Raw genomic sequence first — 144179 nt, 5'->3', positions numbered from 1 at the left:
CCATTCCCAGCAGCATGCAAGTTCTACATTACATTGTGCTGCCCTGTGCTGCAGTACTATTTCCATGCACTGATCCTTCTACCTGGAATGCCATTCCTCCCCTCACTCCACAAACTCCAGCCCACTGTGTCCTCATGATCATCCCAGGGGTTACATTCTTTAGAAGCCTCTCCTGACCCCGTCATCTTCCATCAACCAGTGTTATGTTTGATGTTCCTGTTGGAATCTAACTAAAGCTCATAACTGAATGAACAGTCATTTCCATTCTCCACTGAGATGACTCAAAAGAAAATCTTTGGGTGGGGAATAGAATTTTCTATAGAAAGCCCCTCTATATCTGCGCTGTTAACAAAAACAAAGGAATCATCATGTCCCAAAGCTCTGTGCTATAGAACGTAGTGGATATGTTACATCCTGGAATATTTTCAAAGGAGGACTTGCCAACTGCCTGTCACAACACAGAGAGTTCTCAGTAGTTTGCTCAAGAAACATCTGGTTTGGCAAAACTGAGCAGCAGAGCTTCCCAGTGAAACTGCCAAGGTCCTAAGTAACCATGTGAATGATTCGTTAGGTGGAATTATTGAATATAAACGAATTGAACCAGAGAATAACTGCCAAAAATAATGATTTTTACCTTCAGAATGATTGGTCATAACTTATTCTTTCTAATAATCATTAGCTAGCTGAATCAATTAATTATCTATTACTGCTATTAGATGAGGACAATAAAATTGTGTCAACAGTGTATGGGAGGGGTATTTTTCTTTCTCTCTGTGGCTGAAGAATGTGCTTTCAAATCATCCTAAATAAGTTTTATTTCATTAAAATCCAAGTTTAAGAGAAGCTTAAATTATAATATGATCTTTTAGGGAAGCTTTCTACAGATCCCAAGTCTGATGGTGGTGTTGAAGAGGAGGTTTTGTGTAAGAATTCTCAGCTTGGGGACATATAGTTTAAACCATAATTGTCCCTGGTCTGCAGAGTTAAAAGCCAAGGATGGTCAACAATCTTTTATTCATACCAAAATGACTGCTTGTATGACCAATGCTGTGTTGCACTTTTGTCTTGACAAATGTCTTCAGAAAATGATTAGAGTTTAACAGGCTCTACAGTGAGAAAGGGGATACTACAGATAACCATTTCTACTCATGTTCTTTTAGATTAAAAATTAGAATTAAATAGTCATAAGGGTTATATAGAGTGACAATAAACGTACTGTGATTCTATCCTTTAAAAGCATAATTGTAAAACATTTTTTTTTTTTTTACAAATATGTGTGTAGTTGCTCAGTTGTGTCCAACTCTTTGTGATACCATGGACTATAGCCCTCCTCACTCCTCTGTCCATGGAATTCTCTGGGCAAGAATACTGGAGTGGATTGGCATTTTACAAAAGACGTAAATAATATTTCACACCCAGCCAGCTAGTATCATGCTTAAATTTAACAAATACACACATTCTCAAGAATTATAAACCATCAGTGAAATAAACAAATCCATTTCTTAAATATGGTTATAAAACAGAGAAAAGCAAGACTCCAGGTGCTTGGTTGACTCTGGACTTCCTCAGGCTTTATCAGATCAGATACCAAACACGAATTAGTTGCCAGTAATATCTAAATGTTTAATGTCTAATTAAATTAATACATATCAAAAAAGTTGTCAAAAATATTTAATCAAAAAATTCTTATTGAAGAATATTTACTGGCAAAATAACATGTTTCAATAAAAAAACTTAAAAGCATATGCAATATGATCTTAATTTTTTTAAAATGTATGATACATCTATAAAATGTTGGAGAAGCATTCAGAAAAATTTTTATTTATTTGCTTATTTTGAGGGGTTAAATTGGGAGGAAACTGTTAAAACCATCTGATCCTGTTTCAAATCCATCCTAAGGAACATGGTAAAAAGATGTGGGCAAATGGTGCTGTAGACCACTGGAGATGGGAATATGAACAAATATTTCCTCCATATTCTCTCATGTGCAATATCGGTTTTTGATTTTGACTATCTTATTTAAAATTTATATATATATATATATTATTTTATTATTTATTTATTTTGCTGCACCATGTGGCATGTGGGCATGTGGGATCTTAGTTCCCCAGCCAGGGATCAAACCCGCACCCCTGCATTGGAAGTGCAGAGTCTTAACCAATGGGCTGCCAGAGAAGTCTCAGTTTTGACTATTTTTAATGAAGAGTTTTCTACATGAGTTGACACAGCTGATCCTAAAAGAATGGCAGGCGGGGAGAGAGCCCTGCTCTGCCATGCTGACCCTGGTGGAGCATGGCACTCTGTGGATAATCAGGCTCCACAAAGCAGTTTTCAACTGTGCTGTGATTGTTTATCTGTATTCTGCATTGTACAGCAGTACATTATTTCTAGATGGGCATATATCTGCAGAAAGACAGGGTTTCTGGCTCCTACATGGAAAACCCCAGATAGAACTCTCTGCCATTGTCACTGAACAAAGGGCTTTGGAACTGGTTCGAGGAGGTGAAGTCAAGTTTGTTCCCTTGTTTCTGTCTGTGTCATATAGTGTGTGGGCACATGGAGGGAAGGGTGGTCACCCCGATGTCACCGCATGCTTGTGTATGTGCGTGTGCGTCCGTGTGTGTTTGTGTGGGCGGGTGCACTGGTTGTGTGAAGAGGATGCAGATGGTTTGCTCTATAGGGTCAAAGGGCTTGAGCCATGTGAGTGGACATTGTCTGCCATGATCCCATTTAATAGGGATAGTTTTGTTTGTTTGTTTCTGATGGTGGAGGGAGGGGATGGATTCATTTGAGCCTCTTTGTGCTTCCAGGAATCAGGCAGCTCGGGGAGCTGGGTCCTGATAATCCTGAGTGAGCAAAGGAGTGGGGCGAGGTGTTCACGCATGCGTCTGTAAGTGTGTGTGAGTGCTTCCAGATTCCACTGTGGGAATCCCCTGCCAACAGGCCTTAAATAGGACATCTATTAGAGATTTAGTCCAGTATCCCTTTCAGATATGAATGAGGAGAAAAAGTTGGGAAACCCACATCCAGCTGGCAGAAAGGTCCTTCCCTTTGCTGATTCAGATGGATTGAAAGCTGCCTCTACAGTACAGTCCTTTCAGCTGCAGGTTGGAAGCTTTGCCTCATTTCAGCTGTTCATGGAGAAACTGATTTTTCTAAGAACAGAAATTGTATGCTTGAAGCCAAACTTTCCTTTTTCTCTTTAAGATTTCTTGAAAAGACTTAAGAAGGTTAAACAGTTACTACATGACCAAACGGTGAAAGGCATAAGACAGTTTAGAGTAAATAAGGGGTCTTATGAAAACACCAGGATGCATACACAGTGGTTTCTGTACGAACTAAATTGTATGTTTTCAAAACATAATTGATATTCTTAGCTGGGATGATGGTTGGGTCCCGTCAGCCAACTGAATGTACTGGTGCCAGCCTGAAAGGGATAACGATTAAATCAAAAGAAATGACACCAGCAGAGATGGACAAATAATCCATATTAAAATACCAACATGAACTGGAGTTTAGGAATTGTTTATAACCTTGAAATTCAACAGGAATTGCACATATTAGCACACATATAAGAATACACAGATGATGGAAACTTTACTTTGCACTGGTTTAGGAAAATGGTAATTCTTAGGTGGAATTGTGTATCTCTGTTTAGGAAGATTATAATAATTTGCCTGGTCTTGGAAATAGTATGAATAAAAAGAGCACAATTCATAAATGGAGATCCTCTTTTTCCCCTTTCACTTTTTCTTAACATATATTTTTTAAAAAGTAACTATTTTAGAAAGTAAAATGGATACAATTTGCTGATGGAGTATGTTGTTAGAGAATCTATATTTTTGAGTTAACAATTCCTATGGAAAGAAATGCAAAATTCTTTCAGCTATTGAAAAGCATTAGAGTGTGATGGCAAAGCTTAAATAATGTCCTGGGTTTTTTGGTCAGGGAGGGGCTTCGAGATGTCTCTTGTGTACCATGGTAAGAACAAATATATACAAATACTTTCATGACACTGGTCTATCTTTCTCTAAATGTTTTTGTTCTACTGTCAGTGATGTGAAGGAAAAAGAGAAAACTGCAACTCATAAAAATCCCATTTCTTCATTTCAAGTATAAGTTTTGTTCTAGAGACATATTCAAAGTGGAGAATAGGACCAAATATGTTTTATGTTTCCATTCATCTTTAAAATAGCCTCTAGACACTGTTAAGTTGAGACCGGACAATTACTTGGCACATAACCCATGCAGACAGCAACCTTGATAGAATTAGAGGAAATCCTTCTCCAAGGATGAAGTGTTCTTGAACAATTCATCAGAAACATTAGGCACAAATGCACCTTTTTTCTACACCTCATGCACGCCAACCTTCCTGCTTGCCCATTTTCATGTATTATGAATGGTTTTGTTTGTTTCATGTTTTCTGGGTTATTTCCACAGTTATCCCTTCTTTAAGACTCAGATCCAGCAGATAAGGAGGTATTCCACACACGTGTAATTCCTACCTCCTCCGAGCATTTTTCTTGTCCCCCCATTCCCTGCTCCAGGGTGCTTACATGGCATTAACAATTAACTACATAATTATTCAAGTGTCATAACTATTTAGAAAAAAACCCAAACCCTTTATTTAGCTTACTTTTTTTCCTTTTGCTGAACAAAATACATGCTCTGAGCATGGGTTTTAGAAGTAAAAAACAGCATGCCAGCACAGCGCTGGGTCTTACCTTATGCTCAAGTGATAGAATGAATGGCTTTCCTACTAGGGGAGACTGTTAGATGCCATTGTGAATATTTCAGGGGCCAGGCAGACACACACACACACACACAGACACTATATGCTTAATATAAGATCTAATACAAGCTTAATATAAAATATAAGCTTATAAAGAACCAGGGCTATGATCTTAACAATGTCCTGATGAGCATGATGCCATTAGCTGCTCTGACCCAAGCTCCTGCCTAAGAAAGCATGAATTTTTGACTCCTTTCCACTTCAGTTCTGTGTCAGGGGATATTCTGGGGCTCAGTCTCCTGAAGTCACTCTCTAGGTTTTGCCTGTTTGAATTCTTCTAGATTTTGAGCTTCAGATTCCATTTTCCTATCTGGCCTTGGCCTTAATACTTTAGTTTCCCTTGCTTTCCATCATGTCCACATGTGATATTTTGATTTATAATAAGAAGTATATATTTGATCTTCATCCCTGCTCCTGACACAGAGCTCCTAAAACTCTGTAACTTTCTAACCATTGAGCATGATCAAGGTGTTTTTGTTGTGTTAATAATGTGATTTTTGGAAAGTCCCTAAGTAACCTAAGGTGGAGGCTGGCAGTCCATGGAATGAATCAAGAGATTAGAGGGCTGGAATTTTCAGGCTTTTCAACCCTCCCCTCCCGCTCCAGGGAGGGAAGTTGTTGTTCAATCACTAAGTTGTATCTGACTCTTTGTGACCCCATGACTGTAGAACGCCAGGCTTCCCTGTCCTTCACTATACCTCAGAGTTTGCTCAAATTCATGTCCATTGAGCTAGTGATGTTATCTAACTATCTCATCCTCTGTGACTCCCCTCTCCTCTTGCCCTCAGTCTTCCCTAGCATCAGGGTCTTTTCCAATGAGTTGGCTCTTTGTATCAGGTGGCCAAAGTGTTGGAGCTTCAACTTCAGCATCAGTCCTTCCAGTGAATATTCAGGGTTGATTTCCTTTAGGATTGACTGGTTTGAGGAAAGAGAGAATGGAAATTGAATCCAGTAACCAGTGGCCTATGATTTAATCATGCTTATGTAATGAGGCCTCCAGAAACATCCAAATGAATGAGGTTTGGAAAGCTTCTGCATGGCAACACATGGAGATGTAGGATGAGCGTGGAGGGCATGGAAGCTGATGCTCCTCCCCACCTACTTTGCCTTGCCTGTCTCTTCCATCTGACTGTTCCTAGGTCATGGTGTTTTATAATAAACCGGTAATCTAGTACATAAGGTGTTACTCTGAGTTCTGTGAGACCTTCTAGCAAACTCATCAAACCCAGGAGGGGGTCACTGGAACCTTAGATCTGTAACGGGTCAGTCAGGAACATGGGTGATGATCTGGGTTTGAGATTGCCCTTTGGCAGGGGGTGGTCTTGTCTGATTGAGTCCTCCACCTGTGGGACCTGATGCCGTCTCCAGGCAGATATTGTCAGAATTGAGTTGAATGGTAGGACACCCCGCTGGTGCTGTGGGAAAACCCCCCATACATGGGGATTGGTGTCAGAATTGTATCATATTGGGTGATTTCTCCCCTTTGAGCGTGTATATGCTTCCACAGGTAACCTTCATCTTGGTGATTTTGCCATCAGAGTTCACCTCTTCTTGTTCTACATCCAGCAGCCAGTTAATTGTGCATTCCATATCTAGCCACAGCCCAGGGCCAGAAGTAAGGGAAGGAGAGTCAGTGGAGAAACACAAATGCTTTTTCTCTTTTCTGCTTTATTCCAGTCATGGCCACGAACATGTGTGAGCTGAGTGCAGCATCATTGTGTTTTGTGGGTACCGAGAGGGAAAGGAGCTTTCTTACTCATTTACCTAGGCGCCATTTTAGGTCCTCTTTCCTCCAACTCTATAAAGTAGAAAACTTCACAATAGTATCCATGTATTAATTTTCTTATAGTCTCTGTGGCTTCCATGTTTCAGGGACAATTTAAGAAAACTGAACCAAGGCAGTGCTTTCCATCTCACCTTCTTGGGTTTTCCTCATGCTCAGCTTTCTCGGCAGCAAGGACACGGCCACCAGATGATGCCGTATCAGGAGTCAAAACTCGGGAAAGCCCTTCCGTGGGAAGTGTGTTCTTGAGGGCTAACCCTCTGCCATGGCTTCTGGTGGTTTATGTTGTGCCTACCACACTCCCCTGAGGGGGTGACGAAGGTGGAGGTCAGGATCAAGAAAACCAGCATAGAAAGCCCTCAACATTCTTACAAAAATGAGACCAAATATTAATAATATTTCAAAACTACAAAGAGCTAGATATTAGGATTCTATTCCCCCAAAGACTTCCAGATGAAAACATCTTGCTCTGCAATATTATAAGGAGCAGAAATCTTTTGAATGAACTGGGCAGGCTTCAATATAAGTAATCAGAGTGGGATCATTTTCCTGATGGAAAATTTAGCTTGAAATTGGAGAATTGCTATTTATTATACAGTTCAGATGAGTATTGAATCCACTCATTTTTGCTGCACAGAAAACAAAATGCCCATTAAAAGACTCTCACTAGTGACAATTTTAGACAAGGTGAAAATACATTTAATAGTGTCATCTAAGGTTTCAGATTAATTTTACTTAGGGAAAGACCTTTCAAAAGAGTAATTGTTTGTTTGAAATGTCTAGTTGATTCAAAATGTATTTTATTATGATTTCAAAGGGGTTGTCATCTTTTTTTTCTTTTTAACCTTACCCATGGCACAGAAGGCATTAGCATTCTATGAAGACTTAGCAATGCTAGGTTTTTAGTGTGAGAAGCATACTCATGCATAATGCAGGTTCTCTCTCATTTCTATAGTAGAGATTGCTTAGAGGTACTGAAACTGCAGGAAAATTCTAAATTGATGTAACTCTGACAGAGGGTATGCCCTGGCCAAATGGGCTGACTCAGCTCTGTCGTGTAATCTCTGCTTTGGCCTTGGCTTTGAATCAATTCTCATCACTGAGTACCACACCCATGCTGATCTATTAAAAAGAAAAAAAAAAAAAAAAAAAAAACTCAAAACAAAAAGTGAGTTGAAAACACTGATGTTTGATTGATTCACTATAATTTCTTAAGCACATACTATGTGCAAGAGACTGTTCCCAGGAACAGAATAGGGAACAAACAGACGAGATTCTGCAGCCATGAACAACGCAATTAGATGAAACAAAGCCAAAAGAAAAACAAACTACACTGGTTTGCTCCAGGTATTTTTCTACTTCCTTTTTTAAAAATTTGATGAACTCTTGGCTCCACATCTGAATGTTGGCTCCAACTTTTGGGAAGCACACCACATTTGGTGCTCTTGCATACTTCCCTCCAGGCATTTGGGATCTTTGTATATCTCATCAATCCACTTTTTCTGAAGTACAACTGACTTCCAATAAATTCATTTCAGGTGTACAACATCGCAATTCCACATTTGTATAGATTGCCTACCAAAAAGGTTATTATAATATTAATATTATTGACTATATTCCCTGTGCTGTACACTACATTCCCATGACTTATTTATCTGTTAGCTGCAATACTGTACCTCTTAATCCCTACTTCGCACTTCACCTACTTTCTCTATCTTCCCACACCCCTCTTCTGGCAAGCGCTCGTTTGTTCTCTGTATCTATGAGTCTGTTTCTGTTTTTTTTTTTTTTTTTAACTATTTCACATATAAAGTGAGGTCATACGATATTTGTCTTTCTTTGTCTGACTTAGTTCACTTAGCATAATACCCCCAGATTTATCCATGTTGCCACAAATGACAAGACTGTATTCCTTTTATGGCTGAGTAATATTTCATTATATATATGTACATCTTTTTTATCCATTCATCTGTGGCTGGACACTTATGTTGCTTCCATATCTTGGCTCTTGTAAGTAGTGCTTCAATGAACATTAGAATACATATATCTTTTTGAATTAGTATTTCCATTTTCTTTGGATAAATACCCAGGAGTAGAATCACTGGATTGTATGGTAGTTCTCAGAGAAGGCAATGGCACCCCACTCCAGTACTCTTGCCTGGAAAATCCTATGGACAGAGGAGCCTGGTGGGCTGCAGTCCATGGGGTCGCACAGAGTCAGACACGACTGAGCGACTTCCCTTTCACTTTTCACTTTCATGCATTAGAGAAGGAAATGGCAACCCACTCCAATGTTCTTGCCTGGAGAATCCCAGGGACGGGGGAGCCTGGTAGGCTGCCGTCTATGGGGTCGCACAGAGTCGGACACGACTGAAGTGACTTAGCAGCATGGTAGTTCTATTTTTAAATTTTAAAAGAAATCCCTTAATGTTTTCCATAGTGTCTTTACCCATTTACATTCCCACCAAAGTGCATAAAGGCTTCCTTTTCTCCGCAGCCTTGTCAACACTTGTTGTGTCTCACCACTTCCAGTTTTGTTTTTCTCTTTGACTCCGGCGTTCCCGTTGCTTCAGGCTGGGTCTTAATGCTGGTGACCCTGGCCTAAGAAACACGCCCATTTCCGTCTTCCCATGCCCTGGCAGTCCTAGAGACCTGAGAAGTCTTATGGTACTGCCTGCATGGTGATAGTTTCTGTGACTTCTGTGTTTAGAAGCGATTTGGATCTGTTTCTACTTCTATGATCTGAGGTGGAGAATTATGTGCAAACATTTTTGGGGACTGTAGATGAAACCACATCATGACAGATTTTCACATACGATGAGACAATGATGACAATAAAATGGAAGAAAAACATCTAAGAACACTTGAGTTGCCGTCCTGACAGTTTCATTTCTTGGAATTGAAAAGGGAACTGGCACGCTGTAGCTAATTTTGATGAATAAGGGAATATTAATTGCTGGAGTGAAAGGGTCTATGTTATGATATATGCAATAGCCAGAGGAAAGAATCTTAACTTCTAGGGAGAAGGAGATTAATCAAAAAACATAATCTTAAAATCTGAGATTCTAGAAAGGAACCAAGAGGCATGAGTGGTTATTCAAAAAAAGAATCTGACAGTCCTGTGAGAACTGGTTCTTATGAGCGATAAATTTTTGTTCTTGAAAGAAACAGGAAGCTCTCAGGTAAGTGCATGTTTCAAAAGGATGTTCTCAAAGCATGAGAACCAGCAAAACATCAATCCCGTTATTAGAATCTGAAGTGAGTGTAGATAATGAATAGCTTTATCACACCCTTGTCTTTCCTACTCACTCTTGTTCTGTTTTCCTTGTTTGCTTTTTAATATTTACTCTGCCGTTAGATCTCCTAACAAACTCATCTTTGTGTTTAAATTAATCTCTCTGGCTCTCTCTCATTCTTGTATTTTCTTCTTGGAGTGTTTCTTAAATTTCAATCTATTTCAACCTATACTTACATAGGTTTTCTTTCTCTCTCATGGTCAGTTGTCTCTTGGTCCTCCACTTTTACCTTCTGATTTCTTTCTCCTTCCCTAATCCTCCCTCCCAGTTATGATGGCCAGAAAATCTCCACATAAACACTGTACCCCCATTTGGTGCTGGGGCTTAAAAGCCCAAAAGTTTTTTATAGTAATGCTTCCTTCCCTTCAATCCCACCACACCCAGCCCCATTTTTTTTTTTTTTTGGACATTAGTAGCAGATCCATTACTTAAAAATTGGAAGATAATTTCAAGAGTGAATTCATTCACTCAGTAAAGTACAGAGGACCAGAGTTCCTTTAAGCAGCATCGTCTCAAGTGTTTGTTTACAGATCATTAAATCCTTAACTTAGTGAGAGACTAAAAGTTGAAATGTTCCAAAGCACTGCTGATTAAATAGCAATCTGGAATTAAGACAGGGCACATCTAAAATTAAAATAGCAAATTTGAAATGTCCGTGTTATCAGATAAGAAGCTAAAACAGGGGACTGTCTTGTTCAACAGGAGACGTCTGGCCAGTCAGGTTTTGCTTTTACTGGTTTTTAAGATCTGATGTGCAACCATTGTGTCCTTCTGATGACCTATGCTGCTTGTACTCCTAGGACTTCCCCAGGGGAGGGGACCCTTGCACCATGCCAGCCTGGCTCATCCATCTCTTCAGCTGCTCTCCCTGGACCAAGATACAAAATACTGAAAGGGACTCATTACCAAGGATGACTATTCTTAAAGTAACTAACAATGTAAGAACGTAATCAGCAAGGCTAAACTTTGCCGTGATAAAATGCTAAAGGTAATAGAAAAGGGCACTCAAATCTGTATCTTGAACTAAAGTATCAGGAAAGGATAAAGGCTAGATGGAGTAGGGATGAGAGGTGTGAGGCTAAATGATTGAGAGAACAGAACTACTGAGCTTTGATTTCACCTCTGTCTTTTCTACCAAGGAGAATGATCTTCAAACTAAAAACAGCAGAACAAATATAGAAAAAAGGAACAGAAATTTTCGATAAAGGAAGCAATAGTGAGAAAGCACTTAGCTGCCCTAAAGGTATTCAAGTGTCTGGGTAATCTGCATTCTGGCAAAATTAAAGTATTTACTGGTTTGAGTATGAAACTACTCTTGGTAATTTTGGAGGGTTTATGAAGAGAGTTACGCAAAGTCCAAGACAGGTAATTATCCCAGTTTTTAATAAGAGGAGAGAGTGGATTTCAGACAATTAGGACTGGTGAATTTGAAGTCAAGATCTAGAAGGGGCAGTGATGACTCCTATTCACAGCGTGAATTTAGAAAGTAATTAATTTTCTTTTTCTTATGTGAACATTTAATTTCTTTTTATGAAAGTTACTAGGTAATATGATACAATTCACTTTGTTGATTCATGCATTCAATATATACACACATTACTGTGTGCTTGCCTGCCTCTAGGGCCATGTATGGGAGATCTGAGATAATCTGACTGAACTCAAGAGCTCCCATTGTCTCTGGGAACACCTAAAGGGTGATGAGGTATGAGAAAGCAGAGACGAGGACACAGACTTTTATGAGCTTGGTTATGAAAGGTAGAGTGGGACGCAGAGTAGAGGGAGGGACTTCTCAAAAATGATGATACATAGAGATTTAGGTATCTTCTGATCAATTAAGCAAAAGTAGCTTTCATTTATTGAGTACTTAGGTATTGTGCTGAGTGGTTTACGTACGTTATCTGATTTAACCTTCATTTACATCCACAGAGGTAGGTGTTACATTCCCAGTTTATAGATTAAAATATTGAGGGTTAGGGATGCTAAGTCATGTGACCTCAGTACACAGGGACAGGGCAGGGATATACACTCGAATTTCCAAGGCTGTAAAGCCCTAGTTTTTCCTCAATATGCTGACCAGTGGCTCTTAAACTTTAGCATTTATGACAATCACTTGGAGATCTGGTCAAGACACAGGTGGCTGGGCCCTAGCCCCTAAGTTTCTGATTCAGTTGGTCTGGGGTGGAGCCTCAGAAAGCACATGTCTAACCAGCTTCCAGGTGCTGCTAGCCCAAGGACTACATGTTAGAGCCACTGAAACTTGTCAGAAAAATGCAAATTCTTGGACCGCAGTAATCTGTACTCTAATAAGCTTTCCAGGAGATTCTAATGAATGCTAAAGGTTGAGAACCCACTGTGCTTGGCTAAGGAAGAAGCTGGTAGAAAGGAGAAGGTGGAAAAAAAAAAGAGAAGAAAAATGACGAATTAAAGACCTAGAGAAGTATTGGAGGTGCTCAGATTCATGACACAGGAATGGACTTTGGCAGAAAGAGTGACTGTAAGTTCAAGATGGAAGGCAGTGGGAGGAAGAGGTGAGCATGCATGCAGAGGTAGCTAAGTAGGAAAAGCGAGGGCAGAATTGTGACTTTCAGTGTTTGGGGCTTTTAGCAAGGCATCTGACTCTTGTAGGAAGGTGAAGAAATGAGTGCTAACTGAGAGTGTCTTAAGAGGCTTTGAAGCTGGCTATCTCCTAGAAAGGGATGTGCTACCGGATCTCACTGAACTTTTAATAAAGCAGCTGCAAAGCACGGAAAGTACACTCATCAAATATGAAGATGACATGAAACAGGGAGGAACAACTAATTACTTGGATGACAGAGTCAAGATTCAAAAAGTACTGACAAGATGGACTAATGGGCCAAAAGAAACAGGATGAAATTTAATAGGTATAAATATAACCTCCTGCACTGAAATTTAAACCCATATCAACCTCACCAGTTGAGGGGAAATTTCTAGAACCTGAGTCCAGGAGCTCAGGCAACTCAGCATTGTATTAACTTTATGATTGCCTGGCTCACATCTTAAATCCTGGTTTCATAACAAAATTGCTGCCACATTCCTTATTCTTTTCTTGTAGATATCTCTGTCAAAATGCCTGAAAGGGTATGGGATCAATTTCCTATGTGGGGTGGGGAGGGTCCCCTCTCCACCCACCAAGCAATACCCAACAAGAGCTGGTATTTTACAATTTAACTCAATTCGGACACAATCTACCTGGAGATAGCATCAGATTCCACAGTTTAAGGGCTCAGGCCTATAAGAGCTGACAGTCTCCCACCCTCACTTCTTGCTTGAGGTGCCAGTTGCAAACCCAGGTTATCCTCTGTGTTTCTGACCAACTGTCTGTAAATTGGAGTTTCCAGAAACATTCTCCTTGGGTTCAAATAATTTGTTATAGCAGCTCATAGAACTCAGAGAAACATTTTACTTACTGGGTTATCTGTTTATCATAAAAGGGTATGAACTTCCCAGGTGGCTCAGTGGTGAAAAAAAAAAAAAAATCTACCTGCCAAGCAGGAGACGCAGATTGATCCCTGGGTTGGAAATATCCCCTGGAGAAAGAAATGGCAACCCACTCCAGTATTCTTGCCTGGAAAATCCCATGGACAGAGGAGCCTGACAGGCTACAGTCCATGGAGTTGCAAAGAGGTGGACACAACTGAGAGACTAAGCAACAAATAAAAGGACATAACTCAGGAGCAGCCAGATGGAACAGATGCATAGGACAAGGTATGGGGAAAGCCTTCATGCCCTTTCCGAGAACATCACTCTTCTCAGACTTCCATGTGTTTGCCAACAAGGAAGCTCTCTGAATCCTGTTCTTTTGAGTTTTTGTGGAAGCTTCATTACGAAGGCACAATTGATTGAATTGTGGATCACTGGTGATTGAACTCAGTCTCCAGCCCCATTCACCTACTCAGTGGTGAGAGGCAAAGTTCCAACCCTCTAGTCACATGGCTGGCTCCACTGACAACCAGCCCCCATTATCAAGTGCTTTCCAAAAGTCATCAATACAACAATACAATCTCATCGATACTAAATTTCCGGTTGTGATGGAAAGGAGTCTGTTATGAACAACAGGAGACCCATTCCACTTTTATGACTCTGAAGCAATTTCAGGAACTGAGGACAAGAGATCAAGTATTATGACAAAAGATGCTCTTACTGCTCAGGAAATTCTAAAGAGGATGAAGACTAAATATATATTTCTCATTATATCACATATCTCTGTCTTGTTTTGTTTCTAATCCTGCCTTGGCTTTTCTGTCTCTACGTTTCTCTGAAATTGGGGTCTGGCTTCATCCTTGCCAGTCCTCCCTAGCCTGAACTCCAATGCCAAGTCTGTCTAGGATTCCATCACCTGATGCCTGACCATCCTGGTACCCAGGCCATCCCTCCAAGTCTGGATGTATTTTCTGGCTATGATGCATCATGAATGTTGTTTCTCAAGCCGTCATGGAGTTCTGTTCCTGATTGAAAGTACTTTTGACATCACCTACTTGCCTGAGGCCACTTCCTTTCATTTGCTGCTGCTGGGCACATACCAATATTTGTGGAAAATAATAACTAGAGATTTTTAATGAAGTTTCATTTTGAAGGCATGAGAGCTTTAGTTGCGATTTATGTATAATTGCTGTACTCACATCGCACTGCAAAATGTATGAAGTACTTTCCTGTACTTTTTTTTTTTCATTTAAATTTGACCATAATCCTGTAGATAGGTATTGTAATCTTCATTTTACAGCTGAGGAAATGGAAGTTCAGGATGGTGAAATAACTTGCCTAAAGCCACACAGCTTCCAGTTGGTAGGACTAGGCTAGAAACCCAGATCTTTTGATGCCAGCTACCTTCTCCCAGCTGCACCTGTTCACCAACTAGTAATAAAAACTCGAGCTTTCTCCCATGTGTTAGCTTTTCCTAAGGATATATAGTGGGAGAGTATCAAGTAGACAATGGCATCAGTGTACAAAAGAGAAAGGGCTGCAAGGCCTGGAAAAAGGACTATTAAGTGTAATTTATCATGGTTTGTTCATTTGTTTCCATTATTAAACACGTCAGCAACTACATCACCACTTAAGCTCTCTAAGTAACTTAAACATTAATTGTCTTCAGGAAACAAAGAAATGCAGCTTAGTCCAGTGTTGAGACGTCAGTCCTGTTTCTATCGACCCTGTCTGAGTTTTCTTTCATTAGCTCGTGCTTGGATTTCTGTATCAGTCATTGGCTGATGCATCTGGTTCTGTTCTCTTTCTAGCTGTAGTTCATCTGACACCACACTGTGAGGTGAATCTTTCTGAGACATTGCTTTTACTATAACCATAGCTTGAATCAAAGATTTTTATTGGCTTCCACTGGCCTGAAGCACCAAGTTTAAACTATTACTTGAATTGTTTTCAGTGTCCTTCCTAATCTGACTATACCCTACCCAGCAAATCTATTCCTTCATAGAGACCAATCTTCTCCCTTTATTGCATCCATGCTGGTTACTCCTCATGCCTCTGAACTCCCCAGATCAAGTTCACTTCTGCACAGATTTCTAGTGTCTAGGTTGGGTGGTGGCCTGTGCTCAGCCCTCCCTACTTGAGTGGATAAAACTGTGGTGACTGATTTAGCTGGAAAAGCATTGACTACCTAAACAAGTAAGCACAGTGGAAAGCGAGATTCTCAAGCATGAGCTGAAAAAATTTCCTTGGAAAGAGCACAGGTTGGGAGATTGCAACCAACTTTCATAAAGAAATATGACAAAGAATAGAATACTGCTTGAAATTTATGAAAATGGTAATTTTTATAGAGATGGTGATGCTAGTGGTAAAGAACTCGCCTGCCAATGCAGGGGAATTAAGAGACTAGGCTTCAATCCCTGGGTTGGGAAGATCTCCTGGAGAAGGGCATGGCAACCCACTCCAGTATTCTTGCCTGGAGAATCCCATGGACAGAGAAGGCCGGCAGGCTATAGACCATAGGGTCGCAAAGAGTTGGACTTGACTGAAGTGACTTAGCATGCATACAGATCACAGAGTCCTTTAATTTTAGATCTGGAAGGGACATGGAAGGTCAGTTATTTTAAATGAGAGAAATACAGCATGTAGAAAGAACATGAGATTTGGTGTTAAAATTTCATCTCTAACATTTATCAATTTATTAATTTGGTCCCATTGTTTTCCCTCCCCATGTCTTATTTTCTACATATCTAGAATGGAAATAATGGTACTTAACCTATACATATGATAGTCAGGGCTTTCTAGTTGGCTCAGTGCTAAAGAATCTGCTTGCAAAGCAGGAAATGCTGGTTCGGTTCCTGGGTCAAGAAGATCCCCTGGAGGAAGAAATGGCAACCGGCTCCAATATTCTTGCCTGGGAAATCTCATGGACAAAGGAGCCTGGCAGGCTACAGCCCATAGGATCACAAAGAGTCGGACAAAACTGAGTGACAGAGCATGAACACACATGAGGATTAATGAGTAAAATGGACTACCTAAGTGTGTACAATAATTACTGCATAGTGTGGTGCTCAATAAATGAAGCTTTGAAGACATGTTAGTTTTGGATGAGGTTATGATTTTTGAGAGGCTTCTCTGGTGGCTCAGATGGTAAAGAATCTGCGTGCAATGCCAGAGGCCTGGGTTTGATCCTTGGGTTGGGAAGATCCCCTGGAGAAGGAAACAGCAACCCACTCCAGTATTCTTGCCTGGAGAATTTCATGGACAGAGGAGCCTGGCAGGCTACTGTCCATGAGGTTGCACAGGGTCAGACACAATTGAGTGACTAACACTTTCACTTTCATAGTTTTAGAGAACCCAGATCCTGAGCACTCTAATCTTGTCTTTTCTTTGAGAAGTACAAAATAAACAAGTCAGCAAGTACACATAGAATGCTATGGCTTCCAAACTCAATGTGCAGAACTCCATTGAGGAGTCCTGAGTCTTTCCTCTGAGAAGACCAAAGAAAGAGGCAATTGCCTCAATCTGGGCAAACCCTTTATCTCAAAAAGGTAGCATACCCCTTCTTGGGCCAATGTGATGTGTAAGGGCAGGGCAGTGTGCATCTCTTTTGGTGTAGACAGCCTCTATCTTCCCCAGATCACACTGATATTAACTTTCTCCATAGACTCAAACTGTATAACTTTTCTCTGAATTCAAGACAGAAAGAACTGAACTCTTCCTGAGGACAGAACTTTCAAAAGTAAGACTTCTAAAGGTCTCATGTGGAATCTAGTTATCTTTGAAACTCTTTGTCCTATAGGGTACCAATAATCTTGGGCAATAGAGTGTAAAGAACAATTTAAAACAAACTTTGAGCCTTCTTCACTAAGGGAAGAAAAAAAAAATAAAAATTTTAAATGGCTTCATTCTTCCTTGGAAGAAGAAAACAGAATGTACTATTTGATCTAACACACAAAAATTTAATTAAAACGGTATATCATGGTCTTATGAGGAAGAGTGAAAGGACAGAGAGAGGGAAAAAGGAGGAAAAAAGGAGAAATGGAGAAGAGGAGATGATTTTCTATCTGGGGTAATACTTGGAAAGAGGGAGGCAGGTTAGGAAGAGAAGAGGGGGTGGGAGGCTGGGAGAAAAAAATGGAAGGGGAAGACCAGCATTTTCTCCTGCCTACTCCTCAAAAGTGTGGTTTCCCTCCAGTGAGCCTGCTGTTTAGAATACACTCCTGATGTGTGTAGAAACCTTGGCACACTCTGCTTTCCCTGACCACAGGCCCTGAGGTGCCATCACGTCTTCTTGATCCTGCCTTGCTTACTATCTTGTCCCACATCCACTTCCTAGGTGAGTCACCCCCACACCTGGCCCCGGGCCTCAGAGAGGGACCCCCTGTTCTAAGAGGAGGACTCAGGGCACAGCAGTCAGAATACAGGGCGCTGGGTGGGGTGTCAAGACTGCTGTGCATTTTGAGATATTAATACAATAAACACTTAATGAATTTTCTTCAGGAGAGTTAGGAGACGTCCAGTTGATGCTTACTTTCAGGAAATTCGCTTTAGAACTGATGAGATTAGATTAGGACTGGCTTGATCTAGCCATGGGCCAGAGAGAGAGTCCACACCTTGCCAGACAGCAGGAACTGCACGAGCCTTTACTGAGGATTCACCCTTATTCCTGGGGGCACAGTGGGTGAGGCCGCTATGTTAGAGTTCGATGTGATAAAAGTCCATTCTGAAGGAGATCAGCCCTGGGATTTCTTTGGAAGGAATGACGCTAAAGCTGAAACTCCAGAACTTTGGCCACCTCATGCGAAGAGTTGACTCATTGGCAAAGACTGTGATGCTGGGAGGGATTGGGGGCAGGAGGAGAAGGGGACAACAGAGGATGAGATGGTTGGATGGCATCACTGATTCGATGGACATGAGTCTGAGTGAACTCCGGGAGTTGGTGATGGACAGGGAGGCCTGGCGTGCTGCGATTCATGGGGTCGTGAAGAGTCAGACACGACTGAGCGACTGAACTGATGGTGAAAGTAGTTTAAAAAATCTTCGTGGACTCAGTTTTTTTCATTTATACAATTAAAAGACATGAAAACTTCTTCTAAAATCCTATAAAGGGAAAAGTCCTATGAGTTTTGGTGAATTTCTTTGTTCTTTTTCACGGGAATCTCTTTGCGATATTCTATGAGATGATCATCCAGGCTCATTTTCAATAACAGTGAGACAATACATTCCATTGATATCCATGTAGAAAAAATTCATTTTAATTTCATTTGTGGAGAAGACTTTCCTGGTCAATTTCTATAACTCCATGCACAGTGAGGCAGAAGAGGTCTGAGCCAGAGAGGTAAAGTCCTAGGTACCTTGCAGGATACCGAAGCAGTAAGGTCACAGGCCTGAGAAGAAAAAGGATGATATTGTTGGGAAGTGTGTGACAGTGACCTGTGCAGACTGCTGACCAGAGACTACAGCGGACTGAGGCCATCTCAGCTGATGCTCACATGGACGGACAACACCTCAAGGACAGAAATCCTGCACTCCCTGAGCTCTGGAATCCACTGCTCAGAGGAATGGGGGAATTCAGAACAGAGAGAGTGAAGTTATAGAACAACAAAAGATCGTGCATTTCCTTGCATCAGACTTTAGGGCCGAAGAATTCCCAGGTGGTGCTAGTGGTAAAGAATCTACCTGCCCATGCAGGAGATGTAAGAGACATGGGTTCAATCTCTGGGTTGGGAAGATCCTCTGGAGAAGGGCATGGCAACCCACTCCAGTATTCTTGTTTGGAGAAATCTCATGGACAGAGAAACCTGGTGGGCTATCGCCCACAGGATCGCAGAGTCAGACATGACTGAAACAACTCACCACGCATGCACCACATATGGAAAATGGCCATGATTGTATTGTTTCCTTATTCTGTGCTTTTAGTGGGCTGAACAGTGGCCCCCTCAGAAACATGTTCATATCCTAAACCCTGGAGCCTGTGGATGTGAAATTTTTTGGAAAATGGGTTTTTGCAGAAGTGACCAAGGACCTTGAGGTGGGGAGGTGATCCTGGAACATGGGGATGGGCCCTCAATTCTATGTGTAAGAGACACACAGGTGACACACACATGGAAGAGAAGGGAATACGAAGACAGAGGCAAAGTCAAGGAATGTGGACAGCTTCCAGAAGCTGGTTAGAGGCAAGGACTGAACTCTCTCCTGAACCACTGGAGGGAGTGTGGTCCTGCAGGCACCTTGATTTTGGACTTGTGGCCTCCAGAACTGGGAGAGAATACATTTCTGTCACAGAATTTGTGAGAGCAGCCATAGGAAGCTGTCCGAGTCCAGATCCACCTCTCTGGAGATCTGCCTCATGACTGAGCACGTACTGCCTCCTAGAACAGCCCTGAGTAAGCACTCTTCTTTCCATATCTGAGGGTGAACACTCTTCACTTTCTTGAAGATTGACATGTGTGCATGCTAGGCTGCTTCGGTTGTGTCTGATTCTTTGCGACCCTATGGGCTGTAGCCCGTCAGGCTTCTCTGTCCATGAGATTCTCCAGGCATACTGGAGTGGGTTGCCATGTCCTTCTCCAGGGGATCTTCCCGACCCAGGGATTGAACCTGGGTCTCTTACATCTACCTGCATTGACAGGCGGTTCTTTACCATTAGCGCCACCTGGGAAGTCTGAGGATGGACATAGAATGACAGAATTTTAAAGTAAAAAGGGATCTTAGTGATAGTCCCACTGCTTTACACATGAGGAACTTGTGGTCCTCTGCTTGAGGTTGACAAGTTAAGTCCTGGCCAAGCACAGGGGAAAACCTGGTCTCTGGACTTCCTATCCGGTGTCCTCTTCTACTCCAGGCTGCCTCCTTGTAAGGGCGACATCTGTGTCTTACATCTTCTAGTTTCATATATTCATCTACCAATTATGTATTGACCACAAACCATGAGCACTTTTCTAGATATTTGAGATATGACAAAAATAAATTCTTATTTTTAAAATGAATTTTTATCAGAGTATAATTGCTTTATAATGTTTTATTAGAGAGCAAAATGAATCAGCTATACATATACATATATCTCCTCTTTTTGGATTTCCTTTCTATTTAGGTCACCATAGAGCACTGGATGGGCTTCCTTTGTGGCTCAGATGGTTAAGAATCAGCCTGCAATGCAGGAGACCCCGTTTGATCCGTGGGTTGGGAAGATTCCCCTGGAGAAGGGAATGGCTACCTTCTCTAGTATTCTTGCTTGGAGAATTCCATGGACAGAGGAGCCTGGCGGGCTACAGTCCATGGGTCACAAAGAGTCGGACACGACTGAACGACCAGCATTACGATGACTGCAAGAACACTAAGTAGAGATCCCTGAGTGAAGTAAGTCAGAAAGAGAAAAATAAAAGCAAATTCTTTTCTTTACAGTATATTTTAGGGTGTGTGTGTGTTGGGAGGGGATGGTAGGAGTGAGAAAAACCATAGAGCACAGCAATAACAACAAATTAAAAATTGTTATGAAGAAACATCTATGCCTCACGCACAGTTACCTACACGGCACAGGTGCTCAGATGATTGCTTAGTAATATTTAGTGATTTAGGTTATTTCCTTCTACCTCCAAGTGAAGTGAAAGTCACTCAGTGTTGTCCGACTCTTTGTTACTGTATAGCTCATGGAATTCTGCAGGCCAGAATACTGGACTGGTTAGCCTTTCCCTTCTCCAGGGCATCTTCCCAACCAGGGGTTGAACCCAGGTCTCCCACACTGTGGGCAGATTCTTTGCCTGCTGAGCCACAAGGGAAGCCCTTCTACCTCCAAATCCTGAGGAAATCCCAAGAGTCTTCTTAACTGCAAAAAACTGTACTGTAACTTGAAGAAGAGGCTCCTAACAGCATTTCCTTCGTGTATGACTGTGGTTTCTTGAGAAAGGTCTCCTTTAAAGTAATGTTTATATTACATCTTAAAAATGTACACCTGGCATTTTAGAGTCCAAAGACAGACGTAGTTGCCTTGGACCCACCCAATATAACAACAGCAATCAAATTCACAATGTGGAAATCATGCCACACACATGCTCAGTAAAATAATAACTTTAGCAAGATTGCAAATGAATTAGTAACATTCTGAATCATAGGTACCTATGCCTGGCACTTAATTTTAAATTTTTATATTAGCTAAATATTTTCTTACATGTTATGTTTTAGTCATTCTTAACAAAGTTCGGCTATGCTAATGTTTTGTTAATACACAGTAAGTATTCCAGCTTTCTTAACACCACTTCTAACAAAATTGTCAGTTAACCTACTGATACTTGTAATTAACGCACTTCATGGCTTTTTTTTTTTTTTCTTTTAGAACAGAGTCATATTAGTATTTCTAATAGCACTTCAAAAGAATTCCAGTTTAATCCACTAAAAGGCCATTATAATTACTTGCACCGAGAGTGATTATATCTTTTATGTAGACAAATAATGAGACACCAAGAATGCCAGAGAGACAGAGACAGGCTGTGGATACATGACTCCAAGTGTTTAGATAAAAATTGAGTGTCAAGTTAATTTCTGATTGCCTGGATGCTTGCCAGCTTTTGAACGACATTACTTTTAATAGAGCTTAAAAACCTTCTGCTTTGTAGGCTGTGTGGACCATGAGGACAAGTCCTATGTCACTGATAGTTAGCTCTGTGACCTCAAAACATTACTTCCCTTTTTGCTTCTCAGTTTCCCAATCCATAAAATTAGGATAACAATAGAAGACTCAGTGACATAAATATGTAGAGGAAATAGAGCCCTGGCGCTTGGCATAGGCTTTTCCTTGGTCTACCACCCGCTTTGCTCAGAGACTGGAATATAGGAGGTGCTTGACAAATGTTTGTAAACAAGCATGGACAGTAACAGACATAGAGGGAAGTATCTGGAGAGACCCCTCCTCCCCAGAAGATGGCTTACATATACATTAATAAAAATAATGCTTCTTTACCCCAAAGGAGCAGATCTTAGGGGACAGAATCAGGAAAGTTTCACAAATTAACCTTGTAGTATTTTAACCACTATCAGGACAAAAGTGTCAAGGAGGTAAAGTTTACTGGTTACCTTTCCATTTGCTGACTTAGTGTCTCTCTAGGCCTTCCAGTGCTTCTCTAAGAGTTACTACTAGAGTGTTAGTGGGCTAGGATTAAGATAAAAATTCCTAGGATTTATTGAGTATACTTAATGTGCCAGGACTTCCCTGGTGGCTCAGATGGTAAAGTGTCTGCCTGCAATGCAGGAGACCTGGGTTCAATCCCTGGGTCGGGAAGATTCCCTGGAGAAGGAAATGGCCACCCTCTCCAGTACTCTTGCCTGGAAAATCCCATGGTCAGAGGAGCCTACACTCTCCTACACTCAATGTGTCGCAAAGAGTTGGACACGACTGAGTGACTTCACTTTCACTTTCAATGTGCCAGGAACCATATTAAGTATTATACCTCTTTTATCTCACTTAACATTCACAAAAAACAGGAGAGGGCAGTACTATTACTTTGACCACTTCATAGAAGAAGAATCAGACATTTAGACAGTCTAACTGACTTGCCCAAGATTGTATAATTAAGTTAGCAACAGATGGTCTTCAACCCACTTCAGGCCACTGCAATTCATGTTGTTATTTACTGGGTATCTCACATACAGATGGCAGCTCATGATATTACACTCAAGAAAGTTGGGACTGCTTCTAAGTTTTCTTCCTGGATTAGAAGTCAGGAACTGGTTGGATATTATTAGATACACACGGCTAACTGTAAATATACTTCTAATTATTTTTCCCATTTTACTTGGTGTGGTGAAATGCTTTTGCTCTTAAGAACTTGAACAAAAATATAGAAAATATAGGAAACAACCAATAGAACTGAAGAATACAATAGCTTAAATAAAAAATATGCTTGAGGAAAACAGAAACAGGTTAGATATACATAAAAAGAAGAACAAGCTACTCCGAGGTTACTGGGAGAAAGGAAATAAGAAAGATCAAAGTGAAAATAGATGAAACAGATTTAAAAAAAATTCAATAATGCTAAGAACTTGTTCTTTGAAAAGATAAACAAAATTGACAAACCTTTAGCCGGACTCACGAAGAAGAAAAGAGAGCCCCAATAAATAAAGCCAGATATAAAAGAGGAGAAATTACAACTGTCACCACAGAAATACAAAGGATCATAAGAAAATGCTATGAACAATTATATGCAAACAGATTAGACAGCCTAGAAGAAATAGATACATTTCTAGAAAAATAGACTCTTCTAAGACAGAATCATGGAGAAATAGAAAGAAAATTTGAATAGTCTGATTACTAACAACAGAATTGAACCAGTAATCAAAACCCTCCCAACAAACAAAAGTCTGGGACCAAATTGCTTTACAGGTGATTTCTACCAAGCATTTACATAAGGGTTAAAACTCATCCTACTCAAATTATCCCCCAAAATTGAAGAGGAAGAAACACTTTCAAATTCATTTTACAAAGCCGTTATGACACTGACACCAAAAACCAGTTAAGACACCTCAGAAAAAGAAAATTACAGGCTGATATTTCTGATAAATACAGGCATAAAAAAACCCCAACAAAATATTAGTGAACCAAATTCAGCAATACATTAAAAGAATCATACACTATGATCAAGTCAGATTCATTCCAGATATGCAGTGATGGTTTACCATCTAAAAATCAATCAACATGATACATCCCATTAACACAAAAAAGGATATAAGTCATATGATCATCTCACTAGATACATAGAAAACATTTGACAAAATTCAACAACAATATACAATAAAAACTCCCCAGAAATTGGGCATAGAGGAAAATACCTCAACATAATAAAGACTATATATGAAAAACCCACAGCTAACATCACACTCAATGGTGAAAATCTGAAATCTTTTCCTGTAAGATCAGAACAAAGCAAGGATGTCCATTCTTTCCACATTTATTCAACACAGTATTGGAAGCTCTGGCCCCTAGCAATCAGACAGAAAAAAAAAAGAAAAGAAAAGACTTCCATGTTGGAAAAAAAGAAGCAAAGTTGTCAGTATTTATAGATGACATGATACTGCATATAGGAAACCTACAGATTCCACCAAAACACTATCAGAATTAATAAAGAGTCAGTAAAGTTGCAGGATACAAAATTAATATATAGAAATCTATTTTACTTTTATACACTAATAATGAAGAGTTAGAGAAATAAAGAAAATAATCCCATTTGCAATCACTTCAAGAAGAACAAAATATCTTGGAATAAGTTTAACAAGAAGGTTACATTTTCATACCTGTACTCTGAAAACTACAAGACATTAGTGAAAGAAATTGAAGATGACATACATGTATGGAATGATATACCATACTCATGGATTACAAGAATCAGTATCATTAAAATGTTTCTAGTACTCAAAGCAATTTATGGGTTCAATGCAATCCATTTCAAAATTCTAATGGCATTTTTCATAGGACTGGAACACATCCTAAAATTTGTATGGAACCACAAAGACTCTAAGTAGCCAAAGCAATTTTGAGAAACGTGAACAAATCTGAAGCATCACATTCGCAGACTTGATAGTACAAACTTACAGTAATCAAAATAGTATGGTACTGGCACAACAAACAGACATATGTCAATAGAGCAGAATGCTGCTGCTGCTGCTAAGTTGCATCAGTCGTGTCCGACTCTGCGACCCCATGGACTGCAGCCTACCAGGCTCCCCCATCCCTGGGATTCTCCAGGCAAGAACACTGGAGTGGGTTGCCATTTCCTTCTCCAATGCATGAAAGGGAAAAGTGAAAGTGAAGTCGCTCAGTCGTGTCCGACTCTTCGTGACCCCATGGACTGCAGCCTACCAGGCTCCTCCGTCTATGGGATTTTCCAGGCAAGAGCAGAATAGGGTCCAGAAAAAACCCACACTTATATGGTCAATTAATTTATGACAAAGGAATCAAGAATATACAAATGGGGACAAGACAGTCTCTTCAATAAATGGTGTTAAGAAAACTGGGCAGCTACCTACAAAAGAAACAAACTCGAACCACTTTCTTACAGCATATGCAAAAATAAACTCAAAATGAATTAAAGACTTAAATGTAAGTTCTAAAACCATAAATCTTCCAGAGGAAAACAAGGTTGTAATCTCTTTGACACTGGTCTTAGAAATATTTTTTTGAATTTGTCTCCTCAGGCAAGGACAACAAAAGCAAAAATAAGCAAATGAAACTACATCAAATGAAAAAGTTTTTGCACAACTAAGGAAACCATCAAGATGGTGAAAAGGCAGCCTACTGAAGGGGAGAAGATGGTTGCGAATGACATATAGGGTTGACATCAGAAATATATAAAGAATGTGTACAACTCAATGTCAACAAAACAAAGAACTTGATTAAAAATGAGTAGAGGACCTGAACAGATACTTTTCCAAAAAAGACATACAGATGGCTAACAGGCACAGATGCTCAATATAGCTAACCATCAGGGAAATGCAAGTCAAAAATCACAGTGAGATAACGCACATCTGTCAGGATCAGTTCAGTTGAGTTCAGTCCCTCAGTCATGTCTGACTCTTTGTGACCCCATGGACTGCAGCATGCCAGGTTCCCTGTCCATTACCAGCTCCCGGAACTTGCTCAAACTCATGTCCATCGAGTCAGTGATGCCATCCAACCATTTCATCCTCTGTCGTCCCCTTCTCCTCCTGCCTTCAATCTTTCCCAGCATCAGGGTCTTTTTTAATGAGTCAGTTCTTCGCATCAGGTGGCCAAAGTATTGGAGTTTCAGCTTCAACATCAGTCCTTCCAATGAATATTCAGGACTGATTTTCTTCAGGATTGACTGGTTGGATCTCCTTGCAGTCCAAGGGATTCTCGAGAGTCTTCTCTAATACCACAGTTCAAAAGCATCAATTCTTTGGTGCTCAGCTTTCTTTGTGATCCAACTCTCACATCCGTACATGACCACTGGAAAAACCATAGCTTTGACTAGACAGACTTTGTTGGTAAGTAATGTCTCTGCTTTTTAACATGCTGTCTAGGTTTGTTATAGCTTTTCTTTCAAGGAGCATGTGTCTTTTAATTTCATGGCTGCAGTCACCACCTGCAGTGATTTTGGAGCCCAAGAAAATGAAGTCTATCACTATTTCCATTTTTATCCATCTATTTGCCATGGAGTGATGGGAACTGGGTGCCATGACCTTAGTTTTTTGAATGTTGAGTTTTAAGCCAGCTTTTTCCACTCTCCTCTTTCACTTTCATCAAGAGGCTCTTTAGTTCCTCTTCACTTTCTGCCATAAGGGTGGTGTCATCTGCCTAGCTGAGGTTATTGATATTTCTCCCGGCAATATTGGTTCCAACTTGTGCTTCATCCAGCCCAGCATTTCACATGATGTACTCTAAATATAGGTTAAATAAGCAGGGTGACAATATACAGCCTTGACATACTCCTTTTTCAATTTGGAACCAGTCTATTTTTCTATGTCCATTTCTAACTGTTGCTTCTTGACCTGCATATAGATTTATCAGGAGGCAGGTAAGGTGGTCTGGTATTCCACGTCTTGAAGAATTTTCCACAGTTTATTTTTGTCCACACAGTCAAAGGCTTTGGCATAATCAATAAAGCAGAAGTAGATGTTTTCCTGTAACTCTCTTGCTTTTTCTATGATCCAACAGATGTTGGCAATTTGATCTCTTGTTCCTCTGCCTTTTCTAAAACCAGCTTGAACATCTGGAATTTCACGGTTCATATACTGTTGAAGCCTGGCTTGGAGAATTTTGAGCATTAATTTGCTAGCATGTGAGATGAGTGCATTTGTGTGGTTGTTTGAACATTCTTTGGCATTGCCCTTCTTTGGGATTGGGATGAAAACTGACCTTTTCCAGTCCTGTGGCCATTGATGAGTTTTCCAAATTTGCTGGCATATTGAGTGCAGCACTTTCACAGTATCATCTCTTTGGATTTGTAACAGCTCAACTGGAATTCCATCACCTCCATTAGCTTTGTTTGTAGTGATGCTTCCTATGGCCCATTTGACCTCACATTCCAGGAGGTTTGGCTCTAGGTGAATGATCACATCATCATGGTTATCTTGATCGTGAAGATCTTTTTTGTGTAGTTCTGTGTATTCTTGCCCTCTTCTTAATTTCTTCTGCTTCTGTTATGTCCATATCATTTCTGTCCTTTACTGTGTCCATCTTTGGATGAAATATTCCCTTGGTATCTCTAATTTTTTGAAGACATCTCTAGTCTTTCCCATTTTATTGTTTTCTTCTATTTCTTTGCACTGATTGCTGTGGAAGGCTTTCTTATCTCTCCTTGCTATTCTCTGGAACTCTGCATTCAAATGGGTATATCATTCCTTTTCTCCTTTGCCTTTAGCTTCTCTTCTTTTCTCAGCTATTTGTAAGGCCTCCTCAGACTACATTTTCCCTTTTTGAATTTCTTTTTCTTGGGGAGGGTTTTAATCACTGCCTCCTGTACAGTCACGAACCTCCATCCATAGTTCTCGAGGCACTCTGTCTATCAGACCTAATCCCTTGAATCTATTTGTCTCTTCCACTGTATAATGATAAGGGATTTGACTTATGTCATACCTGAATGGCCTAGTGATTTTCCTTACTTTGTTCAATTTAAGTCCGAATTTGGCAGTAAAGAGTTCATGATCTGAGCCACAGTTAGCTCCCGGTCTTGTTTTTGCTGACTGTATAGAGCTTCTTCATCTTTGGCTGCAAAGAGTATAATCAATCTGATTTTGGTATTGACCATCTGGTGATGTTCATGTATAAAGTCTTCTCTTGTGTTGTTGGAAGAGGGTGTTTGCTATGACCAGTGAGTTCTCTTGGCAAAAGTCTGTTAGCCTTTGCCCTGCTTTATTTTGTACTCCAAGGCCAAATTTGCCTGTTACTCCAGGTATCTCTTGACTTCCTACTTTTGCATTCCAGAATATCATTCCATTCCCGTCAGAATGGCTATCATTAAAAAGACAAGCATCTACAGGTATTAATGAAGATGTTGAGGAAAGGGAACCATTGTGCATTATTCGTTGGAATAGAAATTGAAGCAACTACTATGAAAAACAGTACAGAGTTTCCTCAGAAAACTAAAAATGTAACTGCCATAAGATCGAGCAATTCCACTTGTACCATATGATTCAGAAATTTATTTGAAGAAAACAAAAATACCAATTCAAAAAGGTATATGTACTTATAGGTGCATTGCAGCACTACTTACATTAGCCAAGAAATGCTGCTGCTGCTGCTGCTGCTAAGTCACTTTAGTCATGTCCGACTCTTTGCGACCCCATAGAGGGCAGCCCACCAGGCTCCCCCATCCCTGGGACTCTCCAGGCAAGAACACTGGAGTGGGTTGCCATTTCCTTCTCCAATGCATGAAAGTGAAAAGTGAAAGTGAAGTTGCTCAGTCGTGTCTGACTCTTCACGACCCCATGGACTGCAGCCCACCAGGCTCCTCCGTCCATGAGAGTTTCCAGTAAGAGTATTGGCGTGGGTTACCATTGCCTTCTCCAGCCACGAAATGGAAGGAACCTAAATGTCCACCCATAAATGGATAAAGAAGATGTTGTATATATATAGAATGAAATATAACTCAGCCCTAAAAGGAATTAAATTTTGTCATTTGTACCACTAGGTATGGATTAGGAAGGTGTTATGCTAACTGAAATATGACGGGAGAGGGGAAAATACCAGATGATTTTACTCATGTTTGGAATCCAAAAACAAAGCAAATAAACAAATAAGAAAAACAAAACAAAAGAGAGTCATAGATAGAAAAAACTAGTGGTTGCCTGAGGGTAGAGGAGGTAGGGAACAGATGAAATAGGTAAGGGGATTAAGAGGTACAAACTTCTAGCTATAAGATAAATAAGTCATGGGGATGTAATGTTCACATAAGGAATAAAGTCAGTGATATTGTAACAGCTTTGTATGGTGATGATGATAGTCTTACTGTATTAATCATTTTATAATGTACAAAAATATCAAATCAATATTGTATATCTGAAAATAATATAGTATATTAACTAAAACAATTTAAAAAGATGTACAAGGAATTTATATAAAAACATTAAGAGAAGAAAGCAGACTTAAATACATAAATGAAAAGTCATTCCATATTGTAGATTAGAAGAGCCATTATTGTAAAGATGACAAATCTCCACAATTGATCTAGTCTAAAAATGAATGAGTCGGCTTTTAATTACATATGGAAATGCAGAAGTCTAAGAACAGTCAAGACAATACTGAAGAACAAAGGTGGGCAAGTTACACTAGCAGATTTTAATATTTACTAGGAAGTTATAGGAACTAAGACAACGTTGTATTTTCTGGAAGACAATAGGTTTAATAGTAAAATTCCAAAAATAGACCTACCAATATACGGTTATGTGATATATGGCAATGTTGATATAGCAGTGAATAGAGAAAAGAATAGTCATTTTATTAAATAAAATGGTTCAATTGCATACCCATGTGGGAAAAAGTGAAAATGATGCTTCATGTCATGCGCAAAAATCAAATTCAGATGGATTTTATATCTAAATGAAGATAAGATAATAAAGCTCACAGAAGATAACAAAGGAGAATATATTCATGGAGTTGGCAGAGAATTCTTAAAAAAGACACAAAAAGCACTAGTCATATAGGGAAAGATTGGAGTTCACTAAAATAACAGAAATGCACACAGCTAGGGGAATGAACAGGCAAACCACCACGAAAGAGTATATTTACAATACATATATTTAACAAAGAACTCATATCCTCAGTATAAAAGCAACATACAAGTTAGTGAGAAAATGATGGGTAACCTGATTTAAAAATGTGCATAGACAGAACATGCATTTGGAAAAAGAGGATATCCAAATGATCAGTCAACAATAGGCAACTAAACTGTAGAATATTAGTAAAATGAATAATATATAACAGTAAGAATATAGGAATTACTGTTACATACAACAATATTGATGAATTTTACAAGCATCATTCGATTGGAAGAAGCCAGACAAAATAAGATGTGAACTATAAAAGTGCCTTTATAGAAAGTTCAAGAATGTAACTGATGCAAAGAAGTGATTACCTTCGGGGAGGTTTACTGATGGAGAGGAAGCACAAGGAAAGATTCTAAGGTGTTGGTAATATTTCATCTTTTGATATAGGGTGGTAGCTCCACATATGTGTTCACTTTATGAAAACTGAGTTTGACACATGATTTGTTGCCTCTTCTATGCATATGTTCAACTACAATAAAGAGAAAACTTAAAAAATGAGATAACATCCAAATGCAAAGCTGAACTTAAATCAGATCCTAATGGTATGTTTTTGGGACAATATAGAAAATTTAATTATCGTCTAGCTATTAGGTCACATTAAAACACTCAGTTTTTTGAGGCATAATGGTATTACAGTCTTTAAGGAGAACACTTTAGTTTCTATTAGATATAAACTGCAGCAATTATGAATAAAGTGCCATGATGTTGGCAGTGTACTTTCAAATGGCTTAGTAAAAAAAAATATAGTGAAAGTGTTACTCACTCACTTGTGTCTGACTCTTTGAGAGCTCGTGGACTGTAACCAGCCAGGGTCCTCTGTTTATGGAATTCTCTAGAAAAGAATACTGGAGCAGGTTGCCATTTCCTTCTCCAGGGGATCTTCCCAATCCAGGGACAGAACCTGAGTCTCCCACATTGCAGGCAGATTCTTTACTGTCTGAGCCACCAGGGAAACCCTAAAACAAATATATACACATATGTAAATATAGACTTAGTGTGTGTAAATATGTATGTTGATAAAGCAAATATGGTAATATATTTAATATTAACAATTGTTGAATTTAGGCAGGAGGAATACTTATGATCAATGTACCAGTCTTTCAATTTTTATGTTTAAAAATATTTATCATAGTAAATTGAGTGGGGGAACTCCTAAAGCATTGGTTAATTTTTGTTGAGCTACATGTAGCTTGTGGGTTGGCGTCCTGTCCATTGACTCTACAAGTCAGAGCAGCGTGTAATATTTTCTGTGTCCTCCCAATGGTGCTAGCTCATTTAACGTCCCCTGGAGACAGGAGACAAGACCCAGCCCAGCTGCCGCCTTGTTTGGCCACTCACACCATCAGATGTCAGGTAGCCCCTCCGGGCTTCTCACTTACCACTCTCTCTTGGCCCTGCCTTCTCTCCTTGGGTACTGCCTTAACTTTTCTTCAGCCCCTTTTCATGGCCACACACAGTTCAATTTCATTGTTTTGGTATCAGGAAAGAAGAAACAAGGAAACTGAACAAATGTATCACCCCAATACACTGGTTTTTGTTATTATTGTTTAGTTGCTAAGTCATGTCTGACTCTTTTGTGACCCCATGGATAGTAGCCCGCAAGGCTACCTCTGTTCATGGGATTTCCCAGGCAAGAAAACTGGAAATACATTGGAGGAGACTCTAGTTGAGCAAAATTAAAACAATTCCTCTGTAGGAAGCAAGAGCTTCCAGCACTGAAGCCAAGAACTGAGCTCTCCACCACAGGTGAAACATGTGTATAGTCTCAAATTGCCTGTTAGAAGAGGAACCCCAGGCAGAGTCATATGTGATCCAGCTGTATCAGAACAGAAGAGTGAAAGTATGTAAGACAGTCTTCCTGTAAAGGAGAGAAAATCCCTATTACTTATAAGAGGCAGAATGAGGGTTACGCAGAGACAAGACACTAGCTGGCTGCCTCTAGAACGTTAATGGAGCACTGTAAGGTGTGAGCAGACAAAACCCTTGCCTCTTGTGAAGGCGCCGTGGCAAAAAGAGGAAAGGCTTCAGTACTGGGATCTTGCAATGTAAGTGTAGAGGTCCTGCCTGCAAGTATGAGATTGTTTATTCATCCTAATTTCCCCTATACACTACTGAAAGACACCAGTAAGAGTTCACCCAATAAAGATAACATTTTGATGCCCATCCTTCACTCTGTTTTTTTTTTTTTTTTTTTTTTTTTTGATGTGGACCATTTTTAAATTCTTTATTGAAGTTGTTACAATATCTCTTCTGTTTTGGTTTTTCAGCCACAAGGTATATGGGATCTTGGCTCCCTAACCAGGGATCGAATCCACACCCCTTGCATTGGAAGGTGAAGTATCAACCACTGGAACACCAGGAAAGTCCCCTTCATGCAGTTTTAAATATTTCAAGATGGACTTTGGAGCCAGCATACCTAACTTTAAATTTAGGCTCCACTGCTAATTTATTAACGACAGGACTTTTACCCTTCTGTGTCTCCATTTTCTTATTTATCAAATGAGGGGTATTATTAGTATGTACCTTATGACTTGCTTTTATTTCTAAATTAGTTAATATTAGTGTAAACTGCTTAGAGTGCTGCCTGACTTAGGCTAAGAGCCATCACCTGCAGATCATGGTGATGGTGACAAGGAGGAGGAGGACAAGGAGGAGGAGGTGAAGGTGGAGAAGTTCATGGGCATTATCTTCCCTTCAACAATTCTTTCTTACCTAGTTCTATTTCTGAAACCATCATTTCAGCCTCTGATCCCAAATCTGGGTGTCACTGTTGACTCTGATTTTTCTCTAAGGTATCTAGGACTTAATCATTTGGTTGGCAAGCTCTGTCGACTTTTTTTTTTTGACGTTTATCATATCTCTTACTTTATTATCAAGACCTTCACTCTAACTTTGCTTCTTATCTGAAAAATTGGCAGTGACTTCTTGGTCTTGCTGTCCCTCTAGTTCCCTCTACTCCATTATGTCTGTACAACACCATCAGCTTGGGTAACGTCAAAGATTGTTCAAAACCTTTCAGTGGCTGCTCATTTGCCTGTCAACTAAGCAAATATTCTTTAATCCAACATCTGGGGCCTTGGGAAATTCTGACCTGCATTTCTACACTTAATTTGTTTTGTTTATTGATGATCACTGAATGCTCTATTCAAACTAGATTTTCAGTTACCTGACCTGTTCTCAGTTTCAGATTCTGCTACTTTTAGCCATGTGGTCTTAGGTTTCTTCTTTTGTAAAATGATGATAATAATAGATCCTACTTGGCAGTGTGGTTGTGTAGATTACAGAAGTTATTGTCTGTAAAGGCTTAGCACAGTTCCTAATACAAGAGTGCATGCATGAGTGTTGTCGCTCCGGTCGTGTCCGACTCATTGTGACCCCATGGACTGTAGCCTACCAGACTCCTCTGTCTATGGGATTCTCAAGGCAAGAATACTGGAGTGGGCTCTCAGCAAATGCCAGTCATGAGGATGATGACTATAGTTAACGTTGGTTTTTTACATAAATGTTCTCCACCTTTTTCCTTTGGACAAAACAGTAGCCATCTTCAAGTCTTAAGTCTTCTCAAACCCCACCCATTTATAACATATTTTCTTACTCCCTCCAACCAGTTACTTTCTCTCCTTCCTCTGAACCCTCATGTGCTATTTCCTTTGGAACTTATATTTTTCCACGTCCTACAATTATTTTTGACTTTTAAAAACCTTTCCTGCAGCCGTCCTCACTCAAAAACCTCACAACAAAAACTCCCCAACAGACAATTTGCCCCTTGAAGAAGGGATCATGGCTTAACTCATCTTTGCATCCCTTGCAATATCCAACATGATCACATCCTTGGATGCTCCTTTAATTGATAATTTAAGTTTAATTGAAAAATTCAGTTTGCTGGATTACCTGTCAATACTACTAGAAATCCAGTATGTTGAGACGATAGCCATAGAACTAGTGTTCACTATTTTCTTAAGTCCCAATCTCCTATAGGGCACCTTTTAATAGGAAGGTCTACCCTAGGACAACCATAAAATTGTGTTGTCCAAAATCCATCAAGAAAATTTTCATATTTTATATTTCCCTGTTAAGAGATAAAGGTTAATCAACTGGAGAAATTAGAACATTACTGATACTCCTTTATACATATTGGGGCTCATGGAAGGACTGTGCTAGATATTTCTCAGTGTTTAAGCTGTGAAGCTTGCCGTCTGATCCTATTTTTTAAACTCTTTCCCAAAGAGGAAATTTTCTCAAGCTTACCTTTTTTCCCCCCTCCTTTATTTTTCAGTATGGTCATGTTTTTCACTTGAGTGTGAGGCAGTGGAAATGTCGATTCATAACCTCACAAGTTCTCTGAGTGCAATCTGAAACTGGTCTCTGGACACAGAGGGCAGGGAGGCACTGGAGAAGGAGGCAGGTCACTCCTGATTGGTGGTGGCAGGTTTAGGAAGCAAGGGAACTTCATTCCAGGCTTGTCTTAGGTGGCCACAGGACGACCAGTAGATCTCTGCACCCCCACCCAGTCAGAATCTTAAAAATTTACACTGAAGCCTTAACTGGGCTCAGTCTCTTATACTGTTCATATGATGTCAAAAGCATGTTACTCTCTCAAGGTTTCTCCATGAAATAGCACAGTACTGTTTGCTGGAGCAGCCATGAAGAGATACCCCATGCCCAAGGTAAGAGAAACCCAAGTAAGATGGTAGGTGTTGCAAGAGGGCATCAGAGGCCAAACACACTGAAACCATACTAACAGAAAACTAGTCAATCTAATCACACTAGGACCACAGCCTTGTCTAACTCAATGAAACTAAGCCATGCCTGTGGGGCAACCCAAGATGGGCGGGTCATGGTGGAGAGATCTGACAGAATGTGGTCCACTGGAGAAGGGAATGGCAAACCACTTCAGTATTCTTGCCTTGAGAACCCCATGAACAGTAGGAAAAGGCAAAATGATAGGATATTGAAAGAGAAACTCCCCAGGTCAGTAGGTGCCCAATGTACTACTGGAGATCAGTGGAGAAATAACTCCAGAAAGAATGAAGGGATGGAGCCAAAGCAAAAAGAATACCCAGCTGTGGATGTGACTGGTGATAGAAGCAAGGTCCAATGCTGTAAAGAGCAATACTGCATAGGAACCTGGAATGTCAGGTCCATGAATCAAGGCAAATTGGAAGTGGTCAAACAAGAGATGGCAAGAGTGAATGTCGACATTCTAGGAATCAGCAAACTAAAATGGACTGGAATGGGTGAATTTAACTCAGATGACCATTATATCTACTACTGCGGGCAGGAATCCCTCAGAAGAAATGGAGTAGCCATCATGGTCAACAAAAGGGTCCAAAATGCAGTACTTGGATGCAATGTCAAAACGACAGAATGATCTCTGTTCGTTTCCAAGGCAAACTATTCAATATCAGAGTAATCCAAGTCTATGCCCCAACCAGTAACCCTGAAGAAGCTGAAATTGAACGGTTCTATGAAGACCTACAAGACGTTTTAGAACTAACACCCCAAAAAGACGTCCTTTTCATTATAGGGGACTGGAATGCAAAAGTAGGAAGTCAAGAAACACCTGGAGTAACAGGCAAATTTGGCCTTGGAATACGGAATGAAGCAGGACAAAGACTAATAGAGTTTTGCCAAGAAAATGCACTGGTCATAACAAACACCCTCTTCCAACAACACAAGAGAAGACTCTATACAGGGACATCAGAAGACTCTATACAGGGACATCACCAGATGGTCAACGCCGAAATCAGAGTGATTATATTCTTTGCAGCCAAAGATGGAGAAGCTCTATACAGTGAGCAAAAACAAGACCAGGAGCTGACTGTGGCACAGACCATGAACTCCTTATTGCCAATTCAGACTTAAATTGAAGAAAGTAGGGAAAACCACTAGACCATTCAGGTATGACCTAAATCAAATCCCTTATGATTATACAGTGGAAGTGAGAAATAGAATTAAGAGCCTAGATCTGATAGAGTGCCTGATGAACTATGGAATGAGGTTTGTGACATTGTACAGGAGACAGGGATCAAGACCATCCCCATGGAAAATAAATGCAAAAAAGCAAAATAGTTGTCTGGGGAGGCCTTACAAATAGCTGTGCAAAGAAGAGAAGTGAAAAGCAAAGGAGAAAAGGAAAGATATAAGCATCTGAATGCAGAGTTCCAAAGAACAGCAAGAAGAGATAAGAAAGCCTTCTTCAGCAATCAATGCAAAGAAATAGAGGAAAACAACAGAATGGGAAACACAAGGGATCTCTTCAAGAAAATCAGAGATACCAAAGGAACATTTCATGCAAAGATGGGCTCGATAAAGGACAGAAATGGTATGGACCTAACAGAAGCAGAAGATATTAAGAAGAGATGGCAAGAATACACAGAAGAACTGTACAAAAAAGATCTTCACGACCCAGATAATCACAATGGTGTGATCACTGACCTAGAGCCAGACATGCTGGAATGTGAAGTCAAGTGGGCCTTAAAAAGCATCACTACGAACAAAGCTAGTGGAGGTGATGGAATTCCAGTTGAGCTATTCCAAATGCTGAAAGATGATGTTGTGAAAGTGCTGCACTCAATATGCCAGCAAATTTGGAAAACTCAGCAGTGGCCACAGGACTGGAAAAGGTCAGTTTTCATTCCAATCCCAAAGAAAGGCAATGCCAAAGAATGCTCAAACTACCACACAATTGCACTCATCTCACATGCTAGTAAAGTAATGCTCAAAATTCTCCAAGCCAGGCTTCAGCAATATGTGAACCGTGAACTTCCTGATGTTCAAGCTGGCTTTAGAAAAGGCAGAGGAACCAGAGATCAAATTGCCAACACCCACCGGATCATGGAAAAAGCAAGAGAGTTCCAGAAAAACATCTATTTCTGCTTTATTGACTATGCCAAAGCCTTTGACTGTGTGCATCACAATAAACTGTGGAAAATTCTGAAAAAGATGGGAATACCAGACCACCTGATCTGCCTCTTGAGAAATCTGTATGCAGGTGAGGAAGCAACAGTTAGAACTGGACATGGAACAACAGACTGGTTCCAAATAGGAAAAGGAGTATGTCAAGGCTGTATATTGTCACCCTGTTTATTTAACTTATATGCAGAGTACATCATGAGAAACGCTGGACTGGAAGAAGCACAAGCTGGAATCAAGATTTCCGGGAGAAATATCAATAATCTCAGATATACAGATGACACCACCCTTATGGCAGAAAGTGAAGAAGAACTACAAAGCCTCTTGATGAAAGTGAAAGTGGAGAGTGAAAAAGTTGGTTTAAAGCTCAACATTCAGAAAACGAAGGTCATGGCATCTGGTCCCATCACTTCATGGGAAATAGATAGGGAAACAGTGGAAACAGTGTCAGACTTTATTTTTCTGGGCTCCAAAATCACTACAGATGGTGACTGCAGCCATGAAATTAAAAGACGCTTACTCCTTGGAAGGAAAGTTATGACCAACCTAGATAGCATATTCAAAAGCAGAGACATTACTTTGCCAACAAAGGTCCGTCTAGTCAAGGCTATGGTTTTTCCTGTGGTCATGTATGGATGTGAGGTTTGGACTGTGAAGAAGGCTGAGCACTGAAGAATTGATGCTTTTGAACTGTGGTGTTGGAGAAGACTCTTGAGAGTCCCTTGGACTGCAAGGAGATGCAACCAGTCCATTCTGAAGGAGATCAGCCCTGGGATTTCTTTGGAAGGAATGATGCTAAAGCTGAAACTCCAGTACTTTGGCCACCTCATGTGAAGATTTGACTCATTGGAAAAGACTCTGATGCTGGGAGGGGTTGGGGGCAGGAGGAGAAGGGGACGACAGAGGATGAGATGGCTGGATGGCATCACTGACTCAATGGACGTGAGTCTGAGTGAACTCCAGGAGTTGGTGATGGACAGGGAGGCCTGGCATGCTGCAATTCATGGGGTCACAATGAGTTGGACACGACTGAGCAACTGATCTGATCTGATCTGATCTGTGGGCTCTCTGGTTAGGTTAGGTTAGTTAAGTTGCTCAGTCGTGTCCGACTCTTTGTGACCCCATGGACCATAGCCTACCAGGCTCCTCTGTTCATGGGATTTTCCAGGCAAGAGTATTGGAATACTGGAGAGTACTGCCATTTCCTTCTCCAGAGGATCTTCCTGACCCAGGGATCAAACCCAGGTCTCAAGCATTGTAGGCAGACACTTTACCATCTGAGCCACAGGCAGTAATTCCGAGGTCAGGGGAGGGAGTGAGGAGCCTCTGCTGGGGTCAATGGGCAGTCATGACCTCTCGATGACCTCCTCCAACGGTCCACCGTCATGACTTGCTCGTACAACCCTATAAGCATCCTGCCTCCACACTGTGCTGTGAGTTACCAGCAGGGGGTTTCAGTAGCCTGGAGGCAGCTCGTTTGATGGCGGTCTGGCTGCACTGGAGGCAGATGCCATAGCAGCAACAGAGGCACATACAAGAGAAAACACAGATCAAGATAATAATTCCCAAAATAAGTAAGAGTGTTTTTTCCACCAAGAGCATCAGGATCTGAACATTGGTTTATTAAAGTCCCATAGCCTGGGAGTCAGATCACGAGGGATAGTGTTGGAGGAGGTCACTGACAAGAAGTGATTGTCGCATGACCTGAGAGCCAGACGTGGGCAAACAGAGGCATCTAGCCTCCTTCTGTCCAGGGACTGTACGTCCTGCCCACCGTTTCCACAGTAGAAACCATTTTCATGGATGCAGCCTTGGGAGAATAAGGTGTCCTGGAGACCATCTGGCTGCTACATGTGACTGAACTCCACCAAGCCCTCTAAATTAAGGTTTTACCATTCAGATGGGTTGTGGGAGAAGCCCAAGCTGAGCCTCATATATAAGTACCCTTACATATTAAACCCACCACCAACCAATTTGGAGTCACCTGCCTCTTTCTTCAATCTTGCCCTGCTGGGATAGCTTGAGAACCAATAGGGAAGAGTAAGGAATAAAGGATATCCCTTTTCCTGGGAAGATACTCTAAACTACATTCCCTTGCCTATACCCTGAAAAGCCTCAGCTACAGAGAGCTGCTAATTCCAGGGTTCAGGGAAAAAGCAACAGCCTTGTTCAAGCCAAAGCAGGAACTCTTTCTTTGGGTGGGCTCTTCCCTAGGTCCCTGGACTGGATGCTGGGTTCCCTGGAGCACTTTTAAGCAAACCAGACTGCTCGGGCAAAGTTTTGAAAAACCGTTTTGGTAAGACAATGAAGGATGCATTTGTGTTCAGATTTACATTTTTAACAATATCCTTCTGTAGGTTGTATATCCAAGAATCCATGCCCCATAAACTGGATAAGTGAAGACAAATTTGGGCTCAGGCTAAGGAAGTTGTTGCAGATTCAAGCTCTGGTGATTAGAAACTCTTCATGTTAGGAGTAAGGGATTGTTTATGCTATATCTGGCTTCCTAGGTGGCTCAGACAGTAAAGAATCTTCCTGCAATACAGGAGACCAGGGTTCAATCACTGGGTCAGCAAGATCCTTTGGAGGGGGAAATGGCAACCCACTCCAGGATTCTTGCCTGGAAAATTCCATGGACAGAGGAGCCTGGCGGGCTATAGTCCATGGGGTGGCAAAGAGTTGGACATGACTGAGTGAGCACGCACACTGAGCAAACATGCTGTATTCATTGCAGAAAGGCTGGGCCACAGCATCTCTTACCTAGACCTGCTACGGACTCATGATTGAAAATTGCTGACTTCCACAGGTAATAGGATCTCTTTAAAGATATCTTTCTAATGTATTTACTTTCCAGACAGTCAAATGCCAGCCTGCTAACAGATGAGTTGTTTGTACTTTAAAAGTTTACTGTTCCAGTTAGGACATTCTTGATGGCATTTTATATTCTCTTTGCAGTGCAGCCAGCTGATTCATGCTGTATTCTGAAGGTTATGAGTCTCCATGTGATATTAAGAACTGTACGTCTGAACCATTAAAGAAGAAGTGTATAAAATGCAGTGTGGCTCAGTGGAACTATATGAGCCAGAAGTATTTCATTTTATGCCCTGGCTCTAGCTATATTTGTAGCTTTTGAGCACTGGCAGTTCTTCTACTTTCACTTTTGGAGTTATAGCTGTCTCCTCTGTTGAAAAACAGAGAGCAAGGTTATTACCAGATGAGTTCTTTATATTTATTATATGTGTTTTCAGCTCAACTTACAAATGCCCCTATTTACTGAATTGCTGCTATATGTAAAGTTTTGTACTAGATGCTTGAGAGGACTACCAAGATGATTCAGATATAGAGCTGCGGAATTTATAAGTACACCATAATTGAACTGCACAGTAGAATGTGTTGGAGAGTATTAGAAAAGTACAAAGCATTAGAGATTCAAGAAAGGGAGATGACATATTGTTTGTGAGATCTGGAAAAGCTGCATAAAAATATCTTCTGAGATGTGCACTGAAGGGTGGGGAGGAATTGAACAGATGGAGCTTGTTTGGGTAAAGGAAATCCGGGAAAAGGGAAAATCACGAATTTGCCCATACAATCCTGGGAAAATAGGGAGCACCATTAACACACAGTGGGTTGTCATGGGGGCTGTACAGCAGTAAAGGGCACTGTGTCCACCTGTGGCTTCTGCCCTCTTCTCTGGTGTATCGTTGCTAGAGTGTGACTACCCGACTGAAGGCTGCATTTCCCAGGTTCTCTTGGAATAGAGGTGGAATGGATGAGTTATTTTCAGGCTTCACATGCTAGGTAGAAGTCGATTCTTGAGGTGACCTTGACAGCCTTGTACTGCAGTTGGTATAGCCTCTGTCAGCTTGGATTCTGAATGACTGAGTGGAGCAGACCTTTCCTCACCTACTCCAAGAGGGAAGACTCATATATACTTACATGAGCAAGAAAAAACCCTCTTCAATGTGTTTAGCCACTGAGATAATAGGTTTTCTTAAGGAAGCTGGAGTTTTCCTTAACTAATGTGGTAGTTAAAAGGGAAAGGCAGTCCTGGCCACTGTTTGTGAGAGACAGCATAATATACTGGAGGCAGCTCTAGGTTAGAAACATGGATTTCATTATTCACTTAATTTTTCATTCATTTCATATTTATAGAGACTTTCATAGCCTGTCATATCTTGAGTTAAATGCTAGGAATGCTTTTGATTAATAATGCATAATTCGTGGCCTTATAGAGCTTCCAGTGGGGTGCAGGAGAATTAAAAAAAAACACACCAAAACCAGGCTGTCCTGATCCATTGGCATGCCTTAGACCAGCAGCACCAGCATTGCTCTGGAGCTTATTAGAAATGCAGAATTTCAGGCCCCACCCCTAAGTCAATGGAGTCATAATCTGCATGTACATTAAAGCATGAGAAACACTGGTAAAATGAGTGCTTTGGAAGGGATAGGCAATGGGACAATGGGAGCCCCAGAGAAGGACTATTAGTCCAGTCTTGATTGAGACTTTTCAGACTTTTGAGCAGTGTGGTTTAGTCATAATAATTGTGTCACTTTGGGTAAACTACTTATTTTCGACTTTGGTTTCCTTCTCTGCAAAAATATGTGCTACAATATGGGTAATATTTCAAGGTTGTTTTGAGTCTCAAGACTTCAAGGTTGTTTTGAGGTTCAAATAAGTAATATGTAAAAGTGCTTTGAATACTCTAAAGCTGTATATAAATGGAAAATTTTTATTTTTTCAGCTGTAGTTGGAGTAATGGAAAAAATTGTGTTCTTTGGTATAATAATACATTTTAAACAATGTTTAGTGAGAAAAAAAATTACCCCATGTGGATTTATTGTTTTGATTATATGCAGAACTGAAACATAATTTTTTTCCTCCTACTTATTGAAGAAGACTTTAAAATCTGAAAAATAGGTCTAGTATGTTGGTCAAATAGGGTGTCTCTTGGGGTTGAAAAGTATATTCCACTGGGGCTGTGGGCTCTGGACTTCAGCCATTTGCTCCGTTGTACAGAGTTTATCCAAAACATGGAATTAGTGCAGAGGAACTTTCTTTCAAACATTAGCTCCTGGGCTCAAACAGAAAAACTGAGCTGACTGAGTTTATTCAGAATTAATAGGACTTCAGAAGGTTAATGGACATAAACAAAGAGCAACAATTAATTCACGATGGTAGCAGTCCAGTAGTATAGCCTCCGCACAGAATTCCCTCACTACCAGCAAGTACTTCTAGTGATGTTAGGTTTCAGGCAAGGCTTCAGTTGTGTATGTTACAGTCGCACAAAATGACCTGTTCTTTTATGCTTCCGTTCTTTGGCACATTTTTTTCCCTTTACCCAGGGGTGTTCTTTCTTTTCTGGACCACTTGCGATATTTGGGCTACCTGATGATTTCCTTAAAGGTGTCTTCCAGATGGCATCTCCTAACAATAAGAGATTTTTATTGATCAGTGTGGGCTGGTTTAGACTCACCTTTCTCTACTTATGTATGATTCACATTGCTGTATGGCAGAAATAACACAACATTATAAAGCAATTATCCTCCAATTAAGAGTTTAAAAGAATAGATTTACCTTTCTCTGTAGCTTCATAGAGACAAAAAGAATATATTGAATCACACTGGGAACATTACTCCAGGTGTCTTGCTTCCTATCCCTAGCATCTGGTAGTGTCCTGCACATAGTAGTTCCTAAATAAATATTTATTGAGTAAATGTGAGAAAGGCTAGCAACTTTAAGAGTGAATAAACAAAAATCATTCATGCTAATACTGATAGAAGCTTAGTTATTTGGTGATATAACTTAGAAAGGGAATTCTGCCAAATAATAGTCTAAAAACATTTAAAAAGAGATAGTCACAAATCTTAGATGTTCTATCTAAAACATACTTAGATGTTAATATATAACATTATAAATTCTTTAACCCAGAAATCTTATGTATAGATATTTACCTGAAGGAAATTAGAAATGTACACGAAGATCTAGCTACAAAAGTGCTCATTCTATTCTGCCTATAACAAAAATTTGTAGATAAACTAAATGTTGTGAATTAGTTAAATAAATTATGGTATAAAATTAAAAGTTATAATGTAGAACATATTTGTTAATTTGGAAAGATACTCATTTCAAATGTAAAATACAAGTTATAAAATAGCATATTTACTAAGTTGGCATCTTATTTTTTCCCCCAGGAGTATAATATATACAAATTTATTGAGCACTGGTTAAATTTTTGTTGTTGTTGTTTTCCCCATCAGCACTCATTTCTCTATTTCTATTTTTTAAATTTTTTGTTTTGTACTGGAATATAGCTGATTAACAATATTGTGATAATTTCAAGTAAACAGTGAAGGTCCTCAGCCATACATGTACCTGTATCCACTCTCCCCCAAACTCCCTTAAGTTGCCATTTTATAAAAAAGGAAAATTCAGGTGTTTAGAAGTGGAAGTCTGGGAATAAATATTCACTAAAATTTTAATAGAGATTTCTCTAGAGGGTGAAATTCTGGATCATTTTGACATTTGTTCTCTTTGCTAATTTGTCATTTGTCATACTAAAATGTATTAATTAAATAATAAATCTTTAAATTCTAAAAGGAACCGTAAATGTTTGGGAACAAATTATTTCCCTGAAAGCTTCTAGAAGACCTCATACCTTTCAGTGTTCCCCACACTCTATTCTTGCACAAGCCTTCTTCCTTCTCCAGTGCATTCCTTAGAATACTACAGACTGGTGAAGAGAAGATGGAATTAAGGAGCAGGAGGTATAGGAGACTAATTCACTGTATGCATTTTGCTCAGAATCATCTGCTTAATATAACCCCCAGAATGCTGGGAGCCACCACGGGACATCCCACCCATGACAAGGTCATGTGGAAGAGCCATGACGAGCAAGGCGGATCATGGCTTGAGAGATTCCCTGGATTTGCTCGAGCATCTACCCCAAAACCAGAATCTGTCTGTCTTACTATTTTGTGCCTTTCACCAACTCTTCTGACATTAACAGGGGGCTATCCCCGACCACCTTTCTCTGGAAAAGGTCGACTTAGGGCTTTAGTTAATAAGTCTCCTGGGCATGATAGGAGTATTTCAATTCAAACCCCTCTGTTGGCATTCTAGCTTGCCCGACAGGTTTATCCATACTCTTGCAATTAACACACATGATTGTTCACAACTCCCCGAACTTGAAAGGCACGGGAAGCCAAAACATTCTAAAAGTCCTAATGAGCATAGAGTCCTTTAAGGGATGAAAATTATTAGAATAGATAGTACTGGTAAAGGGCTTCATTACTGGGCTAATGCTTGCTGCCAAATGCCCATATCCCTTATCCATTGGGCACCTGGGAGTGCATTGGTTAACATAGCTGGAATGTAAGAAAAACAAGTAGCAGCCTTGGAATTAGCCACATCAGACCTTTGAGCTAATTGGTTCTTTCTTTGTTGTAACTCACTGCACCTTTGCTCCATGAGAATGTAATTCTGTTTAGTACTTTCTGAGGCTGGGAGAAATAAAGAAGAAACACTTTAAGGGAAAACAAGTTTTCTGGCTGATCAGCCTTTATCAAAAAAGGGTCATAAAATGTCCACAGTCCTCCAAGGCCAGAAGATATTGTACAAAACATTGTTTATGGGAAAGGTATGCAGAAAAATCCTGGTTTCTATAAAGACAAAACAGATGTAATGTTTGGGCTGACTCTGTATGACTTTGCATCTTTCATTTCCCTCTATGTACAAGTCAAGGTATAAAAGTTCCTTTTGAAAATAAAGTTAATGGCCTCACTCACTGAAGCTTGGTCTCCCCGTGTCATTCTTTTTTCCTTTTCTCTCTTTTTCTCTCTCTGTTCTTCTTTCAGGATGACTCCTTGAAACACAGGAGCTTTATTGGCTTTCTGTGTTAACCAAGGAAGATCAAGCCCTGTTCTCTCTTTGCTATCCTTTCGCCTAGGCTGTCATTCTAAGGGTACCCCTGGATCTGCTGGGGCTGGACCCCGGCACCAGAAGTCAGTTTCTGGGGCTGGCTGGGTTGTTTCTCTTAAGTCACTGATAGCAGGACTTGTAGAAGAGTGGAGAGGAAGATGTGAACCAGGTGTCACAGATGTTGACAGGTGAGGAGATGTGCCATGCAATTCTCAAATATAAGGAGGAGGAAAGGGAGAGGGTGGAACGGCACCAAGCTCATGTTCTTTAAAAGCACATGGCTTTTTTTCCAAGAGAGTGAGGGAGTGTGATTCTGGAAGCTGCAATGAGGAATAAAATAGACACTAACCATATCTATTGATCTTCAGGTACATGAGGTATGAGAGAATAAATTGGTATTCCTTGAGAAGGTCATAGGGATGTGGAGTCCTGGGAAAGGTAGTTTTCATTAAGTCAGGGGTGCTCTTGCACGTCAAACTCAAGAGCAGTGGGTATCTCAGGGGTTGCCCAAGGAGGATAAGACATAGTTCCTGGCTTTAGGTAACTTGCTCCAGCTAGGAAGCCAAACGTAACATTCACAGAAACACCTGGAAAATGTTATGATGCTGAGCTGTAGCAACTGGCTGTCAGCCCAGGTCCTTAAAACCAGTCTGGCTGGATCTAAAGTTTTGAACTCATCATGTTCTGAACACAATCCCTGCCCCTAAGTCCTTCATCCTCTCTTGGCTGGTATTTGACCCAGCAAGCTCAAATTCCATGTCATGAAGAAAGAATAAGACTGCAGCTCTCAATGGAACAAGAGTTTAGAAGAGACAGAGAGGCAGGGAAGAGCTGGAATGGGGGGAATGCATGAGATTGACTTAGCTGGTTCTTAAAAGGTGAATAACATTTAATTTCTAGGGACAGAGAAGAACATGGGACAAAGATCCAACAGTGGGGATGAGCCTAACATGAATATTACAGTATCTTTTACAGGATAAAATTGTTTCTATTTTTCCTAGCCCATGTTTTAAAATTTTGTTTATTTACTTATAATTTATACACAATGAAATTCACTCTTTTTAGAGTACAGAGTTTTGTCAGTGTATATAATCATGTAACTAATGTCACAATCAAAATACAGAATAGTACTGTCTGGTAGAAATATAATATAAACCATGTATGTAATCTTAAATTTCTTATAGCCACATTAAAAAAGTAAGAAAGGTGAAGTGTATTTTAATAAGATACTTTATTCAACTAAATGTATAAAGCATATCAATCAATATGTAATCAATGCAAAATTTATTGACGCATTTTACATTATTTTTTCATACAAAGTCTGAAATCTGATGTACTTTTTTATACTTATAGTATGTCTGAATTCAGACTAGTCATATTTTAAGTGCTTAATAGCCACTTGTCTAGTGGTTTCTATAGTTAACGGTACAGATCTAGAATATTCCCCTCATATCAAAAAGTTTTCTTGTGCTTGTTTGTAGTCAATCTGTTTTCCTGAATCCTGCCCATTGGCAACTACCCATCTGTTTCTTGTCCCTATGTGTATTAGTTAGGGATCACCAGAGAAACAGGAACCTCTCCTCTCTGTGCATATTTAGAGAGATTTAGTGGGCTCGTGTGACTGTGTGGCTGGCTGCAGGGCAAGCCTGTGGTCTGGAGACCCACAGAAGAGCTGCTATTGCAGCTCAAGTCTAAAGACAGTATGGAAGCAGAATTCCTTCTCTTCTTCTTTAGTCTTTTCTTTTAAGGTCTTTAACTGATTGTGTGAAGCCCACTCACATTATGGAGGGTAATCAGCTTTACTTAAAGCCTGCTAATTTAAATGCTAATCACATCTTAAGAAAAAAAACCTTACTTAAAAAAGTAAGAAAGGTGAAGTGTATTTTAATAAGGTATTTTATTTAACTAAATATATAAAACATATCAATCAATACGTCATCAATATAAAAAGTATTGGCATATTTTACATTATTTTTTCACGTGATACCACAGTTGTTTTTTAATATAAACCCAAATAATTGAAAGCAGGATCTTGAATATTATTCATCATAGCCAAAAGGTGGAAGCAACCCCAGTGTTTATTGACATTTGAATGGATAAACAAAATGTGGTATACACATACAATGGACTATTGAGTTCAGTTGCTCACTTGTGTCTGACTCTTTGAGATCCCATGGACTGCAGCATGCCAGGCTTCCCTGTCCATCACCAACTCCTGAAGCTTGATCAAAAATTCATGTCCATCGAGTCAGTGATGCCATCTCACCATCTCATCCTCTGTTGTCCCCTTCTCCTCCTGTCTTCAATATTTCCCAGCATCGGATCTTTTACGCTGAGTCAGTTCTTCACATCAAGTGGCCAAAGTATTGGAGCTTCAGTTTCAGCATCAGTCCTTTCAATGAATATTCAGGACTGATTTCCTCGAGGATTGATTGGTTTGATCTCCTTTCAGTCCAAGGGATTCTCAAGAGTCTTCTCCAACACCATATTTCAAAAGCATCAATTCTTTAGTGCTTAGCTTTCTTTTGTGGTCCAACTCTCACATCCATACATGACCACTGGAAAAACCATAGCTTTGACTAGACAGACCTTTGTTGGCAAAGTAATGTCTCTGTTTTTTAATATGCTGTCTAGGTGGGTCATAGCTTTTCTTCCAAGGAGCAAGCATCTTTTAATTTCATGGCTACAGTCACCATCTACAGTGATTTTGGAGCCCAAGAAAATGAAGAGTGTCACTGTTGGCATTGTTTCCTCATCTATTTGCCATAAGTGATGGGACCAGATGCCATGATCTTAGTTTTTTGAATGTTGAGCTTTAAGCCAACTTTTTCACTCTCCTCTTTCACTTTCATCAAGAGGCTCTTTAGTTCTTCTTCGCTTTTTGTCATAAGGGTGGTGTCATCTGCATATCTGAGGTGATTAATATTTCTCCTGGCAATCTTGATTTCTGCTTGTGCTTCATCCAGCCTGGCTATGGACTATTATTCAGCCTTAAAAAAGGAAATTCTGACACATGCTACATCATGGATGAATCTTGAGCATATTATGCTTAGTGAAATAAGCCAGTCACAAAAATATAAATACTGTATGATTTCACTAAGGTGAAGTACGGAGAGTGGTCAAATTCATAGAAAGCTGAAAGAAAACATTGTGGCTTCCAGGGGCTGGGAGAGGGTGTAATGGGGAGCTATTGTTCAAGCAGGTATAGAGTTTTAGTTTTTCAAGATGAAAAGAATTCTGGAGTTGGTTGCACAGCATTGTGAATGTTCATAACACTATTAAACTGTGCACTTAGACATGTTTAAAATAGTAAATTTTATGTTATTTTATTGTATTTTACAATATAATACAGTATTATGCATTTATTATCATAATAAATACTAATTGTATTTTCATTTTATTATACAATAATAAATTATATAGTATATTTACTATACAATAATGTATTTTATTATAATACAATTTAAAAATTTTAATTTAGAGTGATGTTTGACCAAAAACTTGCTACTATAGCTTTTTAATACACAAAACTAACCATTACACATAATTTTTCCTCTTTTAGAATATCAGATAAATGGAATCATATAGTATGTAGCCTTCTGTGGCTGACTTCTTTCACTTAGCATAATGCTTTTGAGATTTATCCACATTGTTGGATGTATCAGGAATTTATCCCTTTTTATTACTGAGTATTATTCCATTGTGTTAATATATACTACAATTTCTTAACCATATACCACCTGGTTGACATTTGGATTATTTCCAGATTTTTGCTATTATTATTAAGGTTGCTATAAATATTCAGTTATAGGTCTTTTTTCCTAGCTCATTTTGAGCAAGCATTTAAATCATTGCATTATGCAGAATGCTCATGGCACAAGTAACAGAAAATTGTCTCAAATCAACTTAAAATATCGAAATCTTTCCATTTGTGACAACATGGATGGATCTTGAGGACATTATGCTAAGTGAAGTTAGAGAAAGACATATACTGTATGCTTTTACTTACATGTGGAATATAAAAAATGAACATAAAACAAAAAGAAACAGTGATACAGAAAACACATAGGTGTTTATCACAGGGGTGGGGGGGTAGCTAAAATAAATGAAGGGACTGAAGTACGAACTTTCAGTTATAAAATAAGTTAGTCACAGGGATACGCTGTACAGCAGAGGGGATATCGTCATAAGAGTATAATAGCTTTGTATGGTGACAGATGGTAACTAGACTTGTAGTGGTGATCATTTTGTAATATTTAAAAAATAATCCCAATATTTAAAAATATTGAATCGCAATGTTGTGCACCTGAAACTAATATTGTCAATACTTCAATAAAAATATACATAAGAGAAATTCATGAACTTATTAACAAAAATCTGAAAGAAGAGTGACTGCTTAGTTCAGCTGATAAACATCATTAAAAACCCAGGCTTTCCCTCTCTTTTGATGGTTCCACTCTTCTGTGTGTTGGTATGGTCCTCAGGCTAAGCCTGGTCACAGGATAGCTGCGACAGCACCAACCGTTACACCCAGATAGAACGATGTTCATCAGTAGAGGATGGAGCTGTTTTTCCCTTGTGGTTTTTTCTGAAGATCAAGGAGTCTTGCCCGAAGACCCTCAATAGACTTTGCCTCAGTTCTCATTGGTTAGAATGATTAAAACAACTAAAGGCAAGGTTAGTGGGATTCTCTTAACTTAGAGATTTGGAATTCAGTCCCTGGCAATGAGGCTTAAGTTATTTCCCCTAAAGCACATGACTGTGCAGAAAAGAATGGAGACCTGAACAAAGCCAGGGTTTGCCAGGAGGGAGAGTAAATGGATGTTGGGCAGACGGGGTCTATTGCGGTCATTAAGTCTGTTCCGTGTTACTTTCACGCTGGTTCTACTGTTCCTAACTTACGGCACTCTGTCTGAAATACTTTCTGTTTTTCAGAAATACTTCTGTTATTCTATTTTTCACTAAAAGATTAACAACAACAAAAAGAAGCTCTCATCCTTTAGAACAGATAACTGAAAATTGTACCTGTTCCTCCTTCAAGGCTTGGTTCTAAATTATTTCAATCATTTATTTGACAATAACCTGATGAATTCCTGTACTGCGGGAAGGTTTTACAGGGCAAATAAGGAAGAATAAAATTAAGATTCCTGCTCTTATCACTGTACAGTCTGGTTTAGAAGGCAAATTAAAAGTGATAAGTTAAATAACCTCAGAAGATATAAACAGTGGTTCTACATAAGTGTGCAGAGCTGGGACAGGCAAGACAATGATTAATGATTAAATGACAGTAAATACCATGGCAGTTCAGGGGAGGACAAGATACCTGTGGGCTGGAACAGGCTGAGGAAGCTTTCCAGAAGAGGATGGACTGTAGCTGGGTCTTGACAGATAGGGTCTGCAGAGGCAGACAGGAGCAAGGGAGGGCCCTGAGCTGTAGCAAGGGAACTATTTGAATAGAAGGAGGAACCATGTGATATTTCCTTGCATCCAGGATGTAGAGCAGATTGTTAAAACTGATTTTTTTCACTTGCTCATTGGATAAATATATTTTTGTGTGTGTGCCTGTGATGTCCCAGGCTCTGTTCTCAGCAGAGAGGATACGGCAGAACACCAAACAGACAAAAATTCCTGTCCTGATAGAGGCTTTATTCAAGTAGAGGAAAATAGCCATGGAATAATAAAAATATATCTCATGTCAAATGTAATAATGGAAAATAAGGAAGGAGGAGGCAGTATGATGAAGGGAGATATTGTGATTTTAGGCATGAGTCTAGATCTGGAGGCCTGAAACAGCTTCTCTGATACGTGTGCATAGGGATATAGGATAAGGAAGTTGGCCTCACAGGATTCAAGGTAGATAATGGTGGGAAGACTGTGAGTGTGGCAGGGGAGGAAAGGGTGGAGCTTGCCAGGAGCTGCCCCTCTTTATTCTTGCTGATGGCAAGAGGGAGGACTCTTGCCAATGGGGAAGACTCAGAATTACCCAGAGCTCATGGAACTCTTGGCTTCTCCTTTACTTTTGCTCTGCGGGGATAGCTAATAACTCTTTAGGAGTTCAGGTCGGAAAAATAGGTTGGAGCCATGTTGTGGAGGGCCTGAAAAAAGCCAGATTAAGGAGATTTGATGTGGTATTAGTGAGCTAGGGGTTAAAATTTGCTTGCTTGGATGCTTGTCAGTATGATCAAATCAATGTATGGAATGGAGCCTCTCAGGTATCCCTTCAGTCATGTATCTCTTATTTTGAAGCTCTTGATGCAGAATAGAAGAAAATCCAAAATATATTTGCAAAAGTTGTGGTCTATTTAAAGTGTGTAATAAATTAATATTTTATCATACAATAAGATAATGTTTTTTACAAGATATTACAAGATTTATTTTAAAATAGTTTAGTTAAACATGCACGAGTAGGTCTGGTCAGGAACTGTTATTTAAATTTCCATGACAAGTGCCTTCTCCCAGTCCTGACATCTGCATGTGTAACCTCATTCGGTCATCATAACCCTGTACTTTGGACTGACCTTCAACTTTTGCTCATTTCTCATTTGTTCATTGTTGAGCCTTTTATCATTCTCTGTCCTCTGCTGTCAGTGTCCTTTGGACTTGTATTTGTTTAATGGCTTTTGACCAGCCCTGTTACTGTTGTGACCCTCAAGTCTTGTCTGTATCCTGGTTTCCTGGTTCTGGCTCCTTGCCTGGATCCCTTGACCTGCTGCCATCCGCAGCCTGGCGTGACAGATGGCCATGGGCTAATGGCAAGGGCACTCCATCAGCGCCTTGGCACGGCAGTCATTTAAGACGCATGACAGGCAGTAGAGAGAGAAATGTGAATAGGCAATAGTCGGATGCTTTTTGCAGCTCCTGAATGGTGCCAAGTCTTGGCTGGACCGCTTATTGTATGACTAAATGAATCACTGCAAATGAGGCCTTGTGTAAACAGACTCTCCCTTTGGGTCACATCGCATATTGTTTTGGTTCAGTGCACGCTTGTTATAGGTCAGTCCTACACAAAGCTGTGCTGGGTTCTGAGGGGGAATACAAAGATGATGTGATTGTTACTACCCTCGAGGAGCTTACAGTCCAAGGAGAGAGATGCTCATGTGAACAGAAAATTATAAATAAATTAAGATGGGACAGTCTTATGGCAGAGATCCAAGCCTAGTGTAGGAAGCACACAGACAAAGCCATGACTGACTTGGTAAAGGGTGGATTCGTTGATGCATATAGGCTGTAGTTCTAATATGTGTGCTTTTGGGTCTTGAGAACCACTCACATAACTATCAGCTCCTACTGTTTTGAACAATTTATCAGATTCATGATTTCAGGAGAGAGAGGAGAATATTTATATACAATCACCACAGTAAGGAATCTATCTATTCCATAGATGAGATTAAAAAGTGGGTCTTATTTATAGAAGAGGAAGTGACAATGAAAAAAGGACAAAGAAGAAATAACTCATTATGGTAAAACCAGGCTATATATTAATCAATAAGTAATGTTTAAGGTCAAACAATATGTATAATATTTTGATCATTCCATTTTCACAGACCCACTATATCAACTTCAATAGTCATTTAGCCATTTCGGAGTGCAACTTTTTGACCTGAAAACAAAAATGTCTGTTCTCTATTTATTATATGTGATCAAGATTGATTAGAAAAATATCTTAAAAATGCTTTGAAGTTATAGTAAATTATTTTTCTCCTTGGAGAAATATACTATATCAATAACTTTAAATATTCCAACTGATATTCCTAATATTTACTTTAAAATAACTGTATTATGTGGAATGAACCACTTTACATTTTTGATAAAAGCAAACAAAAATGACAGGTTTAATTTAATGTTAAAAGACAGGAAAACGTACAGGAAGTTTCCTTTTTTTGTAAAATACAGGTTTTATTTGCTCAGAAAAATACTGTACATATATGAATTCATGCAGATGGGCATATGCATGTACATAGAGAAAATATTTTATGACTGCAGACATGAAATCAGAAGATGTTTGCTCCATGGCAGGAAAGTGATGACAAACATAGACAGTGTTTTGAAAAGCAGAGACATTACTCAGCTGACAAAGGTCTGTATAGTCAAGGCTATAGAGGTCATCCCAGTGGTCACATATGGTTGTGAGAACTGGACCATAAAGAAGGCAGAATGCCAAAGAATTGATGCCTTTGAACTGTGGTGCTGGAGAAGACTCCTGAAAGTCCCTTGGACTGCAAGGAGATCAAATCAGTCAATCTTAAGGGAGATCAACTGATCACTCACTGGAAGGACTGATGCTGAAGCGGAAGCTCCAGTATTTTGGTCATCTGATGCAAACAGCTGACTCACAGAAAAGTCCCCCATGCTGGAAAAGATTGAGGGCAGAAGAAGAGGGCGTCAGAGGGTAAGATGGCTGGATGTCATCACCAATGCAATGAACGTGAACTTGGGCAAACTCCGAGAGAGGGTGAGGGACAGGGAGGCCTGGTGTGCTGCAGTCCATGGGGTTGCAAAGAGTTGGACAGAACTGGGCAACTGAACAACAAAAACACAAGAGAAAATATCATCTAGCATCATATTATGAGCCTCAATATGTACACAAATTAAGTTGTACAAGACATAGAAAATTATTTTTCTAAACCTGTAATTTAATTTCAACCTTCTATTTTTATAGGACGAAGGAAATTTAATTTTATCAATCTGGGGGGCCTTCCCATATTCCCCAGCACCATGAGTAAGGTCTGAGGGATCTCCACTCTGTCGAGATGTTGGAAGGTAGCTAGTACTCAGTGCTATCTGTCCATCCAAATAGGTACCAGAAAAAAAATGTCCTTTATTCCTATCCTGAATTATATCTAAGGGAAAAACCCAATTTACATTTTAAATTATCCCAGTGCATTAAATAATTTGTTTTACTATTCATTCTTTTAGCTATCTCAGTAAGTATTCATCCAAATGGCCTGTGCATTTGCAGTATCTCCATGAAACAAAATGAACCTGAGGTAAATACAATCTGAGTTTCAATTTTATCTTTAGATATACCTGATGGAGACATTTAAAATCCTTTCTGGAAGGAGATATGGATGTAAATAAATAAAAATAGCCGTATGATTGATGAATTTGTAAATTTAATTATTTATAATCTTATTTCCTACAGAAAGGATTTCAGGAAACTAAAAGAAAATGAATGCAGTAATATATCATAATAAAATAAATAGATAAAAATAAATCATACAATAAGTTTATGGAACATTGCAGAACTGGATTGCAAATTTCATTCTGAGTTTTTTACTGGCCAAGCAAAGAAGATATCACAGTCTGCTGAAGGTCTCCTGTGTCATCCTACACTGTTCAAAAGTAGCATAGTTTTCCCCAACACTGGGGCCTTAGAGAAGGGCTTCCAGTAGATCTTCATACATGGGACCTCATGATATGGGTGATGTCCTCAAGGCCATCTCTAAAACTTAGAGAATATTATCAAGCGAAAGTGAAAGTGTTAGTTGTTCAGTCGTGTCCAACTCTTTGCGACCGCATGGACTGTAGCCTGCTGGACTCCTCTGTTCATAGGATTCTCCAGGCAAGAATACTGGAGTGGGTCGCCAATCCCTTCTCCAAGAGATCTTCCTGACCCAGGGATGGAACCCAGGTCTCTCACATTGCAGGCAGATTCTTACTGTCTGAGCCACTAGGGAAAACTGTAGAATATTATTAAGCACAGCTCATGAAAAGTTGTATCATAAGGTGTCAAAGCAATGTTTCTCGAGTGTCTAGAACTCTGCTGATGTGACTTCAACCACAGACCGCAGGGAAGTTGGCATTTAGCTCAACCCAACACGTCCATCTGTGATGGAATGAAGGCAGGGACATACATCCAACAACAACACAGCCAGCTGTCGTTTTGGTGTTTAGATGCTCCTCTTCTGTGTTGGAACCCAGTTGTTGTAGAGTGAAAAACATTCTCTGTGTGAGCCTGGAGTTCAGAGCAGAGCAGTTTTGGAGCCCAGGACAAGTAGAATGAAAAGCAAATTTGTCACCTGTGTTATTTGTGACGTGGCTTTCAGACAGCGCTCTTATCAGCAGATGCCATCTGGTTGCTGTCTATTTTTGCTAGTTAATTTGCAGCTAGGTATTGAGCTCACTTGTTTCTGAATTACTGAAAGGGAGTCTATACTATAAACATAAATGCCACATATTTTCAAAGAAATAAATTTATAAATGCTTGTTATTATTATTTGCTTCCTATACATTTTGGTGACCCAAGACAAAAGTCCAGGTGCTAGCTCACTGTAATCATATCCCAAAGTAAGTTCATGAAGGCTGCAGGAATGTCTCCCATTTCAGATCCAATCTCTTGTGTCCCAGACACAATGCATCTCAGGAACAGGAGAAAAGTCTTTGCTGTTATAATGACCTTAATGAATTGCAAAAGTTCATCCACTTGTCTGACCCTGCATTATTTTGATAGCTCCCCAAGAGCAAAAAGTATTTATTTGATTTAGATTTCTTTTCATTGTAAATTTATTTATTTTTCAATTGAAGTATAATTGCTTTACAGAAGTGTCTTGGTTTCTGCCAAACATCAACCTGAACCAGTCATAAGTATACATATGTCACCTCCCTCTTGAACCTTCTCCCACCATCCTCCCCATCCCACCCCTCAAGGTTGTTCCAGAGCCCCGGTTTGAGTTCCCTGAGTCATATAGCCAATTTCCATTGTCTGTCTATTTTACATATGGCAATGTTATGTTTCTCTCCATATATCCTACTCTCTCCTTCCTCTCTCCTGCCATGCCCATAAGTCTGTTCTCTATGTTTGTGTCTCCGTTGCTGCCCTGCAAATAATTTCATTAGCACCATCTTTCTAGATTCCATGTATATGCTTTAGTATATGGTATTTGTTTTCCACTTTCTGACTTACTTCACTCTGTATAATAGGTTCATCCACTTCATTAGAACTGACTCGAATGTATTCCATTTTATGACTGAGTAATAATAAAAAAAAATAATGGTGCTCAGTTGTCTGGCTCTTTGTGACCCCATGGACTGTAGCACACAAGGTCCTCTGTCCATAGAATTCTCCAGGTGAGAATACTGGAGTGTGTTGTCATGCCCTTCTCCAAGGATCTTCCCAATCCAGACATTGAACCCAGGTGTCCCGCATTGCAGGCAGACTTTTTACTGTTTGAGCTACTCAGGAATCCTGGCTGAGTAACATTCCACTTTATATGTGTACCACAGCTTCTTTATCCATTCTTCTGTTGATGGACATCTAGGTTGCTTCCGTGTTCTAGTTATTGTAAATAGAGCTGCATGAACATCAGGGGATATGTCTCTCTTTCAATTTTGTTTTTTTCAGGGTATATGCCTAGTAGTGGTATTGCTAGATCATATGGTGGTTTTATTCCTAGTTTTTAAAGAAATTTCCATACTGTATTCCATAGTGGCTGTGTCAGTTTACATATCCAACAGTGCAAGAGGGTTCCCTTTTCTCCACACCCTCTCTAGCATTTATTGTTTGTAGACTTTTTGATGATGGCTATTCTGATAGGCCTGGTTTGATTCCTGGGTCAGAAGATCCACTGGAGAAGGGATAGGCTACCCACTTTAGTATTCTTGGGCTTCCCCTTGTGGCTCATCTGGTAAAGAATCCACCTGCAATGTGGGAGACCTGGGTTCAATCACTGGGTTGGGAAGATCCCCTAGAGGAGGGAAAGGCTACCCACTGTAGTATTCTGTCCTAAAGAATTCCATGGACTGTATAGTCTATGGGTCACAAAGAGTTGGACATGAGTGAGTGACTTTAACTTTCACATTCTGACCGATCGATGTGAAGTGATATCTCATTGTAGTTTTGATTTGGATTTCTCTAACAATGAGTGGTGTTGAGCATTTTTTCCGTGTGTTTGTTAGCCACCTGCATGTCTTCGGAGAAATGTCTGTTTAGGTCTTTTCCCCACTTTGTGATTGAGTTATTTTTCTGGTGTTGACTTGTATGAGTTGCTTGTATATTTTGGAAATTAATCCTTTGTCAGTTGTTTCATTTGCTATGATTTTCTCCCATTCTGAGGTTGTCTTCTCACCTTGTTTATAGTTTCCTTTGCTGTGCAAAAGCTTTTAAGTTTAATTAGGTCCCACTTGTTTAGTTTTGTTTTTATTTCCATTGCTCTGGGAGGTGGGTCATGGAGGATCTTGCTGTGATTTGTCATAGAGTGTTCTACCTATATTTAGTTTCTAGTCTTAAATTTCGGTCTTCAGTCCATTTTGAGTCTATCTTTGTGTATGGTGTTAAGAAGTGTTCTAATCTCATTCTTTTACATGCTGTCCAGTTTTCCCAGCACCACTTATTGAGGAGGCTATCTTTGCCCCATTATATATTTTTGCCTCCTTTGTCAAAAATAAGATACCCATAGGTGCGTGGGTTTATCTCTGAGCTTTTTATCTTGTTTCATTGGTGATTTAGATTTTTTAAAATGTAACTTAAAAATATTTTAGAGGTTTTTGTAAACACAAGAAAATGAGAATAATTCTTTATCATACACTCACTAACCAACATTAACAAAAGGCGACAAGGTATTCTGTAATATTTTCTTATAGTCTTTTTGTTGGTACAGCAGACTATTGAGGTTTAATTTGTATACAATAAGATGCATAGCTCTTTAGTTCAGTTGGTAAAGAATCTACCTACAATGCTGGAGACCCCGGTTTGGTTCCAAGGGTGGGGAAGATCTGGCTGGAGAAGGGAAAGGCTACCCACTCCAGTATTCTTGGGCTTCCCTTGTGGCTCAGCTGGTAAAGAATCCACCTGCAATGTGGGAGACCTGGATTCTATCCCTGGGTTGGGAAGATCCCCTCGAGAAGGGAAAGGCTACCCACGCCAGTATTCTGGCCTAGAGAATTCCATGGACTGTATAGTCCATGGACTCTGACTTGCAAAGAGTCGGAGACGACTGACCGACATTCACTTTCACTTCAAGATAGATAGCTCTTAAAAGTGTGCAGTCTGAGAAATTTTGAGAATTGTACACACCCACTGTACAACTACCTAAAACAAGATCTCTTTCTCTCAGGATCTAAAAAAGTTAAAAAGTTCCCTTAGGCCGTTTTCCTGTCCACCCCTTACCACTCAAAGGACAACATTTCTGATCTGCTTTCTGATTTTCTGTCATCACAGATTAGTTTTGCTTTTGGACTTCATATAAATTAGATTATACAGTATATGTTCCTTTGTGTCGCATTTCCTTCCCTCAGGATGTTTTCTAAGTTCATCTGTGTTGATACCTATTACAACAATTTGTTCCTACTCATAGCATTGGTTCATCCTCCCTGTTGACATGTGATATTTCGGTCATTTCCAGTTAAGGCTGCTGTGAAGATTCTGTACAAGTCTTCTTATGGATGCGTTTTTATCTTTCCTTTTGGAGGGGGGTAATTATTTAGAAGTGGGATTGCTGAGTCAGAGAGTAGGTGTGTGTTTAACTTGACAGGAAAGTGCCAGATTGCTTTCCAAAGTGGCTGTAGCATTTTACACTCCCACCAGTCATGTGCAGGAATGCTAGTTGATTCACAGCCTCCTCAACATTAGGTATTGTCAGTTTTTTCAACTTTATTCATTCTAGTGGTTTTATTTTGCATTTTCCTGATGACCTAGGGCTTCCCTTGTGGCTCAGCTGGTAAAGAATCCACCTGCAATGCGGGAGACATGGGTTCCATCCCTGGGTTGGGAAGATCCCCTGGAGAAGGGAAAGACTACCCACTTCAGTGTTCCGGCCTGGAGAATTCTACTATACAGTCCATGGGGTCACCAAGAGTTTGACACGACTGAGTGACTTTCACTTCACGTTAAAGATGTCAAAAACTTTTTCATGTGCTTATTGGATGTATTTTTGTCTTTCTCTTTCTCTATCATATGAGTATCTAGTTACCACAGAACCACTTATTGAGATATTTTTTAAATCCCATTAAGTTGCCTTGTTTTCTTTGTTGAAAATCAATCAACTGGTTAAGTGTGTTCTATTTCCGGATTCTGCATTCTGATATATTGATTTACTTATTTGTCCTTATGCCAATATCCCTCTGCCTTGATCACTGTAGCTTTTGATTTTCCTGTTTACCTAGTCAAAGTCCTCCAACTTTATTTTTCTTTTTGAAGATTGTTTTGGCCATTGAGGAATGTTGTATTTCCAAGTAAATTTTAAAATTGACTTGTAAAGTTCTGTAAGAGAGTCTTTTGGGATTATGATTGCCTTAAATCTATGAATTAATTCAGGGAGAAATGACATTTTAATAATGATTCTTTTAATCTACTGCCATAGTGTATCTCTTCGTTTATGTAGATCTTTAAAATTTTTTCTCAACAATATTTGTGGTCAGTATGCAGGTTGTTTCTGATAATCTTGTAAATGGAGTTGTTTAAATTTCTTTGATCAATTGTTTGTTGTATAGAAATTGTTGTATAGTGTATAGAAATACCTCTGAATTTTTCACATTAACCTTGTATCTTATGACTTGTTAAAATTCACTTACTGAATCCTAGTTCTAGTTCTAGTTGCTTTGCACATTATTTAGAATTTTCTGTAGGGCAGTCTTTTTATCTGGAAAATGGAAGTTTTACAGAACCCCTTTTCAGTCTTTATGCTTTTTGGTTTCTTGACTTGCTTTATTGTAGTGGCTCAGATGGTAAAGTGTCTGCCTGCAATGCAGGAGACCTGAGTTCAATCCCTGGGTCGGAAAGATCTCTAGAGAAGAGAATGGCTACACACTCAAGTATTCTTGCCTGGAGAATTCCATGGACAGAGGAGCCTGGTGGGCTGTAGTCCATGGGGTAGCAGAGTCCAGCACGACTGAGCAACTAACACTTTCACTTTCATAGCACAAAGGGTAATATTTTGCTTTATTTTCTTCAGGTCTTTTTTCTGTTTACTTTTTACTTGGCCCCTTCTTTCACCTTTCTTGTTCCCATATCCATGTTACCTTATCCATGTTCTTGTTCCAGCTGTAAAATTCTCTTCATTTTTAAAATGTCTGCATCCCCATTTCTCTTTATAGGTTAGTCAGATTCTCATTTACAATCAATGAGCATTTTCAAGTATTCATGTTGATGAAGCTCAATGAGGTGTCCTTTTTTTCTATGACTAATAGGAGAAAATTACACATTTTTTGGAAGAACTATACCTCATAGTCAGAAAATAACAAAATCCTAATTCGGTAGTGAATTCTTAAAACAGGGAATTTAGTGAAAAATTGCCTGAATAAGTGAATTGCAAGTAAATTCAGAGTGATTATTTATTACTCAGAAATGCCAGGCTATTTCTAAGGGCACCTTGACATTGCCTAATTATAGAGATTTAAAAGTCCTATAAATTGCAAGTCATTGAGATAATGGTTTTATTTGGTTCATTTGGAACCATGAATTGATATAAAATTTTTTTTGTTGAAGCAGATGCTCTCTTATATCACAATCATAAGGAAAACCTCTCCATTCCCACTTAAAAGTGCAGAATATAATCTTGCATTCAACTTGTGATCATAATTTTACATGAAAAAATTTTATAATTGACTTAATTCATGTATGAAGTGATATTTGTCTCTAATTAATTTAGATTTGTTATAGAAACAAGATCATCAAATGATAAATTGTTTTACCCATATACAGTTCATGAAACATATGGAAATCTCTTTGATGAGAAGGAAATACTGATAAAATGCTGAAAGCTCATTTATTTTATGAATCTATATGTCTACTTAGTTATATATCACAGTCATATTTAAAATCAAATTAATTAAACAGCATAAATTTGTCAAAATATCTTTTGATATTACTAATTTTGTTTCTTAAAACGTAGTGGGCTACAGTAAAAAATTTGTAACAAGAGAAAAATACATTCTACATTTTAGAATCTAATATTAGTGTTCAGATTTTAGTGTACAATGATGATCCCAACTATGTGAGGACCAGTAGTACCTATGTATAAAACACATAAGCTATAGGACAAAGGTTTTTTAACATTGATGTCACACTGGAATCACCTGTGGTGCTTCTAAATCTCTTGGAGTTCTTTCCTTCCCTGTGATACTCATGCCACTTATCCATGAGTCTTTTCCCATCCTTATCACTGTCACCCACTGTAATAGTGTACTATTGCTATGTGACAAATAACCACCAACTTGGTGCTTAAAATAACGCCCATTCATTAACTTACAGTTCTGTAGATCACAGTCTGGGTAAACTTGTTTGGGTCGTCTGTTCAGGGTCTCACAAGGTCAGAATCCAGGTATTGAATGAATTGGGTTCTTTTCAGAAGGCTCTTTTCAGAAGGTACTCTTTTCAGAATGCTTCCAAGATCATTCTTAGCATTAACAGGATCCAGTTATTTGTGGTTGTAGGATTGAGGTTACTTCCTTTCTGGCTATTGGAAAGGGGTCCAGCTCATCTCCTAGAGGCTGCTTTTAGGTCCTTCATGTGATTCCCCCTTTCTTCAAGCTAGCAACAGAGAACTTCTTGTGGACTGTGTCCTCTTGCTCTTCTACTCTACGACTTCCTCTTCTGGACCAAGCTGGAGAAAACTTTCTGTTTTTAAAGCAGAAGTCCCCAACCTTTTGGGCGCCAGGTACCAATTTTGTGGAAGAAAAATTTTCCATGGACTCAGGGTGGAGGGGGTGGTGGTGGTTTCGGGAAGATTCAGATGGGGTTGGTTTTGCTCTCCTATGAGAATCCAGTGCCACCACTGATCTGGCAGGAGGCTGAGCTCAGGTGATAATGCAAGCAATGGGGAGTGGTTATAAATACAGACAAAGCTTCTCTTGCTTGCCTGCTTCTTACATCCTGCTGTGCATCTGGGTTCCTAAAAGGACACAGACCAGTACCAGTCTGTGGCCCAGGGGTTAGGGACTCCTTTTTTAAAGGACTCATGTGATTGCTGCTAAGTCGCTTCAGTCATGTCTGACTCTGTGTGACCCCATAGACGGCAGCCCACGAGGCTCCCTCGTCCCTGGGATTCTCCAGGCAAGAACACTGGAGTGGGTTGCCATTTCCTTCTCCAATCCATGAAAGTGAACAGTGAAAGTGAAGTCGCTGAGTCTTGTCCGACTCTTAGCGACCCCATGGACTGTGGCCCACCAGGCTCCTCCATCCATGGGATTTTCCAGGCAAGAGTGCTGGAGTGGGGTGCCATTGCCTTCTTCAACTCATGTGATTAGGTGTGGCCTATCTGGATAACCTTTCTAAATTAAGGTCAGCTGGTTAGAGCACTTAAATACATCTGAAAATCTCTTATGCAGTATAATGTGACACAATCACTGGAGTAACACCAGGGGTTGGAGACAGTGAGGTCATCTTAGAATCCTATTTACCCCACCTACCAACCTCCAGATCATGTTTCCCTACCCATTCACCATGTGAACATCGCAATAATTATCTTTCTCCCTGTCACATCCCCAGTGTCACATGGGGCTTAGTATTTATACAGAGACCTTTGTCACACATTTATCTTCAAATTTCTTGACTCTATTTAAATGATATTCAGTTCCAGATCTTATTATCATCATTCAGAAAAACAATACATATGAAATCTGAAACCTGTTTTCTATCTTGGACAACAATGTTCTCTGAATGTTTTTGTTATAACCCATGTTGGCTTCACTAGGAGACATAGTATGAAGGAAAGGGGAGGAAGCTAGCATTGGGCAGAGCCAGGGATGTGAGAACAGACTTGGTAAGAGTGGTGGGGGGTTTAGATCAGGAGGTCATTCACAAGGTTCAAGGAGGCAAGGCTTGGTGCTAATACCTTATAATTCCTACTCATGGTTGAGGCTGGAGTTTTTGGCTTTCATGATACTGGAATCATTGTGGTGATTGTGCTTTGGCACCAAGGGTCAGTCTGGATTGAGGCTGGATCCAAAGCTATCACACAGAGTTGGACATGACTGAAGCTACTTAGCAGCAGCAGCAAAGCTATCAGGTGACGGCAATTATGTTGGGTGAGCGAGGGTTGTTAGGAATTGGGTATGTTGCTAGTGCTACAGGCAGGCATTTGGCATCCAGGTAGAACTCCAGTCCAACTGGAAACCTGCTTGGAATCAGGAATTGGAGTATAGAATAAGGCAGTAGTAGAGGGAGTTGGGAGAAGGCTGTGACTGAGGTGAATAGGAAAGCTAGAATTTAGGTAGCAAGATTATTTTAACTTTAGATCTGAGGTACTGGAGAAATGATACTTTTAATAGTTGTTTGGGTTGTATGCTGGACACAGGGACTATTTCGGGCTAAGTGTAGTACAATCTAGGGCTTCCCTTGTAGCTCAGTTGGTAAAGAATCTGCCTGCTGTACAGGAGACCCAGGTGCGATCCCTGGGTTGGGAAGATCCCCTGGAGAAGGAACTAATTCATGCAACTGGATGGGGCTAGGAAAGGCAGAACCAACACCTTCTGGTTTCCTTAGTCTCACTGAGATTCTCATTCTGTAGTCTGCCCAGTCCTTTCCCCACATGGGAACTGGGAGAAGAGTCTCCTCTTCTGGCTGGTCCCACAGGGATGTGGTGGGGAAAGGTCTCGGGGCCTCCATCCTGTGGTCTCACAAGTGGGTGGTCATTGAGAGGTGACGTCAGGTCCTGGATGAGCAGTACTGAAGTCAAAGCACAGAAAGTGAATCCAAACCTAGGTGCCTATCAAGGGGAGTGGGGTGGGAGGGTGGGGCAGAGCAACAGTAGCAGGGGCACAAGGTGAAAGAAAGGGTTTCAAAACCCAGCAAAGTTATCATAGGAGAGACGTGGGAAGCAGGGTGGATACAATGCAGACCTGAAAATCAATTCCTTTTTCTCTCCCTCCTTCACTCTTTCCCTTCCTTTTAGTATTCTTAGCACATTTTCACAGGAACTAGCTGAAATGGGTAGGGAAATCTTTCCATTTTACTCCAGTCTAAAGCATTCTGTATATGTATATGTAACATTTACCTTACTATGTATTCTCTACTGCTTAGAACAGTTTTGGGGGTGGTATTTAATAGTAAGGTTAATTCAAATTAAAAAGAAAAATAGTAAAAGAGAGAAAAGATTTTGTTCACAACTAAGGCAGAAACATTATCCTAGCCTTATATGAAAGTGAAAGTGTTAGTCACTCAATCGTGTCCAACTTTGCGATCCTATGGGCTGCGGCCCCCAGGCTCCTCTGTCCATGGAATTCTCTAGGCAAAATACTGGAGTGGGTTGCCATTTCCTTCTCCAGGGGATCTTTCTGATCTAGGGATTGAACTCAGGTCTCCTGCACTGCAGGCAGATTCTTTACCATTTGAGCCACCAGGGAAGCCCAGCCTAATGGCTAGGATTTTTACTGAAGACTTGTTGACAAATGACTGTGAGACGGGCAGGATGGGGAGGGAAGTGGGAGGGAGGTTCAAAAGGGAGGGGACAAATGTATACCTATGGCTGATTCATGTTGATGTCTGGCAGAAAACAACACAACATTGTAAAGCAATTAAAAAAAACAAGATTGCCAGTTAAACAGTAGGTCCAAAGTATAACCACTGTGGGTGTTATTTATTTTGTGCTTTGTGAAGTTATAATTGAGGTAACTAATTTAATGTATGGGGTTTATTGCATTACAAGAGTGAGATTCCTTTCAGCGCATCCTGTTCTTGGGCTTACAGAGTTGAAAAGTAAAGCCTCCTCCTTTGTATTGTTCCAGAGAAGTGCTTCAACAGCGTGCTCTCTGTTGATTGTTTTAGTGGCTCTGCTGATGTCCAGACCAGTGGAATGAGCCTCTGGATGTGACTGTGAAAAGTCACAAGAGTATGCCCCTCAGAACAGAAGAAAGTTCCGTTACATCACAGAAATGTCCTGTCATGCCATGTCTCACAGGAAACAGTGTTCCACTAAGGATATTAGAAGGTTTGCAGAACTACATGAGTTGGGCTGGTCAATAAATGTATACAGAGGTCTTTCCTGTTTTCTCTGAGCAAGATTGTTGGAAGACACGGAGACCCACATGTGGCTCGGGGCCTGTAGCATCAGTGTCATACTTTGGCCTGAAGCTTGCTTCAAGGATCACTTCCTCTTTCTCGCCTGGCCCCAGCAGGTGGGCTAGTGTGAGCCCAGGTCTCCTTCCTGCCTGGCACTCAGCAGCACTGTCAGAGAATGTGTATCATCAATCCCTGATCATTCCTGAGAGACTGATGCATTTCCGTAGAAAGCCTGATTTACATGGTGTGACTACAGATTAAAAAGATGGATTTTGTTCTGGCTTGTTGAAATCATTCTTTAGAGACAATGTTTGAAACAAAATTTCTCAAATGGTCTGTGGTCTACTTACTCTCAGATATTAATCTCTGCCTACACTGCTGGGATGCTCTTTTCCTTGTGAAAAAAATTCCATTCTTATGAATTTAGTCCATTCATGTGGAGTCAACCTTATAGGACTATTATTGCCTTCTCTTTATGAAAAAGAAAAGGCATTGGCAACCGATTGATTGTGTGGCCCGGTTCATGGAAAGGGAGACGAATGATCTTTTCTTACTCTTTAAAAATATACAAAGCTCGACTAAAATAGAACTTCATATTATAGGTTGCAGTTATTAACTTAGGAGTTAATGGGGTTTCTACTTTCTCATGATAAAAGCTTCCTCTGTTAACACCACCTCCTGCATAATATCTTGGCATGATGTGCAGAATTTTCTTTGTTCTGCAGTTAGTGAATGGCAACGTTTCCCTCGTGTGTTCCAATTTTTTAGGCAAAGATAACTCCATGAGTTCTAAGAGGGTGAGTTTGTGTTCTCCTTAGTAATAGTGAGCAAAGCAATAAAACAGATACTATTTTTAGGTTGCTTGTTAATCTCTCATTTTATTATATGCCACACATATATTATTCTGAAAACCATCCTAAAACATGAACATGAATAAATACTATAATTCTTTAACACTGACCTTAGTATTTCTAGAGAAGTATATGATTAAAAAAGAAAAGTTTGGGCAAAAGTTCTTTTGCCTTTATTCTCAATTTTCTTGGCTCTTCACCCAACATTTTCAAATCTAGAATGTCATCTAAAGGCCATTGCCTGTGAAAGTGAGAAAATGAGGAAATGGATATGACCGAGAAGTCTCATGGTTTTGGAGGTTCCTCAGGCTTTCTGGGGAGAAGGCAATGGCAACCCACTCCAGTACTCTTGCCTGGAAAATCCCATGGATGGAGGAGCCTGGTAGGCTGCAGTCCATGGGGTCTCTAAGAGTCAGACATGACTGAGTGACTTCACTTTCACTTTTCACTTTCATGCATTGGAGTAGGAAATGGCAACCCAGTCCAGTGTTCTTGCCTGGAAAATCCCAGGGATGGGGGAGACTGGTGGGAGGCCGTCTATGGTGTCACACAGAGTTGGACACGACTGAAGCGACTTAGCAGCAGCAGCAGCAGCAGCAGCAGGCTTCCTGTGGGGCTTCCAATGTGGCACTTGTAAGAATCTGCCTGCGATGCAGGAGACATAAGAGACTTGGGTTTGATCCGTGAGTCGGGAAGATCCCCTGGAGGAGGGCATAGCAACCCACTCTGGTATTTATACCTGGAGAATCCCATGGACAGAGGAGCCTGGTGGGCCACAGTCCATAGGGTCCTAAAGAATCGGACAAGACTCAAGCGACTTAGCATGCCTGCACAAGGCTTCCTGGACTGTGGGAGGGAAGAGGACTGAAGTCAGAAAGTGTGTCTCTAACTCAGGACTTGATTTGAATGGTGGATGATTTGAATTATGAACAAAGGGACTTGTCAAATCCTTTCTTCTGAATATCAGTCCCTCTGGAGAATAGCATACCCAAACACCTCTGGATGCAAATTCTCTCCATTTTCCCTGGAACTGTGGTCTTTCCTTAGTAGTACTTAGGGAATGTTTACTGGCCTGTAGAACATAGGGACAGCAGCAAATTATTTCCAGAGTGTTCCAGGTCCCCACTTTGGTTTGTGATTAGAGGAAGAATTGAGGAGCTGTTAGATTTCCATAACAATTTGAGTGTTTTAAGTAGAGAAGGAAGTGTTTTCTTAGTTTTTAAAAATGTCCAGATTGATTTGGTAAATTAGGTTAGACACAGGGAAATATTGCTGTGCTGAAATGTAGTTCTGAATGCCTTTTGTGTAGAACATTAAATTCATGAGATCCAGAAATCATAGAATTATAAACCCCTATTTTCACTTTTAAAATATGAGAGGCATATTTCACCCTGCTTGTTATACCGAGCAAATGGAAGGAGAAAACATTGAGAATATTATGAATATTATGTGTTTCTGACTTAGGCTACTGTTTAGAATGCTGATTGTCATGCACATTTTATGTGTATGAAACAATATGAGTTTTATAAAATTACTAAGTTTACGAGAGGATTAAGCAGGTTTTACTTTTATAGTCATAATGTGTTCAAATGCATTTGCATCAAATGGGAGATATAATTTCTCTCTGTAATTGAAATTTAAATCCCAGCATAAATACAGCACTTAGAAAACTATTTTATAGGCCTCTCTTTTATAAGGATCCTGCATGGAAAGAAGGTTACACAGCTGGAGATTGTTTAGAGACAATTAAGACTTATTGGCTTTTCAGCTGGTGATAAAAGCAGGGTTTTGAGACTCTTGGCATCTTGAAATTGTTACCCAGGTGATTTCCTTTTCAACACAAAGCTCTTTAGTATTCTTTAAAAAATGATTTAGCATCAGAGACTTAAGAAGATGATCTATTGGAGTTTAAGTCCATGATGAATGTAAAGTACACATTTGTCTTTAATGTGATTCATGCAAGGTGAGCCTGAGACCCTAGCCATCTTTTCAAGACGATTACTCCATTTTCTGGGGAAAATATTGAAGAATGCTGTTGTTTTTAGCATTCCCTGCCTCCTGTTTCTAATCCCTCTGAAATGATACCCTACTCTCTTTAGATTTTAACCTCTACCTCTCTCCCTTCTTTCGGAGAAGGCAATGGCACCCCACTCCAGTACTCTTGCCTGGAAAATCCCATGGATGGAGGAGCCTGGTGGGCTGCAGTCCATGGGGTCGCGAAGAGTCGGACACAACTGAGCGACTTCACTTTCACTTTTCACTTTCATGCACTGGAGAAGGAAATGGCAACCCACTCCAGTGTTCTTGCCTGGAGAATCCCAGGGACCGGGGAGCCTGGTGGGCTGCCGTCTATGGGGTCGCGCAGAGTAGGACACGACTGAAGCAGCTTAGCAGCAGCAGTAGTGTCTCAATTCTTTACTTCAGACTAGGAAAGAGGCTGCCTGATAAACCCACTCTGATAAAGTATTTTGATGCCCCAAATACTGCTAATAGGGATAAGGATTATATGGATGACTTTTGTTAAAGAAGAAATTTCATAATCCATTGGTAAAATATTTTTCACGGAAGGGACCTTTCTGGCAGATCACAAATCAAATTACATAGGGGACACTTACTATATTAATAAAGTGGCTTGTATTTTCACAAAACCCTGAAGGATATAATTTTTTACAGTTAAACACTAAGTTGGTAAGTGGCTTAATTTACCTTTTAGGCAACCCAAGGTGGCCGCAAGACTGAAGTGTGATAATCTGAAGCAATCAATGTTTTGAGTTCCTTTATCAGTGTAGCTCGGAGAAGGCAATAGCACCCCACTCCAGTACTCTTGCCTGGAAAATCCCATGGACGGAGGAGCCTGGTGGGCAGCAATCCATGGGGTTGCTAAAGGTCAGACATGACTGAGCGACTTCACTTTCACTTTTCACTTCCATGCATTGGAGAAGGAAATGGCAACCCACTCCAGTGTTCTTGCCTGGAGAATCCCAGGGACGGGGAAGCCTCGTGGGCTGCCGTCTATGGGGTCGCACGGAGTTGGACATGACTGAAGCGACTTAGCATTAGTGTGAAAGAAAGTGAAAGTTAACTCTCTCAGTCGTGTCCGACTCTGTGCGACCCCGTGGACTGTAGCCCACCAGGCTTCTCCGTCCATGGGATTCTCCAGGCAAGAATACTGGAGTGGGTTGCCATTTCCTTCGCCAGGAGATCTTCCCGACCCAGGGATCGAACCCCAGTCTCCCACATTGTGGGCAGACGCTTTAACCTCTGAGCCACCGAGGTTTACAGCAGCAGCCTTAGTGTAGCTAGCAGGAAATTTGACTTGACTCTTTATTAGCGTCAGCTGGATATTATACAGGTAAGGATGAATTTATGTTACAGAAGTTTGTTTTCTGACCCGAGATTTTTTAACTTAGATCTCTCTATATTTTAATATGACAGAATTAATTTCTAAATATATAGCTAAAGGCAGTCTGCATACTAAGTTAATTTAAATGTCTTATTACCCTAGGACTACGTGACTTCCCGGTTGGTGCAGTAGTAAAAACTCTGCCTGCCAGAGCAAGAAACACAGGAGTTGTGGGTTTGATCCCTGGGTCGAGAGGATTCCTGGAGTAGGAAATGGCAGCCCATTCTAGTATTCTTTCCTAGAAAATTCCATGGACAGAGGAGTCTGGCAGGCTACAACCCATGAGGTCACAGAGTCTGATGAGACTGAGCATGCACGTATTTATCTATTAACTTTTGGGGAAACGTACTGATCTTGCCTTTGATTTGCTGTTCCATACAGGGACGAGAGCTGGTGTCACAGATGCTTCCATCTTTGAACTTTGCTTCTGCTTGACATGGTTTTGTTCTCTTTGACAGACAATCAATGGTGAAAAGTAGTGTAATTATTAATTTCACATTTGACATTGTGAACATGTCACTGCTAAATTAGTAGGTAGGAATGTCACAATCCATTTCTATTATATCTACCCACAGAACTTCAAAGGGCTCCTAGCAATAGGTTCTTCTTGAGTCAGAAAGAAGACTCTGACATGCAGCTATCAAGTACAATTAATTTTAACAGTCCTTGACCTTTCTGTAAAATACTCAATTTTTTCAGGTACTTTCCTTCATGATGATAGTTTGCAAAAAAATTAACATTCCTCTTCTTATATTGCTTGTGTTAACTGGCAAGAAATTATTTTAGCAGCAGACATTCTCTGGTCTTTCACATACTGAGCAAATGCTACTCCCTAGAATAACCACCAAGCTGTAGTAGGTACCAACCTGCTTTATTGAAGTGGTATATGGACAGAGACAATGGCTTCTCTTTTTTTAAAAAAGGTTTTTATTTATTTGGCTGCATTGGGTCTTACATGTGGCAGGCAGGAACTTTAGTTTCAGCATGTGAATTCTTAGTTGCAACATGAAAGGATGTAAGTTTCCCAACCAGGGGTCGAAGCCAGGCTCCCTGCACTGGGAGCTTGGAGTCTTAGCCACTGGACCACCAAGGAAGTCCTGGCCGTTGCTTCTTACGAAGGCGCTGTATTGATTACCCATCCTGAGAAAGTTCCGTCTCCTTATATCACTGAGAATGCTGCTGCAGTAGCAAAGAGCTCTGGGCACAAAGGTGTGGAGAGGGAACATAGCTTTCAGATTCTGGTGACCCATGGACCCCAACCCAAGAGAAACAACATTTAGCACATTTAAAAAATGCATAGGGAATTCCCTGATAGTCCAGTGGTTAGGATTCGGTGCTTTTCACTGCCGAGGTCCTAGGTTCGATCCCTGGTTGGGGAACTAAGATCTCATAAGCTGTGAAGCATGGTAAAAACAAGCAAATTTCTAATAGGCAAATGAAAATTAGAGACTGAAAACCCGTTTTAATAATATATTTTATATGACTCAGTATATCCAAAATATTATCATTTCAACATGAGGTGTTGGCCACATTCAGTTCAGTTCAGTCGCTCAGTCGTGTCCGACTCTTTGTGACCCCATGAACCACAGCACGCCAGGCCTCCCTGTCTATCACCAACTCCCGGAGTTTACTCAAACTCATGTCCATTGAGTCGGTGATGCCATCCAGCCATCTCATCCTCTGTCGTCCCCTTCTCCTCCTGCCCCGAATCCCTCCCAGCATCAGAGTCTTTTCCAATGAGTCAACTCTTCGCATGAGGTGGCCAAAGTACTGGGAGTTTCACTTCTAGGGCTCAATAGCCACCTGAGGCTAGTGTTTCCATACTAGCCAGCACAGTGCTGGCCAATCACTCGATCTTTAAGTTATTTGAATTTCTGACAAAAATCTAACCCAAATCTTATGTCCATGGAGGAAATATTGAAATATTAGCCAGGCATTATAGATATCATATTTTACCTTTAACGGACAGTTTTAGCTCTTCATATATATATATATATATATATATATATATATATAGTAGTACCTAAGATCCAAATGGAAAGAAAGTGATTTACTGAAACAGATTGGTATGGTGAACAGAATCCTGGGACAAGTGTTCAGATAACTCTAGTTTTGGAAGGTCATTTATTAGTGACAGGGACAACTCAGGCTAACCTTGCTGAGATTTAATTTCCATACCCAGAAAGTAGAAATAGTAAACTCTGTCTACCATAGTACAATGCACAGTTAGGCATATAAAAACACTTTAAAAAATAACTATAAAGAGCTATGTAATAAAAGGTACTAAACTTATTTGAGACAAAAAGTAATTCTTAGGGGTGACTTGATGAGGGTTCCATGCTTAATCCCATATCATTCTTTGGTATGAAGCTACTCTCTGCCTCTGCTTTCTGACTCAATTCCTTCTTTAAACTTTTGGATTAATTCCCATTCCCCTTGCAAACACTGAGTTTACTTCAAAAAATTTGTCTACTTGATATGGGTGTTGGGCTGAGTGTTTTGTATGCATCATCTCATTTAATTCCCAAGACAACTCTACAGGTTTTGCTTCATTTTATCGATAAAGATGATCAACAGAGAGATTAATTTGCCCAACACCTCACAGATAAGACATTGCCATTTGAGTTAGACCAGGTGAATCCAGAATCCAGCACTGCTGTCCATCTCAATTGCTGATGTGGTGTGCTCCTGAACGGACTGTACATATTTTTTACATTCTGCATATTATGATTTTTAGACGTCTTAAAAAATCATTCTGTCTGGGGAGAGAGTGCCTCTCCCAGGGCTCGCCAGTTCTTTTAGATACTGAAGGACTCAGCTGAGGCTGCCTTTGAGATCCACTGGACCAATCTAGGGCCATGCCTCCTCTATCTGGCCCATACACCCAGGAGGCACTATTGTTCAACCTTAATCATCCCAGGGCAGGCCCTAGGACCTGGAGATCACATGTATGACTTAGAGCACACTGAAGTATTCAAACCAGCCAAATCTCAGCTGTTTGTCCTGCCTTATCTCTCCTGTAGAAACACACATAAATGCCATGGCCTAAGCACACCCCTTGCTTCGATTTTCTACTACCTGACCAATTCTGGCACTACCCCTGTGACCCTGTGTGGCATGTAGTAAAGCCCCACCCCCACCCCCTGCTAATCTCTAGGGCCTATGAGTGTAACAAATTTTGTTTTCTTGTGCTTTTCCCTTGTGTTTTCTTGTGTGTCCCTTCTAGTGGCTGTTCATGACCACAGCAGACTTGGGCATCATAGCATGAAACTGGTGATACAAGTTTAGTGGAATTTTATTTTTGCCATATTTCAGTTTTCTGACTTGTAGGATAACTATAGGGGAACAGTGGATAACAGTGAATAACCAAAATACCATAAAGAGGACTTGAGATTTTTACATGTTTAGTGAAGGATGTAGGATAGTGTAGGATAACTATAGGATAACAGTGGATAACAGTGAATAACCAAAATACCATAAAGAGGACTGGAGATTTTTACATGTTTAGTGAAGACAACCCCATGAGGAAAGAAAGAAAATATTTGTGACATGTCAATGGAGAGAGACTTTCTAAGTTTTTCTTAGGGATTGGCAAACTTATAGGAGACAAACATCAGTTTTTAGAGCTATGGTGAAATTGGATAGGTTCTTAAAATGTCCATGGCTTCCCTGATAGCTCAGTTGGTAAAGAACCCGCCTGCAGTGCAGGAGACCCCAGTTCAGTTCTTGGATCAGGAAGATCTGCTGGAGAAGGGACAGACTACCCACGCCAGTATTTTGGGGCTTCCCCTATGGCTCAGCTGGTAAAAAATCTTCCTGTGACGTGGGACACCTGGGTTTGATCCCTGGGTTGGGAAGATCCCCTGGAGAAGGGAAGGGCTACCCACTCTGGTATTCTGGCCTGGAGAATTCCATGGACTGTATAGTCCATGGGGTTGCAAAGAGTCGGACATGACTGAGTGATTTTCACTTTCACTTTAAAATGTATATGGGGAAAAATCTCATTTGGAAAGATAATATGGGGATGGATGATAGATGTGAGTTGAAGTTAGAGCTGGGAGGGAAAAGTACGAAGGTTCATGTCCTATTTTTGTCTTAAAGAAATCTGTAAAATGAGGGAAATGAACAAATTCACATGACTTTATTGAGCATGTACTCTTTTTAGGGCATTATTGGGTGTACAAAGATGAAAGAGATATCACAGGCACATGCTATCTTGTTGGAAAGCTAAGACCACACTACATGAAAAGGCAGGTCACATGAAGAGGACTAAGAGGTGGGATATAATTACTGGTTTAATGGGAGTCAGGCAGTGCTTCCTACTAGGGTCAGGATGAGCTGAAGCTCTGGGCTGGGAGTACAATAGAGTGACCTCCAGCCAGAGCTGGGGCATACGAGGGCCAGAGAGATGGTGTACAGTTTGGAAAAGTTGACAAGCTAAAGAGAAAGTAGTTCAGGTACTTAAGAAGAGATGCAGTTGACTTTTATATGTCATGATTAGAGCTTGGTGGAGCTTTCATAATTAAGATAACTCTCAGATGCCTCCTAAATTCAGCAGAGTGAGACCACTGGCCAGATGACAAGACTCATTTAGATGAAACTTTGATTTAGACTGGTTCAGTAATTTCTCCATTAGAAAGTATATTTGAGTTAAGTTCAAGCAAAATCTAATTATAAGAAAGATGAAGCTGGATGACCAGGAAGAAGGTCAAGATACATCCCAGTCTTTTAAAATATGCCCTCTATAGGGCTGTGAAACCAAGGCCCAGATCTCCTGGGACCATGTGCTGGGACAGGGTAAAGTCTCCTGCCTTGGTGTTGTTCTGCTGCTAAATTGTGTCCAACTCTTCTGCGACCCCATGGACTATGGCCTACCAGGCTCCTCTGTCCATGGGATTTCCCAGGCAAGAATACTAGAGTGGGTTGCCATTTCCTTCTCCAGGGGATCTTCCTGACCCAGGGGTCGAACCCATGTCTCCTGCATTGGCAGGTGGATTCTTTACCACTGAGCCACCAAGGAAGCCCACGTATCCTGCCTTCCTGGTGTTCAAACCCTCACTGCATAGTGATGACACTTGCTGAGAGGATGTGATCTCCATTGCTGTCTTCATCAGGCACCCTTCCAATCGCTGTTTTCTGGTTTCTTCCTTGTTGATCTGCTAGTTTTAGTGCATATACTTGTCACAAATTGAAGGCTTAGCAAATATAAGAAATGATTGAGATTGCAGATTGTAGAGAGGCAAACTTTATTTCACAAACCCAAGGGGATAATTTACTTTTCATCTCCTCCCTCTTTCTCAAAATAGAGAACCTCCAACAAATGGTATATAAAGGAAAACAGAGCAAACAGAGGAGGGAAATTTTGCAATTTATTAACTCAAGCATGAAAGTACAGAAAATAAGCAGGGCTCAACTTACTTGGGAAAATAAGTCTGAACCTATTGCATTAAAACATGGTGTTGCACTAACCTAATGAGTTTTCAGGCAAATGAGGCATGAAACATTGTCAAAATATAAAGTCAGTAAAATATCCAAATTACTCTTTAATGTCATTATATGTTTTAACTTATTGGGAGCTGATAAAGAATAGGTTATTCCTAAATCTGCATTGCCAACAAAATAAGTAAAATTATTTTACAAAGAATGTATTATTCTGATAAAGTGTGAATAATGGCAGGTTGAAAGCAACTGAGATTCCAACATGAGATACATACACATATACCTAATTCACGGGAAAGCATTAACAAAACAGAATACATTTTTACTTCAATCATTCATTCCCTAGGAAATCAAGATATCACTTAGGAGATAAAACATGATAGTATATAAGCAATTTTGAGGATAGCATGAAATAACTAAGGATGCAATATATATATATTTTTAAGAAGAATTATTTACTACTGCTGCTGCTGCTGCTAAGTCGCTTCAGTCATGTCTGACTCTGTGCGACCCTATAGACGGCAGCCCATGAGGCTCCCCTGTCCCTGGGATTCTCCAGGCAAGAACACTGGAGTGGGTTGCCATTTCCTTCTCCAATGCATGCAAGTGAAAAGTGAAAGTGAAGTCGCTCAGTCGTGTCCGACTCTTAGAGACCCCATGGACTGCAGCCTACCAGGCTCCTCCGTCCATGGGATTTTCCAGGCAAGAGTACTGGAGTGGGGTGCCATTGCCTTCTCCGAATTATTTACTAAATATATTTAAAAGATTTATTTAGAAAATAATAAAGAAAACACCTTTACTCTAGAGTTTACCCTAGAATTTTTCCATTATATTCTGGATATGGTTGAATATGGCATTTCCTTTTGAATATAGTCAAGTAGAATTCATGAAAAGTTTTGGATTATATTCTCAATAGTGCAAAACAGAAATGATTTATTCTAGAAATCCTGATTGTATTATCATACTGTCAAGTCATTAAAATATTATAAAATTTTGTACAGTTTAGCAAAGGATGGCACCTCATGGGTTTTTAAAATCCTTATTTAATATAGTTGCTTAATCTATTTATGAACCATTTGTCATTATTTCTAACACTTTAGTACTACTGGCTATTATGTGACAAACTCTTTTTTAAAAGAAAATTAATCCTTCACCCTTCACATCATCAAAGCAAGCTTGGCAGTTTGAAGCATCTTCAGTACTTGCTAGTGGATTTCATTTTGTATTTATTCTGCCCAGGTGAGGCAGGATGGACTACAATTTTTGCCTCTGCTAGCTCTCATCCAGTGTGTATTGACAGTTCATTTGGTTTCGGATGGTTCTAAACGATTCTCCACGCTCGGGTAGACGTGCTTATCTGTGAATGAGAAGGTTCCTTCTGTGCTCTTGTTTCTGTCACCTTGTGCTGATTTAAATGACCTTGATGTTCTAGAATCGTATGACAGTGAGAGGATATCAAAAAGGAGCTGGCCCAGCAAGAAGGAGAGAATTTCTCCTTTCTCTGACTCTTTACTGGGCCTGAATTCCTGCTTCTGACAGGAATGAGAAATTGCTTGCTTGATTTTCAGTCCACCACACAGACGGTAGTCTGGCCAGAAACTCCATCATAGCCATGGCTCTCTTTCACCCCCTCCCAGGCTGGCCAGGGAGCATTTATTTAATTTTTTGTACCCATGTCCCTGTCTTCATCTTAACTACCACATCTGGGACCCACGTTTTCCCTTACTTGCCTTACCTGACTTTGCGCTTACTCTCTTATCAAATACTTCCTGAATGAATCCTATTGTTTTCCATTTTTCTTCCAGGGCCAAAGCTAACACCACCATACCTCAGGCATTCTATGGGCTCATTTGGGCTTTAAATGGTAAAAATCAGAGATAAAATTCCCAGTGAATCACAGGTAAGTTTAAATACCATTAACAGGTAAAGAAAAAAATGTACTTGAATAGAAAGGAAATTTACTGGAGGCTCTTTAAAATCTGCCTGTGATTTTATGGTATTGGAACACATAATCTAATTTTCCATTGAGTCTCGATGACTAGAGAGGAAGGGGAACTACCTAAAATATTAGTCATATCTAATATTCTAATATGTAAGCTTCCCTTACTGGTATTAAATACAAACTGATGTGAAGGGCAAACTGCTTTGAGGTTTGTTCAGTGTGAGAAAAATAAAACAAATATTTCCCTGTACAAATAAGTTTGCTTATTTAACTGTTACACAAAATTAAGCAGATTTATTTACTGATTCTGTTCTTATGTGTTAATATGCATTGTGAATCTCCAGAAGGAAGGCTTTATCAGGCAGTTTCCTGAGCCCGAGTAAGCATGCATATTTCTTCTCAGAACACAGACTGTGAAGTCAGCTCTAGCAAGTGGCCCGTGGGTAGTTCATAATTCTGTCTACAGCACAGTACAATTTAAGCCCCACCCTCCTGAACTGTTGAATAGCCAAATTATAAATTCCAGATCAAATATCCATGAGAGTATAATCAATACCAAATACATTACTGTACTTATCAAAGTTTTCCTGCCATAATTCAGACTTTGCTATTCTGCTCATGTAAAGACCTCTCCCAAATTAATGATGCCATAAATCCTTAGAAAAAAGCATACTCTGGCTACCTTATTATAGTATGGCATATATTCCCAGTCTTTTGGAGTGAGTCCGAGATTGCAGACCCAGATTAGACTTTTTAGTGGTTATGCCACTGCTTCTTGCCTTAGTTGATATTATTCCCTCAGTCTTTAATATCATCATTGAAGTTTCTTGCAAAAACCCCAGAGAATGAAGAGGAGGGGTTGTCAGCTCACGTAAATTGAGCAAAGCAGAGAAGGGCAGGAATACAAGTGCAACCCAGCCTCAGATAGAGCAAGGACTCCCTCCAGCTGCCAGTGATCTCTGCTTTTGTCTGCTTGTTGGCTGAGTTCTCTCTTCTGCGACTTCACTTCTTCCCTGTGGCCTTGAATGTGGCTGCAAAAAGCTTGTTGCCTGACATTTTCCTTGCTTCACCATCAAAGAACTGAAGACTCTACATTCTTTTCCTTCTAATTGAGAAAATCATGAAGAAAGAATATGATTGGCCCATCTGATGTCATTTTCCACCTGGGCCAATCATGATGGCCCAAGAAGCAGGACTGTTGAGGAAGATGGCATTTCCCTGTTAAGTTCAACCATGGGGAGGAGGGCCATGTTCTACAACAGGGAGGTTGCAAGACTCAGCAGAAGCAAAGGAGGTGAACAGTCTCTCAAATAGTCAACATCTCCCTCAAATGTTCTTTGTGTTTACTAGCTGACTCCATCTCCTTCCCAGGAATCACCTCAAGCACCTTAGAAACTTTCCCCAGACTTTCCCAAAGTAAGTAAGTAAGCAAGTGTTAGTCACTTAGTAGTCCCCGACTCTTTGTGACCCCATGAACTGCAGCCCACCAGGCTCCTGTGTCCATGAGATTTTCCAGGCAAGGATACTGGAATGGGTTGCCATTTCCTTCTCTAGGGGATCTTCCCAACCCAGGGATCGAACCCAGGTCTCCGACACTGAACAAAGTTAAATGGAATTGTCCAAGCCAAAATACTGGAATGGGTAGCCTTTCCCTTCTCCAGGGGATCTTCACAAACCAGAGATTGAACCCAGGTCTCCCGTATTGCAGGTAAATTCTTTACCAGCTGAGCCACAAGGGAAGCCTAAGACTTTCCTGACCACCAGCCCAAATATTCTGAGAGCTTGTGGGGCTCAGTGAGTGAGGGCAAAAAAAAAAAAAGATATGAGAAGAATAAGCAGAGCAAACTATGTTTACTTCACTCACATACTTAAGGTTAGTTATCTTTCGGGGAGCCTCCTCTGTGATGTTGGTATGTGCAAAACAGGAACATCTGTGCTTTAACTTTGCAACTTGCAAGGGAATCAGTTTCCCAGGGGTGATTTGTGTCTGTCTAGGATGATTTCTTAAATCTATTCCAGTCCAGTGATTCTGGTAATTGTCCTTGTTCCTAATGTCCTGCACTTGTGACATTCAAGCTCAGTTCCAAATTAGTGTCTTCTTTCTCTCCCCTCCTGGAAGATTGAAGAGGAGAAGGGGGAGGAGACATGTTCTTCTGTCTGAACATCGCCAGTGTGGATCTCTTGTACTTTTATTGAAATTTCAAGCATTATGATTCTGCCACCACTAAAACTTTGGTAGCATTACTTGCTGTCTGTGGGTGGCCTAAACTTGTATAATTATAACAGATTGAAGAAGGGAGTTCTGAATTTAACTGGATAAGGTTTCATTTGATAAATTAATACTCAAAAAGGACATTTTAAAACATATTTTATTTCTTCTAATGTCTATTGCATGGTGATATCAATGAATAGTTCATAAAATTTCACTGTTAGATCTAAGCAGAAATTTAGCAATCACTTGAATATACTGTCATTTTTAAAGGTGAGAAAAAAAGAAGATGACAGACACAGCCTGTCACCCAGGCTGGTAAGAATAATAGTTGAAAAACTAGGGATCTTAGCTCTTTCCAGGACAGAGATTTTTCTAGTTTACATTTATAATGGTTCTTACATTTTAAATCAAGCAGGTAATTAGAAAACTGATGTTTCATTAATTTATTTAGGTTAATCAGTGTGGAAAAGAATGATCAGTAGATCAGTAAGTGTATGGTAGTAAATGGAGAAATAGTGGTAAAAGAAGAGTTATCCCCAGGGATTTTCCTCTTGAAATTACTTGATACAAACACAGTTGTAATTTTCTCTCCTTTCCTCCCTTCCTCCCTCCCTCTCTTCTCTTGCTCCCATTCTTCTTCTATGTAATGATCATTTTAAGTGATCAGGTTGCATCTGGGTATCTGGTAGCCCTGAATTAACCATATTTCCCCAAGAAATGTACTTTTATTTTCAAGAATAATATTGTTTAATTTGGGAAGAGCAAATACATTCATATAGCAAGATATGTCAATTATGGATGAAAATCACAGAGGCTTGACGTGGAAACATCTCTCATTATTCATTTCAAAGCTGTAATGAATTTTGAGAGGAAGAGTTTATATTTGCTTACATTCGTATAGAAATGTTTATAGACTGTAAAGCACTTTCATCTATATATAATCATATTTGATTAAGGTTGCAAGATTAACAACAACAAAAAAAGAGCATGCAGTTAAATTTGAATTCCAGATATACAACAAATACAATTTTAGTGTAACTATGTTTCAAATATTGCATGGCACATACTTATACTAAAAGTTATTCCTTGTGTGCCTGAAATTCAAATTTAACCAGTTTTTGTGTATTTTATTTGGCAGCTCTGTATTTGGTCTTCTGATAACTCTGTAAATTTGGTAAGACAATCTCCCCCATTATATAGATGAGGACCTTAAATCTGAGTTGCTTTCTATGTGTCAGATCCCAAGCTATTCTTGAGCATGAGATGATGCATAATTCATAGATCCTGCCTTAAGGATACTACAGTCAAGTCACCAGGAAACAACTCATCAGTGTGAGGTGTGTAATAATAGAGGAAAGAATACAGTGCTATAGAGTCTTATAGAAAGGACACCTACCTCAATATTGGCTAATTGGGAGATTTCGCAAAGTGGTGACATCCATTTTGAATCCTGAATGCTGAGTAAGAATTACGTTCACATGAGGTTGGGGGAGGACGAAAGAAAGAGGAGAAACATGATTCTGGTACCATTTAAGAAGCTGCGCAGATTCAGTATCACTGGCTGGAGGACATGCTTTGAGCGGAGAGTGGTGATAGGTGAGGCTAGGGAGGTGTGTAAGAGTCAACTCATTAACTGGTGTGCCTAATGCAATTTTTATTTTTCTTTGGGGCAGGATTTACCCTTCAGAGTGAGACGAAATGATCCAGTTTAAGCCTTAGTATGATCACCTTGTCACAGAGGAGATAGTGGATTGGATGGGCAAGACTTAAGGAAAATCATTCATTCACCATATTTTTATTGAGTGTTAGCATTGAATTAGATACAAATTGGGAGACTAATAATTTCAGTGGCAAATGAAAGTGATAAGAACTAAGATAATGACCATAGTGATGAAGAGGAGTAGAATTTTGGGGAGATATTAAGCAGGTGAATCAACAGTAATTGATTATTAATAAGGCTTGGTAGTGAGGCAGAGAGGTAAGTGAAGCTGCTGGAACCTACATGGACAAGTGACATCTTTGCTAATGTAGGCACCAATGTCACATGGGGAGAGATAAAGCTTTTTCAGTTTTGAATATATTTGTTTTGATGTGTCCTGGGACTTCCAGGAGGAGTGTTAAGGAGGGTAGTTTTCTAAACTACTAAGAAAGGTTTGGGCTGAAGGTTATGATCTATGGATCATGTACTTATTAGAGCTGCCTATTAAAATAATAGGTGAAAATTAGATCACCCAGGGAGTGTTTGGAGTCCAAAGCTTATTTGCCAGACAGAATCTCCAAGGAAAATCAACATTTGAAAAGCAAAATGGGAAAAGGAAGCTAACAATGCAACAACAGCTGCAAAGGAAACTCAACGAGAATGCCAAGACAATAGGGAAAAAAACTCAGGAAGAAGACTCCTTCAAAGATGTCGAAGTCCAGCTTGTCAGAATTTGAGGACTGGCATAGTAAAACAAGGAATGGAAAAAAGGATTCCATTTCCAGCTTTACAACAAAGGTCACTGATGATCTTGGGTTAATGAGGACTGGCTGAGAAAATGAGGTGAACTCTGTCTCTAGGCGGAGAAGTAAATTGTACCACTGGTGGGACCCAATTGTAAATAGAGTTGTGTGGAGGTTAGGAAGATCAGAATATTTGCTTAACTCTGTTCCTTGGAACATTAATACTGTGAGATACTTCCGTAAAAAAAAACCTGGAGCAAAATAAATTTGGGAGGAATTGCATATTATGTTGATTACCTGGAGAAGAAAATGGCAAGCCACTCCAGTATTCTTGCCTGGAGAATCCCATGGACAGAGGAGCCTGGCAGGCTACAGTCCATGGGGTCGCAAGAGTCGGACATGACTTAGAGACTAAACCACTACCACATATTATGTTAGTGTATTTAATAGTCTGAAAAGTTCTGAAGCAATGAAACCTACCTAAAATTCTAGTGTTTCTCATATATATTTATGTGATAACAACAAATATCATAGAAGTTTAGGAAGTTCTGGCCTAGCAAATGAAGCCATGGCTATAAAAGGTGAACAGACTTGTCCTAAAGAATATATGAAATACCAATAGTTTTAGCTTATAGTTGTTTTGACAAGGGTATATTTTAATGAGTTCTACAAATTAACCAATAAGGTGATTCCCCCACCTCCAAGGAAAACTAAAAAAAAAAAAAGAAAACAACTTAAAAAGAATAGTGCTATTTGTAACCATAAAAGATTCATACAAACTATGAGTTATGTAAAGAGAAAAGAAAAATCAAGTGTAATCGTACCACTCAGCTATGATCATTGCTAATACATTTCACATATGTACACTTAAAAAAGTAAAAATGAGAACACATCATTTATATTGTTTGGTAATCTAGATCCTCCCCACCTGCTGTGTCCCACGGGTCAAAAGACCCGTAGATTATATCCTTAGTATTGCCTTTTGGGAGTTTTGTGGTCATAAGTCATATGAATATTTTCCCCTATTCTGGAAAGATTTGATTAATAAGCTGAATTATTGTCTCTAGAGCTTGGTCATAACTATTTTATCTTATGAGATAGTTTATATGCTTCACAACTAGGATAGAATCAGTTGCATAAAATATTCTGCAAAATTCAGTGTTTCATATCCTCTGGCAAGGAAAATTGTGCATGCTTGCCATTTTGTACCATTTTGCTTAGAGGATTTAAGTGACCTGGATGTCTGTGGATTTTGGCCATGAAGAAAACTCTGCTGGTGGTGAGAAATGTGCTCTCCCCACAAAGAATTTAAATAAAAAACAATGGTCCCAAAGAAGGGGTGAGAAACATGCATGGAAATATGTGGTCTGAATCTTGATCTCATAGTCATGTGTATATTTAAGAAATAGTTGAGGTTGGCAAAGAAAAGGCTAACATTACCTAAAAAACAGGAGTATCTTTTTAAGTCTCCACATAGAGATCAACACTGTCAATTAATATTTTTTGATGATCCATCTTAGAGACAAATTTCAGCTTATTTAATTAATTCCTTGTTAGCGAGCATTTAGGGAGTTAAAGTTGTTCGTTATTCTATAGTACTTTTGCAAAACATAGTCTCAGACATATACACTCAAATGCACACATATATACACTCATAATCTTTTCGCATGGTTCCATTGTTTTACCCTTTGGTATAAATTTCAGAAGCGGGAATACTGGGCCAAGGGGAATATACACTAGGTTCGATGCATGATACTGGATGCTTGGGGCTAGTGCACTGGGACGACCCAGAGGGATGGTATGGGGAGGGAGGAGGGAGGAGGGTTCAGGATGGGGAACACATGTATACCTGTGGTGGATTCATTTTGATATTTGACAAAACTAATACAATTATGTAAAGTTTAAAAATAAAATTAAATTAAAAAAAAAAAGAAATCATGCTGGAAAAAAAAAAAGTTAAAATCATATATAGTGCTAAATGGCTTTTCTGAAAGGCTATCCCAATCTAAACATAAAACAGCAGTGGGTGTTATTAAGTGTTTTAATATTTTCCATTATAAGTAAGCTAACATTTAATTTTAATTTCTTTGATTAACAGTTAATCAATAATGAATCTGAATATCTCTTCACATGTCAATGGGCTATATTTTTTCTTTTACTTCTTTTGGAGTTACTTGAACATATTTCTTGACCATTTTGCTTTTGCTGCATTTACCTTTTATTGATTTTTAAAATACATTAGTACTTTAATGTAATTAAATTTGTATTATATTAAAAATATGAAGCCTCTGTCCATGATATGTGTTCTCAATATTTTTAAACTAATTTCCCATTTTCTTGTAATTTTGTTAATGACTATGTTCACTGTTGCAGGTGAATATATCTGTCTTTAGTTTATGGGTTTTGGCCTTCATATTTTGCTTTAGAAATATTTTGACATCCCAAGTTTATAGTTATAGAAATGTTTATCCAGATTTCTTTCTAGTTTTTTAGTTTCTCATGTTTTTGACCATCAATATGGTATAAAACAGATACTCTCAGCCCATCTTTCAGCTTTATCTAACTCTCAACTTCATCAGATGTAGCAAAGTTGGCAGATAGGATAAGGCTTAGAGGCATCAGTTTGACTTTACACATCATTGAAACAAATAAGAAACCCCAGTATTTTTACATATCCTGGTTATCATTTTGCTACAACCAAGTCAAAATATTCATGTTTAAATGGGTTGGTCAATTCAATTGCTAAAAATGTATTCAGGATGGGCACAGAAATAACTTTTTCCTATGGGGATTTTCATAATTTTTACTCTCAAGTGTATAAAACAATGAAAGTACTTCCCCCCCACCCCTGCATTTAAATGTCTCAAATGACTTTCAACTTTTTCGAAGGCCCACTACAGTAATATTTTGCAATACTGAAGAAGACCAGACTTACACATTTTGTTTTTCAGAAAACCTTTGCTGAGTACATGGAAAGAATTGGCTCGTAAGTGTGATGACAGCAGTAGACATCTGCTGTTTTGGCTTCCTCACCATTTCTTCTTCCTTCTGTACCGGCCCACCAGTTTTCCTTGGGGAAATATCCTCCCCTCAGCTCCATGTAGTCCTCTGGGTGCTCTCTCTTTTCGGCATCAGGGATGGGTCTATAACCAGGACAGCCAATTAGATTACATGTTTCTCTCTCTTGGTCTTCATGATTTGTTCAATGATAGTCATGATTCAAAACTAGGATAAGCTTTTCTTAAAATGTGATATATCAGCCTTTGAATTGGGGTGTTGGGGAAGGGAGGGTTACTTTTTCTTTTGGATGATAAACTGTATTGAAAATGTCAGTTAGAGCTTATTAAAGTCATGTTCTTTACTTCTTCTGTAAAAGAAATTGAGATCAACTTGGAAAGAAGAGGAGAAAGAGGTGAGGTGGAGCAGTGGGGACCTGAATCTAGCTAAGCCTGAAATGAGTACTAAACCCTCGACTCATAGATATTTACCTAAGAAATTAGCTTTAAAAAATGAGGTTAAATTGTTACTGCTTTTTTTGTCACTTGCAACTGAAAGATTTTTGATTAATACCTCAGTAAAGTCACAGTCTTGCAGATGCTCAAGATTATTATTTTTGAGTAGATGCTGATGGCTTGATTTTATACTTTGATATCTGGATAAATAGGAATAGGGTGAGGAAAAAACATGACTTTGAAACTGTGAGATAATACTCTAATAAAAGGGCCTGAGAATTATTTTCTGATTTGCTACTGATCGATTGCGTAAGTCTTTTCTGAAAATGGCTGTATCATTAAAGAATGATTTTGAAGTGATGCTAAGAGTTGGGTGGGTCACTAAACTATGCTCTCCACAGCCTTCTCCGGTGAACAGTAGTAGCTCTTTAAGATGCAAATTGTCAAACACAGGTGTTGTGATAGGGATTGATTAAATGGTTCCAAATGGCTGGAATTCCCTAGAGAATGTGGTCATGCAGTAGATGGTGTCATTGCCCTGTGGTTAAGCGGTCTATTTAGAGATGGGTTTGTGGTGCTGGGTTACCATGATTGACTTACTCTTGAAGCACACTATCCAGGGCATAGAAACCACAGAGCTGTTACTCCTCTTTTTACACTGCTGATTTTTGAATACCAGAAAGTAACGTTCAAACCCTAGTCTTTTAAAATCAGAGTAGTAAAATGCGTGTTACCACTTTAAGATGTTAAATGTGACTTTCAAAAGGAAAAATCCTTCAATTTTTTTAAAAAATCTTTTTACATGATACATTTCACACTTTTAAAAAGGCATGTAAAAATTTAAGCAATTGAACAGCTTGGATGGCAAGTCCTTTATTACTTCCTCCTTTCCTTCTTTTTTTCCCTTTTTTTTTTTTTTAAGAAAGACATAACAATTTGGCTGTGGTGCTGGTTGTAACACTATTTTCAGCTAAAGTGGGTGTGTCATTCTGCTTTCACTGTTGCTTTATTATCCTCATAAACCCATTTCCTCTTCTCAATCAGATATCCATTATGATAACACATCACTTCAGAAATATAGACTAGTAGAGAAGAGAGAAGGTGAGTTTGTGTCATTAGCTTTGTCTTTTCTTGGGTCTTTTAACTAAATATCTCAATGGCTTTGGTAACATTTCTCAGAACATTCATGTTTGAACTTGGCAGTGATGTATTATAAATGTAAATGAAATGGGAGGGGATAAATAATGAGGTAAATGAGGATTTAAGAAGAATTGGTATGTGTGATGGTACTGTATTTCTTCAAAATTTTTTATTAAGGCATAAAATAAGAATAAAATGATCTTAAATTTTAAGTGAAATGATTTTTAATCTTCACATCTGTGTATACCGATATAGTCACCTCCCAGGTCAGCATGCAGAGTATTTCCAGCACTTCAGTAGCTTTCCATCCCAAGTCAATACCTGTCCTAAAGATAACTTTATTTTGACCTTTGTCATCACATAATTGTGTTTGCTCTTCTTGAACTTCTATAAATGGAAACAATATAGCATAAAATGTTTTTGTTTGTGTGGCTACTTAAGTGTAATATTTTTCTGATAGTTCATCATTATTATTGAGTGTAGCTATATGTTTTTCTTTATAAGATTGTACCATAATTTGCTTTAGTTGCAAGAAATTACCACAAGTAAGCAAATCTATAGAGAAAGAAAGTAGATTAGTAGTTGCTTCCTCTTGAGGAGGAAACAGGAATTAACTCTAAAGTAACATGAAGGATCTTACTGCAACTTTGTAAATTTACTAAAAATCACTGAATTGTACATTTTAAGTTGGGTGAATGTTATGAGATTTAAATATTTCACTTAAGTTGTTAACAGTTTATTTATCCATTGAACAGTTAATGGACACATGCATTCCAGTATTGCACTATTATGAGCAAAGTTGCAATAAACATTTTTAAATGTGTTTTTTGGTAAACATATGGACTCATTTAAGTTGAAGTGGACTTGTTTAGTCATAGAACACATAATTTTCATGTTCATTTCTTTTTATAATTCTTATTATAGTGCAGTATTTGTTTTATTTATTGCTAAAAGTTTTACATTTTATTATACTGTTAATCTTTTTAAAAAAGGAACCCAGAATGATCATACTTACTCCCCATAATGGAAAAATGGTAGCATCCTACCATTTGTTTTAGATATTTTCCTTTATTTTTAAAAGAAATAAAACTTTATGGACACAATTTACATTTCTTTCTAATCTTCTACAAACTTACTGTCTTCTCTTCCTTTCCAGAAGCCTCAACCTTCATAAAGTTGGTATATTATTCCTGTTTAGTTTTTTCTTTTTGGTACTTATTTTATACATATATATTTACATATATGTGTGTGTATTTACAAATACTTTCACAATCAGTATATAGCATTGTTATGTAACAACAAGTAAGCCTGTTCATTGGTATTTGGCATAAAGTAGGTATTTATCAAGTATTAGAGAAATAAGTCTATTAAAATAGCAGTTAGTTTTAGATTGCAAAAACTAAAGGCATACTTAATGCAAAAACCTTGAAACTATAGAAAGACAAGGGAGCAAAAACTATAATCTCTTCTAATCTCACCACTTTAGCACAAATTTTATTAATATTTTGTCATATTTTAATAATTGTTCATATATACATTTTAAATAAGTGCTATATTGAATATGCTTCATTTCTAAATTTAAAAATAATAATAAAAATTAATATGTATTTTTTGTTTCCTCTGTTGCAGAAAGTTTTACTAAGCACTTTATATACATTATTTCATTAAAATATTTTGTGACTGTGTTTATCTACTACATGATTTTTGGTGACTGCATTGCTTTTATTGTATGGATTAATCATAGTTTAACAATTCTCCATTGTCAAACAGTAGTTTGTTTCCAAATTTTTACTTTTATAAGTAACAAATAAAAGAAATTCCTTATATATATAAATACCTTACAAGAAATTTCATATATGTACTAAAAAACTAAGATCATGGCATCTTGTCTCATCACTTCATGGCAAATAGAAGGGGAAAAGGTGGAAGCAGTGACAGATTTTATTTTCTTGGGCCCCTAAATCACTGCAGACAGTGACTGCAGCCATGAAATTAAAAGATGCCTGGTCTTTGGAAGGAAATCTGTGACAAACTTAAACAGCATATTAAAAAGCAAAGACATCACTTTGCCAACAAAGGACTGCATGGTCAAAGCTATAGTGTTTTCCAGTAGTCATGTACAGATGTGAGAGTTAGACCGTAAAGAAAACTGAAAAGTAAAGAACTGATGCTTTTGAATTGTGATGCTGGAGAAGACTCTTGAGAATCCTTAAGACTGCAAGATGATCAAACAAGTTAATCCTAAAGGAAATCAACCCTGAGTATTCATTGGAAGGACTGATGCTGAAGAGCCAAAAATTTGGCCACCTACTGTGAGGAGTCGACTCATTGGAAAAGACTGTGATGTTGAGAAAGTTCAGTTCAGTTCAGTTCAATTGCTCGGTTGTGTACGACTCTTTGCGACCCCATGGACTACAGCACACCACGCCTCCCTGTCCTTCACCAATTCCCAGAGTTTACTCAAACTCATCTCCACTGAATTGGTGATGCTATCCAACCATCTCATTCTCTGTTGTCCCCTTCTCCTCCTGCTCTCAATCTTTCCCAGCGTCAGGGTCTTTTCAAATGAGTCAGCTCTTTGCATCAGGTGGCCAAAGTATTAAAGTTTCAGCTTCAACATCAGTCCTTCCAATGAACATTCAGGACTGATCTCCTTTAGGATGGACTGGTTGGATCTCCTTGCAGTCCAAGGGACTCTCAAAAGTCTTCTCCAACACCACAGTTCAAAACCATCAATTCTTCGGCACTCAGCTTTCTTTATAGTCCAACTCTCACATCCGTACGTGACTACTGGAAAAACCATAGCCTTGACGAGACAGACCTTTGTTGGCAAAGTAATATCTCTGCTTTTTAATATGCTGTCTAGGTTAGTCATAACTTTCCTTCCAAGGAGCAAGCGTCTTTTAATTTCATGGCTGCAGCCACCATCTGCAGTGATTTTGGAGCCCCCCAAAACAAAGTCTGTCACTGTTTCCACTGTTTCCCCATCTATTTGCCATTAAGCGATGGGACCGGGTGCCATGATCTTAGTTTTCTGAATGTTTGGCTTTAAGCCAACATTTTCACTCTCCTCTTTCACTTTCATCCAAGAGGCTCTTTAGTTCTCCTTCACTTTCTGCCATAAGAGTGGTGTAGTCTGCATATCTGAGGTTATTGATATTTCTCCTGGCAATCTTGCTTCCAGCTTGTCAGTAACCTCAAATATCAATAACCTCAGAGGTGGTCTGCTATTCCCATCTCTTTCAGAATTTTCCACAGTTTATTGTGACCCACACAATCAAAGGCTTTGATGCTGAAAAAGATTGAAGGCAAAAGGAGAAGTGGGAGGCAGAGGATGAGATGGTTAGATGGCATCACTGACTCAATGGACATGAATTTGAGCAAATTCCAGGAGATAGTGAGGACAGGGAAGCCTGGTATGCTGCAGTCCATGGGGTCTCAAAGAGTCAGGCACAGCTTAGCAACAGAACAACAACAACAGAAATATATGGATTTGGGCTTTCCATATGGCTCAGTGGGTAAAGAATCCTCCTGCAGTGCCAGAGACGCGGAGATGTGAGTTTGATCCCTGGATAGGGTAGATCTCTTGGAGCAGGAAATGGCAATCCATTCCAGTATCCTTGCCTGAAGAATCCCATAGATGGAGGAGCATGGTGGGCTACAGTCAATAGTGTCACAGAGAGCTGGACATGACTGAAGCAACTATGTACACACACGTATATGGAATTTGTATATATCCCTTGTATATAACTTATTTCCTTAGGTAAAAGCCCTAGAACTACAGGCCCAAGGAATAGGTACATTTTAGAGTTCCGTGATTTGTTTTGCCAGAATAAACTTCAGAAAAGTTGTACCTTTTAGACTCTCACCTGTGGTATAGGAGATGAGCTTAAGAGAAAGAAGTAGATTTTGTCCCAATATAAGATACAACCTTTTAACAGAACAGCTGTCCTGAAGATATTCAAGTAGATATTGAATAAATATCTGTCAGGGATGTTGGAATTTTGAATGGCAGTTGGTTTAGATTTTAATGACCGTTTCAACTCTCAAATTTGTAAAGGTACAATTTCCTGTTCCTCATCCTCACTGCCTAATTCTCTCAAAACAACATTCTAATAAAGACTTGTTGATCTTGATGCCAAGATTACCTTCTGGTTTCTACTTAAAATTCTCATTTGGTCTTATGTTTGCATTTCCAAGTGAATAAAAATAAGATTTCTTCATTATTTTCTTCATGACTAATTTATTTCTAAAAAGAGCATCAGTACTATATCCATAAAACTGATCCCATAGGAGGGATTCTTTTTAAAATTATATTTCAGCACCTTGATAAAATTTCTACTCATTTTTTTGTGTGCTGGGAAATGGACTACATGTGGTTAATATTTGATCCCTGTGAGATTAAAATCTATTTGAGAAAGTTCTTTCAAATAATCATAATGAGAATACAAATCTTGGTAATAAAAACTAGAAAAATAATGAACTTGTTAAGTATATTTTCACTGTATTTTTGTACTGAACTCTACCAGTCCAGCATGGTTACTTAAATTTTAGGCTTATGTAAGATAAAGTGTTTAATCAAAAGATTGGCTATTTCATAATTGAGCACAGTGGTAGTGAGTGCACTTTGTGAAGATATTGACACGGATATTGGGCTGCACTATCATGCATGTATAAAAAGTACAACAACATAAGTTCTTTGTCTTTGAACACTGTACAATCAATATTCCATTACCACAATGCTGGTTTCGCTATATTGTAGCTAAATTAGTGTGTCAGATATAGAAATGCTTAAACCAGACATTCAAGTAACAAGGATGGTACAAGAATTCTAATTCTTTTCTCACCAGTTATGCATTTATCTTGTGTCCAAAGGCTTCTGAAAATACCTCTCAATTTAAAAGTCATTAAGATATTTATAAACATCTAAAGGAATATGGTAGTTTGTATTATTGTAAATAAAATTGTGGGACAGGAACCACATTTTAGTAACAATAATAATGACGTTTGTACAGAATCTTATAGTTAATATCCAGTGGATGTTAATATTCAACTTGATATAATTGTAAAACCTTAAAACTCAGAAAGTGAGGAATATTTAAAAATATATAAATGGAATATGGAAATGTTACTGAAATATTAATAAAGTTACAAAATTAATCTAAGGTATTCAAAGAATAGGTTATATATACATCTGAAAGTGAAAGTATTTGTCACTCAGTCTTGTCTGACTCTTTGGGATCCCAAGGACTGTAGTCCACCAGGATCCTCTCTCCATAGAATTCTCCAGATAGAACACTGGAATGGGTAGCTATTCCCTTCTCCAGGGACTCTTTCCCACCCAGGGATAGAAGCCAGGTCTCCTTGCACTGCAGGCAGATTCTTTACTGTCTGAGCCATAATGGCTTTAGTAAGGTTGAATAATGGCAAACTGACTTTAAAAATATCCCCAATTCAGTTCAGTTCAGTCTCTGAGTCATGTCCTATTCTTTGCGAGCCCATGGACCTGGCAGCATGCCAGGTCTCCCTGTCCATCACCGACTCCCAGAGCTTGCTCAAACTCATGTCCATCAAGTTGGTGATGCCATCCAACCATCTCATCCTCTGTCGTCCCCTTCTCCTCCTGCCTTCAATCTTTCCCATCATCAGGGTCTTTTCTAATGAGTCAGTTCTTCGCATCAGGTGGCCAAAGTATTGGAGCTTCAGCATTAGTCCTTCTAATGAATATTCGGGAGTGATTTCCTTGAGGATTGACTTGTTGGATCTCCTTGCAGTCCAAGGGACTCTCAAGAGTCTTCTCCAACACCACAGTTCAAAGGCATCAATTCTTCACTGCTCAGCTTTCTTTGTAGTCCAATTCTCACATCCACACAGGACTACTGGAAAAACCATAGCCTTGACTAGATGGACCTTTGTTGGCAAAGTAATGTCTCTGCTTTTTAATATGCTGTCTAGGTTGGTCATAGTTTTTCTTCCAAGAAGCAAGCATCTTTTAATTTCATGACTGCAGTCACCATCTGCAGTGATTTTGGAGCCCAAGAAAATAAAGTCTCTCACTGTTTCCATTGTTTCCCCATCTATTTGCCATGAAGTGATGGGAGTGGATGCCATGATCTTAGTTTTCTGAATGTTGAGTTTTAAGCAAATATTTTCACTCTCCTCTTTCACTTTCATCAAGAGGCTCTTCAGTTCCTCTTCACTTTTTGTCATAAGGGTGGGGTCATCTGCATATCTGAGGTTATTATATTTCTCTTGGAAATCTTGATTCTAGCTTGAAAAACATCCCTAAAATTGATATTATTTGTATACTTTTGTCTGAATTGGATAAAAAATATTTTATAGATGAGACAACTATTTGAAATTTCTCTCATGTGTAACACGGAAAATGTGTGAAAGCTGCTCAGTCATGTCTGACTCACTGGGATCCCGCAGATTGTAGTCTACAAGACCCCTTTGTCTGTGGAATTCTCCAGGCATGAATACTGGAGTGGGTTGCCATTTCTTTCTCAAGAGGATCTTCCCAACCCAGGGATCAAACTCTGGTCTCTTGTATTGTAGGCAGGTTATTTACCATCTGAGCCACCACACATTTGTTGGCAGGTAGATCTGGAGACTATTCTATAAGGACAATTTTAGGTGACTACATGGAACAAATGACTTGCTGTTTTTCAGAAACTGCTTTTCTTTCAAGGTAGATATCCTAAGTATTTTATGTCTCTTTTTTCTTTTTGTTTTTTATGGTTTCAAACAATAGAGATTCAAGTTGTTCCCACTCACAGTAGTTCAGAGTTAAGTAGTGTGGCCACAGATGGAGGGAAAATCCAACAATCTGGCCTCAGGAAGCATGAAAGATCAGGTCCTGGGGGAGGCCCTGGAAGCTTCAGCCACAGGGTCAAGAATATCTAGTCTCTGCCCTTTAGCCTGACTCAGCCACTTTCCAAATGCCTGCTTTTCTTTTTATGTTACCCAACCCCCATGGTTTTTTTTTTTTTTTGGTTTGTTTTCTTTCTCTCTTATTTCTATATCTGCTTGTCAACAGGGAAAAAAGGAAAACACAACCTAAAAGTTGAGAATTATGTTTTATTTGGCAGACATACCAAGGACTTAAGCCAGGATGTAGCCTCTCAGATAGTTTTGAGGGACTGTTTTGAAGAGATAAGGGAGGAGTCAGGATGTATAGGAGTTTTTGCAACAAAAACAAAGTAGTTGAAAAATCGAAAGACTGCTGCTGCTGCTAAGTCACTTCAGTCGTGTCCGACTCTGTGTGACCCCATAGACAGCAGCCCACCAGGCCCCCCAGTCCCTGGGATTCTCCAGGCAAGAACACTGGAGTGGGTTGCCATTTCCTTCTCCAGTGCATGCTCATTAAAGAAAAAATGGGCATCTCGAGGCGATGAATTTAGCACTTTTCTATACATGAGAAGATGCGAGAGTTTGGGTTCATTGAAACCCATCCTTTGATAGTGCGCCTTAACTATCTAGGGCCAGTATCCTGTTTTCTCCATCCTGAATCCCTTCTGGAGGCGTTGGGGTGGGCTTTGGGTGGGGGTTGCAGTGGCTGATAGCCTGATGGCTGCAACGTCGTTTGTTAACTGATATGGCACGTGACCATCTTTGCCCACATTCATAATGTTGGTTTGTACATGGCGTGGTCTGCTCGGCCCCACAGGTGTGTGGAGAGTAGCCAGCACATCTCCAGACCACTGAGGTGAATGTAGATGTGAGTGAGAGGGCAGGTGGCTGGGAGCAGGACATGTAATTGGGAGGAGGAGAACAATGGCAGTTTTGATAACTGGATACCTGAAGGCTGGAAGTGATGAGGTATCATGACTTCACGCAATTTAGCAAATATAGGGACTTGTGTGTTAAAGAAAAGCTTAACTTAAATATAAAGAAATTAGCACTTTATGCACACCTGGGTGGCATGACTGAGTAAAATTCAAACCTGCTACATAGGCAAAATCACATAAAGTGGGAGTTGTATATCTGCCTAACACTCATCCCAGAAAGGGTGACTTAATCATGCTAAACAAGGTATTAATTATTCAGTCAATCCCTGAGAATTCATGTGAATCCTGACTATTCTGCATATAATATAGTTTCCTTTATTTTAATTAATGAATTGATTTCTCTGCTTGATAATGGTTCTTTGTTTTTTGTTTGAAAATCTAGAGCATGGACAGCTTTTTTTTTTTTTTTTTCTTTTGGCAGACCTCCAAAATATATTCTCTTATTGTCCATTCCTAAGAACCCAGGAAGTCTCAATGAACTCTCTGACAGTCGTCTTGCGATTTGGTAAAGTATATATGCTTCTTTTTTATGATTGTTTGGGGGATAGACAATAAGCAAACTTCAGGGGCTAAACTGCTTCTCAAAGATTAAAATTAAAGCAACTTTTGGTTTCTTCTAAGAATGAAATTAACTTAAGAACTTTTGCAAACATAAACAATGGATCAGTTAGGAGATGAAAGTGCCCTGTAATCAGCGGAAGGGTTAAATACTGAGTGAGAGAGATGGGTCACAGGAATTACTTGGCAATACAAAACAGTGAATTTATATTTTGACAGATTGTGTCAATGAGGCTGCCTTAACATGACTGTATCAAAATAGAAATGTCAAAATTCTCACATCAGGAGGTTGCAGTGGAAATGCGGGAGTAGTAGCCTGGCCTTTCAGAGTGTGAGTCCATTGTTCAATTGTGACTCTCCTTTAACAGCCAGATATCAGATGAATAAATAAAACTTTGAAACAGATTGCATATACTTGAGAATACGCTGTTCTGCTTTATGGCAAAAGGCATCAAAATGCCTGGCACCATATATCAGTAACTTTTCAAACTTGTTTTTTTTTCCCCCAGAGAGATGTCAATACAATCTCTCAAATTAACATTTTCGTCTGTCATCTGTTTTGAGTGAACATGGTTACCATGTCAGTGTGAGGAGAGAGAAAGAAGTGGGAAGGAGAAAGTGTTTCCAGTTTATAAATACTTGAGTTTGAAAAGTATCAAATGACAGCCACTTGTGACTGCCTCATGACACCTAACATTTCATCCTTACCCTGAAAAATTACCTCTGCTTTCATTTCTCATTAAGGGAGAAAGAGGACTAAAATTAATTAGTATTAGGGAAGCAGACGGTTCCATTCTAAGTAGCCTAAGCTTTATTATTTGAAACATTTAAAACCACACTCCACAAAGTCCAAAATAATTCTTAGTATGAAACAAAGCTGTATTTGTAGGAAGTGAGTATCCTGCTCTTAGGACCCCTAATGCTGTTCCATAGTAAAATTAAATTAGTACTTTTATTATGACTTCCCTGGTGGCTCAGATGGTAAAGAATCCTCCTGCAGTGTAGGAAATCTGGATTTGATCCCTGGGTTGGGAAGATACCCTGGAAAAGGGAATGGCAACCCACTCCAGTATTCTTGCCTGGAGAATCCCATGGACAGAGGAGCCTGGCAGGCTACAGTCCATGGGATCGCAAAGAGTCGGACATGATTGAGCGACTAACACACACACTTCTGTTTTTGGAAGGAGGACTCCTTCCAGGGCTTGAGAATAGGCTCCTGTCTAACACTCAGAAATGAATTATCCAGGGAGACACACATTGACAAAACAAAAGAATATATTGGGAAGAACATTTGTGTAGAGAGCAGCAGGGTAATGCAAATCAGGAGAACTGCTCTGCCATGCAGCTCACAGACTCAGGGTTTACAGTATTGCGGTTAGCTTTCTGGGTTGTCTCTGGCTGATCATCTTGCTTGTGTCAATCTGTTCTGACTCAGGGTTATTCCAACGTGGCTTGCGCATCTCTCGGCTGAGATAGATGCCAGTGCAAAGGATTCTGGGAGGTTGGTTCAGTTCAGTTTAGTCGCTCAGTTGTCATATCCGACTCTTTGCAACCCCATGGACTGCAGCACGCCAGGCCTCCCTGTCCATCACAAACTCCCGAGTTTGCTCAAACTCATGTCCATTGAGTTGGTGATGCGATCTAACCATCTCATCCTCAGTCGTCCCCTTCTCCTCCTGCCTTAAATCTTTCCCAGCATCAGGGTCTTTTAAAATGAGTCAGTTCTTCGCATCAGGTGGCCAAAGTATTGGAGTTTCAGCTTCAACATCAGTCCTTCCAATGAACACTCAGGACTGATCTCCTTTAGGACAGACTGGTTGGATCTCCTTGCAGTCCAAGGGACTCTCAAGAGTCTTTTCCAACACCACAGTTCAAAAGCATCAATTCTTTGATGCTTAGCTTTCTTTATGTCCAACTCTCACATCCATACATGACTACTGGAAAAACCATAGCTTTGACTAGAAGGACCTTTGTTGGCAAAGTAATGTCTCTGCTTTTTAACATGCTGTCTAGGTTGGTCATAAATTTTCTTCCAAGGAGCAAGCGTATTTTAATGTCGTGGCTACAGTCACCATCTATAGTGATTTTGGAGCCCCCCAAAATAAAGTCAGCCACTGTTTCCACTGTTTCCCCATCTATCTGCCATGAAGTGATGGGACCAGATGCCATGACTTTGTTTTCTGAATGTTGAGCTTTAAGCCAACTTTTTCACTCTCCTCTTTCACTTTCATCAAGAGGCTCTGTAGTTCTTTTTCACTTTGTGTCATAAGGGTGGTGTCATCTGCATATCTGAGGTTATTGATAATTCTCCCAGCAATCTTGATTCCCTTGCGCTTCCTCCAGCCCAGCGTTTCTCATGATGTACTCTGCGTATAAGTTAAATAAGCAGGGTGACAATATACAGCCTTGACATACTCCTTTTCCTATTTGGAACCAGTCTGTTGTTCAATGTCCAGTTCTAACTGTTGCTTCCTGACCTGCATACAGATTTCTCAAGAGGCAGGCCACTGGTATTCCCATCTCTTTCAGAATTTTCCAGTTTATTGTGATGCACACAGTCAAAGGCTTTGGCATAGTCAATAAAGCAGAAATAGATGTTTTTCTGGAACTCTCTTGCTTTTCCCATGATCCAGCAGATGTTGGCAATTTGATCTCTGGTTCCTCTGCCTTTTCTAAAGCCAGCTTGAACATCAGGAAGTTCACGGTTCACGTGTTGCTGAAGCCTGGCTTGGAGAATTTTGAGCATTTCTTTACTAGCATGTGAGATGAGTGCAGTTGTGCGGTAGTTTGAGCATTCTTTGGCATTGCCTTTCTTTGGGATTGGAATGAAAACTGATCTTGGAGGTTGGTAGGACAATATTATGGGCTGGAATTTCCTCCCTTCTTTTGGCACCTGCCTAATTAGCTGGTGAGTTTTCAAAGCAGCCCCTCATTCCTTATTAGGACTTCCTGTTGTGAGACAACTTGTACCCTAATATTTTCAGGTAGGAAAAAAATAGAGTTCAATTTTTTTTCTTTATGATACTTCACTTTGGTGGGATTTGCTCTGTGAGAAAACTTAATTTTTTTCCCCATAAACATTTATCTCTAGCATTTTAGTTCCAGGGGGAGAATTTAAAAAGGAGGGAAACTTTGTGGGAGATCATATAGAAGTTCCCCCAAATATACATAATTAATGTGGAGTAGCTGAACAAAGAATATGCTTTTCTTGTCTTGTTATAATGTAAATATTTCCTTTTTTACTCAAATGACAGCTAATGTTTCATCAGGATTAAACTCCTTCAGTATGCTAACTCTCCATTTTACCCTCTCCTTCAGACAAACATGTGCAGTCCAACAGTTTAGTATTTTTTTCGCATTCTTTAAGGACTTCAGGTGACAAGAGCAAAATAAGACGGTGTTGGGGAAATGCATGGCTGTGAGACTAGTGTTACCATTGTGAAAGGAAAATAGAAGAGGAGTCAGTATTGATAAGAGAGCTCTCTAAAATAGAGCCGGGAAGCCACTGAGAAAGTGTGACTTAGACATGTCTCAGCCTGGAAGAAATCTGACCCTTTGACCACTTATTGTCCTAACGAAGGCCTCCAGAAGATCTGCCAGAAACACAAGATACTTATTGACCCTTATCCTAAAAATAACTCAAAACAGCCTATCTCCTTATGGCATGCCTCGCCAGAATAACTCGTCATACCTTAAGGACACATATTTGCTGACTTGTGTCAGGGTCAGTGGCAGTTCTCACTGGGCAACTCTAATAACCTCGTGGCTTTTTGCCATTATAAACCCCTGACTCCTCCTCTTCCCCAGAACACTTTCGGTTTTACTGGAATCTGTGTCTCCTGAATTGCAGTTCTTAAGAACACAAATGTAATTCCCTGGTGGCTTAGACAGTAAAGTGTCTGCCTACAATGCGGGAGACCCAGGTTCAATCCCTGGGTCGGGAAGATCTCCTGGAGAAAGAACGGCAACCCACTCCAGTATTCTTGCCTGGGAAATCCCCTGGACAGAGAAGCCTGGTAGGCTACAGTCCATGGGGTCACAAAGAGTCGGACACGGACTTTACTTACTTACTAAGAACACAAATAAAACCCTTTGTTCTTTGCGGCCTTGGTACTAATCACTATTTAACACAATTTATTGGCTGGTAAATTAGAGGAAGTAAGCGAGACTGCTCGGTCTGAGTTCCCTATGTCTAAACATGCAGATTTACTTCAGAGGCTGGATTGTGAGGAATAAATGAGACAACATATGTGAGAGAGGTTAGTAAATTATAAAACACAACATTAACTGTTATTGCAGAACAGTTATCTAAACAATGATATGAACTTAGAGCTCTTTTTAGGTGGGCAGAGTTAGAAACAGTTTACCCAATAAGTCCTAGAATTGCTTGAATTCCAGGTTAAAAAACAAACAAACAGTGTATGAGGCTGATGAACTGTGCAATCCTCCATAGATATCTGTTCTGCTGTTAGAATAAAAGTTAAGAGCATTAAAAAAAATAAAAGCTGAACTTTAGGTAGAGGCTAAATTGTCTCAAGATTTCACACCCAATTCTTTTAATTAAAAAAAAAAGTTTATTCTTAACATTTTTCCACTCCATCCATCCATCCCTTATTCATCAAATATTATCAACAGATCCCTGCCACGTACTGTGTTTAGAAAAAAGTAGAAGAAAGTATATTGTATTGGTACCGAAATTACTTCAGTTTAATTTGTGGCCTTTTCAGCCTCTCTGTACCCTGGCTTACCTGCCCACATTCTCTACTCATCCTGTCTCTTTATTGAACCAATTCTACTCTTCAAGTACCATCTTAGTTCTTTCTCCTTCAGTGAAGAAATTGGTGGTGACTCCAGTCCTTAGCAGTCTCTCTTTATTGTATTTACGTTTAAAATTTCTCATTATTCCCTTATCATGTGCTCCTCTGGGTGGTTAGCAACAATTTATTATATACTTGAGTTTGCCTATCCATGCATTTGAACATTCCTTGAATACATATTAAGTATAATTATGTGCCAGATATCAAACTAGATGGCAGTTGTGCAACATTACCATAAGACCTACTCTTGCTCTTGCATTTTTATTCATAGTCTCCTAACTTAGAATATTGTCCAGGAAGGGAAGGACTGCGTTTCAGCCTGAAGTCATGGACTCTGGAACTGAGATATAAAAGCAATGTATATAGTTGGCCCTCTGTATCTACAGGTTCTATATGGGTGAATTTAATCAACTGTGGATCAAAAATATTTTTTAAAAATTCTAAGAAGTTCCAAAAGCAAAACTTGAATTGGGTGGTCATGGGCAACTATTTATGTAGTGAAAGAAAGTGAAAGTATTAGTTGCTCAGTCGTGGTTGACTCTTTGCAACCCCAGGGACTGTAGCCCCCAGGCTCCTCTGTTCATAGAATTCTCTAGGCAAGAATACTGGAGTGGGTTGCCATTTCCTTCTCCAGGGAATCTTCCCTACCCAAGGAGTGAACTCAGGATTATTGCACTGCAGGCAGATTCTTTACCATCTGAGCCACCAGGGAAGCTGGTAGTACTTACAGTAAATTAGATATTATATAAGTAATCTAGCAATGATATATGTATACGGGTGAATGTGTGTAGGTTATATGAAATACTACATCCTTTGTATAAGGGACTTGAATGTCCACAGATTTTGGTGTTGTTAGGGGGCTTTCGAAACAATCCTTCTTGGAGACTGAGGGACAAGAGTATCTATTCGTCTATACTCAGTTTCTATTTCAAGTATTTTTCTACCAGAGCGACAGAAACTAAATGTCAGTGAGTTCAGAGATTTCTTCTTCTCCTAGAGCAGGACCCCAGGGTTGTGTCAGAGTTTCAGAGAGTTTAACTTGATCCAAGACTAGAGAGTAGGATTGGGGTTGGGAGAGGGGGTGCTGCCGGTCCCTGCTGTAATCCGGCTGCACAGGCATCTGCTGAAATGGCCTTTGCTCCATTAGCTGCTTGGTCAGTGGTCCCCACGCTGGCCTGGAAATGTCTTTTGTCCCTACCCACGTGACTCCAGGCAGCTCCCTGCTGCTTCTGTGCCGCTTCTGGGTACAGAATGTTCATTCTATGTCTCCTTTACCACCCAGAGAGACTGGAAGCTGACAGACTTCTTAAGATCCTATCTGTCTACACATTCCATCAGGCAGCCAGCCATTTATTCCCTGAATGCTGTATCCTCCCTGGGGATCAATTTGGAATTGATGTACAGATCCCTTTTTTTTTCTCTCTCTCTCTCTTTCTCATTAATATCATTGAAGTATAATGGACAAACAGTAAAGTACATCTGTTTAAAGTGTATGATTTTGATATTTTCTGCTTTATGTATACACTCACAAAGCCATCACCACAATCCAGATGATAAACATATCCATCATCCCTAAAGTTCCTTTATGCCCGTTTATATTCCCTCAAATAGTCCTCCTTCCACTCTCTCCTGAAAGGTGTGAAAGTGTAAGTCTCTCAGTCATGCCTGACTCTTTGCAACCCTGTGGAATGTAGCCCTCCACGCCCCTCTGTCCATGGCTTTCTCCAGGCAAGAATACTGGAGTGAATATCCATTCCCAGACCCTACCCTGGGTAAGGACTCTTCCCAACCCAGGGACGGAACCCAGATCTCCTGCATTGCAGGCAGATTCTTTACTGTCTGAGCCGGGAAACCCTTTCCCCTCCTCCAGACTGGACCTTAAAAGCCTTTATTAGAACCTGCCTGGAAAGCAGATCTGGTGCCCTCTCTCTGAAAAGCACCGTTCCTACACTCCCCTTGTTTTCGCTCTGACTCTGTCCCCTGGCTTATTAAGACCAGGAAACCTTTTCTCTAGCTGTAGGGAACAGGAGAGAAGGAAGCCTTGCCCTTCTTCATCGTATTTTGCCTCAAATCTCTGATATATGCTGTGAAGGTCTCAGTTATGGCACACAGAAGCAAGGAAAGGACTATTTTTTTTTTTCTTTTTGCTCTAAGATCATTTCTCTGAGGCAATGATACACAGGTTGCAGCTGTTTGTATGACTGATTGAAGGGTGGGTGAGAAGGAGGAGGAAGGTACTGGGAAGAAGAGATATTGGGCTAATGTTTCAAAAATATCCAGACACATATCCATAAAGGATATTCTATTTTATTCCACTTACATTAAACTGTACATAGTAGGTAAGCAATAAATGATTGTTCAGCAATTGATCCCACTAACCTGGATGTCCATAGGAGCTATGTAGTTGGTGGTGTGCCTAATGAAGTGAGAAGAATAAATGGCTTTTTTTGAAAAATTAATTTTTATTGGGGAGTAGTTGCTTTGCAATGTTGTGTTAGTTTCTACTGTAGTAAAGTGAATCAGGCATACGTACACATATATCCCTCCCTTTTGGACTTCCTTTCCCTTCATGTCATCACAGTACATTAAGTTCCTTATGCTATACTGTATATTCTTATTAGTTATCTATTTTATACATAGTACCAATTGTGTATGTGTGTTGATCCCAATCTCCCAATTCCTGTCAATGGCTTTTAAAAATGTATGACTTATTGGTTATGAATTAGAAAAAAAAATAGTCTGTTTCATCTTTCTTAAATGAGGATGATGAAATACAGGAAAATAATTGGGTAGGATAGGGTGAATTCTCAGATATTCCTTCTCTCCAAGGGCCCTGTTTTCCTAATCATAACTGGCAAGTTAAACTATATGATCCCTGAAATTGTTAATTTTTCATTTTGTTGTTATATGAGATGGATGAATCATATGGGCATTTTAATGTTGGCTGTAAGAAAATATGTACAATCTTTCTAGAAAGAAATGTATAGTGATGGATGGTTAACATTGGAGTGGAGTGCTTTGTTATTCAGTTGCTCAGCCAAGTCTGACTCTTTGCGCCCCCATGGACTGCGGCATGCCAAGCTTCCCTGTCCCTCACTATCCCCTGGGGTTTGCTCAAACTCATGTCCATTGAGTCAGTGGTGCCATCCAACCATCTCATCTTCTGTTGCCCTCTTCTCCTCCTGCCCTCAGTCTTTCCTGGAATCAGGGTCTTTTCAATGAGTTGACTCTTATCATCAGGTCGCCAGAGTATTTAATGGAGTGCTTACCGTTTGCCAAGATTGGAAAACCAGTAATAGCCAACAGGAAGTTTACTATTGGATGGCTGGGCTGTCCATTCACCGGTCCTGGCTTGTTATATATGCATTAACTTTTTTTTATCTTTCAATAGCCCTATAAGGAAGACACTGTTATATTTTCCATTCTAGAGATGAGAACTCTAAAACATAAACAGATTAGGCCAAAATCATATAACTAGACCTCGATAGAACCAGGATTCAAACCAGATAGATTTAAGCTTGTAACTACTATGCCTTATGCACATATATTATATCATTTAATTCTCCTAAGACTGCTTCCCTTGAGGTATTAATCCTGCTTTAGAGATAAAGAAAGAGTGTCAGAGAGGTTAAGTAATGTGCCAGGACATAAATCTCATAATTTTTCATGGATTTAGGATTATATTCATGGGTATCTAAGTTTAAAATCCAGCCTTTTAACCATGGTGCTCTATCAAGAAAACTGTTATACCTTTCTAACTCTATACTGAGGGAATAATCACAAATTTTAACAAATTTGAGTATATAAAATATCTGTGTAAAAAGTAAACTATTGAAAGTAAACAGATGGGTCTGGTTAAATCAATTATGTATATATATAATATGGAATTATTCAAATTATGCATATAATTTTTAATGATGTGGAGAGTATTTGGCTTATAATGATACATTAGCAGAAAAACAAGATTTAAAATTTAATGATTTTATCATTGCAAATATTTTCAAAAGCAGAGAAAAAGAATGGGAGAAATTACCTCAAAATGTTAAAAAAAATGAAAAAAGTTTGGATAGTTTGATTCTGGACAGTTTAAATTTTATTCTGAGTTTTCTATATCATTATAAAATTTGACTTAAAAACATGAAGGTCAATGTTAGTTTGGCTTTTTAATCTTTACTTCAGTATAAATTTTTCAGAAAATGCAGCTAGTTCCTTAGAACAAGTTTTAAAAATATTTACTATCAAATACTCTAAGTACACTGAAATATGGAAAATCACTTAAATTTGTTTGTTACAGTATTTTAGTAGTTAAGTACAATTCTTTATGTGTGTATCTTCTTGGGGAAACAAATTAAATTTGGTATGTGACCCCTGCACCTTAATAACATTTAATCTACAGCTGACCAAATAGAAAGTGTAACCTCTTTTGTTTAGAGACAAAATAAGTTGAATGGTACCCTGTATCAATTCTCCATCTAAATTAGCTTCACAGTAAAGATGATGAGTCTTGCTTCAAACTGTAGTGATGGATAAAAGTGGGCAAGCAACCTTCAGGTTCCTGTGTGACTTAGAAACATTGCCGACCCCTTGTACTAGACCCTCAGTCTGAGTCACAGACCTTAATTATAGGCACACATCCCCAACTCCAAAACTGACATGACAATTTCTGGTTACATGCTTGTTTTTGCATTACAACTTTGGGCTGGTCACTAACATTTCGGAATTTAGGACAAACTTGAGATTTGTTTAGAGAACAATACTGTAGAAACTGTGTTTAAGAGCACGGGGCACTCTGAGGTCAGAATAGGGAAGAAAAGCTTTTATACGTGCTTTTATTATACAAAGACTTAGAAGACATCATTCCTGTCCTGAATTAACCTGAGGAGGAATACCACTGGAGGAGTACTGTGAGAGAGCAGATGAATGACTGAGGAAAGGCAGGACCTAGAGGGCCAGGGCTGAAGAAGCGTTCACTGGCATCCCTACTACCTGTATAATTATGGCATTAAATTTCAGTAAGTCTAGAACACATCACTTAAAATTAAAACAACAACAACTTTTTTTTGATTATTCGTAGACCGTTTCCAGAAATGAATCATATAGCATCTGGGAAAGTGCCTCAAGGGCTTTTAAACAAATCCTCTATTAGTCATGAGCAATAGGCTGAGTTATAAAACCACATCTGGAGAATTACATTTCAAAAGACTCATCTTTTTCCCTTTAATTTCACCAGGCGCTGAGCCAGGTGTTTTACATAAATTATCTCATTTGTTTTCTCTGACAACATACAGCACTGAGGTAAGTTGTATATAAACCCCGTTTTATAGATGAGGGAACGAAGGCTCAAACAGTTAAATAATTTGCCCTTTGGCACTCAAGTCAAATAGGGGGTTGCCACTAGAACTGCTCAACCCCGGTATCCATGACTTCCTCCCTGTAGCACTCATGGGAGGCAAGGTGTGATGTTCTCAGGTGAGCATGCAGGGAAGGTGGTGAAGAACTCAGAAAGGGGGTTATCGTGCAGCCAGGAAATAGAAGACATGAAGTAGACCTGAAGTCGTCTCTATAGTGCTGTTATCCAACAAAGAGGTGAAAACATCTGATGAGTATGTTTGAAAATGAATCAGTCTGGAAAGAAGAAAAAGCCTAGTAGGCTGGGAAGAAGTTCAGATGCTACCAGATGAATAGGCAGATCTAGGAAAATTATAGACACATCTTAAAGACCTGATTGCTGGCCTAATATCCTCTGATGGATGTAGTTTCAAGCGCATACTGCTTTAAAATAATTTAGCCTTGATTGCCTGTGGTTGGAAGTGAGTTTTTGGGAAGCAAAACGTATTTTCTTTCCTCTTGGGAGCCTTGTGCAGTGCATCAAATAGCCTGAATTAAAGGAATTGCTTCGGCTTGTGTGTGTTGATAAAATTACTATTTAAAGCAAACAGAGGACTTCAATTTTTCAGAAGAGGAGGGAATTAGAAAATCGGTAAGCTGTGACACCTGCACAGAATACTTGTTCGAAGTTTAGAAGGGGAATAAGCTATGTAAAACTTTTCTTTTCTTGAGAGATATGAGATAGTGTTCTAATCTAAATGAGCAGAGACAGGAGTGTGATGGCATAGTTAAATAATCTGGTAATGTCCATGTAGTGTAGTTCAGGAAAGAAAGAGACATTTCACTGGGATGTTCACTGTGAGGTGATTCAGACAAATGATGTTGAAATGTAAGACAAGAGAGACCAAAGATGACTCCTGTCTGGAGGCTTGAAACTAGCTAGGCGGAGATAAGACTATTAGGGAGCTCTGATTAAGCACCAGTTATAAATGAGAAAGGCAGTTACCTTGCTACCTTTGAGAAGAGAGAGCTAAGCTCCCAGGACTGTTGAAGAGAAGCACTGAGGCTGAATATGCACATTTCATACATAGCCTAATTTTAATCAACCCCCAAGAGAACGCCTATGGAATGGAATCTGGAAGGTAATTTGGGAATGGCAACTTGTTAGTGTTGGGCCAGGCCCAACAGAGATAGTTTCTGATAGTCCAGCTTGTTTGAAATAAATGATTAACTATAGTCATTACAATTACAAAATTGATTATAGGATAGGTAGAAAATAGAAGAAACAAAGTTACGCTTTCAGGGACAATTCTGGGCTCATGACACAGAGGCAAATCACTAAAAAGAGCTTCTGTCTCTTTTATGACCAGGAAAGTTGCCATGACCAGGGAATAGCAGAATCTGGGAGAGAGTGTAGTTTGGAACATACCACACAAAAACCGTGATGGTGCTTGCCAGCAGAAACAAGAGAGCCATAGAGGTACAGCCTCATTCTCAATTCCCCCTTTTAATTTTTATACAAGTGTAGGGGGAACTTAATCATGTCTGGATTGGACATGGAGTCCAAGAAATATGCTCTGACTTCAGGAAAGTGTAGCAGAAGCATCATTGCATGTTTGGAGAGGCAGCTTCTGTTGTGGGCCAGATAGCTACCAGAGACAATGTTCCTCGTGTATGCATTTTTTGGGTTTGTTTTCTTTCTTCTTAATGGAAAACTTTTCATGTACACATTGTCAAACAACACGAACTAAATTTTCTTTTACAATTTATTTAGCCAATGATCATTTCCCCCCCTTTCTTGGAAGGGAAGAGTGTGATATTGGTTATTTTGGGAGAGAGTTGTAGAAACTGGATGGCAAAGCTTATATTTTTCCTTTGAAAAGATTAGTCTTCTGCCTCAAATGCTGTATTCATTCTGGCTATGCATGTGTGCAGCTAAGTCGCTTCAGTCATGTCCTACTCTGTACAACGCTATGGACTGTAGCCCTCCAGGCTCCTCTGTCCATGGGATTCTCCAGGCAAGAATACTGGAGAGGGTTGCTATTCCCTTTTCCAGGGTATCTTCCTGACCTAGGGGATTGAACCTAGGGATTGAACCCATGTCTCTATGTCTCCTGCATTGACAGGTGGGTTCTTTATGACTGCTGCTGCTGCTAAGTTGCTTCAGTCGCGTCTGACTCTGTGAGACCCCATAGACGGCAGCCCACCAGGCTCCCCCATCCCTGGGATTCTCCAGGCAAGAACACTGGAGTGGGTTGCCATTGCCTTCTCCAATGCATGAGAGTGAAAAGTGAAGGTGAAGTCTCTCAGTCGTGTTCGACTCTTAGCGCCCCATGAACTGCAGCCCACCAGGCTCCTCCGTCCGTGGGCTTTTCCAGGCAAGAGTACTGGAGTGGGTTAGCACCACCTATATTGAAGCTAATTGCACAGTGGAAGTGAGTTCTGACCCGGATCATGGAATCCAGAGCCACTAAAGGAGGGGTGCTTTTGATGCCGGTAGTCAGTTTTTCATTTTATATAATTTCCACATGATTTTTTTACCCTGCGAAATTCTTAGATGCTGGGGTTGCTGTCTTTAAGCATATCATTCTTGAATGTGCTGAGGAAAAAGTGGTTCTTTATTCTGTCTTCCAAAACCCTATCATAAGGAGGGAATCTATGTAAGTTGATATCTAAAATTTTTAAGTCATAATTTTATACCTTGCAAAGGATATACTTACTGGCAGGTGTTATTACTGTATTTTAAAAGGAAACTGTCACACACACCACTCTTTTCAATGTATATGATAGAATCTAAAGTAAAAAAGCCAAAGAGTTAGTCGCTCATTTGTGTCCAACTTTTTGCGACCCCATGGACTGTAGCCTGCCAGGCTCCTCTGTCCATGGAATCCTCCAGGCAGGCAAGAATACTGGAGTGGGTTTCCATTTTCTTCTTCAGGAGATCTTCCCGACCTAGGGATCAAACCCAGGTCTCCCACATAGCAGTCAGATTCTTTACCATCTGAGCCACCAGGTTCTACTTAAATTTAGAATAATCCTCTGGAAATATTGAAATGGTTCCAGATAATCATTCTTATTATTATATTATTATCCTTATCCTATATGATGCTATTATTACATTATCCAAGCATGTTTTTATGTATAATTTTTGTCATGTCTAATCAAATGTGTTGATTGTAAATATTTTATTTCATATGGTTCTGTCTCTAAATGTTATATTTTTTTCTAATTTGAGTTATAATTTATTAGTTCCAATAATTTTTAGTGACTTCCTCAGAATTTTAGGGCTTCCCTGGTGGCTCAGAGGTTAAAGCATCTGCCTCCAACCCAGGAGACCCGGGTTCGATCCCTGGGTCAGGAAGATCCCCTGGAGAAGGAAATGGTAACCCACTCCAGTATTCTTGCCTGGAGAATCCCATGGACGGAGATGCCTGGTAGCCTACAGTCCACGGGATCGCAAAAAGTCGGACACGACTGAACGACTTCACTTCACTTTCACTTTCAGAATTTTATATATACAAGACTATGTAACTTGAGAATTGAGATAGTTTTGTTCCTTCCTTTACAATCTGTATACTTCTTATTCTTTTTCTTGCCTGTGTCTCTTAATATAACCTTCAGTAAAATGTTGATTAAGAATGGTAAGAACACCCATTCTTGTCTTACTTCTGATCTTAGGGGGAAAGCTTTCAACCTTTCACCATTAAGTATGATGTTAGCTATGGATTTTCATATGGATTTTGAAGAAGTTTCTTCCTATTCCTATTTATATGAAAGGGTGCTGGGTTGAGTCACATTCTTTTTATGTGTCTATTGAAATGAACATGTATTTTAATTCCTTTTTTCTATTAACAGCCCATCAATATAATATTACATTGGTTGATTTTCATGTTGAAGCACCATGGATCATGGTGTATAATTCTCTTTTATGTATTTCTGGAATCAGTTGCTAGCATTATGTTGAGGATTTTTTTCAATTATTGATATATTTACAAAGGATATTGGTTTACTGCTGCTGCTAAGTTGCTTCAGTCGTGTCCGACTCTGTGCGACCCCACAGACGGCAGCCCACCAGGTTCCCCTGTCCCTGGGATTCTCCAGGCAAGAACACTGGAGTGGGTTGCCATTTCCCCCTCCAATGCATGAAAGTGAAAAGTGAAAGTGAATTCACTCAGTAGCGTCCGACTCCTAGCGACCCCATGGACTGCAGCCTACCAGGCTCCTCTGTCCATGGGATTTGCCAGGCAAGAGTACTGGAGTGGGGTGCCATTGCCTCCTCCCATATTGGTTTACAGTTTTCATTTTTTATTATGTTGATATCTTCAGTTTTAGTATCAGTGTAATACTGCCTTCACGGAGTGAGTTATGAAGTATTCCCTCCTTTTCCATTTTTTCCTGAAAATAGGCCATCAACTTTTAATATAATTACTGAAATGGTTAGATTTGTCTACCATTTTATCATTTTTTTCTGTCTTCTCTGTTTTCTAACTCAGCTATCGCCACCTCTCCCCCACCTCCTTTCCTATCTTCTTTTAGATTACTTGAACATCACTTTAGTACTCAGTTTACATTTGCCTACTAAATTTTTTACTATATAGCTTTATATTATTTTTCATGGTTGTTTTAGTGATTGTAATATACATACCTAACCTTTCATAATCTACTATGGTTAGTTTTGAACCACTTCATATCAAATGTGGAAAAGTTGCATCCATATAACTCTCTCTTGTGGTCCTTTATATTATGTATATCATATGTACAACTTGTACATACATTGAAAATCCCAGGCCAGAGTGTTATACTTTTTACTTTCAACATCTTAACAGAAAATATAATCTTTTTTACTTGTCCAGATATTTATCATTTCTATTGTTCCTTATTTCTAAAGATTTATGTTTTCCTGGGGTGTTATTTCCTTTCAACTTGAACAATCAGAATCTACTTTATCATGTCTTGTAGAATATGTCCGCTGATGATGAATTTTATTAGTTTTTGTTCATCTGAGAATGTCTTCATTTTTCCTTTATTTTTGAAGGAAAATGATACATTTCTGCTGAATGGAGCATTCTGAGTTGACAGTTCTTTCAACAGTTTAAAGATGTTGTTCCACTGTCTTCTGTCCTTTATTACTTCTGATGAGAAATTCATAATTATTCAAATCACTGTTCCATGGTATGTCAGAGTTTTTTCTCTAGCTGCTTTCAAGATTTGTCTTTATGGTTTGTGCTCAGAAGTTAGGATAGGATCTTTTTTGAAGTTATCTTGTTTGAATAGTCAAGAACTGTGAAGGATCTAAGATTTTACCTTTCCTGTTAGCTAACATGTTAGTCTGATATAATTTTGTGGATGCTGGTAGAAGACATGATACCCCTGGGAAAGAGGCAAAAGATTTTAATACCTATGACACTGCAGACAGCATGAAGTTCATGTTCATGAAATTTTTTGCCTCCTAGGTCCTATCTTAGGGTACAGGGCAGCCCAGGAGGATGCTGTGCATGCAGAGGTGAATCACAACTGAGGAAACCCCAATCTTTTAAAGGATGCTGAAAAGTGACGTTACCATTATCATAATGGTCGTGAAACAAATTTATCCTCTGCCTCAGAGGGAAGCACTGTCTCTGTCATTCAAGATTATTTGCTATACAAGCATGCTTGAAAAAGATAGTCCAAAACAAAAGCTGATACAAAGTATGCAGAACTGCCATAAGGAATTGTCTTCCAATAGGACCATGCTGAACTTCTTGGATATGTTAATGTTCATTTTTAATCATAATTTACCAAGTTTTTGGCTGTTCTTCAGATACTCAGTCCCGTTGTGTACATTAGACCTTTTGATGAAGTCCCACAGGCCTCTGATGTTCCCTATATTTTTCCTTTAGAAGCTATTCATTTTATAAATGGAAGTTTGCCCGGCTTTACCCATTTTCCCACCAACCTGCCAGCAACCACCAGTCTACTTCCTGTTTCTATGAGTTTGATTTCTTTCAGCTCAACATATGGGTGAGATCACTGTTTGTTTTTTTCTATCTGAGTTACTTAACTAGCGAAGTGCCCTCAAGATGCATCTATGTTGCTATAAATGGTAGAATTTTTCTTCCTTTTAATGCCTGAATAATATCCCATTGTATGTGTGTGTATCACGTATTTTCATCCATTCACCTATTGGCAGACACTTAGGTTATCTCTGTATCCTGGCTATTATAGATAATGCTGCGATGAACATGTGGGTGCAGATATCTATTTGAGCTTGTGACTTTATTTCTTTAGATATGAACTTATAAATGGAATTGTCGGATCATATAGTAGTTCTATTTTTAATTTTTGAGGAAACTCCATACTGTTTTTCATAGTGGCTTCACCAGTTTACGTTCCCACCAGCAATGTACCAGGCTTCCCTTTTCTCCATGTCCTCATGAATACTTCTTACCTCTTGTCTCTTTGATAACAGCTATTTTAATAGATATGAGGTGATAGTTTATTGTGGATTTTTTTGAATTTTTTTTTCCCTTTAAGATATTTAATTTATTTTTGAAAACAGCATTCTAAGCAATTTTTGGCATTTGTAAGATATTACAGAAATCACCATAATATTATATTTTCACATATATGGATTACTACAATGAAATGAAGACTACAAAAAATAGATCTAAATATGAAAAAAAAAATGATTCTGTTGGAAACCAGAAAGGCAATATATATTAATACAAAACATCTTAAATCATTCTCTTTATATGCTTATTCTTGAGTTCCTGGGAACCCAGAAAGGAGAAAAAAAATGTATTATCCAAGCTAAACAGGGCTCACTCATAATCTACAATTTAAATTAAAATTTGAGATAAAAAGTCAATTCTGTGTCTAATTGGCATATACCCTAAAGAAGAAAGGGATTATCCAAAGATTCAGATGCTCCCTCTCCCAAGAATCTGCCTGCAAAGCTACCTTGAACTTTAATGATAATGACAAGATTGAAATTTTATCATGTTTTATTATCTTCCTGAAAAACAGGTAAGGATGAGGGTAGAGAAAGAAAAAGAATTGCTCATTAATTACTCTCTTTTAACTCTTGATTCATCCAGACTTTCCAAACTGGAAACTCTTGATATCTTACCCTGAGCTTTGCTATTTATCAATCTATAGATTAGAGAAGGAAAATTAAAAAGTAAAACAGCCACATGTGTTCTGATCTACTCTGCAAGGACTCTGAAAATATGCTTTAAATAAACAGGCATGGAATATTTTTCTTTCTCTTCTCCCTGGAAGAGGAGAGCAGGGGGCAGAAGTTTCCACTGTCCTTTCTTCTAAGCACATTCTTTTAAAGAAAGGGGGCTGCTCACAAACTCAGTTCCAAATTGTCTTCTTACGATGAGAAGCTGTATGAATCATTGAACTGAAGACCTGGGCAAGACCCCAGCTGCTTACAATCAGTAACTCTTACAGTTGAGATAAAAAGAAAATTGACACAGAGAAAACTTAGAAGCACGTTTAACCTTTAAAATTTTTTTTTAAATTTTATTTTATTTTTAAACTTTACATAATTGTATTAGTTTTGCCAAATATCAAAATGAATCCGCCACAGGTATACATGTTATTGCTATATAGTTGATGTACAATATTATATAAGTTATAGGTGTATAGTGTAGTGATTCACAACTTTTAAAGTTTATACTCCATTTATAGTTATTATAAAATGTTGGTTATATACCCAGTGTTGTACGATATATCCTTGTAGCTTATTTTATACATAATAGTGTGTACCTCTTAATCCTCTCCCCCTATATTGCCCTTCCCCACTTCCCTCTCCCTGCTGGTAACCACTAGTTTCTTCCCTATGTCTGTGAGTCTGTTTCTTTTTCATTATATTAACTAGTTTATCATAATTTTAAAGACATTTTGCATTTATTTTCAAAAATTTAAGCATGCCACATGGCTTGCAGGATCTTATTCCCCAACTAGAGATCAAACCCAGGCCCTGGCAGTGAGATCTCTGAGACCTGACCACAAGACCACCAGGGAATTTCTCTTATATTTTTTAGATTCCACACGTAAGTGATATCATGTTTGTATGTGTCTTTCTCTGTCCCACTTCTTTGACTTAGCATAATGCCATCCAAGTCCATCCATATTGCTTCAAATGGCAAAGTTTCATTCTTTTTTTATGGCCAGGCATGCACGCTAAGTTGCTTCAGTCGTGTCTGACTCTTTGCGACCCTGTGGACTGTAGCCCGCCAGGCTCCTCTGTCCATGGGATTCTCTAGGCAAGACTACTGCAGTGGGTTGCCATTTCCTTCTCCAGGGGATCTTCCCAACCCATGGATCGAACCCACATCTCTATTATCTCCTGCATTGGCAGGCGGGTTCTTTACCACTAGCGCCACCTGAGAAGCCCTTTTTATAGCCAAGTGGCATTGTATTGTGCATGTACATCCATCTATCTATCTTTTTACCTTGTCTTCTTTATCTGTTCATCTGTTGATGGACACAGGTTGCTTTCATATCTTGGCAATTGTAAACACTGCTTCTTTGAACATTGAGGAGACTGTACATTTTCCAATTAGTGTTTTTGATTTTTTTGGGTGTATACCCAGAAGTAGAGTTGCTAGGTCATATGGTAGTTCTATTTTTAGTTATTTTGAGAATTCTTCATACTGTTTTCCATAGTGGCTATACTGACTGAGAGTTCCCTTTTCTCTGCCTCCCTGCCAATGCTTGTTATTTATGTTCTTTTTGAATATATCCATCCTGATAGACGTGAGGCGATAGCTCATTGTGGTTTTGATTTGTATTTCCCTGATGATTAGTGATGTTGAGCACTTTTTCATGCACTTATTGGCCATTTGTATATCTTTGAAAAAATATCCATTTGGGTCCTGTATCCATTTTAAATTGGATTTTTTTTCAGTTACATAGTTCCTTATATCTTTTGCATATTAATCTATTATCAGAGACATGGTTTGAAAATATTTTCTCCTATTCTCCTATAGATTGATTTTAATTTTGTTGATCATTTCTTTTGCTATGCAGAAGTTTTGCAGTTTGTTGTTGTCCCACTCATTTATTTTCGCTTTTGTTGTTTATGTCACTTGGCATCGTTTCCAAAAATTCATTGTTAAGACCAATGTCAAGTAGTTTTTCCCTTATGTTTTCTTCTTTTAATTTCAGTTGTTTTCTCTTTTGATTTATTCTTTGATTCATTGGTTGTTCAGGGATATGTTGTTTGATTTCCATGTTGTTTTCAATTTTCTAGCTTTTCCTTGTTATTGGTTTCTAAATTTATACTATCTCTGTTGGAAAAGATACTTGATATGTTTTTTATCTTCTTGAATTTGTTGAGACTTGTTTTGTGACCTAAAATGTGATCTATTGTAGAAAATTTTCAGTGTTCAGTTGAGAAGAACATATATTCTGGTGAGGTTAGATGGAATGTTTTGTATACATATGTTAGGTTTATTTCATCTATAGTGTTCAAATCTTCTGTTTCCATCAAATCTGATGTTCTGTCTGGTTGATCTATCTGTTGTTGAGTGGGGTGTTAAAGTCCATAACTGTGATTGTATTGCAGTTCATTTCTATTTTTAGTTATGTTAGTATGTGATATATTTATGTGCTCCAATATTGAGTGCATAAATATTTCCAATTATTACAGCTCCTCTATGAATTGACTTTTTATCACTATATAATGATCTTCTCATGTGACCATTTTGAACTTAAAGTCTATTCACTGTGGTACAAATGTAGTTACCCTTGATTTCTTTTGATTACCATTTGCTTAAAATATTTTTCTGTCTCTTTTTTCTCAGCCTATATATGTTCCTTAAAGCTAAAGTGAATCTCTTATAGTCAGCATATGTTTGGATTTTGTTTTTATTTTATTTTTTTATCTATTCATTCATCCTACATCTTCTGAATGGAGAATTTAGCCCATTTATACTTAAATTAAATTATTGATGAGAAAGAACTTACCATTCCCATTTAAAATATTATTTTCTGACTGTTGCAGATCTGTTCATTTTTAAAACTATTTTTCTCTCTTTTCTCTAGATTGCACAATTTCTGTGTTACCTCTAATCTCCTACTGAACCCATCTAGTGAATTTTTAATTTCATGTACTGACTTTTTCAGTTCAAAACTTTTTATTTGGTTATTTTTTAGGGTGTGTATTCCTCTAAGAACTCCTATCCTTTAGTCATTTCAACTGTGTTTTTCTGTAGTTCACAAGGCACAGCTTAAATTCTTTGCCTGATACTTCCAAAACATGGATCATCTTCAGAATGGCATCTGCTTATTGTATCTTCACTTGAGAATTGGTGAAAGCTTCCTCGTTCTCAGCAAGCTGTACACTTTGTGATTTTATTCTGGACAATGAGAATGTTATATTGTGTAGACACTGGAGCTGGTTATACTCCTCTGGGGAATGTTGGAGAACTTGAGTAGATTAAGATGATGTGTTCTATTTTGTTGCTTCTAGTTTATATTTCAGTTTGGTTTTCAAAGCATTTTATAAGCTAGCTTGAATCCATTACACATACAAGTAGCTCAGAGGTTAGTGTGAGACATGGGCAGTGGATCAAATCTCTCTTTATTTCTCTATGCCTTTATTGTGTGGGATGGGTCTGTCCCACACATGCATCAGATCAGATCAGATCAGATCAGTCGCTCAATCGTGTCCAGTTCTTTGCAACCCCATGAATCGCAGCACGCCAGGCCTCCCTGTCCATCACCAACGCCCAGAGTTCACTGAGACTCACGTCCATCGAGTCAGTGATGCCATCCAGCCATCTCATCCTCTGTCATCCCCTTCTCCTCTTGCCCCCAATCCCTCCCAGCATCAGAGTCTTTTCCAATGAATCAACTCTTCGCATGAGGTGGCCAAAGTACTGGAGTTTCAGCTTTAGCATCATTTCTTCCAAAGAACACCCAGGGCTGATCTCCTTTAGAATGGACTGGTTGGATCTTCTTGCAGTCCAAGGGACTCTCAAGAGTCTTCTCCAACACCACAGTTCAAAAGCATCATTTCTTCGGTGCTCAGCCTTCTTCACAGTCCAACTCTCACATCCATACATGACCACAGGAAAAACCATAGCCTTGACTAGACGGACCTTTGTTGGCAAAGTAATGTCTCTGCTTTTGAATATGCTATCTAGGTTGGTCATAACTTTCCTTCCAAGGAGTAAGCGTCTTTTAATTTCATGGCTGCAGTCACCATCTGCAGTGATTTTGGAGCCCAGAAAAATAAAGTCTGACACTGTTTCCACTGTTTCCCCATCTATTTCCCATGAAGTGATGGGACCAGATACCATGATCTTCGTTTTCTGAATGTTGAGCCTTAAGCCAACTTTTTCACTCTCCACTTTCACTTTCAACAAGAGGCTTTTGAGTTCCTCTTCACTTTCTGCCATAAGGGTGGTGTCATCTGCATATCTGAGGTTATTGATATTTCTCCCAGCAATCTTGATTCCAGCTTGTGTTTCTTCCAGTCCAGCATTTCTGATGTACTCTGCATAGAAGTTAAATAAACAGGGTGACAATATACGTTGTTCCATGTCCAGTTCTAACTGTTGCTTCCTGACCTGCATACAAATTTCTCAAGAGGCAGATCAGGTGTTCTGGTATTCCCATCTCTTTCAGAATTTTCCACAGTTTATTGTGATCCACACAGTCAAGGGCTTTGGCATAGTTAATAAAGCTTAGTTAATAGATGCTTTTCTGGAACTCTCTTGCTTTTTCCATGATCCAGTGGATGTTGGCAATTTGATCTCTGGGTCGTCTGCCTTTTCTAAAATCAGCTTGAACATCAGGAAGTTCACGGTTCATGTATTGCTGAAGCCTGGCTTGGAGAATTTTGAGCATTACTTTACTAGCGTGTGAGATGAGTGCAATTGTGCGGTAGTTTGAGCATTCTTTGGCATCGCCTTTCTTTGGGATTGGAATGAAAACTGACCTTTTCCAGTCCTGTGGCCACTGCTGAGTTTTCCAAATTCGCTGGCATATTGAGTGCAACACTTTCACAGCATCATCTTTCAGGATTTGGAATAACTCAACTGGAATTCTATCACCTCCACTAGCTTTGTTCGTAGTGATGCTTTCTAAGGCCCACTTGACTTCACATTCCAGGATGTCTGGCTCTAGGTGAGTGATCACACCATCGTGATTATCTGGCTCATGAAGATCTTTTTTGTACAGTTCTTCTGTGCATTCTTGCCATCTCTTGATGATAGATAAGCCTGAAACTTGTGTAAGTTCACAGATTTATGGAAACTCCCTGTCTAGCCATCAGTGTGCTGGGATTTCTTTATACTCTCCAGCGCATAGACTCTACTGTTCCTTATTTCTCTGATCAGTAAAAAGGAGGTTCCCCTGTGGCTGCTAAGTGACTTTATGATTGGTAAAGCCACTGGTAAATTACTTTATGATTGGGGCTCATCCTCAAAGGCAAGGCTGTGAGGAAAAAAAGGAAACATCCCTCACTTTCTTTTCTATATTTTGGTCCCCTCTGCAATCTGCCTTCTTTGGTTTACTTTTCAGAAGCCTCAGAAGTTGACTGTAGAGCTCTCAAGTAATTTACAACAAAGTGGGTTTTTTTTTTTGCTTTTCTGTGATTAACTAGAGGAATGGGGCTGTGAAGTGTTTATGTCCAGTGCTGATTCCAGGACCACTGCTGTCCTTAATTTTTTTAATGAAGATAATAATTTAAGGCATGTCCTGAGAAGAAAATTTAGGGTTCAGTCATAGAAAAACAGATGACACCACCCTTATGGCAGAAAGTGAAGAGGAACTCAAAAGCCTCTTGTTGAAAGTGAAAGTGGAGAGTGAAAAAGTTGGCTTAAGGCTCAACATTCAGAAAACGAAGATCATGGCATCTGGTCCCATCACTTCATGGGAAATAGATGGGGAAACAGTGGAAACAGTGTCAGACTTTATTTTTCTGGGCTCCAAAATCACTGCAGATGGTGACTGCAGCCATGAAATTAAAAGACGCTTACTCCTTGGAAGGAAAGTTATGACCAACCTAGATAGCATATTCAAAAGCAGAGACATTACTTTGCCAACAAAGGTCCGTCTAGTCAAGGCTATGGTTTTTCCTGTGGTCATATATGGATGTGAGAGTTGGACTGTAAAGAAGGCTGAGCACCGAAGAAATGATGCTTTTGAACTGTGGTGTTGGAGAAGACTCTTGAGAGTCCCTTGGACTGCAAGAAGATCCAACCAGTCCATTCTAAAGGAGATCAGCCCTGGGTGTTCTTTGGAAGAAATGATGCTAAAGCTGAAACTCCAGTACTTTGGCCACCTCATGCGAAGAGTTGATTCATTGGAAAAGACTCTGATGCTGGGAGGGATTGGGGGCAAGAGGAGAAGGGGATGACAGAGGATGAGATGGCTGGATGGCATCACTGACTCGATGGACGTGAGTCTGAGTGAACTCCGGGAGTTGGTGATGGACAGGGAGGCCTGGTGTGTTGCGATTCATGGGGTCGCAAAGAGTCAGACACGACTGAGCGACTGATCTAATCTGATCTGATACGTTCTTTGCTTTTCTTTTCTGATTTCTTCTTGCCTTATTCTGAGGCTTCTTTCCCAAGAGACACAGTTCTCTCACGTCTATTCCTGACTTTCTTGTGCCTCCTGTTTAAAAGCTTACCCAGGCCAGTACTCATTTCTTTCGTAGTATTTTCCAGCCGTGTTAAGAATTCCATTTTCTCAACAGCCTACCTGAACTTAGTTATCAGTTGTAACACACTTGATAAACTAATTCTCTTTAAGGTGCTATTGTCTGATAATGGTTATCTCTCTAGCCAGTATTCCACAATCCCCTTATAAGTGTCTTTTTGGAAGGGGACTTTATATTAAATTTAAAGTCTCATCTCTAATAGTAGAATTTTAAGCCTTGATAGTAGGTGTTTATAAGGATACTTTTATAAGGGTTGATTAGCAGGAATTCTCAAATAAGTTTGAAAAATTTTACCCAAATATGAAAGTGATCAAGCTTAGTTATTTATATGTATAGTTTTATTATTTATTTTATAAGAAAGGCCTGCATGATAATTTAAAAAATTGTATTAGCAATAAAAGTAAAGTATATTTTAGTAATAGTTTGAAAATTTTACTCTAATTTTTGTATTCAGCAATAAAAAATAGAAAAATCTCTCAGGAATATCCAGGGTTATTTTTTGTTATTACTTTCATTACGACCTTTAAGATATCATTAAATACTTCTACTAAATGAAAGGAAAATGGTAAATATAATAAGCTATGAATAATAAAGGCTTAAATATAAGTAAAATCTTCTAAAATTCACATGGCATATTTTTATATACTTACCCTTCAGGTCATTCACACCTACCTGAGTGAAATTAGAGAATATGAGTCTAAATTTATAGATCTTCTTCATATTACAATGTATAAAAACATTGACCAATAGCATAGCATTTGGGCAATTTAATAAATAGTCTTTAAAGTTTAGGTCAAGCATAATCCTTTCTCCAAAATTCCCTTATTCCTCCCCAAAGAAGCAAATATTTCACTCTGTATATATCTAAAAATATTTTTCATATTGTATTCTTATTGATTGTTCAGTTGACAGTCTCCTTCACTGGACTATGGGCTTCTTCAAATCAGAAACTATCTTATTCAACCTTTGCTTCTTTAGAGTCATAGTAATCCTTATTTAATGTCTACAAAAAGGGAGATGAAAAGTAAAGAAGGAAAAAAGAAAAGAAAGAACAGATGGATAGCACCCTGATTCTTACGGTCCATGTAGGGCTGGGCGTGAGACAGCCATGTGTCAGAAACTTGGGTGAATGATGATGAAGTGTAAAATTGGAAATTCAGAGTCCTAAGTTCCTGTTATGTGGGTAAGAGGAAGTCAGTGCATTAGTGCTTATTCAGTATTAGAACATAAAGGATTAAGTAAATCAACAAGAGAGGCAAGGCAGGCAAGGAGAGAAACTGCTGTGGCATGGATTACCAACCAGATTGAGGTCAGGTGGTCAGAGCTCAAGGGTTAGCCACATACACACCACAGGGAACTATAAACGTAAAGGAAGTCTGATTTCAAGGTTGTATTTGATGCAGTGGTTGAGGAAAACGAGAAGCAGCTATAGACATCTCTTTTCTGGCACTTTTTGAAAAAAACAATCATTGAGATTTCATTTTTACCCTTAGTCTTGGGCTATTTTAAAGACTCTCTAGGAACACACAACTGCTTGAAACTGCAGAGCATTATCAAGTGTTAAGTGTATGCACACAACCATGGGAGATGTTAACTTCTATGCTCAGGATAAGGTCAACATACAACGAATCTGTTTTAGGCAAAAAACAATATGCCCTGTGTGTGTGTGCGTGTGCGCACACGTGTGTGCGTGACTTCAGCTGGGCTGAAATAATGTGTTTCAAACTTGGCCTGGCAGGAATCCATGTTGTGAAAAAGTCAAATAATATTGGGGGAAAATTCAGCAAACACTTGAAGATCAGTTAAGGTTTAGAGGTTAGGGTAGGTGAAGCATTTTGCTCTTGTACTTTTACACTTTTCCCTTTTATCTATCAAGATACTGGGCTACCACATGATGAACAGAAATTCGTTAGCTCCATTTGAGGAACTAGCCATTCAATTAATTTAGTTGAATAGATATTTTTAAATACCTTCTATGTGTCCAGCATCGTGCTGAATATTGTGCAAAATAAAAGATAGTTCTTGGCAATATCTTGCCTTTGAAAATATATTGAGGGGAGATGTCAGTGAAGCAGTATGAAAAGATAGAGGAAACTTACAACAAGGATCTTAAATGAATTTAACAAAAAGCCGTCAAAAGCACTGACTTCTTGCTTTCTCAGATTCTACCAATGATTGGATAAGTAAGGGATGATGTGGATGACCATTGGATTGGGTTTTGAATATAGACCTCTGCTTAGATTTTTTTCTTTTTTTTTCCTGTTCTTGAAATTCTTTTCTTTCTCTTGGGTTCCAGGGCACTTGTGGGGTACTGGTATCATTCTTATGGCTTTTGTGCTCTGGCTGTGGCTACCCAAGTCCTTGGATTCCGGGAAGTCCTAGAAGGGTCTGGACCGTCTAACCTCTCTTAGGTAATAGGAGAGGAACAGAGTGGTGTAAGCAGGAGGTGGGTGCTTACAGCTGAAACAGGCACAGGAAGGAGGTAAATATTTTCAGCTTGTACAGGACTGTTATAATTGACTCTGTTTTTCTTGAGGTTGAGAAGAAATTTTTTTCTAATTTAATGAGAGCTCTTATGGCCAACCCTAGATGGTCTTGTTTTTTCTTTTTAATTTTTTTGTGACTCCAGCTGTTTGGTGTTTCAATTTCACAGTAAGTGCTGTCAAATAACTTAGAATACATTCTTCAGGGATGCTGTAGGACACATTCGATTGCAAGGAACAAAACCCACTCAAGTTAGCTTAGTGAAAGGATTTTTATTTAATATAAGAAACACGAAAACAAGCCAGGCTTGTGAGAATGGAGTTGGAAACTGGAAAGCTGTTAGGAATGGAGACAGCTACTCTCTCTTTCTCTCTCTGGGTTTCCGGTTTTTGGTTTCTCGGTATGTTTGCAGTATTTTCTTATTTATCTGTACAATTTAGCTTTCTATGACCTAAAAATTAGTGCACACTTGGTCAGAAGAGGTCACTCTGGCCCCATCTCTGCATGATATTTCAGGTAAGATCCCACTTATCTAACTCTAGCTCTATTATATAGGTCTTAGTTCAAGGTCTCAGGGAATAGACCTTGGAGATTAGTGCTCATGTGTTGCTCAATCACCTGTGGCCATAGGAGGAGGATCTTCTGGTAAAAATATGGCCACCTAGACCCACCTAGACTCCTGAAGTTGATGCTGTGCTCTAATGTATAAGTTGACATGGATTGGGCAGGAATCCCAAAACTGCCTGCTGCTGCTAAGCTGCTAAGTCACTTCAGTAGTGTCTGACTCTGTGCGACCCCATGACGGCAGCCCACCAGGCTCCCCTGTCCCTGGGATTCTCCAGGCAAGAACACTGGAGTGGGTTGCCATTTCCTTCTCCAATGCATGAAAGGGAAAAGTGAAAGTGAAGTCGCTCAGTTGTGTCCAACTCTTAGCGACCCCTTGGACTGCAGCCTACCAGGCTCCTCCGTCCATGGCATTTTCCAGGCAAGAGTACTGGAGTGGGGTGCCATCGCCTTCTCCTCAGAACTGCCTACAGAAGTGCATTTGAATGACGTTTACCCATGCAGCACTCCTTCTTGCCAAAATCAAATCACTTTTCTAGTTCTTTCTGCAATAGGATGACTCACTGTTATCTGGAATCAAAGAGTTTGAGAGCTCACGGGCCTCAAAGAACTAACCACCAAGTTACAAAGTTGTCATTTATGTTTCCCTAAAGAAATCTTTACAGAAATGGATCCTCATGTGTTCAGGTGGCCTGACTAAATATCTTGGAGTCTTCTCTGCTCTTGATAATTAGGACACCTGGCCACACACAGTACAGATGAATAAGCTTTGGATATCTATTTATAAAAAGAAAAGAGAATAATAATATGGATACATTGACATGGGAAAGAGATATCAGTGGGGAAGTTTCCCTCTTCTGATTTTTTTCACTATAAATTGGTTTAAAGAAACTCAATTGTTTGGATTAAAATCTATCTAGGAAATTAGTGAATTGTTTGATTTAATTAATTCATTGAACATTTCCTCTTTTTATGCTATGCGCTAGATACCTGTTACATCATGTGGCAATCATGATGATGTTTCTTGATTTGTATAATTGTTGGCCTCTTTATATGCAGTTGAAAGTGAAAGTGAAAGTTGCTCGGTTGTGTCTGACTCTTTGCAACCCCATGGACTCTACAGTCCATGGAATTCTCTAGGCCAGAATGTTGGAGTGGGTAGCCTTCCCCTTCTCCAGGGAATCTTCCCAATCTAGGGATCGAACCTAGGCCTCCCACATTGCAGGTGGATTCTTTACCAACTGCATTATCAGGGCTACATAATTTGTGGGGCCCAGTACAAAATGAAATTGCAGGACACCTTGTTCAAAAATGAAGAATTTCAAGATGGTGAGAGCAGAGCATTGGATCACATGCAGAGCTCAACCTGTGTATCTGTGAAGTCTGCCCTGAGTATGGGCAGTTGTCTTTTCACTTTCTCATGAGGAAAATAGAGGGTACTCTATTTTATTCCTATAGAACAGATACATAAGGTAGACCAGATAATTCTGGTCCTTCCTCACACTGTCATTGTGCCTAAAGAAAAAGCTCACAGGGTGCACGTTTTTTAAAGAATAAAACTCATTACTTCTAATTATGACATGTCACACTTTAGGTACGATGTTGGATATCTGTAGTCATTAGTTCATTATAAAGAGGTGTTCCCATAGAAAACTATAAAACACTGGTGAAAGAAATCAAAGAGGACACTAATAGATGGAGAAATATACCATGTTCATGGATTGGAAGAATCAATATAGTGAAAATGAGTATACTACCCAAAGCAATTTATAGATTCAATGCAATCCCTATCAAGCTACCAACAGTATTCTTCACAGAGCTAGAACAAATAATTTCACAATATGTATGGAAATACAAAAAACCTCGAATAGCCAAAGCGATCTTGAGAAAGAAAAATGGAACTGGAGGAATCAACCTACCTGACTTCAGGCTCTACTACAAAGCCACAGTCATCAAGACAGTATGGTACTGGCACAAAGACAGAAATATAGATCAATGGAACAAAATAGAAAGCCCAGAGATAAATCCACGCACATATGGACACCTTATCTTTGACAAAGGAGGCAAGAATATACAATGGATTAAAGACAATCTCTTTAACAAGTGGTGCTGGGAAATCTGGTCAACCACTTGTAAAAGAATGAAACTAGAACACTTTCTAACACCATATACAAAAATAAACTCAAAATGGATTAAAGATCTCAACGTAAGACCAGAAACTAGAAAACTCCTAGAGGAGAACATAGGCAAAACACTCTCTGACATACATCACAGCAGGATCCTCTATGACCCACCTCCCAGAATACTGGAAATAAAAGCAAAAATAAACAAATGGGACCTAATTAAACTTAAAAGCTTCTGCACATCAAAGGAAACTATTAGCAAGGTGAAAAGACAGCCTTCAGAATGGGAGAAAATAATAGCAAATGAAGCAACCGACAAACAACTAATCTCAAAAATATACAAGCAACTCCTACAGCTCAACTCCAGAAAAATAAATGACCCAATCAAAAAATGGGCCAAAGATCTAAATAGACATTTCTCCAAAGAAGACATACAGATGGCTAACAAACACATGAAAAGATGCTCAACATCACTCATTATCAGAGAAATGCAAATCAAAACCACTATGAGATATCATTTCACACCAGTCAGAATGGCTGTGACCCAAAAGTCTACAAATAATAAATGCTGGAGAGGGTGTGGAGAAAAGGGAACCCTCTTACACTGTTGGTGGGAATGCAAACTAGTACAGCCACCATGGAGAACAGTGTGGAGATTCCTTAAAAAACTGGAAATAGAACTGCCTTATGATCCAGCAATCCCACTGCTGGGCATACACACTGAGGAAACCAGAAGGGAAAGAGACACGTGTACCCCAATGTTCATCGCAGCACTGTTTATAATAGCCAGGACATGGAAGCAACCTAGATGTCCATCAGCAGATGAATGGATAAGAAAGCTGTGGTACATATACACAATGGAGTATTACTCAGCCATTAAAAAGAATACATTTGAATCAGTTCTAATGAGGTGGATGAAACTGGAGCCTATTATACAGAGTGAAGTAAGCCAGAAGGAAAAACACCAATACAGTATACTAACGCATATATATGGAATTTAGAAAGTTAGTAACGATAACCCTGTATACGAGACAGCAAAAGAGACACTGATGTATAGAACAGGCTTATGAACTCTGTGGGAGAGGGAGAGGGTGGGAAGATTTGGGAGAATGGCATTGAAACATGTGAAATGTCATGTATGAAACGAAAAAAAAAAAAAAAAAAGGCAGATATAAAGAGGTGTTCCCTATAATGATTTTCATGTTAAACTTCCCCCTTTCTTGCATTTTTTAAATTAGTGTTTAAAACTTTCAGGTGGTAAATTTATAAACTCCTTTGAAATAGATTTTATATACAGTTAATTTTGGTTTAGCTTTTATTCTGGATTATAATAGTCTACAAAATAGCAACCCAATACATTTTAGTTGAGGAAGACAATTGACTAGTTGTGTTTCAAGGGGATACAGTGATTTATAATGCCAGACTTTGTGAATTGCAAGTCTTTATTATGCAAAACTAGAGGGAAGTGGTTTATCCTGAGAGAAAAATGGCAGCTTCCTACAAACTGTATAATGTACCTTAAAATAATTTAAGTAATAAGTTTCATCTCAGGAGTTTCATTAACTCAAACAGCATGTATTGTAAAATATATCAGGCTGATACATTATAAAAATGTTGAATTTTTTAAGAAAAAAGAGCTCACATAAAATATTTAGATGGAAAAATTTCTAAAAAGAAAATAAAGGCTCCTGATTTATTCATAAAAAATTATGATAAAATTATCCTTTGTAGAGCCAGCATAGCTTGCAATTCAATATGACTATGCTGGGAAGGTCATTCTCTTTCTTGAGATGAGCTGCTGAACTGATCAATCTCCTTTATGTGCTCTTCCCACTGAGGTGCTCCCCATGACTCTGGCTGGGCTCTCTGTAGGGCTGTCTCACACTCTCCCTGAGCAGATGTCTCTGTGTCAGGGACAAGGAAGACACAATATCAGATGCTGGCAGGAACTGTGGCTCTGGGTATTCAGGACTGCCAGCCACAGGCTTATACAGTCTTGCTTGGTTTCTGAACCAGAAAAAGCCTGACTTGTAGTACATTGAGGGCCTCTTTCCCACCAGGAGGAATGATCTGTATAGTCACTGTGCACTCATTGTCTGATTCAGTGTCTGGCTAAGAAGAAATCAGTACCCTCACCTCTGTTTACCTTGCCATCTCACTGGAAGTGTAGCCAGTCTGCTGTACGGATCTTCTGTCGATGGGCTCTTGGTTTCTGGTTCTCACTCTAGTTTTCTCCTGGGACTTAATTTTGGATCATGGAATTGGCTGGGACTGAACCTTATTTCCAAGCTCCTGCCAGGCTTTTCTTCTTGGGCCGGGATCTTGTTTCTAGCATCCTTTAAAAAGACTTAAATAGACCTTCCTAATCTTGCTCTGCCTCCTACTTGGATGCACAACTCTTTCATTGACTGGATATTGTTCTGTGTGCCCTCTCTTGTTCCTTGAAATGAGATTTTTGGAAATGTGGCGATATACCTAGATTATTTTTAAGTTTACGATATTTTTAAGTGTACTCCGATGGGACTGCAGATCTCTTCCCACAGTGGCCTTGCCTTATTGTTAGATTTTCCTCAGCTCATGGTTTTGAAGATCCTGAGTGTCACCAGGGCTTGGTCAACTATGACAGGAATCATGAAATTGGTTGAGATCAATCATTAATTGGAGTTAGCTTAGCAAGGTGTTTTGGATGTGGTCTGAGTTCAGTGGTTATAAATGAGTTGATTTCTGTTAAACAAATGTGAAATATATTCTCTCGACAAGAAAATTCTTTTGTGATAATACAGTAGAAAGTACCATTCTATGAGAACTTTTCCATCTAACTCTTCCCCATTGTGGGGCAAAACTCAGTGTGACTGCTTTTCTATTAGCCAGAGAAGCTGATCCATCATCCTTTCCATTGTCATAGCTCCAAGAGACAAAGAAGTTCTAGGGCCAATTCAGGGCTCCTATTTTTTCTTCAGTAGCTCTTGAGTTGCAACCGGCTCCAGAACCTCCTCTAGAAGAATTAGGGGCAATTGAATTTTCAACTCCCATTTGGCAGTCGCCTGACTACTAAGGACCTACTCTCCTTTATCTTCTTCTCTGCCCACCTGAACCTGTTCCGAACCAGAGTTCTTCCCTGGACAAAGCTGACTAGAGATTAATGTGATGAAGAAGACTGCTTTTAGCACTTGCTCCCTCCATCTGAGTGCCCATTCTTTTATTTCCTAGACCCCAAGTCCTCTCTTCCATATAAAAGCCCACTCTCAGATTCCACTTGAGGAAGAGCAAAGTACTTCCAGTACAAAATGTAAGTCAACAATAGCTATTATCCTGTTTTTATTATATATAAGTATACTTATATTATCTCTCTTTATATATATTATACTTAAAAACATGAAAGATAGAAAGTTGTTAAAAATAGGAGGCCAAACAGATTAGAATTAAGATTAATAAACCCAACAAATAAATAAATAATAAGTTATAATACATAAATAATAAATAAAGATAAACCTAACAAATAATAAGTAAATAAATAAACCTAATTTATTTAGATTAATAAATTAAATAATGAGGATGAGGAAATTTGAGAAAGGGAGAGAAGATTTGATTAAAAATTTAGGTTAAGAATGCTAGATGTAATTGAGAATTAATTCTCTCTCTAAATCGTCTGATATGTAAAGACAAAACTACAACATGATCAGATTTATAACCTTATTTTGTCCTAGATCAAAAGAAACATACACTTTTAAAGTCAGAGATAAAATTATAAAATATATATACAAGCACACACATTATATATATATTTGTGTGACATATATAAAAATGTATACACCTTATATATATTTCTAGATTTTTAAGGAATATATTTATCAAATATGTATATATATTTAATGTGTATGTGTACATATGCATATATATGTATTTTTATATATAGCACATTTCCATGATGCCATTTTCTAGTTGGAGTTTTTAGGGATTTTGTTCAGTCGCTAACTCGTGTCTTTGTGATCCCATGGACTGCATCATGCCAGGCTTCCCTGTCCTTCACTAGGTCCTGGAGTTTGATCAAACTCATGTCTATTGAGTTGGTGATGCTATTCAACCATTTCACCTCTGATGCCCTCTTCTCCTCCTGCCCTCAGTCTTTCCCAGAATCAAGGTCTTTCCCAATGAGTCCGCTCTTCACATCAGGTGGCCAAAGTATTGGAGCTTTAGCTTTAGCATCAGTCCTTCCAATGAATATTCAGGGTTGATTTCCTTTAGTTTGATCTCCTTGCATTCTTAGGGACTTCCAAGAATCTTCTACAGCACCATAATTTGAAAGTATCAGTTCTTTAGCACTCAGCCTTCTTTATGGTCCTTTAGGAGTTTTAGGACATATCTACTTCTGAAACTGTACAAAAATGCACGTCATAAGATTATCCTTCGGTGAAGTCACCTTAACTTTGAGAGTTAGATAGGAATGAACCTGTTAGTATTTGTTATGGTCTAGATATTATTCATTCAGTGTTGACTTTGTATTTTAGCCTGGCCCTGGCAGTCATATTAACTCTGTAAAGAGGTTGTGTGGATATATTTTATGCTTGGGTTTGGTGACCTAACCAACAGGTTTTCTTTGGGTTGAGAGAGACAGGTTTCAGCAACTTTAAAAGTATTTTCTGCTTATTTTCTTAGAAGATGTAAATACCTCATTGGGGATTTCATTGTTGATGGTCCTTTTATTCTTCAAATACTAAGTAAGATGTCATTAGTGGGATTGATTTTCTGTTAGAATACATTTTACTCTGTGCACACATATATTCCTTTTAGAAAAAGAGAAAAAAATGTCCATTTACTAACCCATTGACTAGAGTCCAGGGGTACATAAAAATGAAGAAAATGGGGGACAGTCCCATTCATTTTTTTAAAGTTCCCTTTTTATTATTGTCAATGCAACACAATTCAGGGAGAAAAAAAAGCTTACCTAAACAAATAAAATTATAAAATAAGCTGGTTAAAAAGTAGGATCAGTAGCATAGGTTTGGGAGATTAAAATGTTTATTAAGCTTTTAAATCATTTCCTTCTATAGTCTGTAAACAAATATAGTACATGATAGGTAAGAAAACCAAATATAATGCATGTATAGTACTCTTAGATTAGAACTAGTGGGAAAACCCAAAATTTCTTTAGTACAGAGGCACCTCACTGTTCCTTGGGTCAATACCATGTGGCCATATTATAGATAAGAGTTAAATGAAAATCAGAAGGAATTTAGCTCAATTCTACCTGCTAGGATAGATTTTAAGACAGGTATTTTTTATATATTATAGTAGGTATGCTTTCATATACTACTGCGTATAGGAATTTAAAAAATCCTCACAAAATCTATGACAATCATTTCAGATATGTTTGGAAAAAAGGGAAGAAGAAAAAATCCCCAAGCTGGAAAGCAAGAAGGATCAAAATCTCAAAGTGACTGGAAGTCAATGAATATATAAGTGATAGTCATATGTTCCCTTAACACTTACCACGTTCTATGTAAGGTAGCCTATCTCATTTAAGAAGATACAGAAATTCCCATTCTTTATTCTAGAATTAAAAGCACTTAGTCCATACAACGGAGAAGGCAATGGCACCCGACTCCAGCACTCTTGCCTGGAAAATCCCATGGACAGAGGAGCCTGGTAGGCTGCAGTCCATGGGGTCGCTAAGAGTCGGACACGACTGAGCGACTTCACTTTCACTTTTCCCTTTCATGCATTGGAGAAGGAAATGGCAACCCACTCCAGTGTTCTTGCCTGGAGAATCCCAGGGACAGGGGAGCCTGTTGGGCTGCTGTCTATGGGGTCGCACAGAGTCGGACACGACTGAAGCGACTTAGCAGCAGCAGCAGTCCATACAATGTGTCTCAGTGAGGTTGACATTTACTTGCTTGTACCTGAGAGTGTGGCACCTTAAAGCTTCATCAAAGATCCACGGCAGACCTGAACCACAAAGGTTCAGGTAGTTATCTATCCTCGTTTCTTACAGAGAGAGGGGGATACTTGAGCTGTGCTAAGACCACTTCAGCCTGGAACAGTGTTCCTTGGAAAGTTTGGCAAGTTTTCTTGCCCCCTGCCCAAAAAATCTCCATAATCTAATATGTCTGGGACTTGCTGGGTTAAAAAAACAAGTCCCAATAACAAACTAATATACATTCTGCCCCTTCAAGAGGGGTGTACAGATGCAGCTTTTTCCAAACTCACTGGACCTTGTGAGGGAACACTGGAACAACCACTGGGTTCCAGGGAACATGGTTTGAGAAATGCCAATCTAAAGTAAATTTTCTAAAGTAGTGGTTTTCAAACTGTAGTGAGTGCTGAAACACATGGAAGGCATGCCAAAGGCACAGATTCAAGACCGCACTTCAGAGACCTGGAGTCGAACCAGGTGTTGAACCATTTCTAAGAGTCTCCAGGTGAAGCTGATAGAAAGAAGTCCACACTTTGCATGGCATCCTTCCAGATAAGGACCCATACAAACTTCAGCTGCAGGAAGCCTACTGATGGCCTCAGGAAAGGCCGTGTATCCTACAAGCAATTAATAGGAGGTCAAAGCAGTTCATTGATGCCTGAGCAGGTCCTGGCACAGCTCAGGTAGGGGGAGAAGCACTGGGCTTGACTCTGGCTCTGACCCAACTCACCAGGCAACCAGGCACAGTGACTACATCTTAAATGAAGAATAATAGCAGCCCCTTTCAGGGGATCTGTGAGGCTTAAAGGAAATGCTTGCACAAAAGAAAAGTGAAAGTGTTAGGAATCCAGTTGTGTCTGACTCTTTGCAACCCCAATGGACTGTGGCCCATCAGGCTCCTCTGTCTATGGAATTCCCCAGGCAAGAATCCTGGAGTGGGTAGTCATTCCCTTCTCCAGGAGATCTTTCTGACCCAGGGATCGAACCTGGGTCTCCCAAGCATCATACAAATGTTGTTAATCAGAAGACTGTGGCAGCCACATCAGGAAAATCCCAGATGAGTTTTCTGTCTTCTACTACTGCCCAGCCTTTAAGAGAGCATATTCTGGTAGTTAATGAAGAGTAAAGAGGCTAAAAATGCAGAAAACTGAAATGAGAGGAATATATATATAGCCTAATTAAAAATATGTAATTGTTTAAAATAATGCATCAACCCAAAATCAAAGTAGTTGATTATGTTGGTTCTGAGACAGTATTTAAAAGTTACAGTATATAGATTTTTGAACCCACTCACTCTGACACTCTACCATGTTAATGCTGGCTAAATTAAGAGAATGAGAAAAAAAATTCCTTCATCAAAATGCATATGAATTAGATTCAAAACTTTTAGTTGTGATAGTTCCAATCTTTCTTTTTAAATTTGTTTTTTAATTGGAGGAAAACTGCTTTACAATGTTGTATTGGTTTCTACCCTACCACAACTGCAAATCAGCCATAATTATACATATCTCCTCTCCCTTTTAAGCCTCCTTCCACTCCCATCCCACCCTCTAGGGCATCACAGAGCTCCAGGCTGGGCTCCCTGTGTACCAGCTATCTATTTTACATGTGGTAGTGTATATTTGGCAATGCTTGATAGTTCCAATTTTATAAAGTATCAGAGTGGGAGAATTTCAGAAGTAATTTTTAAAGGGGCCTTTAATTTTGGTTCATAGAAACATCCACAGAACAAGGAAGGAACACACACGGACTCATATATGCTAAAAAATGAACCTGTAAAAATTCACAGCACCTGTGATGGGGTTACGGTCACACAAGCATCTTGTGGCCAAATCCCGGTTTCCATTTGAATCCAGACAAGCAATCAGAAAGGCAGGACTTTCCCTAACGTGCTGCAGGATTCCCTTTATGTATACTCCGGATGATTCTGGAGACAAGACAACATCTCTTCAACAGGCCTGCCTTCGTAGCAGATCTGGTACACCGCCGTGAACAATGGAAACTTGTCCAGCAGTCCCTTCGGTTTGAGGATGCCATACACCTCGGCGGAAGTCTGTGGTCCTTGCAGCTTCTGCCCGTTCAGCATCTCCTTCTCCAGTTCTTCAATGGTCTTTCCGGTCGCCGCAAAGGCCTCAGCTACCTTGCGGTTCCGGCCCGCGTAGCAGGTAGTGATCAGGTCGGCCACGCCGCAGCTCTCCAGGAAGGTGGCTTTGGACACGTGGCCCTTGCAGAAGATCCTGGCGAAGGTGATCATTTCCATGAGCCCCAGGCGGATGACGGCAGCTTTGGTGTTGTCGCCGCAGTGGAGGCCGTCGCAGAACCCGGCTCCCACGGCCACAATGTTCTTCAGAGCGCCACAAAGTTCAACAGCGTCTGCCTCAGCAACCACCTTAATTCGAAAATTTGGAGTCTGAAGAAGTTCTTTGAAGAGGAGGCCGTGCTCCATTACCTTGCTGCCGATGGTGGTCTCACAGAACTTCTCGGCAGCCACCTCATTGGCAGTGTTGGCGCCCATCAGCACACTGACGTCAATGTCCATCTTCTCTCGGATGATGTCAGAAATGAGCTTCAGCCCCTGGGGACCCTCATCTATGCCCTTGATGAGGCTGATGCCCAGGGCGCCCTTGGGCACTTTCCCAGAGATCTCCTCGCAGATGCTGTTGATGAACTGGTGGGGGATCACAAACACCAGCAGGTCTGCATCCCACACAGCCTCACTGAGGTTGGGGACTGCAATCACATTGTCTGGCAGCTTGTGTCCAGGGAGATATTTTACATTTTCATGGTCGTTATTTATGATGTCTATTAGTTTTCTCCCATTAACCATTTCTTCAAAGACCCACATCTTGACCGTGGAGGCAAACTTCTGAAGTTTCATGACATTATTACCAATTATTTTTGCAATAGCTGAACCCCAGTTCCCCGAGCCCACGATGCAAACTTTCAGGGGTGATTCTGTCATGGCCCCTCCGCAATGCTGCAGCCCCGCAAGTGCCTCCCCAAGCTGGTTTGCCGCCTGCCTCCTCCTGCTCTGCCCAGAAACATTCACTTTCACCTAAAAGAAAGCAGGATAGTAATATTGAAAGAAGTATCAACTATTAAGCACAGATAAAAATTAATAGTATTCTGGGGGGAGGGATAAATTAGGAGGTTGGGATTAACATAAATACACTACTATATATAAAGTAGAGGAACAACAAAGACCAACTGTATAGCACAGAGTAGTATATGTGAACTATGAACTTCCTGATGTTCAAGCTGGTTTTAGAAAAGTCAGAGGAACCAGAGATCAAATTGCCAAAATCCGCTGGATCATAGAAAAAGCAAGCAAGTTCCAGAAAAACATCTATTTCTGCTTTATTGACTATGCCAAAGCCTTTGACTGTGTGGATCACAATCAACTGTGGAAAATTCTGAAAGAGTTGGGAATACCAGACCACCTGATCTGCCTCTTGAGAAATTTGTATGCAGGTCAGGAAGCAACAGTTAGAACTGGACATGGAAAAACAGACTGGTTCCAAATAGGAAAAGGAGTACATCAAGGCTGTATATTGTCACCCTGCTTATTTAACTTATATGCAGGGTACATCATGAGAAACGCTGGACTGGAAGAAGCACAAGCTGGAATTAAGATTGCTGGGAGAAATATCAATAACCTCAGATATGCAGATGACACCACCCTTATGGCAGAAAGTGAAGAGGAACTAAAAAGCCTCTTGTTGAAAGTAAAAGAGGAGAGCGACAAAGTTGGCTTAAAACACATCATTCAGAAAACTAATAATATGGCATCTGGTCCCATCACTTCATGGGAAATAGATGGGGAAACAGTGTCAGACTTTATTTTTCTGGGCTCCAAAATCACTTCAGATGGTGACTGCAGCCATGAAATTAAAAGTCGCTTACTCCTCGGAAGGAAAGTCATGAGCAACCTAGATGACATATTCAAAAGCAGAGACATTACTTTGCCAACAAAGGTCTGTTTAGTGAAGGCTATGGTTTTTCCTGTGGTCATGTATGGATGTGAGAGTTGGACTGTGAAGAAGGCTGAGTGCCGAGGAATTGATACTTTTGAACTGTGGTATTGGAGAAGACTCTTGAGAGTCCCTTGGACTGCAAGGAGATCCAACCAGACCATTCTAAAGGAAATCAGTCCTAGGTGTTCTTCGGAAGAACTGATACTAAAGCTGAAACTCCAGTACTTTGGCCACCTCATGCGAAGATTTGACTCATTGGAAAAGACTCTGATGCTGGGAGGGATTGAGGGCAGGAGGAGAAGGGGACGACAGAGGATGAGATGGCTGGATGGCATCACTGACTCGATGGATGTGAGTCTCAGTGAACTCCGGGAGTTGCTGATGGACAGGGAGGCCTGGCGTGCTAGGATTCATGGGGTCGCAAAGAGTCGGACACAACTGAGCGACTGATCTGATCTGATCTGATAAGGGAAAAGAATCTGAAAAGGAGTATGTATATATATATAACTGAATCACTGTGTTGTACATCGAAACTAACAACTTTGTAAATCAGCTTCATTTCAATAAAATGAAGAGAAAATTGATAGCACACTATCTGGTCCTTTTTATTGTATTTATGAATAATGTGATGAAAAATCAGCCATGAAGTTAGAATTCAAAGAACTTACCCTTTTAGAAGCATTTAGCTTGAGGTGAAGATGATTTAGCCATTAATATCGATCTTAGCTTGGCCCTGGGGCATCTAACCACTGTGCCCACATATATGAACATGAAGCTCTGAAAAACTAACCAGAGCTGTGGTGTTGGTGGCTTCTCATCTTATAAATTTCCCCTGATATTTCTGGACTTTCCAGATCTACTGCTCCCTGGAGTCCTGTTCCTAGATCCCTGGTAGCTCCTGGCTTTCCTGTTCTTTTTCAGGTTCTTGCCTCAGGCGCATTTGTTCCAATGATCAGTTTAGACAACTGACCTTTGTCTCAATACCTCAGACAATATTTTGTTATTTACACATTGCATTGATCATGTGTGTGGGCATGCTAAGGTGCTTCAGTTGTGTCCAACACTGTGTAATCCTATGGACTGTGGCCTGCCAGGATCCTCTGTCCATGGAATTTTTCAGGCAAGAATACTGGCATGGGTTGCTATGCCCTTCTCCAGGGGAACTTCTCAACCCAAGATCAAACATGCGTGTCTTACATCTTCTGCATGGGCAGGTTTTTTTTTTTTTTTTTTAACCACTGGCTCTACGGGGAAGCTCTACATTCATCATCAGTCAGTCAGTTCAGTTGCTCAGTTGTGTCTGACTCTTTGCGACCCCATGAATCGCAGCGTGCTAGGCCTCCCTGTCCAACACCAATTCCGGAGTTCACCCAAACTCATGTCCATCGAGTCAGTGATGCCATCCAGCCATCTCATCCTCTGTCGTCCCCTTCTCCTCCTGCCCTCAATCCCTCCCAGCATCAGAGTCTTTTCCAATGAGTCAAATCTTCACATGAAGTGGCCAAAGTACTGGAGTTTCAGCTTTAGCATCATTCCTTCCAAAGAAATCCCAGGGCTCATCTCCTTCAGAATGGACTGGTTGGATCTCCTTGCAGTCCAAGGGACTCTCAAGAGTCTTCTCCAACACCACAGTTCAAAAGCATCATTTCTTCGGTGCTCAGCCTTCTTCACAGTCCAACTCTCACATCCATACATGACCACAGGAAAAATCATAGCCTTCACTAGACAGACCTTTGTTGGCAAAGTAATGTCTCTGCTTTTGAATATGCCATCTAGGTTGCTCATGACTTTCCTTCCGAGGAGTAAGCGACTTTTAATTTCATGGCTGCAGTCACCATCTGCAGTGATTTTGGAGCCCAGAAAAATAAAGTCTGACACTGTTTCCACTGTTTCCCCATCTATTTCCCATGAGGTGATGGGTCCAGATGCCATGATCTTCATTTTCTGAATGTTGAGCTTTAAGCCAACTTTTTCACTCTCCACTTTCACTTTCATCAAGAGGCTTTTTAGTTCCTCTTCACTTTCTGCCATAAGGGTGGTATCATCTGCATATCTGAGGTTATTGATACTTCTTCTGGCAATCTTGATTCCAGCTTGTGTTTCTTCCAGTCCAGTGTTTCTCATGATTTACTCTGCATATAAGTTAAATAAGCAGAGTGACAATATACAGCCTTGACATCCTCCTTTTCCTATTTGGAACCAGTTTGTTGTTCCATGTCCAGTTCTAACTGTTACTTCCTGATCTGCATACAATTTCTCAAGAGGCAGATCAGGTGGTCTGGTATCCCCAATCTCTTTCAGAATTTTCCACGGTTTATTGTGATCCACACAGTCAAAGGCTTTGGCATAGTTAATAAAGCAGAAATAGATGCTTTTCTGGAACTCTCTTGCTTTTTCCATAATCCAGTGGATGTTGGCAATTTGATCTCTGGTTCCTCTGCCTTAAAACCAGCTTGAACATCAGGAAGTTCATGGTTCATGTATTGCTGAAGCCTGGCTTGGAGAATTTTGAGCATTACTTTACTAGCGTGTGAGATGAGTGAAATTGTGCGGTAGTTTGAGCATTCTTTGGCATTGCCTTTCTTTAGGATTGGAATGAAAACTGACCTTTTCCAGTCCTGTGGCCACTGTTGAGTTTTCCAAATTTGCTGGCCTATTGAGTGCAACGCTTTCACAGCATCATCTTTCAGGATTTGAAATAGCTCAACTAGAATTCCATTACCTCTACTAGCTTTGTTCGTAGTGATGCTTTCTAAGGCCCACTTGACTTCACATTCCAGGATGTCTGGCTCTAGGTCAGTGATCACACCATCGTGATTATCTGGGTCATGAACATCTTTTTTGTACAGTTCTTCTGTATTTTCTTGCCATCTCTTCTTAATATCTTCTGCTTCTGTAAGTTCCATACCATTTCTGTCCTTTATTGAGCCCATCTTTGCATGAAATGTTCCCTTGGTATCTCTAATTTTCTTGAAGAGATCTCTAGTCTTTCCCATTCTGTTGTTTTCCTCTATTTCTTTGCATTGATCGCTGAAGAAGGCTTTCTTATCTCTTCTTGCTATTCTTTGGAACTCTGCATTCAGATGCTTATGTCTTTCCTTTTTTCCTTTGCTTTTCGCTTCTCTTCTTTTCACAGCTGTCTGTAAGGCCTCCCCAGACAACCATTTTGCTTTTTTGCATTTCTTTTCCATGAGGATGGTCTTGATCCCTGTCTCTTGTACAATGTCATGAACCTCAGTCCATAGTTCATCAGGCACTGTATCTATGTGGTAGCTAAAAGATGGCTATTCTTTCCTTAATAGACTGCTTTATTTTTAAACATTTTTCTGGATGTAGTCTTCTTTCTTGGGAAAGTAGATAATCACAATGCTGTGATCCCTCACCTAGAGCCAGACATCCTGGAATGTGAAGTCAAGTGGGCCTTAGAAAGCATCACTACGAACAAAGCTAGTGGAGATGATGGAATTCCAGATGAGCTATTTCAAATCCTGGAAGTTGATGCTGTGAAAGTGTTGCACTCAATATGCCAGCAAATTTGGAAAACTCAGCAGTGGCCGCAGTTTCACAACTGACCTGAAAAGGTCAGTTTTCATTCCAATCCCAAAGAAAGGCAATGCCAAAGAATGCTCAAACTACGGCACAATTTCACTCATCTCACACGCTAGTAAAGTAATGCTCAAAATTCTCCAAGCCAGGCTTCAGCAATACGTGAACTGTGAACTTCCTGATGTTCAAGCTGATTTTAGAAAAGGCAGAGGAACCAGAGATCAAATTGCCAACATCCGCTGGATCATGGAAAAAGCAAGAGAGTTCCAGAAAAGCATCTATTTCTGCTTTATTGACTATGCCAAAGCCTTTGACTGTGTGGATCACAATAAACTGTGGAGAATTTTGAAAGAGTTGGGAATACCAGACCACCTGACCTGCCTCTTGAGAAACCTATATGCAGGTCAGGAAGTAACAGTTAGAACTGGACATGGAACAACAGACTGGTTCCAAATAGGAAAAGGAGTACATCAAGGCTATATATTGTCACCCTGCTTATTTAACTTATATGCAGGGTACATCATGAGAAACGCTGGACTGGAAGAAGCACAAGCTGGAATTAAGATTGCTGGGAGAAATTTCAATAACATCAGATATGCAGATGACACCACCCTTATGGCAGAAAGTGAAGAGGAACTAAAAAGCCTCTTGTTGAAAGTAAAAGAGGAGAGTGACAAAGTTGGCTTAAAACTCAACATTCAGAAAACTAATAATATGGCATCTGGTCCCATCACTTCATAGGAAATAGATGGGGAAACAGTGGAAACAGTGTCAGACTTTATTTTTCTGGGCTCCAAAATCACTGCAGATGGTGACTGCAGCCATGAAATTGAAAGTCGCTTACTCCTCTGAAGGAAAGTCATGAGCAACCTAGATAGCATATTCAAAAGCAGAGACATTACTTTGCCAACAAAGGTCTGTCTAGTGAAGGTTATAGTTTCTCCTGTGGTCATGTATGGATGTGAGAATTGAACTGTGAAGAAGGCTGAGTGCCAAGGAATTGATGCTTTTGAACTGTGGTATTGGAGAAGACTCTTGAGAGTCCCTTGGACTGCAAGGAGATCCAACCAGAACATTCTAAAGGAAATCAGTCCTAGGTGTTCTTTGGAAGAACTGATGCTAAAGCTGAAACTTCAGTACTTTGGCCACCTCATGTGAAGATTTGACTCATTGGAAAAGACTCTGATGCTGGGAGGGATTGGGGGCTGTAGGAGAAGGGGACGACAGAGGATGAGATGGCTGGATGGCATCACCAACTTGATGGACATGAGTCTGGGTGAACTCCAGGAGTTGGTGATGGACAGGGAGGCCTGGCGTGCTGCAATTCATGGGGTCTCGAAGAGTCGGACATGACTGGGTGACTGAACTGAACTCAACTGAGTGGGCATTTAAGAATCATCTCTGATATATATTGTGTTGGATCACTCTTATCTTCATATCATGTCTCACATGTAGATGAGATCTGTAGGTGTCTGTTTATCTTGCTTATTTTTCCACTGTTGCATTTGCTACCTGACATGATATAATATTATATACCAGTGTATTACATGTGTTGACATTTCCCCCACTAAATGGTGTTATGTTTTCTTTATATCTGTTATTTGTCTTTTTTATGATCTCAAAATTTGTTTAATAAATAAATGGACAAGCAAGAGAGTGACTATCTGGGAAAGTAGCCCTAAGGTAGAACCATGTACATTTGAAACAGCTTTATGGTAAAGGCAAGGATAAACAGCAAGTAATTGCATTGGTTTTTAGAGTGCTGGATACAGGAACTGTGGGGTTGGCCAAAAAGTTTGTTCGGATTTTTAATTACCAAACACACTTTTTTTGCCAACCCAATATTTATTGCCTAATCCTAGGTACTGCCCACTCTTCTTGGCCGCCAAGAAGAGATGTTATTATCTGGTGGATCAGAGGCTAAAAATGGTAACCTGGTGCCTCCTGGAGGAAAATAACCCTCACGTAGAAGGGAGATGATAGTAATTCCAGGGAAGATCTTTGCAACTTGTTGAACCACAGGTTTGTGATGAATAGATTACTGGGCAGATATTTTGTTCAGCAAGGTCAAGTCAGAAGCACTTAAAATAACAAAACAAAACCTGGCAGAAACAATGAGTACCCATTCTGAGGAACTGTGGGGAGAAAGGAGACAAGTTTCAAGCCAGACTTCTATGGTAACTATCTTATAACTTGGCCTGATAACGCAAGCTGTGGTGGTGGCCTGTGGGGACATGCTGCCGTCTGGTCTGGGCTATTTAGAATAATGGCATGAATATGTTGTGAGGTTCCTTGGTGGTGGCTCAGCAATAAAGAATCTGCCTGCAATGCAGGAGACATGGAGATGCGGGTTTTATCCCTGGGTTGGAAAGATCCCTTGGAGGAGGAAATGGCAACCCACTCCAGTAATCTTGACTGAAAAAATCTCATGGACAGAAGAGCCTGGTTGAGCTACGGTTCATGGGGTCACGAAGGAGTTGGAACCAACGGAGCGACTAAACAACAACAACGTGAAATTGTACAAGGAAAAACCACACGGTCTTTGTAAACAGAGAAGTCTCTCAGCCTTTGTCAACTAGAGAATAGACTTAAATGTGCCAATGAGTGTATTGTGTATAGAATTTGGGAGGCAAAGACTCTTAGTATGGAGGAAATGTGAAATTCAGCCTTGAGATGAATTTAGGGACCCTGAGAGGGCTCAGTAACAGCACAATGAAGGAATTAGAAAATAAAATTCAGGAAGAACAAAATTCATATTTGAGTCAATAGCTGTCTTCCAACTTACACAGTGTTCTTTTGCAGATGATAATGAACTGCTGTTTATCCCCTTGTCTCTGAAATCCCTGTCGTTGTCTACCCTTGTGAAACTTGCACCCTTATTTTAGAGCCATTCCTCAATTATGTGATACTCTGCTGCTTGGAATGTCCTTCACTCTCCTGCATTAGCTGGTGAAACTTATTTCCATTTCAAGGCAGACCCCTCCCCAACCCTTGTAGAAGGACAAATCTTCCAAAATCTTCTCTTCTATGGTACTGCAATTTATTCACATCATCACTGTTCTTTGTTGGCCCCCTGTAGTATATTCAGGACCTGCTCTCCTGAGAGTTTTCATAAATACAGGTATTATTTATTCCTGTCTTGCTTTGGCACAAGGTAGACTATTCAGCAGCTATCATGTTTTCTTTTTATTTAATTAATGTTCCGTTGCACTGGGTCTTTGCTGCTGCGTATGGGTTTTTCCTAGTTGTGGGCTGTGGGGGCTACTCGCTAGCTGTGATACATGGGCTTCTCATTGCAGTAGCTTCTCTTGTTGTGGAGCATGGTCTCAAGGCACCTGGCTTCAGTAGTTGCAGCATGCAGGCTCAGTAGTTGTGGCTGGAGAGCTCTAGAGCACAGGCTCAGTAGTTGTGGCACGTGGGCTTAGTTGCTCCCCAGCATGTGGGACCTTCCCAGACGAGGGACTGAGTCCATGTCCCCTGCATTGGCAGGTGGATTCCTATCCACTGCACCATCAAGAAGTCCCTAGATTTCACCTTTTCTAAAAGATCCTTTCATTGCCCCAATTTTAAGATGATATATATCTCTGAATTTCTCTGCTGCTGCTGCTAAGTTGCTTCAGTTGTGTCCGGCTCTGTGCGACCCCATAGATGGCAGCCCACTAGGCTCCTCTATCCCTGGGATTCTCCAGGCAAGAATACTGGAGTGGGTTGCCATTTCCTTCTCCAATGCATGAAAGTGAAAAGTCAAAGTGAAGTCGCTCAAACATGCCCAACTCTTAGCGACACCATGGACTGCAGCCTACCAGGCTCCTCCATCCATGGGATTTTCCAGGCAAGAGTACTGGAGTGGATTACCATTGCCTTCTCTGGAACTTCTCTGCTAATTACTAACATTTTGTTTATATTTCTGTTGCATTTGTCACAATCTGTCCTGCTTTAGAACTCCTTGAATTTATGTGTCTCTTGCCTTAAGAAGATGGGAGTTCCCTTAAGGACAGAGACCATGTCCTATCTTGTTTTTTCTGATGTACCTAGTACAGTGACTCGTCCTTAGTGAATGCTCACAAATAATGTTTAAATTGTACTGAAGAGATAGAGATGTAGGCTTCCAAATGAAAACTTCTTATTATTTAGGTGAGAAATTGCTTGTCTATGATGACTGTTCATCATTGGTTTAGATACCAAAGTAGGATGTCTAGGTTATTTCCTGAAGGTTATGTAATTAAAAATGAAATAATTTCATATCTTTGAAAGGGAAAGGATGGATATCATGATCTTGCAAGTTAGCTTATTTTCTAATCAAAATTTAAGATCTTTTCCTGTATTTTCATAACTAATTTTCAAAATCATGTTTTCACTCTATCTTAATTGATCATTTCAAGTCCTAATACAAACCACATGAAAAATTCGATACAGAAGAGAAATTACAGAGAAACTCGGAAATGCCGAAAGCAATTATACAGATTAAACCACCAAAGACCAGGGTGAATTAAAAAAAAAAAATCCTACCAGATTCAAAGGACTGAACTGCTAATAAGGAATTTCAGACACATGGGGGATAGGTGTGATAGTGAGATTTGATCAGTTGTTCAAATTATACTATAGAGGCTAACGTCCTACTATATACTGAACTGGCAGGAAGAAAACTAGTCTTGACATTCTGTCTTTACATGAAGTTAAAGTCCTTTCTACCAAAGACAGACTCAAACTTAAGCTATAAAAATGTAGAATAATCTATGGTCTTTTCTGTATCACCGCTTGTTCTATTTTTTTACTCATGGTAAGCCACTTAGTCAATCTCACTTGGTTGCATGACAGATTTACTCCTTCATATAAATTAATTCAATTCTCTACTCTTTCCTTCATTCTAATTTTAGACATAATATTACAGCAGAACAGCTTTTTCTAACTGGAAGAAGATTAAATACAGGTTCTGTGTCTTTCTGGCTGACAGGAATTCCCTCCTATTTCTAATGTGGTGAATGGTTCTCTTAAAGTACAAAACAAGTCAAGGAAACTCTCCTTTTTGTTATTGTTATCAAAGATCTTATTGAATCAATGTAGTTAAAATTTTTCATTTTATTTTTCAGATCATGTAAACGATTTCCCCTCCCTTCCCATAAGTCCCACTTGGCACATAGAGTTAACTCTCTAAAATATTATATAGAGTGTCAGTAATTGAAGATGATATTCAATATTTCTGGAGGAGAGAAAGAGCATTGACTTTTCCTTTTAGTCCTTGTAAACGCAAGTTTAAGAAATTTCAGTATTTTTGAAATAATATCAACTATAAACCAGAGTTTCCTTGAGGCCTGTTTTATTTTAAAGATAGTATTTTTGTTTTTGCAAATAGTATATTCTAAATTTTTTAGCTGGCAGAGCAGATATTGCAGAAATGGATTCATTTTGGAATTACACTGTAAGTTTATCATTCTATAGATGGCTCTGTATATTAATTGATCTAAGTTAGACATTTTTACTAACAAAAGGATTGAGTTTAAGACTATACTAGATTGTAACTCATGCATTTTTATGTTGCACCTTGTACTAAATAAAGCTCATGCATGATGATGCTGATCCCTGGTTAATTCAGTAACTTCCAGGAAAGTTGAAGTATATGTTTCTCTACAGGTCAAATGGTTCATTACCCTTTGAGGTTAGTCTGAATTCATATATTTCTCTCTAATAAAATTGCATTTATTGGTCTTGGATTATCTGTCAAGAAGGATGGGAAAGAAAATTTGAATTTGAGCTTTATGAAGGCTATCTTGCTCATTGGCTTCCAAGTGTCTAGCATAGATTAAAGTATAAATAAGAATGTAAAAATGGTCATTAAATAAAACAAAATCAGTGGTCTTCATATTCGAAATCTCATTCTTTCTGTAGGAGATATCCCTTGCTGCTTTCAGTTCAGTTCAGTCTCTCATTTGTGTCTGACTCTTTGCGACCCCATGAACTGCAGCACGCCAGGCACACCTGTCCATCACCAATTCCCAGAGTCCACCCAAACCCATGTCCATTGAGTCTGTGATGCTTTAGATCACAGCAATTAAGAACAAGAGTTTTGTCATCAAGTAGGCCTGGCTTAACTATGACTTTCATCAAGTTACTAAATATTTCCCTAAACCTCAATCTTATTTGAAAAAGTGATCAATGAGAGGCTCCTGTAAATCCCTGTGTAGTGTTTGGAACATAATAAACTCATGATAAATGGGGTTTATTATGAACAGTAAATTTTACAGGGTATTTGCCTGTATTGACACATATAAAAATCTACTTCAACTAAGTAGAAAGCAACTCAGTGTCATAGTTGTTGGGTTTTTGTTGTTGTTTGTTTTCACTTGCTTTGTAATGAAAATAGAGGAGACCCTAACTGAGCCCAAGCTATGTTTTATTCTTGAATAATAGCTGGCCTAGTTGTGTGCCTGACAGTTGAGGGTCTTGTCAGGAGGTTATATGAGGAATTATGTTGCTTCCTGGAGGGGCCTAACAAGAGATTTGAGGCACATTGCTTTTGTGAAAATCAGATAAAAAATGTTATTTTGGGGACATCCCTGGCCATCCAGTGGTTCAGACTCTGTGCTTCCACAGCTGGCAGGGCAGATTCAGTCCCTGGTGGAGGAATTAAGATCCTACATGCCACACAGCACGGCCGAAAAAAAAAAAAAAGCTTCCGGTTGTGGTGCCTCCAGTTGGGCTGCCACCTCCAAGATTCATCTCAAGGTGGAACCCTAAACTAAGGGTGAATAAATTTAAAAAGCTAAAAGCAAACACTAAAAACACCATTTAACCAAAATCTCTTTTGATTTCTGAAAACATATCATCAGTATCACTGGTTCCTAGCAGCAGTGATGGAGGCAAAAGTATGACTTGGAGAAATGGCACTGTCAGGAGGACATAAGAGGCTGGAACAGCCCTATCTATCAACAGGATGGAGACATCTTCAGTCTCTCTGGCTCTTTCTTGCTGCACTGTCAGCTTCTCTGCTTCTGCATGTATATTGGTAATGGGCATCTGTGGCCTAAGTAATAGTAGTATAACAGTGAGATAGCACAACGGAAGAGTGAGATGTTGATTGCCAGCCACATAATAACAGAGAACATGAGATCAGAGACACAGAGATAGCACCTAAGGGACTTCTAGATAGATTAGTATAAAACTTGATGGAAAAGAAGAGTTCCTACACTATTGTAAGTAAATACAGATAAAAGAGAACTCTTTTTAAGTTTGTGGACCATTTTTAAAGTCTGTTGAATTTGCTTCTGTTTTGTGCTTTGATCTTTTGGCTGGGAGGCATGGGAGATATTAGCTCCCTGAACAGGGACTGAACCCATACCTCCTGCATTGACAGTGGATGGAGTGGGGATGAAGTAATAATCACTGGACAGTCAGGGAAGTCCCTAAAACAGAGTTTTGAGATTGGTATGGGCTTCCCTTGTAGCTCAGTCGGTAAAGAATCTGCCTGCAGTGCAGAAGATCTGGATTTGATCCCTGGGTTGGGAAGATCCCCTGGAGAAAGAAATGGCTACCCACTCCAGTATCCTTGCCTGGAAAATCTCATGGACAGAGGGGCCTCGTTGGGCTGCAGTCCATGGGGTGGCAAAGAGTTGGGCACAACTGAGCAACTAACATGACTAACACAACAATGACAAGGGAGACCTAATTTTTGCCTGTAGACTGTGA

General features: G+C 39.5%; 1 long non-coding RNA gene, 1 other non-coding gene and 1 pseudogene across 3 annotated transcripts; 2 read left to right on the top strand and 1 right to left on the bottom strand.

The window, feature by feature from the left end:
• Nucleotides 1-45017: 45017 nt before the first annotated feature.
• Nucleotides 45018-110739, top strand: LOC112448029 (uncharacterized). 2 transcript variants are annotated; one of them, XR_003036312.2, is made up of 4 exons: nt 45018-45106; nt 76350-76444; nt 93944-94027; nt 110105-110739. It is a non-coding gene; the product is annotated as an uncharacterized lncRNA (long non-coding RNA). The 2 variants fall into 2 exon arrangements; XR_003036313.2 differs by lacking the exons at nt 93944-94027; nt 110105-110739 and adding an exon at nt 80372-92687.
• TRNAK-UUU (transfer RNA lysine (anticodon UUU)) lies at nt 70411-70484 on the top strand. The gene has a single exon. It is a non-coding gene; the product is annotated as a tRNA-Lys (tRNA).
• Nucleotides 110740-130656: 19917 nt separating the features above from the next.
• Nucleotides 130657-144179, bottom strand: part of LOC614138 (glycerol-3-phosphate dehydrogenase 1-like pseudogene) — a 26226-nt pseudogene continuing 12703 nt past the window's right edge.

The sequence above is a fragment of the Bos taurus genome, chromosome 9 (genome assembly GCF_002263795.3).
Source record: "Bos taurus isolate L1 Dominette 01449 registration number 42190680 breed Hereford chromosome 9, ARS-UCD2.0, whole genome shotgun sequence".
NCBI classification, from domain to species: Eukaryota; Metazoa; Chordata; class Mammalia; order Artiodactyla; family Bovidae; genus Bos; species Bos taurus.
The sequence above is the reverse complement of the archived record's forward strand: the minus strand, read 5'-3'. Positions and strand labels throughout refer to the sequence as shown.